A 144,179-nucleotide genomic window follows, 5' to 3' on the forward strand; every position below is an offset into this window, starting at 1 on the left:
AAAGATTGTTTCTGGTTGTCTTCATATGGACTCTGTACTCCAAAGAAATGAACTAGGAAAAAAAAATCAAATGCAGCATTTTATATTTTAAAAAAAGGAAAAGAAAGAAAAATATATAGCTCATTCTGAACATGACACTTGAACTTTAGAACTAAACTGCACCAATCCACCTACTAACAATTTAATAACAGATCTTGGGTTCCAACTTAATGCACGACTTTTTCTGCTCCCCTTACTTTTCTTTTCTTTTAACTTTGTTTCCAGGCTGAAGAGCAGCATGAAAATCAACCTATTAATATAAATTTGTTAAATTAAAAAATAATCTAATGGATCCGCATTGCTAAATCTGTAGTAATTGTAAATTATGGAGTGGTCTATTCAGGACTAGAATGTTATCCACCAATCTCTTTGGGGTAGGAGGTGCCTTCTAATCACTGGCATTTCCAATTCTGTTACAGTGAAAAGTTATTAAAGGTGGGAAATATTCTTAAATTGTTTTTGAAAATAAAGAAAAGCAACAAAATTTTCCCAAAGTTCAAGGGGGAAAAGGTTATGACTGCTTTTGTTCCCCACTGTAAGTTTTGCTCTTTAATTAGTATTGCTGTGAAAGTTTAATGTACTGATATTTTAAATATGTATCCACATTGAACATAACTGGTATTCTTGTTAGCCACTTCAGAAACTAGTGGAAAGAAGGCAGCCAGGGAGAAAAGGAGCTATCAAACAATGATCACTGCTATATGTCAGCTGCCAGATCTCCTATGACACTGATTGCCCCATGTTACTCACTGTCAGGTAATACTGATCACCATATAGCAGTTTTCAAATGCTGTCAAATATTAACCAAAATTGCAGAATGTTCAAATGTCGATTTCTATCATGAGCATCCATGGGGGAAGGAGTCAGGGGGGAAATGGTGACATCCATCTCTTCTTGTCATTCCTCAACTAACCAACAAATGGGACTTGTATACATGTGTGACATCATGATGTCATCACGTGTCGTGTGTGGTGCTGCATTCTAATGCTGAATAACAAGCAAATTTGGTCAATATTCCTATATTTCTTGAATACTTAACAAGTACCAGATATCAGCATCTATAGTATGCAAAATAAGCACACATTGATCATTGTCCTGCTTATTTTCATTATACAATTTTAGTTTTATAACTCAGTTTCTTATGTCGTAAGTGCTATACAAGTCAAATTTATTGTTATTGTATTGTCACTCAGTTGTTTATCTGCATAATAGCTATATTAACTTAATATACTCTTCCCTGGAGAATTTATAATAGGCCTTGTAATTCGTCTAAAAATATTGTTGGAAATTCACCTAAGAAAGAGTTCTTTATTTCAGGATCAGAATATTTGGTTTTCCAACGTGATAAAAAGTATGATAAAAACTAAGTCACAAACCTGTGACTTCCTCCTGAGATCCAAGAAGAAACAGGCAACTCTGTTTCTATCCATTTATTGATTCCCAAATTGTCTCATCTGTTCTAAAGACTTTGCTATGTCTCAAACAGGATTTAATTCTTTACTTGGGGGCAGGGAGCAGGGAAGAGAGAGAGGAATTATTTAATGTGGCCAAATTATTATATGTCATTTTAAATTCTAGAATTGATAGGCAGGAAAAGTAAATTATCAGCTATGTAAGAACATTTTCAACTTATCCATGAATCTAATTGATTAAAACCTCAGTTGATTAATCAGAAAATGAATTAGTTGGACAGCATTAGATCTAAAGTTCCCATTTCACCAGCTTGCTATTTCATTGTTTCTATCATTAATTTTTTTCAAAAGTCAAGTAAGATAAGGAGATTGGCACGCATCAAGGAAGAAGCTTATGGCATTTGTTTGGTTCTAAGGAAAAACAGGAAGAGAATTTGCACTTTTGTTTACACCAGGGGTAGTCAACCTTTTTATTCCTACCACCCACTTTTGTATCTCTGCTAGTTGTAAAATTTTCTAACCACCCACCGGTTCCACAGTAATGGTGATTTATAAAGTAGGGGAAAAAACCCCTACTGCCCACCATGAAAGCTGGAATGCCCACTAGTAGGCGGTAGGGACCAGGTTGACTATCACTGGTTTACACTAATATAGTGACATTTCAGTGATTGGATGGCAATAGCAAGAGGAAATCATGGCTTTTTTTTGCCTTGAAATACAAGCCAAATCAAAAAGATCTGTTAAGGGGTTGCTTGTTTCAAAACAATTTACATTGAAGATACTTTACCTACCATAGCATAGTTTGGCAGCATTGCTAACAGAGAACATGATGGCCAGTTAATATGCACTGGATTCCTCGTCACTCTAGGAGGGAGCCTGGCAATCAAAATGTTGGACTGGATTATTGGGGATGGACAGCCTAAAATTCCAAATTAGCCTCTGAAACAACACAGAACTGAATCGAAACACAGAGATACCCTTTGGCATATGTCCACTTCTAAGATGGGTCCCATGTGATTGTTATCAATGATGGTCCAGAAGTGCACCAGAACTAGAGCAGCAGCTCCCCCTTCTGATAGGTTACAACCATAGAAAGCATGGGAGGAGCTTGGGTGGTTAATCTCCAAAACCTTTGCTTTGGGACCTCTCTGATATCTTACACTAGGCAAGGAAAGAAGGTCCACTCATTTTGACCATGAAAACAGAGGTATGGCTACAGAAGTAGAGAGTGAAGCATTGGGTGGCAGGTCTGAGTTCTAGATCTATGACTGCTTATATTGGTTACCAGATTTAGAGGCCGATACTAATGCAATGGGACTTTTGTACCGATGGTTTCTCATTAGTAAGAGAATAGAAGCAGCTGGTGACAAGAAAGATTTCCATGCTAATGATTTATACTGTTATCCAGCCATCACTGTGGCGATAAATCACGAATGGAGAAAGGCTTTATATCACTACATCAATGGCTCTGTGACACTATAAATTACTACTGCAGAAATGCTCCCTAATGTTACATTGAATCTGAACACTTGGGATATATTTATGGGAAGAGTCTCTGTCCCTCCCACGCCTTCTTCAGTAAATTGTTTCTTACCTCTTCTTTTTTCCTAAGTCCCAATGGTTTAGCCGAACTTTTTGTGGCTATTAGGTGTCTGCTTTTTCTATTTGTCATTTGGTGTGGCTCCCAAGGTTTGTAACCTTAACTCTGCCACTGTGGGATTTGACCGCTGCCTTTCTGGGAGTGGGCAGGGAAGTGGATTCAGGCAGTCAGCTATGAGAGCGTGATGCCAGCAAGAGCCAGTAGGGAGAACGAATCAAACCCCTCTTCATTGAATCTGCAAGATCCAGTTATATTAGACAAATGTCATTGTATGTCCAACTTCTCCTTTCTGGGAAAGGTAATAGAGGAATCAATAGAGCAACAGTTACAGAAAATCTCAGAAAAAATAGACTATCTAGACCAGGAATCTTCAAACTTGACAGTTTTAAGACTTGTGGACTTCAACTCCCTGAATTCCTCTTCTAGTCATGTTAGCTCAGGAATACTGGGTGTTGAAGTCCACAAGTCTTAAACTTGCCATGTTTGAAGACCCTTGATCTAGACCTACAGCAATCCAGATTCAGACAAGAATGGGACTCTAATTTGCCTTAGTGACTTTTGTGGTGGAATTTGGGGAGAATGATTTCTCTGAAACTCTTGGGGAAGGTCATATGCACTATGATACCCACTTGCACAGCTCCAGCTGAATTGTCAGTTGTGCAGTGGGGGGATGAGAGAGGGAGAGAGCGAGAGATCAGGATATGACTTTGACGTTTGAAAGTAGCAAATAAAACAACATTTGGGGGGGAACCTTTTGTTGACAGTTTGAATCTATATGAGGAGCAGCAAGTGAGATCAATTGGTTATTCATTTGAAAGTCCACTGATTCTAGGATTACAGTATCTCTCATTGTGTTGTACTTCCTCTAGTACACTGTGGGTGATTGTGGCCTTACAGGAGCAGTTACTATTTCTCTTGTAGATTGCTATAATTTTCTTTACATGGTGCTGCCCTTGAAGTGGAAGCTACCCAGAAACTTCAGTTAATATATGGTTCAGTGGCTCGTACACATACTGGAGAGTCTTATTACTGCCAAGTAGCACCATTGCCTTGAAAGCTGCACTGTTTCCTAATGCAATTGAAGGTTCTGATCATTACCCATCAGGGCTCGGGTATCTTCAAGCCTGCCCATCCCATATAGTTTCTGTCTGCTGAACCTGACGGAACAGATAACACCTGCTGAAGGTGCTCTTTTCTTAAGGGATGTGAGAACCAAAAGCAAACTTTCTTTGTGGTGTGGTGGAGAAGAACATAATAAACTAACAGTAATATGAATGTTCAGTAAGCTTTCAATATCTAGTATACCTTAATAGTTAATACATCAAACATTGTTTGTTGATGGGGACAGATTTGTCATTTAGATTTAAAGAGGTTGTGGATTTAAGATTCTCTTCCGTAATAGAGGGATGGATAGACAGACAGACATGCTATGTAATGCTCTTTAAAACAGTAGTCCTCTGCATATTTATTTGGAAATATCATAACAAAGGCACTGTAAAAAGGAGGAGAGGTGAGCAAAGCATCGTATATTGTCTCTGTAGGAGTCTCTATTGCTGCCACTCAGAGTACAGCTGTATTTCCTGCCTGCCTTCTCTTGAACAGACCTTTAACCTTTCTGGCCTCCTTATTGACCCTGCCATCACTACTGGGCAGTTTGGAAAGGCAATTAGGATTGGAATGAATCACAGATCTGGAAAGCAAGGAAAAGGCAAGGAAAATTATAGGTTTTATGCCAAGTTTGGAAAGCAAGCTGTTGAATGATTTGTTGAACTGATGAACAGTTGAGGGAACTGGCATGTCTAGTCTAGCTAAGAGGAGGACTAGGGGTGATATGATAGCAGTCTTCCTGTACTTGCAGGGCTGTCAGGACAAGAAGTAACGGGTGGAAGATCACTAAAGAGAGAGACAACTGGAACTAAGGAGAAATTTCCTGACAGTGAGAACATTAATGAGTGGAACAGCTTAGCTTTGGAAGTTGTGGGTGCTCCATCACTGGAGGTTTTCAACAAAAGACTGGATAGCCATCTTTCTGGAATGGTATAGGGCACGGGTATCAAATTCATGGTGTCAGCTTGCTGTCATGTGATGTTTTGTGACATTTTTCCCATTCGTGGAGCTGGGGTGGGCATGGCCTATGCATGACGCATCCAGCCTGCGGGCTGCCAGTTTGACACTCCTGGTATAGGGTGGAGGTTGGATTAGAAGACCTCCAAGGACCATTCCAACCTTGTTATTCTATGCTCTATATTCTGTGCTAGATATTGTGATGATATGGAGAAAGTTGTAGCGATATTAGATTAACTCCTTCCCAACGTACCCTTTTTGATAGCTATGGAAGTGAAAAATTATTCATCGTAACCTGCCTTTGGCTGACTTTTTACATCTGAGATTACTTTCAGTGTTTGGTTTATATAGCTTAAAGTCCAAACAATGGTTGCTTCTTTTATGTTCTGATTTTTAAGCAAGATCTGAAGAGGTTCCTTTGCTTTTGATGCTGTTAATGAGCAAATGTCTCAGGGGAGTTACCTGAGGAAGCATTTGGCAAATAAACGCCTTCGATGAAATTGTGTGTTTCTGGAAGTACTACTCAAGCCCAGTTTTGCAAACTGTTTAAGATGTACTTACCCCTACCCCTCCCACCAGGGCCTTCTAAGATTTAAGAGGTAGAGATGCCCTTTCATTGTGTTGCCGCTGTTGTTCAAATTTTTGTTTTTTGTATTTCCTTGTAATCATTAGGTAAGCAGCAATATCCCCATCGTAAAGAAATAAAGATATAGGCAGTGGCCACCAGTATCCTATTCTCTGAAAGTGTGGTCCTATATAAATTAAAATATAAATAACTATACTTTATTTTAGCTTTCCTTTTTATAAATCTAATAGTGAATGCTTCATTTAGCTTTGGGGTGAATTATCTTTTCATGGGTGTCGACTGCATTTAACATTATTTCAGATGGCAAGGACTTCAGTGAGTGAAGAAATTTTAGATTAGGTTGCTCCGTAAGCTATACATCCATTTTCACTAATTCTGATACAGGAGTTAAGTGGGGGAGTAAGAAGCGGGGGGGGGGGACAGAAAGAGAGAAAGAGAGTATGGGTAAATGCCTTTGAAAATAAAGTATAGCTCATATTGCAAATGGACTTCAAGGAGAATCATGGTGTCCCAAATGAATCAAAGTGTCCCAAATGTAAATAAATCTGTAACTGTAAACCAGTTTGAGAATTATGGGTCAAATAATGGGGAAACAAAAGAAACAACTATCTGAAGCCATTGATTTCTCTCATGCAGTTCTTTTGCTGGGCTTTTAATACAATAATCTTTTGAATCTTAAAGCACCACCTTTAATTCTATGATAGTTTGACATGCATTTAAGATTGTATTTTATTAACTACTTTAAGTATAGTCATAGAAATGCGCAAAAATGCTTTTGTTATTAAATTTTACAATATCAATATACAAAAAAACTCCAAAAGACCAAAAACCTTGCATAGTGTGCAGCCCAATAGGTTTAATAAATAATAAGCATGCAAATATTGAACATGTTGCAAGAAATTATTTAAAATGTTACATTTCCTACAAACCCAATGTCATATCTACAAATCTACTGTACCTGCTCTTCATGCACACAGTTAACAGCCGGGGTGGGTTTCTACTGGTTCTGTCCACCTCTGTAGAACCAGTAGCTCTGAAGAGCAGCATAGAACTGGTTCTATGCCTGCTGATGTTTTTGCCCACCCGCCCACCTGGGCTCTTACCTGATCTTTATTTCCTGATTTTTCAACTTCAGCTGCCGAACGAGGCACAGCTGTAGTTAAAAAAGCAGAAGAGGGCTGTTTCAAAGGCTGCGTCTCTGCACACAGCACGCTGATGACGATTTACAGGCGCGTGGCTCCCAGTGTGCAGGGAAGCTCGTAAATCCCGAACCAGTAGTTAGCCCTGTCATATCCCACCTCTAGGTAATAGTTTGAACCTTTCTTTTTTCTACTTATTCCTCTGTCCCAACACTACATCAAAAGGAAACTGGATCCACTGAATGAAGATGTGGAGACAAGCACAACCCAAACAATAATTCAGACAGAAGCCTAGGGTTTGTATCTGCTGTAAGACAGAATCTCTCAACCTTAGCAGCTATAAGATGTGTGAGTTCAACTTCCCAAATTCCACAGTCAGTACCACTTTGAGGGAGTTGAAATCCACACATCTTAAGGTTACCAAAGTTAAAAAGCACTGCTCTAAGGTGTTGCTCTTCACTTACTTGTGAAATTCATGGGGAATGGACACGTGAGACATGTTTCCCATCTTATCTCATGGGCTCGAATATGTAGCTCGAATATTTCTGAAACATGCTCTTTTAAGGTGTTACTTACTTTAAAAAGTGCATGCTCCCTAAACACAATATTTTAAGAAATACATCAATAAACCAATACTATAGCATAAAAATAAATGTAATAAAGATTACAAAGACTGGTAGATTAAATGAAAAATATCATAGCACCAAAATATCTGAGCTTAAGGTATTTAAAATGCTAAACTTCCAGGGAGGGAGGGCTATATTACACTATTCCATTAAAGTAACAAGATTGAAGAATTTTTAAGCACCTGAAAAGCAAATACATTTATTATTGCACTTATTCGTAACTATGTTTCAAAAACCAAAATCATCTTTTTACCAAATACCGCCCCCCCCCCCCAAAAAAAAAATAGCAAAAGAAGTGTCCAGTGAACTTTCTAGGGTAGAACGTAGAAGAAACATTGGAAAAAACATCTTTCTTTGGCTGCCACCTGCCAAATGCCAGATTGAAAGCTGCACACAAAAATGACTTCTATATTTTTAATAAATACTTATATCCCTCAAGGCAGCTTATAAGACATAAAGTCCATAAAAAAGAATCATAATGAAATAATAATGAAAGCCATCAAAAAAGTGCTGGAAAACAGACAAACAAGCAAAACTGGAAAAAGAGCTGGTCCAGAGCTTAACAATAGAGAAGAAATTTATATCGTAGAAGGATCTTATGAAGAGGATCAAAAAACTCCACTTATACCAGAAGTGATCCAACTTCCAACCATATCAGTCCAACTGCTCTTTCAAGATTGTAACAGGCCATTTTAAGCTCACACCGCTTCTGATAACTTAGAATGGCCTATTATCATGATGGAACAAAATATTTTCAGCTTGGGATATTTTGAACATAAAACATTTTGCACACCTTTGCTCTAATGCACAATTATTGTTGTAATGATCAGGGTAGGGAATGTATGTACCTTTGCATAACTCTTGTGCATTTGCTGGAAACTGGGTATGTCTGGTTTGATGAAAAGAAGGACTAGGGGTGACATGATAGCTGTGTTCCAATATCTCAGGGGCTGCCACAAAGAAGAAGGTGTCAACCCAGAAGTGATATTCAGCAGGTTCTGACCAGTTCTGGAGAACCGGTAGTGGAAATTTTGAGTAGTTTGGAGAACTACTCTGACTGGCCCCACCTCCATCTATTCTCTGCCTCCTGAGTCCCAGATGATTAGCTGGGTCTTCTTTTGTTGCCCTGCACAGGAGAACGGAGCTGGAAAGCAGGTTAGTGGGGTGGGGAGGGAATGGCACTTTGCAGTAACCTTCCCCCAGGAGTGGGGAGGGAATGGAGATTTTACAGTATCCTTCCCCTGCCATGCCCACCAAGCCACACCTACCAAGCCACACCACGCCCACCAAGCTATGCCCACAGAACCAGTAATAAAAAATGTTGAATCCCACCATTGGCTCAAGCTATTCTCCAAAGCACCTGAAGGCAGGACAGGAAGCAATGGATGTAAAGTAATCAAGGAGGGAAGCAACCTAGAACCAAGGAGAAATTTCCTAGCAGTTAGAACAATTAATCAGTGGAAGACTTGCCTCTAGAAGTCGAGACTGCTCCAACACTGGAAGTTTTTAAGAAGGGGTTTGACAACAATTTGTCTGGAATGATATAGGGTTTTCTGCCAGAGCAGGGGGTTGGACTAGAAGACCTCCAAGGTCCCTTGCAACTCTGTTACAATTACACTGTTATTGTGTTGTTATTTCACTCATTCATTTCATTGTCATTGCTTTTGCCTTTTTCAATCTTGGGCCCTGCAGCTATAAGTCCTTCAACTTCAATAAAGGACTGACCTCAGGAAAGTGGGAACTGTAATCTAACTATTTTGGGGGCTGCCAACTTGGCAAGACTGACACCAACTCTATGCAGGAAGCTATGCTTTTATAGAGCTGGCCAAGAAGACAGGGAGTATTTTTTGCACATCTAATAAAGTGAGCTCCAGTCTGTGAAAGCATATAAGTGCAAGAGCAGTGTAAACTTTATAGTCTGAGGAGTCTTGGACCATTTCCTCATTAGTGATTTATAGCATCTGATAGTATCACCCAACCATCATTGTGACAATAAAAAAGCCTGTCTTCATTACTGGTATATCGGCAGAGCCATAGTTGGATAATGTCCCCAGATGCTGTAAATCGCTAGTAAGAAAATGGCTTTGGGGTTGTCTCAGCTGCAACAGGTCTCTATAAACTGCCCTAGAACTTTGTTTTGAGATTCAGATGGGGGGCTGAGTTGAAGTGCTCTCCAATCATTTTGGAGTCTGCACAAAACAATGTTGCTAATTCTTGTGCAGTCTCTCTTGGGTCTCTTCTGAATCACTGCTAAACTGTGTTGTTCAGATGTTTGAGACTGCCACTCGCTGATTGGTTTTCTCCCCTTGACCCTTTTCAGCATACCCCTAATCGTCACGGAGAACATCCATTCATCACAGAACACAGAAGGACATAGATCAAGGCACCACTGAGCAAGGAGGTCTGATTTTAGACTGATTGAGCTTTCCTAGACTAATCTACCCACCCACCCACCCACCCATGATGGGCATCTCCTAAGATGAAAGAAAATGAAATAAAGAATGATGTGAGGGAGTTCCAAAAAGCAGCCTCAGAAAGAAGGAAACCAGGGCCATCCCTGCCTCCCCAGGGATGAGAACTGAGAACAAGGATGGAAGAAGGTTGTGTGTGTTGTTCTTCCCCACTGCTGCGGACCCCAACCTTTTGGGCACCAGGGACTGGTTCCACGGAGAAAGATTTTTCCACAGACTAGAGGGGGCCATGGTTTTGCCTGCTGCCTGCATCCCAGGGATGGGGCTTCGCTTGTTTGCACGGACCAGTTACTGGCAACCTACAGAGCAGTGCTGGTCCATGGACTGGGGATTGGGGATTGGGGACCCCTGTATTAAGCAATTTTTTTAAAAAAATAAACAGAGTCCCTTTGTTTAGAGGCAGTGTATCTATGCTGGAGATAAAAAAATAGAAATTTCATACTTGGCTTTTTCCAGAGACTTTTGGAAACCAAGTGCTGGATTAACAGTACCATTTTTATACACTTGTACTTGGAAATAAGCCTTGTTCTTTAGTAAACATGTTTGGTGGAGCTACAAATAGACTTTTGATCTAATCTGGAGGGCTCTTGGTGTGTGCTCATTAAGACTTATTAAAAGGAGATCAAATGAATACAGTGGAATATACTGGATAAACATGTTTAAAGTAGTGGTAGGTGGACTTAACTGGAAATAAGCCCACTAAATTCAATGTGTCTGCAACGAGATTTGTTAGGAAAAGAAAAACACTTCAGTAGCATAACACAAGGAGTTAAATATCTGCTCTGGGTGGAGCCTTGATATAGGTACAAAATGGATGCCAGAAGTTTGTAATCTCTGTGCAGCCTTCAATTATGCAAAATTAACTAATGAAGTGCTCAATTCTGATTACTAAGAGGCCTAAAAATGGGTAGCATGCCAGGCAGAATTTGATTTGTCATGTGCACACAACCTAATCCATCCAACTTACTTGGTATTCCTGGTGGAGCTGGGCCAGTTGTGCCAGACAATGGATGGGGGGGGGGGGAAGGGGGGGTTCTGCTTGGATAATGTAATATTGTAACTTCCTTAGCACTGGAACCGTCTATCTAAAAACTGTTAGCATCATTATTCATCATCATTAAATTCATCATCATTATCAAAATTTGTTTTTTCTTTGCACCTAACCCATTTTGCTGTTGGGGAGTTTACTGTTGATGGCGATAGGACTGTTTCTGTTTCTGAGAAGTTGTCCAAAATCAAGTTTTTCTAAGGTATCTCCTTGGGAGTCTTGATGAGTCATCCCATCATCTGCAGAGTGAATCAATCTTTCGGGGGGCAGGTTCTCTAAGCAAAAAAAGCTTTTCAGATTGTGATCCAAACAGCTTCCCTTCGAACCAAGCCTGATTTCCTTAGCCCTGTGTGTTTTTTTCTGGAAGCGTTTGACTGCAGTCCCCATCACTCACATACAGCACGATATTGGCCTCGCTCACTGTTGCAGCAATTGTCAAACACATCTGGGAAGGACAGTCTGGGAAGTCTGAATTAAATGGAACGCTCTCTACAACTCGCTTCAGTAAACCAGTAAACCATGGCCCAAGTGGCCTTTTCAAATGTCTCATCAGATACATTCAAATAATTGTGAATATATATTGGCATTGATTTGATGCTTGCAGAGCCGCTATCAGTTCAGCACCATCCGCAGCCCAATTTGGCTGCAGGACAGTCATTTCTTTAGTTAAAAACACCTAATTTGTTGCAATGGAATTTCCTTAGAAGGGAACCTTTTTACCTCTAAGGATCGCAGCCTGCAGGGACAGTTCTGATAACATCAAGGAGAGATTAAGTTCTGAATTTAAAGGGACTTGCTGCCACCTAAGGGAACAAAGTGGCTGGTTCACACATGCATCTTAGTTTTCTCAGAGCTGGCGGAAGCTTTGTGTGATCGTGTGACTTGAGTGACTCCCCTGAATACTGTTGTGCCAGAGTTACTGTGGAAGTCTTTGCTGTGAATAATATTACCCATGGAAGTTGAGTCTAAAGGGAGCCACTAAGCCCTCACAGATCACCCGAGGTCATCCCAGCAACTTACACACCTTGAAGCTAGCTTTCTTGCAGTAGAGGCACTTTGCAAGGGACGGGCACTATGGATACATGCCCTGAGGTAACCATGCATAAATAGCAAGTGTGTTTAGGCTAAACATATAGGGGAATGTATTTCAGGAGATTGCAGTGCATCAATTAAGCTAAACAATACAGCTGGAATTAGGAACCCCTGTATTTATTTCCACTTCAACAGATATTGTTGGAAGGCAAATTTGATAATTTGTGGTGCATTTTGCAGGGTCATAATAAGAATGACTGAACTTTCCTTACACGAAATGCTTGGGAAAGGTAGTGCCGAGGAGAAATTATCCTCTTTCTTCACAGAGTATTCAGATCACGTTCTTCAGAAACTTCTTTAACATGAATATAAAGCATTATAAAATATTGCTATCCAAATGCTATTGAAATATCCTGCACGATGATTTGGAATTGAAATGTAATCTTCTTGAGCATCTTCAACACAAGGCAAGAATTCTGCACTCTCACCTCACTAACATTTCTTTGTGACTCACTGATTCTTGAAATGGTTCCTTTAGTTGTTTGTGATGATGGTTAGGATGATCCAGTTTGGAAATGGAGTGCAGTGGCTTGCATATATGAGTGCAATCCCTTTGCCCACATGCCTAGCTCAAAAGAACACAACAAAATTTCCAGGTAAACATTTGAAAGATCCTGCCTCTTCAGGATGATTGGAAGTATATTTACTTGGAAATCTGATCTTTTTGTTTCAAAGAGATTTACTAGCATGTAAATTATAGCAGCTGGCTATCTCACTGTATTCAATGGATGTTACACACAAGTATGCATTGGACTGAGCCCTGCATCCTGAATTATATTTTCTTTGATGTCCCATAGGGACTGCACTATTGAGATATTTAACATCTGTAATTGGGTTGAATTATCTGGGACTAGAGTTGGGAGCCAAATTTTGAGGTTAGATATTCCTACCTGCTATTTTCCTGAAAACCTGCCCTGTAGTTTCACAATTCCCAGCTGTTGCAACCACCGTATCTGAAAGCTATCAGTTTGGCAAGGCTCATCCTGGATCATGTCATCCCCTTCCTCAGTTCACATTATCTAGGAAAGACTAGCTGAGATAAGAAACAACTAAGCGGGGTATGCTTGCAGGAGCTCCTTCAGAGCACCCCCAAATCCCACTGAGAGAAGGGGGACACCCAATCTCCTAAGTGAAGCAAGTCCTACCTTCCTTTTCTTTCAGATTGATCCAAAACTTTCTCAGGGAATTAACAGTGCCTTGCTATACAGACCTATCGCAGAGATGCAAACCCTATTGAACTCAATAAGATGCAAACCCCATTGAACTCAATAAGATGCATTCCTAGTTTGGCCAACACAAGAGAGGATCACAGAAGACTATGTTAATCAAGGCCAATCAAATAACTCAAACTGCACGAATCCTGATATTCTTTCCAGAGGCCGATCTCAAGCAGATACCCTTCAAAATAAACCACATTGATTTCCACGAGATGGTCTTCCCAGACCACCTTCAGCTTGCGTGATTAAACCCCATTGATCCTGGTGGCGGAGAGTTAAGTCAGCTCTCCTCTGCCTGAAATCAATGGGATTTAAAGAGATCTTAAGTACCTCGGCTGCATCCAGTTATAGACACCCATAGCTGGGATGGCTCTAAAGTCATCCAGAGAGCGGATGACTTATTGAGGAAAGGCGCTTAGTACTTCCACCCGGCCCTAGACTTTATTTCTAGATCTGATTGACAAGGCATGATGGATTGCTCCTTCTTCAATTCTGCTAAAGTGCACCGTGAGAAATGTTGGGTATTTGGTTAATTGCGCTTAGAAGCACGGGGCGAATGCCCTCTGCTAAGAAACAAATATTTAAATAAATAGCAAGGATCCTCCTGGCAAGGTCGACGCGTCTGTGGTCGCTTTGCATCGCTTTCATTTATTAGCAGTAATAGACGCACGAAAGGCGGCCCTGAAGTGTAACGCTGCCGCTTACGTGAATTTTGGAAAGAAAAAGGAAAGGCGGGGGTGGGGTGCATAATCATAGCGGAATGAGAAATTAAAACCTCGGAAAGGCCGTAGGGTGTTTTTTTTTAAATAAAAACTGGCCATTCAAGAGAAGGTTTCTCAAAAGCCTGGGAGACGGAAGATTAACGCGCCGTCTCCTTACAAACCCGCACAGTCCAACTCCGGGAGAGAAAAGAATGATTGTAAACAGTCTCCCGAAACAAGACCCAATGTCCCGTTTATAGCTAAACGCTCCGGTTAGTTCTTCCCCGGAGTCAAATTGGGGGTGGGGGGGTGGGGCACGAGTGGAGGATACGGTGTGGGGGTGGAATCTTCTTTGTCACACCGCCTGCGTTCTGCTTGCGTTTGGAAATGCATGGCAACAACGTAGTGTTGCTGTTTTGAAGCCATAGAAAAATTATGCAAATCAACCCCAAAGCAAGCGATCGCCTTTTGAAATGGTAATGCTCTATTCATTAAGTACTTATTGGAAAACTAGCCGCTTTCCACCTCCGCCCCCTTCAACCACCACCCTTCCCCCATTTTTTTTTTTTTTAGTTTTTGCAAGAAAAGCAACATTATCTCTTTGGTGGAAGAGCAAAATAATGAGAAACGAAGAGGAATATGACTTGGGGTATTTAAACTGTCTAGATATTTGGAGGGGTTTTCCCCCCACTTTGATTATTCCCTTTAATGTATTGGTAATTCTTTGCTACACCCGGGATGTGTTTCGATCCCATCTCCGACTCCGAACCCGGTGACTGTAAGAATCCAGTTTCAGACACATTATTAGCAGGAAAATACCTCGGGAATCGCTGGAACCTGCTCCTAAACCCACCCTCTCTAACCTTCTCCCGGCAAACCCCCCCCCCGCTCCCACACACACACACACGCACGTGTTCCATCACAATTTAATTCCCATCTTGCACCGATACCCAGCAGGTACAGGAATGATGGGAATTGTAGTCCAGCATACACAGAAGAAGCAATGGGGAAAACCACTCTGGGTGAAGGGTTTGGGGCTGCCGGCCAGGGTGAGGACGAAGAACAATTGCATTTCCCCTCCCCCAATTGTATTTGATCCTAATTGTCCCATTCGGTAATTCTAAAAGGGACGGAGAGGACAAGGGCGTTCCTCTTTGTACCCCATTTCCCACACGACCGTTGACTCCAATTCGAGATTTCAAGACGAATATTTTTGACGAGATGTTAAAAAATGAAAATAAAAGACACGAGCGGCTCATTCCTTTTTTTTTTGCTTAGTGTAGAAAAGGAAAGCTGTGGAGGGCTCCCAATTCGTTTTGCGGTGCCCAGGGCCAAGGGCTTCCATAATAAGGAGACTCTTGAAGCGGGGAGGCTGGGGCAGGGGTCTTCCATATAGAGAGCACAACTCTTGGCAAAGACAGCCATTCGACTTTTCGGTTCTAAACGTTACAATCGACAGGTTGATTTAATTCCAAAGAGCATTCAAATCGCGGGAGTTCTAGGTTTAGGGAAAGTTATTGCTGAGCTTATGCTTCATCTTAAAGTCTAAATTCATCCTGATGGTATTGCTTATTTGCTGTTACTTTTTAAAATACACCTAAGCTACAATTTTATGAGCGGGTGGATTTACTCCCCGACCATTGCACTGCAAAAGAAAAGTGACAATGATCTTCCAGCAGTCAAATGTAAGAGAAGTGGAGAGAAGTAAAAAAAAAAAAAAAAAGATCGCTAGTGCATCTCGAACCCAAATTTCCCGCTTTTGTGCGAAGAGATAGAAAGTGCCGAGCACCGGGTTCCGTGGAAGTTAGAAAGCAGACGGCTATTAAAGCCGCTTTAGCTCCAATCCCCCAAGTGCGCGGATTCGATTTGCCCCATTCGGTAATCGATCAGACTCGAGGGAAGCTTCAGCCACAATTTGTAAATCCACCTGTCACTTTTAAGGGTGTTTCCTCCCCCCACCCCACCCCATGAAAACCTCAGGTCACCCTCCCCGCCATCTGCTGGATGATGAAAGCAAATTGTTGCTTCCGAGCCGCATTCGGCGACCAGGCGGGATGGAGGTTGTGGTGTTCTTTAGATCTTTACCCAGAGTTGAGTCACTGAGCGGAAAGACACCCCGTCGAGATCGGCCCACGTTGTGCCTGTGCAGAATCGCTGAGGAACGCCAGTCGTTTGTTTCTTTATACCCCGCAATTCAGGGGGCAATGCCGCGAAGGCCTCAGCTAAGCGGTCGGGATGGCTTTTAGGGCCAAGCGCTTAAAGCGTGTGTCAAGGACGACACTCGAGTAAAGCCAGCCTGTATAGAATATGGGCGGCAGAGAAAACGGGGTAAATGGAAAGAAAGACCACCAGGTACCTCAAGTCCCCTCAAGCAAACTGAAGCAAACGTAGCAGCTGCTGAATCGGGACGGAGCGCGTGTATACACACACACACACACACAACACACACCAATCATCCGATTTCCCCCAACTTATTGACGATTATATACGTGTCGATTCTTAGTGTCCACATAGATTTTTCTCCAGCGTGAGAAAAATCCTCCAGAGGTCAGTGATAAAATAGAAGGCGACGGAGTTTACTTTGCTTCCCCAAAGTAGGCAGAATTTCGTTGGAGGGGGCGCGTGTTTTGGGAAAGAATTACTTGAAGTTCGGGGTAAATAAATACATAAAAACCATCCCAATGGAAAGTGTCTACGGACCGCTTCTCTTTTCATTGGAATAGGGACTGCTTAGTGCCAATATCCTCACTCGTGATCCCATGAAACTCAGTTTAATGGTCGGGTTTTTTGGGGGGTCCAACATTTTTTTTTTTTTGCTACTGCTGCTCGTTTAGGTGTCTTGATTCCACCCTAAAAGCACGCGTCCTAGCCATCCGAATGGAAGTTGCGCTGCAACACCTGGAATTTGATTCGGCTATTACTCAGTCCCCGTTTAGTTTACGTGGAGACCAAAAGCTTGTTAAGTTTTAAGCTTCTGTTGGGTTTAGGATTGCAGCCTTGCCAAAGGCGTCCCAAACACTTCTTGGGGCCCCAGAGGGAGTTCCCCACAAGCACCGCAGCGAGTCTCCACCCCGCCCCGCACGAATGCAGGTCTCCCTTCCTTTATTTAGGGAGGCGAGGTTCCGTTGCAGGCCTCCATCCGGGGCTGATCTGCAATGGAACGAAGCCACATGTCCATTGTCAAAGCCTCAGCCTGGTGCCAAGGGGGAATGCCTTTAGTTTGGTGGCAGGCAGGCCTCTCCCCCCACCCCCCTTTCCCTTAACGCCTCCTGCCTCCCTCGCGGGCAGCTCTTAAACTACGTGACGCTATATAACCGTCCTGAGCTGGGGGGGTGGGGGACAGAGGGGGTGGAGAGAGGAAGACAAGAATGCATTTCGTGGCTCGGCGTCCGGCCAGCTTCTTCAGTTGCAGCCGCTGCGCTCCACCGCTGGGCCTCAAAAGCCACCGCGCGCGATTTTCTCTGAGGAGCCGCCGCCGCCGCCGCTGCCGCTGCCGAGGGACCGGGGGGGGGGGCGGGATTTGATTTGATTTTGTTTTCCCAGCGTCCCGCCCCAAAGCCCTTCCTTCCCTCCTTGGTTCCATCTGGGAAGAAGCGGCCGAGGGGGCGTGTCTTCCCGCATATGCAGATGAGACGCCGTTGACGGACAGCTCGCCTTGCCAATGTCCCTCCGAAACTCTCTTTCCTCACACAAACTCCTCGCCTTCCCAAGCTCCTATGCCTGCTCCAAAATCCAAGGCTTGTCGCAGGCGCTGGGTGGAGGGGGGGGGAAGCTCGCCTTGCCTTACCGGCGGGCTCCGGGCGCAGGAGAGAGGGAAGGATTGCGGAGCCAGCGGAGACTGCTTACCCAGGGCAGCCCGGCCGAGGCTGGTTTTACTTCCCGCTCTCCCTTCTTTTGGACCTCTTCCCCGCCGGGCTTTGGGGAGACGCCTCCTCTTCCTCTTCTCTTTCTCCCCGCGCGCCTTTCTTGCCCAGATGCCCACCGCCGCCGCCGCCACCTCCTCCTCCTCCTCCCCCCGCAGCAGTGGGTGACTTCTGCGTGGGAAAGGAGGAGAAGGAGAAAGAGAGAGCGCGCGCGCGCGCGCCCAGTGAGCGAGCGAGCGGCTTTCCTCCGCCTCGCGCCCGGCTCTCCTTTTGGCTCCGGCTCCTCCTCGCCTATGGAGCGGACGCTGTGAGCTCCTCCGCGGCCGGAGTGCTCAGCAAACAGCAGCGGCGGCGGCGGCGGCGGCGGCAGCCTAGCCGCTGAAGCGCCAGCCGTCCTCCTCCTCCTCCTCTCCGCCCGGCGCTCAGCCCAGGCCCCCGCTTCCGTTCCTTTTGCCCGCCCGCTGACAGTCGGCCGGCCAGCTATGTCCTACCCTCAGGGCTACCTCTACCAGCCCCCGGGCTCGCTGGCGCTCTACTCCTGCCCGGCTTACGGGGCGTCGGCGCTGGCGGCGCCCAGGAGCGAAGAGCTGGCCAGATCGTCTTCGGGCTCGGCGTTCAGCCCTTATCCCGGATCCGCGGCGTTCACGGCCCAAGCGGCAGCCACCGGCTTCAGCAGCCCGCTTCAGTACTCCACCGACCCGGCCACGGGATTCCCCTCTTACATGGTGGGTAACTGACGAGCGAGCGAGCCGCCTCGGCGACATCCTTCACCACCGCCGCCTCCTCCATCTTCCTCCTCCTCCTCCTCCTCCTCCTCCTCATCCATCGCTCCCCCCACTCGAATCTCCGAGACCATCTGGGCTAGGCTGGGGGATCGTGTGAATGGACCCCGCGCTAAGCTCCCCGTGTGAACCGAGGAAAGGAGTGGACAGCTATCTTCCTTCCCCTCGTCGGCTTTCTCTTTCTGGAAGCTTTCTTCCTTTCGTTCTTTCTTTCGTTCGTTCTTTCGTTCTTTCTTTCTTGCTTGCTTGCTTTTTGTTCTTCGCTTGTGCTACCTTTCGCTGCTTTTCTACTTTCTTCGGTTCTTCTCCTTTTCTTTGTATCCCCCGGGTTTTTAAAAACTTCCTCCTCCCTTTTCCTCTGTTTTTTTTTTCCTCCTTGGATTTCTCACTTTCCTTTCTATTTTATGTTTTCGCTATTTTTCTGTTAAGTTTCTTTTTCTTCTCTTATTTGTCTCTTTTTGTCCACTTTTATTTCTGATTGTGTAATTTATACGTTTCACTGGTTTAAAGGAGCCCAAGCCAGGAGCGCGCGCGCGGGGGTGTGTGTGTGTGTGTAAGAGCGCACTTTTCACGCAGCTTCGGGCAGATGTCCACCACTTTCCGATTGCTGCAAAGTATGTTAATGTCGGCGTTCGTGCGTATTTTGTAGCTATTGCAAACCGATGAAGGATTAAAGATAGCAGAGCCAATTGGTCCTGGGAAAGTGGGGAGAAGGGTTCGTTTTCTTTCACTACGCACGAGATATCAGATCCAACGTCTTTGGCTGGAGTCTCTCTCCCCTCCCTCCCTTTCTCCCTCCCTTCTCCTCTCTCCCATAACCTTCGCCTTTTCTCCCAGCCGGGCGATCTTTATTTAGGATGATGAGAGCCCCAACTCAAATGCTCTTCTGTTTGACTTTCTCGTGGCAAAAGAAAAGCACCCGCAAGTTGCCAAGTCTTTCTTTTTTTCTCCATGGGTTATTTAAGAACATTAGGTAAAGTTGGAGCATGTCGTTTTCTTTCCTGAGCCGGCTATAAAACTTACCAAGTTGCTCAACTAATTTCCTTCCCTTCTCCATACTCTCATATGACGCAGACTTTAAACCAGCGTAATTTAAACGTTTAAAGGGTGAATTAAAATGCTAATTATATCGTATTTGACCAATTCGAAACGGTGCATATCTCCTGGTTTGCAAATTGGATTTGCAATGCATTAGCGGGCTGAATTGCTAAGTGGGGGGTTTTGTTGTCTCTCTCTTCCTATCTCTCCCTCCCCGCTCGCTCCCTGGGGGGGGGGGGATAGTAGAAAGGAGTCTTAGAGAGGAAAATAAACAAATGTATTAAATAAATTGAAATTATTAAATGACAATTTCAGTAGTTTTTCCCGAAGGCGAAGGAATCTGGTTCCAATATCACCCGGGCTTGTTTATAAAGGAAAATGCATAGGAGTGTTCCCTCCCAAAATAAATCATTATATATAGTGCTCTGTTCTGTTCCCTTATATTTTAATAATAATACTATATTTGTGCCGACGACCAGTTGTAGAAATAGCTGAGTAAACACTTTGCTTTGGCGCTTGGCAGGGTTCTCCTTACGACGCCCACACGACGGGCATGAGCGGGGCCATCAGTTACCATCCCTACGGCAGCCCAGCCTACCCCTATCAGCTAAATGACCCGGCTTACCGGAAGAACGCCACGCGAGACGCCACGGCCACGCTGAAGGCCTGGCTGCAGGAGCACCGCAAGAACCCCTACCCGACTAAAGGCGAGAAGATCATGCTGGCCATCATCACGAAGATGACCCTCACGCAGGTCTCCACCTGGTTCGCCAACGCCCGCCGGAGGCTCAAGAAGGAGAACAAGATGACTTGGGCGCCCCGCAACAAGAGCGAGGACGAGGACGAGGACCTGGAAGGGGAGAGCGGCGGGATCCGGAGCAAGGAGGAGACCGGCTCGGACAAAGGGCGGGACAGCAACGAAACGTCGGCGGAGGATGAAGGTGAGAGTTCGACCACGGGGCGGGCGGGGTGGGGGTGAACGCGCCGGCGGCGGTCCGCCTGCTTCGGGATCGCTCCATGTTGGAATAGTTAGGAAGGAGGTTTCGGCGGCCGTCTCTTTCTGACGGCCTTTAGCCCCTCCGGTCTAGCCAACACTCAACACCCCGCCCCCCAAACAAAACAAAACAAAGCAAAAAATAAAAAATAAATCAGCACTAAGCGAAAGTTTCTGTGAGGTTCTCCCACCGGTAGGCCTCGTTTACTGCATCGGATAGAAGAGCTGGAGGAATAATGGGAGCAATGCTGGGGCCCTTATGCTACCTCTTTCAAAAGCTTTAGGAATATAGTGTCTGCAGGCGGCAGGAAAGGTCGGCCTTACACCACTAAGAAGCGCTAAGAGGGGAAAGGCAGGGGAGGCCGTTGCGCGGCTCTCTTCTCGGCCAAGTTCCGGCCAGACGAGCCGCGGCCCTTCTCTTCAGAGTAGGGCAAAAGGCCTGGGGCCTTGCAGAGGGTGGCGTCCGGTTTAAGGCCTGGCGAGCCGGGTAGGGAGACGGGCGCTGGGGCGCGAGCTCTCGAAGAGTCATCCGAGCTTCGTGTTGGAAGGAGTTCCCTGGCGGTGGGCAGGAGAGCGGGGGGGGATTTGGGGCTGCTGGTCGCCCTGTTCCCTTGTCAGCTTCTCTGGTTCTTTGCTGCAGGGATCAGCTTGCAGGTGGATTCCCTCACCGACCATTCCTGCTCGGCCGAATCGGATGTGGAGAAGGGCCCGTGCAGGGCAGGGGACCCACTCTGCGAGTCCGGCTCGGAGTATAAGGACAAGTACGAGGAGATCGAGGAAGACGACGACGAAGAGGACGAGGATGAGGACGAGGAAAACGACGAGGCGGGCAGAGGCCTCCCCCCCAAGCCCGTCACTTCGTCTCCTCTCACTGGGGTAGAAGCCCCGCTCCTGGGCCACCCGCACGGGCAGGATTCTGCCCGAAACGCCGCCAAAGCTGTTCTGGACGCCCGGATCTCCCCCTCGGTGGCTTCCCAGACCACGCAAGCCAGCAAGCCCAAGCTCTGGTCGCTGGCAGAAATCGCCACCTCGGACCTTAAACATCCGCACTCGCATCCCCACAGCCACAGCCTGGGCCAGAGCTGCCCGCCTTCGGGCCCCCCGCCTTCCGCCCCACACAACGCTGCCTACTCGCCTTCTTCGCTCTTGGGGAGGCATATTTATTATACGTCGCCTTTTTATAGCAATTACACAAACTACGGAAACTTCAACGCCCTCCAGGGACAGGGCATCTTGAGGTACAACTCGACCGCCGTGGCCTCCAACGAGGGACTCAACCAAGCGGTCTTAACTGGCGGCGGCGGCGGCGGCGGCAGTGCGGCTCTGAAGGCGGGCTCGGAAACCTCGCTGAAAACCATCACAAGCCACCTCGAACAGCATTACAAGCCTCCCAGTTCCGATCCCAAGAAAGGTAGGTAAACTATTTCTCGTTTTTGCTTCCAAGGAAAGACAAACCCGCTTAGCCGACACCAGGAGCGGCCAAAGCGGGAGGCCTTCCCGATCACCCCCGAGAAGACTGGAGGGGGAGCGGAATAGACGGTCCAGAGATGGAGGAGTGGGGTGGGGAGGCAGCTTTTCCATAGCCCGAGAAGGCAAAGGCAAAGGGCATGTCAACTCCTTGAGACGCCACTGGCCTCGCTTCTGGTTTGTTTTGTTTGGGATCCTGGGCTGCGATCCTAATCAAGATTCTGCCCGAAGCGCTGTTTCACTGAAGGGGAGAGGATCCTCCTTCTAGGAACTCATAAATGCAAATAGGGCCTTCCAAAATTAGCCAAACTAGATTGAGGGAACAAAAAACAAAAAATGAAATGGGGAGTCTAGGTGGTGAAAACTACTTCAAACCGGTTCTAAAACTCCTTTTAAAAAAAAGTTATGTCATGAATTTTTAATACCTGAAAAATGGAAAGCTACACAGATAGAATGCCAGCTTGGGTAAATACGACACATCTAACATTCCTAATTCTGGAGTCAATGTTTTGAGTAAATGTGATAGTAGTGTAGTAGCAAGAACACCCACTCATTTTCTGAAACAAACAGAAATTTTGGCAGTCTGTGAGCTAGATTGAGATCCCTCCGTGAGTATATTTAGTCCGCAGAAGGTCAGAGTGGGGTTATTAAACTCTGGATGCCGAGGATGGCAGCTTGTACAACCACCCCATCTCAGGGTGTCCTATCGCCCTACTACGAACCCTGATGAGCTTACTTAAGCTTTAAATGGGAGATCATTAGGAAAGGTGGTCTCCTGATGAGCAATTATGCCCCCTCCCCTTAAATCTCCATCAGCTGAGAAATGATGCCAGGGGGGCAGGCCCTTTCAAGCAACCAGCTCTGAGCTTTTGTGCAAGAAGGAGCTGTAGCCCAGAGTGAATAATCTAGTTAGCCAGCTGTGTCCTGTGACTAACTGACGCTTCTATTTTGACAGACCCCACTGAAATGTGCACAGTAGGAGTACAACCATACCTATAGAAGGGCAATCACACAGCAGCCAGGCAAGTAAGTGAGACCCTTTTTTTCTTTTCTTTTCCTTTTTCTTTCTGCCTTTTATTCTGTTGCACTAGTTAGGGGGCATCGTTTGGCATCAGGTCCTAAGACGCATTGCCCAGGCCTGTAAATTGGCTTAATGCTCATTTCTTGCTCCATTACCAAAGACTATGATTACCAAGGACCTCCAACTGCATTTTGACCCTTTTGTTTCACTTTGCAGAAAACTGTTTAGCTGTTTTATACGCACACCATCCCTTTTGGAATGGATACTTAAATTGGACTTTTTAAATGTTATTTGCAAGTTAAAGATATAAAGGAGTGAGCAATTATTGCACCAAAACCTCATTGAAATGATAGGTGTGGTGGGAAGAGAGAATCCAGCCAGAATGGATCTCATTGTCTTCCTCCACTATTTGAAGTAAGCATGTAAAATAATAGATGCAAGAAACCTTTGTTGTTATATTGCCAGTAGGAAATGCAGGAAAACTTCCTACTTTATTTATTTAATTCAGTTTAGGCATCCTCTGACTCCAATTGATTCTGGGTGGCTGTACAATAAGGTATCCACATAGACGTTAAATTTAAAGAATGGTCCATCAAAATAAGCCTTTAATTTATCTGATATACATTTCAAATAGCAGAGACAGACAATGAGATAGACCTTGGCCAGGTTCCAAAGAGTATCTGCATTCATTACCCATCTATTTCCAAGAAGCTGCTGCAGTTAATTGGGTTTTTAAAATAATAATAATCTTTTGATCAAATATTCTTTACTGCCTAAAAATAACCAAAACCCCATCTCGGTCCTTCTCAGGCAAGGTAGGAGAATAACCTTTTCACTTTACTGCCAGTTTTAACACATTCTGTGTAAATGAAAGATTGAGGATGATCTGGTGTTTTCCTTGGTCCACAGGTAGGTGTCACAATTGCTTTGAGAAAAGTCAACAAGCCATCATCTCTCCCCAAGCTAATCTATCTATCTCTATCCGTAACTCTAACAAAACTCTAAATCCGGATCACAACTTGTGCCACTGTATAAAAGAAGACCACAGAGCACTCTTAGATCTACAGACTCTCTCTAATTACTGAACCAGAATTTTGTTGGACATTAATGTGTGTTCGCTGGTATAGTCTAGTTTCCCTAATGTACGTGTGATTAAAAAAAAGGAAAACAAAAACGGAAAAAAAAGGAAATCTGTTTTTTCTCAGGATATCTTGACTTGATCACTTCATTGCCACGGTATATACATATATATATATATATATATATATAAATATATAATCTATATATCTATATTCTGTAGGTGTGATAGGACTTATTGTACAAACTCTTTGTAAAAGATACACACAGTAGGGATTAATTAAAGAAACTGCAAGTACTTACAAAATGAAACATATTTGATATTTATTTTTGTAATGATATAAAATCTAGTAATTTATGCAAGTTGTATTGCAATGGAATCCCAAGTCTTTTGTAAATAAATTATGCCTGGTTTTTATTTGAAACATTGATGGTTATACAATCCCTTGTTGTTTAACAAGAATTCTTTACTAATTTATATCTATAATTGTAAATAAAACAGATTAGTCTACAACAAGGTGCTGCCTTTTTATTCTATTTTACTCATTATAAATATGCATATTTGGTAATTTATTATAATTTGCAAAGCATTACAGATATGTTATATCTTTTGAATTTATTTAGCAATGTGACTAAAACTTAAACTATTAGGAAAATTTTAAAAACTTCAACTTTAATCAATTTCTATAAATACACATATAGAAATAACCAACATTTTTCATACAAAATGATGTTTTAACCCACATTTGAAATAAACGCAGCTATTTTTTGTAATCAAAAAGTAAAAACACTGTAAGAAATCCTCCCAGTAAAAAATATTCTCCCTCATTTCAAGGGCTTTCTACACATTTCTATAATGCACTAATCACCTAAGACATTAATCTTGGGCTTTTTTTAAAAAAAAGGAAAAAGAAGCTCAACCGTTTTTTGTTTTTTTTTGCACTCCCCAGCAAATAATGAGAATTCCCACATAGTAAAATTTCAATAAAGAGACAAACAACCATTTATTTTCTTTTCCAAAGATAAATTGAGTGAATATAACTTACGGTTATGAAACAAGAATAATAGCTTCTTAGACTGCCCTTTAATCAATCATACACTTATTTTTCAAGAGGCTCATCTATTTTATTCCATGATTAATAATGTTCCGGCATGAGAGCATTATTAGATCCCAGCAGGAGAGATCCTGGATGCTTTTAGCTGCTTTGCGATGGTCAGTTGGGGTTCATTACGGGCTGATATTGAACCATTTATAAAATCTTGTCTAAACATCTGCCAGCTCAGATAGGCCGATGTGTCTGAAGATGGCAAATGGCTGGAACAGTTGATATTGACAAACGGGACTCTCTCCAGTGGCTTTTTGTTCACTGAAAATTAGTGGCCTCTGGCTCAGGGGCTTGTTAGAAAGGGCATTTGAAAGTGATCTCAGATAGTTCAGACTTCAGCCAAGGGAATGTTAACTGGATAAAGAATGTGGAGTTGTGAGAAAGAGAGAGAGAGAGGGAAAGAGAGAAAGAGGGCTGGTGGAAGGAGGGGAAGGCTGCAGCTATAGGAAGGTTGGAAACATTTTAGGCATTTGCAGTTTAGTCCCTTGGTGCTTAGAGCAGCTTAGCCAAAAGATGAGAGACACTGTTGGAACAAGTTGACAAATTTGCAGGAAGGGAGAGAATCTTCTTAACCCAATGGGATTCTTTTCTTTACCTGAAGTTCCCACACACATAAATGGCTTGGGTTTCAAAATAAATACGTTTTAAAGTACATCTTTGGATTTTAGTAAGGCAGTTAAATAAGTCCAATTAAATTAATCAGGCTAATCCTCGTTCCTAGAAGTTATTCCAACTAAGTGAAAACTGTTTACTGCTCATTACACAGACACAAATGAATTTATTGAAATGTTTTTCCCACTCCTTATTTCTTAGGGTGTCTGTGCAATTTTTTTTGCACTTAAGAAATAATTTAGAGTACGTGATATTTTATACTGATCTGCAGGAAACAGTAGAGGACCAGCCCATGGAGGAATTCACCCCGAAAGCTTCAGCTAAACAGAAATAAAGATGTGCCTGTTTTTTTTTCAATTTGGGTTAACATAAAAGGTGCTACGTTAGGTTTGCATCCCTTCAATTCATTTCAGTGGTAGATGGTACTATCGGAAATTTACTAATATCTCTACTAGCCCAGATTACAATGAGATTTGAATTAATAACACTCAGCCACGTGCATTATTGTGTGGCTGGCAAAACAGATTTCTTATTAGGAATGACATGTGGTATTAAAATAATTTCACATTTAAACACAACGTAGTGGTGTTTTCTTTTTAAAATCCAGGCTAAAACAGGTTGAAGAAAAGCTCTGCAATCTCCCTCCCCAGTTGGGAGTACAAATCATTTCTCCTAGTCAGATTATTGTGGAAAACGCTGAGACTTGGGTTTTTTTAAAAAACAAAAAAACTTTTTTTTATCCTGCCTTTATTATTCTTATAAATAACTGTAAGTCCTGAACATATCTAATACTCCTTCCTCCTCCACTTTTCCTCACAACTTCAACCATGTGGTGTGAGTTGGGCTGAGGGTGATGACTGGCCCACAGTTACATCCACTTCATATGCCTAATGTTGGACTAGAACTCACAGTTCCTTTTGGGGGGCCTGGTGCTTTCATTGCTAGAACAACCTGCCTCTTTTCCCTTTTTGGAGGCTCTTTATAAGGAAACATTTTTTTTTCCTAAGATCTACCACTTACATAATAGTTTCACCTCCACTTTTCTGTCTTTTGGCCTGTCTCCCTTCTTGTTATATTCCGGGTTTTTTTTGTTTTGTTTTGACAGGAAATATGCACATTCCATTTGGTTTTACTTTAAATTCATTTTGTGGCAAAGATTAGGAAATCTAACGACTTTAGAGGAAAAGTTGGAAGACTTGAAGCTGTGAACTGCTTCCTTCTTCACTTCCTCCTGCTCCTCCTCCTCCTCCTGCTCCTGCTCCTGGGACTGTCAGGTTTTAGCCGGTTTGGTGTAATCTCTGGGTCGAAGTGGAGGAAGAATGCCAACACGGAGCGGTCCCTAATGGAACCGCGGCCCCTCTCACCGTCCTTGCGGACCTTCTGCGGTGTGAAAGAAGAGCAGGATCCGCTCCACATCTACTATGGCTAAGATTACAGGGCAGTTCTTCTCAACTGGATCTGCACAATCCGGTGTGTGTGTGTATCCGCTGCGTTTTAATGAAGGTTTGATTTAGGAATTCTCCTCTAGATCCGAAGTTTCACTTCAGTCTCTGTCAACTCGCAGGAGAACTTTCTGAGGGATTTCGCCCCCTAATTAGACAGACCTGTACTCCTTTAAAAAGTCTGGAGACGAGGAAGGCAAGGACTAACGATAACATTAAAATACAGTGCCAAAGGACGATGTGGTATTCTCATATTTGGTTTCACATTTTTCCTCTCCCCCCTCCCCCAATGAGGGAGCCATTTAAATAACAGAATAACACAGATGGAAGGGACCTTAAAGATCTTCAAGTCCAACCCTCTGCTCCGGGAGAAAACCTTACAATGTTTGTTTCACACAAACGGTTGTCCACTCTCTTCTTAAATAACGTTTAAAGAACGAGTTGATTGTTGTAATATCTCATCGCTTTGCAGCCCAGACAGTGGCCCAAATTTTTTACCACCCGAGCCTTCTCCAATTTTCCTTTGCCTTCAACTTCTGTTGGGTTAGCACAACCCCGTGCCTCTAATTTTAACGATTAACGCTAGTTTCAGAGTCCGGTAGCCGCCTTCTCTCCCTTCTTCTGCCACTCTTGAGACTGGTTGGGTTGATTGTCCCAAAAGGAGGGGGATGAGCTTGCCCCCCCTCCAATTTTTCGCTGCTCTCTGTCCTGACCTTCAAAGGGCTGCAATGCGTGTTGTCCATAAGAGGAAACTTGTTTCTAGAAAAGAAACAGTCTGAAAGAACTGATACTTGTCCCGCTCTCATTTCTCTTGCAGCGGGGTGGGGAAGAGCGGGCCGGGCAGTTAAGAGACTCCTCCGCAGGGTTGTTGTTTTTTTTAAACCCACCCCCACTTCCCCAGTCAAGTGTAAGATTGTGACCGCTTTGCTGTTTTTGTGCTTTTGCTTGAAAAAGACCGGAACGCGGCGAGGTGGAGGGTTTTAGCTTTCCAGACACAAGGGCCGGGGAACAGGAGGCTTCGCGGATTGCTTGCCATGGATTGCTTGCCATTGAGCCCTCCCAGCCGAAAAATGGCTTGCCATTAAGGCGGCTTTGGAAGCCGCCGGCGCGCTTCTTTCCCACTTGCAATAACCCTGCAGTCGACGTCCTTTCCTAGAGTTACAATAACCCTGCTCCGCGTCCTTTTTTCTAGAGTTACAACCGATCCCCTTCGCCGGCGCTGCTCTTGGGTCTCTTTGGCTCAGTTGGTGTGGCCCGGTGGATTCCAGGTAAACGCGCCTACTCCATTCCCTGTCGACTGCAGCGTCTACTTAAGAGAATGCAGAGCTTTCATCCCAGGCTTACAGCCGCAGCAAAATCGGATTCTGCAAGAGCCCAATGGATCGGGGCGCTTATTTGGGAGGTTGCTTTTAGTTAGTGCAGGGCTCTGGTTTCGCCTCTCCAATCGCGCGGAGCGTCTACGGGTGTCGAATCTTCTTACGCAACCCATAAAGCAGGCAGGGTAACTTTTTGAGAGGTGCCGCCGTTTGTTGACCGCCCTGATCCCGGAGCGGGATAAAAGCGGAATGAATTTATCCTAAACGTTACTCGCCACCCTAATTAACAGACGTCGGAAGAAGAAAGTGAGGGCGAAATTAATTTAGCTGTTCTGGTGGTTGCTTAGTATGCCCAAAAGGAAGGGGTTAAGGTTGATGAGTTTGTTTTTGGTTTGTTTTTTAATCCGGGAGTAAGCCGGTTTGGGGGTTCATTCACTTCAGGTATTGGGGCATCTGAAAAGACTCCAAAAGGAGGTACAGACTCTGACGAAAGGCGCTAAAAACCGCGTCCCTACAGATGGTGAAAGTGACACCCCGACGATCTCAGCAATGGACCTTCGTACTTTTGAAGACTAGACACGTGTTGGGTCCCCCATCCCCCACCCCTTCTGTCCCCTCCCCACCAAGCCTTAAGTGTCTGTGCGTGAGATAATGCGGCTTTTCGAAAAGGAAAAGGCGGCGACAAGTTCGCAGAAGGGTGTTTTGTGATGGCTCTTTTTCCGCCCAAGCCTGGCTGTCCCTGGCTGCCTGTTTGGCGCAAGGGTCGGCCTTTGCCTTTTCGCTCCGTTCACACGATCCCTGCACTCAGAAAGGGACAGGATTCTCCTCCCGGGACTGTCAGGACGCCGTGGGCCTCAGAAGACGGTTCCCTCACCCCCCACCGCCCAAAAACGACGTCTTTAGCGACCTGCTTATTCCAATTGAGCCCATCATCGTCCCCTGCGCTTCCTTGACAGCCAAGAGCCGCTTAGGGTGGGCCCACCTGCAAGCGCCCCTTCCCGATGACGGGCGTTTAAGTGATCTCCGCGTTAAATTATCAAACAGTCAGACAAGAGGATACTCTTTAAGATCGTTTCCTGGTGGTGGTGGTGGTGGTGGGTGGGGGGGACATTTTCGCTTCCTCGCCCTTAAGAGAGGAAAGATAACGATAATCTCGTCAGGGCTGCACCTCAGCTCGGAGCTTTGAGTTTGTAATTAAATAAGTAGTTTGTATTGTAATAAGCAGCGTCTGAAATGTAATAAAACAAATGTGCCCGTTCTCCCCTTAGAGGGCACCCAGCTGAATATCCAGGTCCTTCTTATTCCGAAGCCAAGAAGGTTCTCATACCGGCTGCCTTTCCAAATATCAAATGTTTAGGATCCGAAACGGCGGGTCCCTCCCCTCCCCCGAAAGAAATAGCCATATGTGCATTCAAAGGAGCGTAAACTGACATTTCATTGTGTAGAACAGCCGATCAATTATTAATCGTTAGCGTCAACAATGGGGTTATAATTACTTTCGGTTACTTAAAGGCATATTTATTTATTTTTCTTCCTCGTCTCTCTGATCTGGCAATTAGCTAATCCTCTGGTGTAATGGACTCCGAGTTGATTTCATTCGGATGTCAGCAGAGTCCTCGGCGCTCTTCCCTGCCTCCTCTGGGCAGACAATTCTGGCTCTCTGGTCTGGGGGGAAGCGCTCCTCGCCCTTCTCCGCTCCAAGATTTCCTCGCGGTTCTTTCTCCCCCTCCCACAGAATCAGTTTGCCCGAGAGGGGAGGGGCGGCAGCTAAGCGGCTCGCTGCTGCGAAGGGAAGAGCTGCAAAGAAGCTGCGGAGGCCTCAGTAGGCTAGAAAGAGGAGGGCGACCCTTCCGCCGAGGAAAGGCGGTAACGCGAATGCATTCCCTCGGGGAATCAAGCCTTTGGCTGCAGCCGGGCAGTTTCGGCCACGGCTCCTCCTCACCCGACCGTGAAGGAAAGGAAAGGAAGGAAAGGAAAGGAAAGGAAAGGAAAGGAAAGGAAGGAAGGAAGGAAGGAAGGAAGGAAGGAAAGGCCAGTATCGACACTCAGCCCGATCCTATAGGCAGGTTTCCTGGGAGTCACTGTAGCCTTCCAAGCAATCTTGCTATGGCCGGGACATTTCAAGCGTTCTGAACTCACGGCTAAAATCCCCTCTAGGGAAAAATGGAAAGCGATAAAAAGAAAGCATTTTTCACCAATGGACTCGGCTTCCTTAAAATATTCTTGTTGAACATCATTTATGAAATAGTCATTTTTCAAGAAAAACAAATGTCATTCTCCCCTCCCCTCCCCTCCCCTTATCCTATCCTATCCTATCTTGACTTTTAAAGAATTGAAAAAAATTCCCCAAGCCTAGAATGAAGGTAGAAACTGCTCTTGGACTGGAATCAAGCAGGCCACTGATCCTCTTTCTAAGCGGGGTTTTGGAAACTCACCAAGAAATACAATTTTGAAGCTCAGGTAGATGAAGCAGGACCAAATAAATTTCAGAGAATCAATTGGGTTTTCAGACACAATTATAATCATGATTACATTGCAAGGGCTGAAATGTTTCTATAAGGATCGTTTGTGGTGGGTTCTCTCACAGTTATAGTAATATCACCCAATCGGAGTCCTGGAATTCACATTTACGAAACCCCCCAAAATTTGTGTTCTCCTGGGGACAGTCTTTACCCATAAAGCAAAGAGATAGTGTGCCTTTGACTGTATTCTTTAGACCATCAGCTCAGTGAGTAACTACTACTGGTAGTGAGCCTGCTGAAGTTTTTCTTCAGTCTGGAAAGCAGAGAGGAGGGAAGGGGAACCCCACTCACAAAATGACATCCTTCATTCTTACCTGGATCCTAAACTCTTCATTGAACGTGTCTCCAATTTGGATTAACTAGACCGACTATCCTGAATTGGTTGGCCTTTTCTCACATAGTGTCAAGACACTGTTCTGAAATCACGGTTTGTTTTTTGAGCAAACCAAAGCGGCCCCGATTTACGTCCTAACGTAGGTCCGTGAAACGGGCAAACCTTTGTAAAGGTTTAGCGTTCTGGATAAATTCTGCCATCGAGTATTTTGTTCTTGGTTTTGTTCCTCGCCATTTCCCTGAAATAGGACTAAGCGGGGAGTGACCTCAGCTGACCTTCCCACTTCCAGCCGCATCCGTAATGTTACCCCTTTAGGCTCAATCGTCTTTATTAACTCGGCTCTTATTAGATTTAAGCCTTTCTATACCGATCTGTAAGGCGGATAATATTCGCAATTTAATTCGTCCTGTTCACATCGAATCAAAGGCAGTAAAATACGTCGGGGTGGGAAAACTGTAGCGGGGGAAGATCAGAAATCTGGAGTGTAGCTGGAGAAACTCCTCCAACAGACTCCCGTTCGGACTGACTGCTTCGGTTCGCGGCTCTCAAAATGCGGCTCTACCCCCACATTAATTCAGCCTGACAGCTCTATCCGAACTCCCCCCTCCACTTTCTCCTTCCCGTCCTCTCCGTCCACCAAAGAATACCGCTTTTCAAAGGGGTATGTTTTCATTTGTCACTTCAAGGCAATCAAAGGCAGCAACGTTTACTTAGCCGGTTAACGTCGTAAAAACAAGTTTAAAAGTGTGTGGGGGGGGGAATTAAAGGGCCGCCTGATGTCTCTTCCCCCCACCCACCCCCACCCTCCCGCCCTCCGGTATTCCCACGTCAGCCCGCTCTTGGTTGAGCAAAGGGCGGGCGAGGCTCAAGGGACAGCAGCCAACGGGAGATCTCATCTGCGGCTTTCTAAGCATTGAAGTTTTGTAGTCCGCCTTTCCAGAAAAACGCCCAGAGTCGAAAGGGCGCTGAAACGCCAACAACGAACAGAGAGAAGAAATCAGGGCTTTTGAAAAGTCTTTTTTTCCATACAAACCTCCACCCCCTCTTCTTCTTCTTCTTTCTTGGCTGGAGTTGTGGGTGGTATTTACCCTCAAACTCTAATCTACCTGGTTTTTGAAAATCTGGGTGGTGGCAGACGGCCGGTGGGTAAGACAAAGGGCTGTTTGTTCTGGAGCCTTTCCTGAGAAATGGGATCGCAGGGCAAGAAGCCGAAGTCCTTTGTAGTGGCTTCGGCTTTCCGTGCCTCTCAGGGTGAAGGGTGGCCGCGCTGGCCTCCCTCCTTCTTTGCACCACGGACATCAAACGGGGGAAGAAGAAGAAGAAGAAGAAGAAGAAGAAGAAGAAGAAGAAGAAGAAGAAGAAGAAGAGAAGAAGAAGAAGAAGAAGAAGAAGAAGAAGAAGAAGAAGAAGAAGAAGAAGAAGAAGAAGAAGAAGAAGAAGAAGAAGAAGAAGAAGAAGAAGAAGAAGAAGAAGAAGAAGAAGAAGAAGAAGAAGAAGAAGAAGAAGAAGAAGAAGAAGAAGAAGAAGAAGAAGAAGAAGAAGAAGAGATCCACAGAGGCAGGTTCACCCCTCAGTCGGAAGAGGGGAGAAGGCCGTGAGAGAGCTTGGAGGTTTGCAACCGGAGCTGATAACTATTAGGCCAGGGGTCTGCAACCTTGGCAATTTTAAGACTTGTGGACTTCAATTCCCAGAATTCCCAGGAATTCTGGGAGTGGAAGCCCACAAGTCTTAAAGTTGTCACGGTTGGAGACCCCTGCATTAGGCGGTGCCTGGTGGAGCCTGCTCCATTCTATTGGTCGCTGGGAAGGGGAGGAGTTAATGGGCCAGACGCAGGGAGGGTAGAAGTCCTGTTGACTTTGAGTAAGCAGGAGAGAGGACTGGAGTTATGTATAAGAACTGAAAAAGAAGGTGGACAATACAGGCAGTCCTTGACTTACAGCAGTTCGTTTAGTGACCGTCCAAAGTTGCAATGGCACTGAGGAAAGTGACTTATGACCATTTTTCACACGACCCATGGTAGCATTTCCATGGTCACGTGATCAAATTTCAGATGCTTTGCAATTGGCTCATACTGAGACCTTCTGGCAAGCAAAATCAATGGGGAAAGCCAGATTAACATAAACAACCAGGCTACTAAGGTAACAATGGCAACGATTCACATAACAATGGTGGCAAGGAAGATGGTAAAATGGACGTCAAAGCTCACTTAACAAATGTCTCAACAGAAAATTTGGGCTCAATGGTGGTCGTAAATCGAGGGATACCTGTTCAGGGTTGTCTACCGAAAGATAAAAACGAAAACAAAATACCCTCAAAATGTTGGCCATGCCAGGGTCTTTGATCCTACGGCTGTGGTCACCATTTTGACTTTTTTTGGATTCCTCTGCAGATATCCTTATTGATAAGCTTTCCAGACAGCCTGGCACAAAAGATCCCTGCATCCAAATACCAAGGCTAAAACTTCACTACAAGGCTTCCCATTCTGCCACACCAAGCCTTCAGAGGCCTCTTTGCCGAATATGGGAGCTGTGGAAGTGGGAGTTCAACAGGGACTAGAGATACCAGTGGGAACAGTGGTGGGATTAAAAACATTTTACTACCAGTTCTGTGGGCATGGCGTGGTGGGCGTGGTAGAGGAACGTTACTACAAAATCTCCATTCCCACCCCACTCCTGGGGGAAGGTTACTGCAAAATCCCATTCCTTCCCCACCCCACTAACCTGCTTTCCAGCTCCGTTCTCCTGTCCAGGGCAACAAAAAGAAGACCCAGCCGATCAGATGGGACTCGACTTGGAAGGCAGAGAATAGGTGGGGGCCAGTCAGAGGTGGTAGTATTTGCCAGTTAACAGATAAGAGATAATCAGAGTTGGAAGGGACCTTGTAGGTCATCTAGTCCAACCCCCTGCACAAGTGGGAGACCCTACACCATTTCTGACAAATGCTAGTCCAATCTCTTCTTGAAAGTCTCAAGTGATGGCGCTCCCACAACTTCCGAGGGCAAGCTGTTCCATTGCTTGATTGTTCTCACTGTCAGAAAGTTTCTCCTTGTTTCCAGGTTAACTCTCTCCTTCCTTGTTCAGTTTCCATCCATTATTCCTTGACTGGCCTACAGGTGCTTTAGAAAATAGCTTGACCCCTTCCTCCCTGTGGCAGCCCCTCAAATATTGGAAGACCGCTATCATGTTCTCCAAGCTACTCAAAATTTCCACTACCGGTTCTCCAGAACTGGTCAGAACCTGCTGAATACCACCACCTCTGAGTAGGAAGGATAATTGGTGTTATTTTTTCCATATATTGAAACCAGATATTAGACCAATTTAATCTCTAGTGACTTCAGGACTGAAGAGACCCACAACATTGAGAACCTCTGCAAGGCAAATCAGCAGTACATTTATTCAGGAATCTTGCTAAGTGTGGCAAGATACAGTTCTGTTACAGGTAAGAGTGCCCAGGGATTTATAGTCACACCTTTAGCCATATAAAGCATGCCTTTGCTACTATCATATCAGCACTGTCATCATTGGTTGATAGGATAAGGTACCATAAGTCACTGGCGCTGGGGAAGAAGCAGCAGGGGTGGCGGGGCAGAAGCGGCGGGGGTGGTGGCGGGGGCAGAAGCGGCGGGGGGTGGCGGTGGGGCAGAAGCGGCGGGGGCAGAAGCAGCGGCAGGGGAAGGCTTCTGCCCCGCCACTGCTGCTGCTGCTGCTGCTGCTACAGCGGTGGGGGAAGGCTTCTGCCCCCGCCGCCGCCACCGCTTCTGCCTCCGCCTCCGCTGCTGCTTCTGCCCCCGCCACTGTGCCGGGGGCAGAAGCAGCAGGGGTGGCGGCGGGGCAGAAGCGGCGGGGGTGGCGGCGGGGGCAGAAGCGGCGGGGATGGCGGTGGGGCAGAAGCGGCGGGGGTGGTGGCGGTGGCGGGGGCAGAAGCAGCAGCGGTGGCAGGGGCAGAAGCAGCGGTGATAACAGCAGGAGGTGGCGCTCTGACGGTGCCCGCCTTTTCTCTTGCTGCTTGGCCTGGCGCTCGCCTCGCCCCGCCTCGCGCCTGCCTCTCCTCCTCCTTCTCGCTGGCTGTGGCACGATGGGGTGGGCACTGGGCCGCATTACGAGGCGACCTGGGCCGCATGCGGCCCGTGGGCCGCGGGTTGGACAAGCCTGCTTTATACCATCATAGCAATTGTTACATGATGCCACAGAAGTGCAAGCTTTCTTGAGTCCAACTCAATTCCCATTGAAAATATGGGCACATCTGTGCATGAGCATCCACGAGAAGAGCAGGAGGGGAAATGGTAAAATGTGCATATGACACCATCATGCCAATGCTGCAATTGATGCCAACGCTGCCATTCCATACTTGTGTCCTGATGCAGGCTGTATGTGAATGATTTCTGGCAAGGATTTTGATGGTTTAGTGATATTGAAATTTGCCTGCAAGTGCTGTTGTGTTTTTCTTGGTAACAATATGGAAGTAGTTTGCTACCTCCTTTCCCCCGCAAGATCCTCTTCAGTTCTGGGATTTTGTGGTGGCTCCCATCCAAAAAGTAAGAAATTTAGCTATCTAGTGTGTAGCATTCAATGAATCAGAGAAAGAAGATAGATCTGACTTACAGATTCTTTAAAGCAGTGACATCATTCTCCTGGGATCCTTCCTGCTTGGGAAAAGATACAGCTGCTTTAAAGAGTTCCAAACCAAAATCTTTGTTCATACTTCCATGTGCAATTTTCTGAAATCAAACTAAACCACTTTATAGGACTAATAACTACACCCTACAGTGTTTCACTTCTTGCAAGGTTGGCCTCAGCTAGAGTAGGCAGTTTATGTTATAAATCGCTGTGTGGATTAGAACCAAACAACATGTATTTTGCTCTGCATAAGAATCTTGGATCCAGGTCTGTGCCTGCTCCCTAGCAAGTATCTGGGTATTCTTGTGTTAATATTCTTAAATCCAGGAAAAAGCCCCCTTCTAATCCAGAAATAACATCTGTCTCCCCCAAAGATGAAGAAAGTTAAGTTCTCCTCACAGATTGCTGTGGCTGATGGGCAACCAGATTGGATGCCCTGCTGCTGGATTATTATTATTATTATTTTGTTTAGCTGAATGGGAGCAAAGTATTCTTTGATTGAAACAGCATGTTTTGGGTTTCTCCGGAAAGAGGTGGGTCATGCTGACACGAGGTGGAGGCTGCAAGCCACTCCAGCTTTGCTGATCTTCATTCTCCTTCTCCCCCCTTCCTTTCCCTTCCTTCCCGTTCTCTTCCTGGCATGCACATTACATTTCAGTCATGCTTTTTGCAGCTGAATACAATATCCCCCAAAGAAGAGCAGAAGCAAGACACCCTGACAGCAACCCTGAGTTAAGAAAAAAATCCTTGCACAAGAGTATCAGCTCTAATTAAGATTCTATTTAGCAGTCCTGGCTGGAATGTTAATATTAGCTAGGAAGAAGTAAGAGCAGGGGAGGAGACAACCATTTACCCCACCTCACCCCCTTCAAAGAGGAATGCTGGGCTTGGATGATAACATCTCTTGCTTCTGTCCAAGGTCTACCCAAGCCTGTTAAAAATCCATTATCTCCAACAGCTCCTGTACTTCATTCTCTCACCCTCCCTCCTTCTCTGCCGCCTGAGTTTGAACTGGGCTGTTCCCTTGGCATTGCAGCAATGCCTGGAGCCCAGCAAAAGCCAATACTCTCTGAGGGGCTTGGAGGCCGAATCAAGCTCCTCTTTCTGCCTTAGAAGGCTCGGCCCGTCCCAGCTTCTGAGACAAATATAACCCCCAATTGCTTGCTTTCCTGATTAGGATCTCTGTGCTGGCGTCTCTGCACAACCTCCCCCGGGGCTGTGCCGACCCTTTTGAAGTTCTTTCCTCTTCTGCTGACACAGAAGTTTACAAGAAGAAGTCAGGGGGGGTTACAAGGCTCAACAAGGCAAACTTAGTCTGCTCTCAAAACTTAACACCTGGGGGGAAGAAAACAAATACGTATGCTCCTCACTGACTTCCCGGAAGACACATCTGGGGCCTGTTTTTTCCACAAGGGGCTGACCAAGGAATGCATCCCTCTGCTAGCCCAAATCAATAGATACAAACTCAAGGTAAACCACACCACACTTGATTGCAGGAAATACGACTTCAGCAACAGAGTGGTCAATGTCTGGAATACTCTACTTGACTCTGTGGTTTCTTCCCCAAACCCTAAAAACTTGAACCTTAAACTGTCTACTATTGACCTCACCCCCCTTCCTAAGAGGTCTGTAGGGGGCGTGCATAAGCGCACCAACGTGCCTACCGTCCCTGTCCTATTGTTTCTTTTTATTTTTCTTATATGTATCCATTTCATGTATTCATAACTATGTTTATACTTATACCTGTTATCTTATAATCGCTTGACAAAATAAAAAAAAATAAAAAAAATAAAAAATAAATAAAATCCAGCCTATGGTATGTCACCTTTGGGCAAAAAAATGTATGCCACCTTTGCATGCCACCTTTGGGTAAACATTGCCAGAACACAAATAGGAACAATGTAACCTGGAAAGAATAACAACCTGTAAAAATACAAAGGGGATATTAAAACTCAACTCTGTCTTAAAAACCTGAAAGGAAAACCTTGCTCTAGAGCAGGGATGTCAAACTTGCGATGTCACGTCGTCATGTGATGTATTGCAACTTTCCCCCCCTTCACTAAACTGGGGGTAGGCGTGGCCAGCGCATGACGCATCCAGCCCGTGGACTGCAAGTTTGACACCCCTGCTCTAGGAGAACAACATTCATATGGCGCTATGACCACAAATCCTTTTCAGTTAGGCCCAACAAATAGGCCATTTTTCATAGGAATGGCCTTGAAAGAGTTTTCCTGCAAATCTGGTTATACAGGTTTCTTACAAGGCTACGTTAGAGTGACAAGACTGTGACATCACAGGTGGGTGAGTGGTTTTCAGCAACTAAATTGTCTAAGCTGAATGCCATCCAGAGTTACTGTTATAAGATGGGCACCCATATCAATGCAGTAAGTAAATTCTAATAAATTAAAAACACACCACTCAGGGTCCATTGGAACTGAGTAACTAATAAATTCAAGTTAAAAAAAACAAATCAAAGTTCTGTAATAACAGGCCTATCATAGCTCATTGCAAGAATTCACATTGATGTGACAATACACAGTTACCAGCTACCAACGAAAAGAAAGGGTCCAAGGAATATGGATGCTTGGCAACGTTTATTTTTCTGTAAGCGGAAAGGTTTGTTTGTGAGGAAAATCCTGCAAGGACAATGAGCCCCTTTCTGAAGTACAAAATTCTAAAAGCTATACATAAATTTAACGTTACTCTGAAGGGTTAGGGTTAGGGTTATACCATAAATCTATAGTGACCCAACAGAAAATTGTATCACTGTGATATGTGCTTTTCCCATTGCTGATCCATGTCCAGTGGCCTGAGAGCACAACCCAGCAATGCTAAAGGGGAAGGAGAAGAGGAAGGACAAAGGGAGAAATTCTACATTTCCAGTAAATATTGCCTCTGCTATCGAACAGTGGATTTGGGCAAGGGTATTTTTCTTCTTTCTCTTTTATTCAAAGTATATGCATGGGTTTGGTGGAGAGGCTGTTTCACTGGAGGTTTCAGGCCTCTGGATGGAATGGGGCAAGACAGTGGTCCAGTTTCATGTCCATTTGCACAATACTTTCAAGAAAGTCAAGGTTTTCATTCTGTTTTTTACAGGCAACATCTTATTTATATTCCATTCTACAGTATTAAAGTTTATTGCTCAAGGGAATTTGAATCCACTACCCCCTGAATGTCTGAAATCAGTTCACTTTTGCAGGGTACAGACCCTCCTGTATTACTAAATTAAGAAATAAAATTGTGGTCTTTGATTGCATGTGTTTTTTTTTTTTTAGGTAGTCAATCATTGCATCAAGGTTTGTCCTAAAAAATTTTCTAGTGAAATTGCTATATATTTTAAGGAGGATCCCCCCCTCTGGGGGGATAAACTATAGCAGAAGATAGATAGATAGATAGATAGATAGATAGATAGATAGATAGATAGATAGATAGATAGATAGATAGATGATTGACAGATAGATAGATATAGACATATATCGATATAATGGTTTAACCCCTTTGTTATGACCAGCATTAATGGATGGAAATGATCTCACAGATGCTGTGGAATTGTAAACAGTAGAACTGTTTGGTAAATCTTTGAAAATAACATATGTGCCACCTAAGGGAACCAAAGATTCTGTCTTGTTCACATGTCATCCTACAAATGGAGAAAGAGAACTGGCCCAATGTTTTCTCCTCTGCAAGATATGCCTCTTCAAAACAGATCCAGCTCCTCTTGTATATGGGGTATCGTTAATGTTCAAAGAGGGATAAAGCTTTATTACTTCAACAATTTGGAACCCTCTGAATATTTATTTGTTAAATTTGTTTGCTGCCCATCTTGCCATGAGACTACTCTGGGCAGTTTATAGCAATAAAATGAAATATATATATATTCTCAAGTTTTCATGGGTACTTACATGTATGGCATTCAGCTTTGTTCAGGTATTTTCCATGTCATTGTAGTTGTGCTTTTAAAGTTGTAGCAACGTTTCGGCAGAATCTCATCTGCCATCATCAGGCATATATATATATATATATATATATATATATATATATATATATATATATATATATATATATATATATATATGTGTGTGTGTGTGTGTGTGTGTGTGTGTGTATAACTATAACAATAGCAAAGACATAAAACAATAAAAATAAATAAAGGAAGTAAAATAATATGAAATTAAGGAAGATGGGTAGAGGCAGAGCAGAAAGATGGGAGAGGGTTCGGTCATCTAATTAGACCAGCAGGCACTTCCAGTAATGTGCTCCCCTATTGGGTCCTCAGGCCAATTGGCAGAGTCAGGGTTTCAGGCCTTTGGAGGAGGATAAGAGGGTGGAGGCAAACCTCATCCCAGAGGGTAAGATATTGCAGAGGGCCAGCACTACAGCACAAAAGTTCTTCTGGATTCTGTCAGTCAGAGTTCCTTAACTGGCAGGGTCATCAGCAGACTCTTGCTGGCACAAATAGGGTGGGCTTGTCTTAGCAGGATGAGACAGTTCATCAAGTAATCTAGATCTATGCCATGAAGGGTTTTAAAGGTCATCACCAGCACCTTGAACTGTACCCGTAAGCAAACCAGTGCAACTTCTGAAAAAGTGGTGTAACATTGGTCATTCTACCAATTCCAAAGACTTCTTGCACTGCTCACTTTGTACCAATTGAAGCTTCCGAATAGCATTTCCAGCATAGCCCCATGCAACGTGCATTGCAGTGATCCCAATGAGAGATGACTAGGGCTTGAGTGACAAAGCGTAGGGAGCCCTGAATCAGGAAAGGCTGCAGCTGGTTCATTAGTCAAAGTTTTGCAAAGTTTTCCTAGTCATGACTGCTACCTGATCTTTTATCAGGATCTGTGCATCCAGGAAACTCCCTAAGTTGCAAACTGGGTCTTAACAGGGTAGTGTGACCTCATCCAGAACTACAGATGTCAAAGATCTGGATCCTGAAGCTCCATGTACTCAAAACTACTTGGTCTTTCCAGGGTTCATCATAGCCCATTTTCCCCCATCCAATTCCCTACAGCCTCCAGGCACCACAAAGGAAAGTGGCACCATCACTCAGGTCACCAGATATGGAAAGGTAAAGTTGAGTATCACTAGCATATTGATGATATCACAACTGATAGTGATGGATGATTTCACCCAGGGCTTATTCCAATTCTTTTGCGTTGTTATGTTGTGAATTTCCAACAATACAGTCTTTCCCAGTAATTGTTGTGTTTGACTTCCATGTCTCTGCCATCATCAATTCTTCCACAGACACTGGACGGCTGAGGGTCTGGTGATTAAAACATGCTAAGAATCTCAAAAGACTTAATGAGGGTATTGTGGGAATCTTATTAGTAATATGGACTAGTTTCTAGGAAGCTTCTCCAGAGATAAATGAAAAAGGTTTCTAGAAGTTAGTCTGCTAATTGTATAAAGTAAAAATATTTACAACTTCAGTTACACCAATGACAGCCATTGATTGCATTTTATGTAGTCTAGCTCCAAGAGAAAACTAGCTTGAAGACTAATCTTCAGCAGAAAAGAGTTTTATGAAGGATTAAGAAACTTCTATCTAAATTATAATGGCTTTTTGCAGCATTTTTACATTACAGGATGGGAAAGTGTCAAAGAAAACACCACACACCCCAATAGGACATCCGAACCATTTTACTTTAATTCTCACTTGTGTTTCTTTCTGCCTGTAGAGCATTTTACATACTTTTTAAAAAATCTTTTAAAGATAAAATAATTTGGTCTTCAGCTACAAATAAAATTTAATTTTTCTCCCTAAACATTTATCTTGTTTTTCTTTTGTTTTATAATTATGTTCTACATTATTATCATTTGTTTCCAAACACAAGATTCCCTTAAAATTTTTGATTTTTGATAATATTGAAACTGGAGGGGAGCTCTACTGGAATTATAGCTGTCATGTGGGATTTTCAATATGAAATATATTATATTTTGATTTCTAATACAGTTTCCCCCTCTTATCGCATTTGCTTTTTCAAAAATAGAAATGTTTCTAGCCATACATACTTTTGAAAGTGATAAAGTTGTAAAAGGAATGATGGATCATACAGATAAATATCATTTTCCCCTACACTTTCTGAATATAAATGAAAAATTGTTCCCTTTTTCCCTACCAAAATGGAGTTTATAGTCTTATTTTAGCATACGTTTCCCTACAGGCTCACTCTGTTTCAGAATTTTGGGAGTTGTAGTCCCAACGCATCTGGAATGCAGCAGATTGGGAAAAGCTGTCTTTGACAATGTCTCTTCCATCTGAAGCATACTTGATCTCCATCTCCCCATGGCATGTAGCTGTCAAGACCAACAATGGCATTTATCCCTTTGATCTTCTAGTTATGTTGGGAAAGCCCCCTTAGCTTGGAATGGGTCAGGCACAATTTTCTGCACTTCAGGTTTTCTTAAAACCCATTTTTATTATGCAGACAAAACTTAGTTTTCTGCTATTCTTATCTCCTTCCTTTTTCTTGTTTATATTGACTCTGAATGCTGTTTCATACCAACCTGAAGCCTTTGGCAGCCAGTTTTTTTTTAATTGCTTTATTCGTCTAGTGCTTCCTCTTAGATATATTCTAGTTCTTGTAGCTAAGTTTCTTCTGTTTGCCACCTCCATAACTTAAACCAGGGTTTTAAATTTTTTTTATTTAGTAATGGGTATATTTAGAATTCTGAGTATATGTTGAAGGCACTTTTGCAAAATGGCTGCCAGGGGAGTGATTGCCAATTAACAAAATGAGTATCACGGGGAATCTTACAAAGTCATAAAGCACCAGAATGCTATTTGCCACCATCCTGTGGAGGTACATTGTCCTCTTTTCAGGCAGATAAATATATGTATTTCTCTTAGGTACAGTCATCCATCATTTTTATTTTGTAAGAAAACTGATTTAAGTACAGGAAGCAGTCTTGGAAAGAGAAGGGACAGGGTTGAAGGGAGGGGAGAGGGGGGGACTGAGTCTTTTGTAGCATGCCAGTTTTTAATTAAAAATATTTTTTCAAATATCAAAATCACATGAAGCAGGGAGCTTAAGACCCACAGCATGCTGCTTCATCACCAGCTCCTGTTCTTTTCTTTGCAAACGGATTTCTATCTACATTTTCCTTCTAAGTTTCCTTATCTACTTTTTAAATGAAGCCTTCATTAAATGAATGCAGCCTTATGTTGCCTCTGTTCTGCACTCTCATCTTACCCTTCTTTTAATGGGCATTAACTTGTGACCTCCCTAAGCCTCAATTCTTATCTTGTCAATCTGTTATAAAGCCTGGTTTGCCCAAGAACTAAGCTGTAATTGGGTTGGGTTGGTTGTTGCTTAGTGTATTATATGAGCCAACTGCTGGGCTTTACAAACTATAATTTAAAATTTTGCTGTCAATGATATGTGTACAATGTGATTTCATACAAGCAACAAACCTGATACAAGGTCTGAGAAACCTTGCAAAAGTATAACAGGAGAGACTGGAGGAACTGAATATGCATATCCTGCAGGAGAAGGGGGAAAGGGGATGGGGAACATGACTGAAATCTTTAAATGTATTAAGGGTCTAAATAAGGTTCTAGAACAGTGATGGTATTCAGCTGGTTCGCACCAGTTTGGGCAAATTGGTAGCAAGGAATTGGCATGGGTCGCAGAACTGGTGGTAACTTCTGGCTGGCCACGCCCCTGATCCAGTCGCCTGGTCGCTGCTCGATTCTCACTGCCTCATGCTAACCTACCCAGTCACTCCTTAAGGTATTTTTTTCTTCCTCCTCCCTATGATCAGCTGTGCTGGGATTCCCCTCACTTACCCACTGCTTTGCCCAGGAGGCACCCCTGAGGCTCAGGAAGTCATTTTGCCTTCCTGGGCCCCAGGGAGGTCCCAAAATGGAGGGTGGGAGGTGCTGCACGCCCCCTCCAGGCTCCATTTTTTCCCCCTTCCTGAGCCTGAGGGAAGCCTTCTGGGAGCAAAAACGCCCCCCAGGAGGCTTCCCTGAGGCCCAGAAGGCCCCAAAATGGAAGTTGGGGGGTGACATGTGCCCCCACAGGCTCAGTTTTCTGCCTTCCTGAGCCCTAGAGAAGCCTTCTGGGAGCAAAAATGTCCCCCCACCCCCAGAGGTTTGCCTGAGGCTCAGAAGGCCCCAAAACAGTGGGGGTTGCTGCAAAAAGCAAAAAAAAAAAAAAAGGAGCCACGCCCACCTAGTCACATGGCCATGTCCCCTAGCCATGCCCACAGAACTGGTGGTAAAAAAATTTGAATCCCACCACTGTTCTAGAAGGCAGTATTTTCAATATTAAGGAAGAATCAAGAACATGGGGGCATAAGCTCAGAGTGACAGGAAGGAAGTTTAAAAGTAATGTCAGAAATTATTGCTTTGCAGAAAAAACAGTGGGAGCTTCAAACCAACTTCTAGTGGTGGTATGGGGCCAGTCATCAGTAACTGAGTTTAAACATGCTTTGAACATATGTCCATTATCCAACAAATTTTTAAAAATTAAATAAGTTAAAAACCTCAAAGGGAAGACTCAACAGATCACTAGGTGTTTTCTGCCATCAGTTTTCTATATTTCTAATACACTGATCAAATCATAAGTGATAAGCCTTCTGGTAATAGTTACCTGAATGTTATGCTTTCTTCACAAAGTGTTGCCCTTTTTTGCCTTTAGATAATAACCAAGTTTCAAGAAGTTATTTGGAAACTTTTGTTAACTGAAAACTACCATCCGAAAATAACGGCCACACTGAAATAACTTCAAGAGTTATTGAAGGATGATACAAATTTCTGTCTTTGATAAATTATGAATTACCTTTATCCTTCTTAGCTTGGGAGCAGAGAACCCAATACACTTCTTTTTCTCTGAATTTTCTCAAGTCTTGTTGCCTTCAAAGATTAAATGTAATGGTATAGTTGTGCTGGCCCATGGCCTCTGACTCCATCCAATTATGAACAATAGAAGGTAACAAACCCAGATCTAACTTCTTACTTCACCTGGATAAACCTGCACCAATTGAGGATAGTGCTGGTCATGACAGCTTGAGATTCAGAATTAAATCCCATAGTAAGCATGTAATCATGCTGGGGCCTCCTTGATGTAGCTAAATTTAAAATGTGAAAATGCATGTTTTCAAAGCAATTGCTTTTTATCTGGATTGAGAGTTACTTTGTTTTGCTGTGTATTGGGAAAATATATATATATATATATATATATATATATATATATATATATATATATATATATATATATATATATATATATATATATATATATTTTTCTGAGGTTCTCGGTATTTGTATGTGGATCTTTGGTTGTTGGGTTTTCTCCGCATAAGATTCAAGTATCTAGGCAACTTCATCGAACGTTGCCTAGATACTAATCTTCGTGAGAAACAACAAAAATATATATATATATATATATATATATATATATATATATATATATATATATATATATGTGGATCTTTGGTTGTTCGGGTTTCTCCGCGTAGATTGATATCAGCACGTTGATGAAGTCTCATTCATCATCTTCAGGCTTCTGTCTCGGCTCTGTGCTTCTCAGAGTAATGTGAGATGCAGCTGCTTCCTCCTTTAACTGCCAGTGGGGTGGGACTTGATTGGGTGGGGGCTTGGCTGTGTTCTGATTGGGTGGGTGTTTCTCATTGGTAGGGGTTTGGTTGTGTTCTGATTGGTTGGGGGTTAGCCGTGTTCTGATTGGTTGGAGCGTGTTCTGTTCAGGTGGGGGCTTGGCTGTGCTCCGGTTAGTCTTAGTTGCTGGGGATTTGAGCTGGTGAGTTGTGATCTTGCTGTTTGGCTTCTAGTTCGTGGTCCTGTTGCATCTTCATAGTGGGTGTCGGTTTGCTTCATGTATGGCTCGGAGGGTTTGAAGTGGGTAGTGATGCAGCTGTAGTGCAGCTTCTGGTCCATGGTCGTGTCTCATCTTCTGAGTGGGTGAGAGTCTGTTTTCTACATGGAAGTGTGGTGGTGGCATCTTGTGTGGCTCTCATGGGTGTGGGTCTGGTGTCCTTCTTCATGTTAGGTACTCGTCTGTTCATGAGGGCGGGTTTCCAAATGGCTGGAAGGCGGGAAGTGTCATCTCGTTTGTTCATGCTGTGTGGGCGTTTTTCTATCTCTATGGCTTCTCTGATTATTCTGCTGTTGAAGTGTTCGGTTTTGGCGATAGTTCTGGTGTTTTTAAAATCAATTTCATGTCCTGTGAAGAAGAAACGACCTCTTCCCTGGTCCAACACCTCAAAGCCACAGGACATGAAATTGATTTTAAAAACACCAGAACTATCGCCAAAACCGAACACTTCAACAGCAGAATAATCAGAGAAGCCATAGAGATAGAAAAACGCCCACACAGCATGAACAAACGAGATGACACTTCCCGCCTTCCAGCCATTTGGAAACCCGCCCTCATGAACAGACAGTACCTAACATGAAGAAGGACACCAGACCCACACCCATGAGAGCCACACAAGATGCCACCACCACACTTCCATGTAGAAAACAGACTCTCACCCACTCAGAAGATGAGACACGACCATGGACCAGAAGCTGCACTACAGCTGCATCACTACCCACTTCAAACCCCTCCGAGCCATACATGAAGCAAACCGACACCCACTATGAAGATGCAACAGGACCACGAACTAGAAGCCAAACAGCAAGATCACAACTCACCAGCTCAAATCCCCAGCAACTAAGACTAACCGGAGCACAGCCAAGCCCCCACCTGAACAGAACACGCCTCCAACCTATCAGAACACGGCTAACCCCCAACCAATCAGAACACAACCAAACCCCTACCAATGAGAACACACCCCCACCCAATCAGAACACAGCCAAGCCCCCACCCAATCAAGTCCCACCCCACTGGCAGTTAAAAGGAGGAAGCAGCTGCAATCTCACATTACTCTGAGAAGCACAGAGCCGGAGACAGAAGCCTGAAGATGATGAATGAGACTTCATCGAAACGTTGCCTAGATACTTGAATCTTACGCGGGAGAAAACCCGAACAACCAAAGATCCACATATAAATACCGCGAGAACCTCAGAAAACAAATATATATATATATATATATATGAAAGGGAATTATGGGAGGAAGATGAGAAATGTTTTTTCACAACCAGCCCTAACCTTACAACCCAATTCTAAGATTGAAAAAATCACTAGCTAAGCAATAATGGAATGGTATTTCATTTGCAAAATAACTTCCCAACATGTTTTCACTAGCTCCAAAAATCTCATTCACTTTGACAGGAGAGGGATAATTTGCTTTTATTACTGCTTCTATTTCTGGACATCTTTTAATGTGTTTTTCCCTTAATGTAACTGCTTTGGAACTGGCTGGCTGTGTAAGTCTTATGGACACTTGATACGGACTGGAATGATAGTTTAACAGTATGAGAGAAGGCTGTCCGTTCCCCAAATAAACACAGTACATTCTATACAGTTTTGATGCCAAATACCAGTGCTAACAGTAATAGACAGTAGCAGTATGTCTACCCTTTTTGTTAAGTAAAAAATTTACTGCTATACTGCTATGGACACTCATGAACTTAATTCCCACTAAACTAGGTGCACATTGTTCCCTCTCTAATCTTATACACATGCAGGGCGGAATGGGACACCTTGCCGCAGCCAAAACTCACCAAGGTTATCTCGCCATGGCCAATTCACCATGGCCAACTCATTGTGGGACAATTCAACAATTCAATTTAATTATTTAAAATAATTTTAAAATATTTTAATTTTTATCATTCACATTTTATTTTGTTCTTTTTTTGGCAACCTTTCTTTAATGATTCTATTAGATTATTTCTTAAATATTAGTGTAACTCTTGTCCCAGGGTGAGTTGGTCCATGGCGACTTGACTACAGCAAGTTGGCCATGGCAAGTTGTCATAGACTCTACAGCAGAAGGGTCACATATAAATGTAAAAGCATAATTCTGTGTGAACATGGTTGTAATACAACTGGACTGTGACAGTAGTAATTGGTTTTAGCACACAAAAACACATACGCTGCACACACTACACACACATACACACAAAACAACTGTGAGCAGTGGTTTAATTGATTTCAGAACCTCAATAGTGTGGGTGGAATTTAGGACAAGACATAACAGCTCTCAAAATAAGCACATTACGGTAAATACTTCAGGGGAAATTATAACTTTTATTTCATCTTCCTGATGAGACTCATCTGGCTACAGCAAAGGATACTCACAAGAGAAGCAGCAGGAATTGAGCAGATGGAGAGCTCAGAAGAGTGATGGATCAATAAAATTAATGGTTATAGAAGAATTTCATTGTCAGGGAATCCCAAATGAGAAATAACAAAGCATCCCTTCACAGAACTTTATCACTGACTATGAAAATAATCTACATCCTAAATTTTGTTATTGAATAATAAAAAACCCATTTTGCTGTTTATTATTATTTCACATTACCCAAAAGTTTACAATTCAAATGAGGAATCCAGATATCAAGTATGAGATTTTAATCCTTTATTGTAAAAAACAGAAAGACAGAAGAAAAATAAAGTCGGTCCATTAACAAATATTTGAGGTGATTAAAACAACTCATGATTCCAAATTTATTTATTTATTATAAATGTGTTTATGCAGCTTCAATAATTCTACAATAAATGACATTTCAAGCAGAAAAATACAAATTTTTATTCAAAATACAATGATCATAAAACGTAGACCCAAATCATAGAAATACACTATCATGTAGTAGTTTAAGACTTAGTTATTCCTGATTGTAAAATATAGCACTATCATGAAAACATATAATCACATATCTCAATGTCTGTTTAAAATTGCCACTCTTATTGTCAGTCCTTTTGATTTAATGTCATGGGTAGATGTCTAACTACTCATGGTTCAGTCCCTGAATCAGGTGTCTGAAGCTAGCAATGATAATGCTAAAATGACAAAATGTGTATGTTGACATCACAACACAAACTTCACCTTTTAATACATTACCTGGTAAAATATTGTATATCTTTTAGAGACAGAACATGCACTTATATTTCATCACTTCCACCTTCTCACTATCTCTTGGTGATTTCTCAATACCCAAATGCAGATTGGAAAAGCCATATTTCAAAAGCTTTCTGAATATCACGAATGATAGTACAGACCTTACCTTTGATAAGAGGATAGTACGGTGAGTCTCACAAGCACTTTCTGCAGGCAAAATATAGCAAGACATTGAGTAATACTGCATATCAATTGTCAAATGCCCTAAATATTTGAACATTTAGTGTAAAAATGATCCATTTGATATCTGACATTTAAGTGCACTAAAGTAATTGTAGGTGAAAAACACTACATTTATTGTGTCAGTGTTTCCATTGAACTCATTACTTTGTTATTAAAGTCTTAGGAATATGAGTCTTTTTTGCCCACTCTCTGTAATTTTATACTTTCCATATGTAATCAGAAGCAAATTATGGACAAGTAACACCCAGTGTTATGTTCCACAAGTATAGCTTTCCTCAAAATTATCAATTATCAATTCTTTCAACTGGAAAATATGGATTGGAAAGGAAACTTCCTTTTAATTACCTGATTATTCTGCATCCTCAAATATCAAGAGAAATGTTCATTCATATGAAGACAGAGAACAAGTTTATCATCATGCTGCATGCAGATTTCCCAACTGGATGTGTACTTCTTACATGCTAAATAGTTAATTCAAGACTGCTTTTGATATGGTGATTCATCTAATGATCTTTATGTTGAACTCTGTAAGAATAGTTACAAAAATTCATTCAAACTAGATGAAGTATTAGTAGCATTTCTTAATGAGGAAAACTCTTGGAGTCTTAATTTCAGATAGCCTCATCAGAACTAGTACAACCAAAACAGGAAAAATCATTAAAGGTTGAGAGAAAGAATATTGTATGAAAGTCAGTTTGGGTCATCATATGAATTGTGTTTGAAATCCCTTTTATTTGGCTATGGAAATCAGTTTCACGTAGGATGCAAGATGTGCATTTTTGGTCACATCCCTATGATTAGAATAAACATTGAGATTCATACTTTGGGGAGGGGGCTTGCAAAATAATAACACAATGCAATATTTAAGGATTTCTATTTATTTATTTTTAATTTTTCTACTCCTCCAAGTCAGTCTGGATTCCTAACGCTTACAAGTCCACACCGTTTTTGTGGCAAGATTTTTCTGAAGTGGTTTATTATCACCTTCTTCCTAGAGCTAAAAGAAAAGTGTGACTAGCCCAAAGTCACTACCTAGCTTCTGTTCTTGGGTTCCATTCCAGCCCCTTTAGACACTCATTAAACTGGCTCTCCTCAAGAGATTACAGTAACTTGTAGTTTTGTCAGATTAGGGGCATTCTTCCTCAGCATTTTTTAGTTGACTTGTCATGATTCAGAGTGTACAGCTATCTAGCTTGTCATCTAAAATGGCATATCATATTAAAATGGACTCGTATTAAAGGATCAGTCACATTCCAGAACCTTTGGGCTTTGTATGTGTGAGAGAATTCAGGAAATCCCTCCTGAAATTCAGAAGATCCCAAAGGACCACAGGAGGTGATCCTACTTTAGCCTTTGTAAATATGTGCCTCTACAGTGGCTGCCTTTAGAAGTCCCCATTGTTATGTGCTGGGGATTTTCAGGATATTATAGTTTATCTGTTTAGGAATTAAACTGTAAAAACCTCCAAGCAGGTTGTTCTTACTTATTATAATACTCGTTCCTTTGTATGAAATCCTAAATTGAATTAACAGAGGGATACAATCAAGATCAAGGTATGTAATACTATTCTATAAAGCCTTTGTAGGACAAAACCTAAAATATTGTATTGAGTTTTGGTCACCATACTGTAAAAAAGATGTTGAGACTCTAGAAAAAGTATAGAGAAGAGCAGCCAAGATGATTAGGGAACTGGAGGCTAAAACATATGAAAAACAGTTACAGGACCTGGGCATGGCTAGTCTATTGAAGAGAAGGACCAGGGGAGACATGATAACAGGGTTCCAATATTTGAGGGGCTGCCACAGAGGTAAAGCTATTTTCTAAAGCACCTGTAGGTCAGACAAGGAATAATGGATGGAAACTAAACAAGGAGAGATTTAACCTGGAAATAAGGAGAAATTTTCTGACAGTGAGAACAACCAACCAATGGAACAGCTTGCCCTCAGAGGTTGTGGGAATGTCATCACTGGAAGTTTTCAAGAAAAGATTGGACTGCCATTTGTCAGAAATGGTGTACGGTCTGTTGGGAGGTTGGACTAGATGACCTACAAGGTCCCTTCCAACTCTCTCAATCTGTATTCCTGTTCTAGGTATGTCTTTTTTAGATTATCCCTCTGAGGCATATAGAGAAGTATTCACCCACAACAACAGAACATTCATGATTAAATCCATAAGGATATCAAGGACATTATTTTAAGGAGTTTAAATTTCAGCATAGCAAATCAGATTACCTTGCTCAGACCTGGTTCAAATATTCAAAAATGCCTTCTGAATTCTATATTATCTCTACCTATCTACCTATTTACCTCTCCCTCTCTCTCTCTCTCTCTCCCTCTCTCCCTCTCTCTCTCTTTCCCCCATCCACTCTGGTCTCCCAAATAGTTATTCCTGTAAAATTACTGTGTAAAAGACAACCTGCTTCTCTAGACTTCATTCTTGGTTTTACACTTATCAAAGCCACATTTTCCCTTCTGGTCTGATTGCTTGATGAGACGCCCCTCCTAAGAATTAAGAAGACTTCTGTATACTGGAGGATTCTGTCTCTCTGTGAGCATGATGTGTAGCGTGACTATTGTCAGAGGCGAATTGTACTTTTGTTCCCTTGACAAGCTTAATACTAGATGTAGAGCTGGAGATAGTGCAAATTCCCTGAGCAAGTCTAGAAAGATACTGTGGCTGATGGAATGAAAAGTCACTGAGAGATTAAGGAACATAAAGATGTATGCACTACCTCCATCCCAGCACCACCACAAATTATCAAGAAGTATAAATTAAGTTGTCTCCATACCAAATATCAGCCTGAAACCTAATTGACTTGGGTCTAAATAATCCATTTTCTACAGCGTTTTTAGGAGCTGCACTATGACCATCTTTACAAACACCTTCCCTAGAAAGAGAAAATAGACAACTAATTTCTAAGACTGTTTGGTCAAAGAATAACTTTGGGTATATCACTACCTCTTTCAAGATCAGAGGCACCACCTCCTCCATCAAAGAGGTTATCATCGACAATGTGAAACTGACTCAGGTCACCTCCTTAGCTTTCTTCACAATTCAGGAGAAACCTGGATCCATCAAAGAAGAAACCAAACTTACAGCACAAAGAACCCAGTCCCCCTCTTCAGGGATCACTGGTTAAAGTCATCTACTACAAGACCAGACTGCAGGCTCCTTGGTCACACCTGCTCAGTCTGAGAGAAACCTGGATCAGATCTGAGCACTTTATCTGCAGAGATGACTAGGATATTCTTTACAGATGCTTTGCAAATGATCCTGTGGCCCATGGGCAAAGGATCTCAAGGTCCATCTCTGCCCAGCAGAGATCAGGTCAACCTAAATGAATGCTGTCAGCAGATGCAATAAAGGTGGGAAAATATGAATACATCACTGCCCTTATTGCCACAAGGTAATCCCTAATATGGGCTCTCTTATCTGCATTTTTTTGGTTGATCGACTTTGTTCCAAGTTTTCCTCCAGCAGCACTCCAATAATCTCTTCTGATGCCGCAACTCCTGGAGTAATTCAGTAAACCAGGGGATAAGCTGTGTTCAGCACACAGGAGAGGCTGCACTGGGGCAATGCACTCCAAGATCCCAGCTAGCTGCCCATTCTAGGCAGAGACTAAGACTGAACCATCCACTATATCCCCAGAAAACTTTAAGTTTCTTCTGGAAGTCAATTGAGTTAATCAGTTATCTGGGGCAGACCATTCCAACATACCCTATCATTTCCCCAGTTTTTTTTTTAAGTAAATAAAAATGTTCTTTTTGAGGGTCAGGTAGGTGTCCAGGTTTATTTTGAGACCATTGGCATCTCTGGGTACCTCACTGAGAATTTAGAGAAGGAACAATGTTACCATTTATTTGGTGGTAAGCCTGAATCGTAACTTTTTTATTGCTGAACAAACCAATGGACATCAAGAGAAAATAGATGTAACACACTAGAACAATTTGAGGGTGAAAACTTTAGAACCAGTCCAACAGAAAGTAACCCCTATTATTATCTGTTACCACACAAGTAATAAGCAAAAACAGCTTATCCCACAGATACCCAAGTCTTACATTAGCTTGACATTGTTTTTATTCCTGGCAAGTTACTCTGCCATAAGATCCCAGTGCCAGATTCTCAGTAATAATATGTTTGGATCTGAACGGAAGAGCAAGAGGAAGTACTGGCAGCAAACTGGGAGTTGTATTTTTTTGCTTCAACAACTTTTCTTCAACTTCTTTCCTGGAGCAAGTAGATGCAAGCAAGTATGGAACCAAACAGTTTAATTTTGGTGTAATTGATCTGATGTGAATTAGTTTGGATGGTACAATCGTTCTTAAGTTCAGGGGAACAAGTCAAGCATATTCATAGTGATCCAGAAAAACAGTTAAATGTTAACAGTTAAATATCTGAAATATAATCATAAACAATAAATATCAGTTCTAGATACATTATGTAATCTATTTCTTTTTAAACTTTGAAAATTGGAAGTTCTTATGGGAAATGTTCTAATTTCCAACATTTGTAGTAGAAAGATTGGAATTGGCCTAACAAAAAGACAGATAAAATTAAGCAAAAATATTCCATTGATTTTCCTTTTGCTAATCCTATGAAAATCAATGGGATTTCACTTGATTTAACATTTGTTGTATAATCTGAAGATGTTTAAATGGCTATAGCTAATTCCAATTCAGAACACTCAGCAGAGTAAGATGGAGTATGTAAATTGAACAGAAAACAATCATCAGTAATGTACAAATGAGCCAGATCTTTCCTAAGAACAATTACGTGCAGGTTTATTTCCTGCCCTTTCTTATTCATTATAGGTTCACTACAATGCATACAATTATATTTTCTGCTTATTTATCTTAAGTTATCCTCCTTTGCATTGACTTCATATTGCTTTATATTTTAAACTTAGTGTAGCTCTAAACTTTTATATATATATTAGAATAAGATAGTTGGAAGGGACCTTGGAGGTCTTCTAGTCCAACCCCCTGCCTGGGCAGGAAACCCTATACCACTTCAGACAAATGGTTACCCAACATCTTTTTAAAAACTTCCAGTGTTGGAGCATTACAACTTCTGGAGGCAAGTTGTTCCACTGATTAATTGTTCTAACTGTCGGGAAATTTCTTCTTAGTTCTCAGTTGCTTCTCTCCTTAATTAGTTTCCATCCATTGCTTCTTGTCCTGCCCTCCGGTGCTTTGGAGAATAGCTTGACTCCCTCCTCTTTGTGGCAGCCCCTGAGATATTAGAACACAGCTATCATGTCACCCCTAGTCCTTCTTTTCAGAAGACTAGACATATCCAATTCCAGCAACCGTTCTTTATATGTTTTAGCCTCCAGTCTGCTAATCATCTTTGTTGCTCTTTTCTGCACTCTTTCCAGAGTTTACATTGTGGCGACCAAAACTGAATACACTATTCCAAGGGTGGCCTACAAAGGCATTATAAAGTGGTATTAACACTTCAAGTGATCTTTATTTTATTCCTCTGTTTATGCAGCCTAGGACTGTGTTGGCTTTTTTGGCAGCTGCTGCACACTGCTGGCTCATATTTAAATGGTTGTCTACTAGGACTCCGAGATTCTTCTCATAGTTATTACTGTTGAGCAAGGTACCACATATACTGCACCTGTGCATTTGAACACACACACACACACACACACACACACACAGAGTATATGAAGTTGACTAATATTTTTCTTTCAGAGGTTTCATAGGTACACTTCTGTATATTCTTTATGTTTTTAGACCCAGAACCCATCTTCAACAGTACTAAACCCCCTCTATCTTCTCTGTTCGGCATAGTGTAATATGTCTGGACACAACACTGAATAAAACACCTCCATATAGGGGTCACAAGATCTGGCACACAGAGTAATGCCTCATGGATCATGGGAAACCTGACACCTACATAGTTCACGGATAGCTGTGCAAGTCCAGAGACTCTTGATGGAAGAGTAAAATTATCGTTCCACTCACTGAAATTAAGGATTGGATTGCACTAAATCCTTTATCAGGATTGGCTACCTGAGATAATCAGGAAAATGTGAAGCTCAGTATGAGCTGGAAGCATGGGACATATTTTATTTCCCATGGGTGCGATTCATCTAAATTATCTCATCTTTAACTCACACTAATTGATCAGTATCTCTAGTAATGGACATTTGCTGATTGAATTTAAAACATGTTTAAAAAGTTTATTGAATAAAAAGAAAAGGAAAGCAACCATTCAAATTTGGCAACATCTAATTTAATCAGTTAAAACAAAAAACACTTCAACCTTCTGGTATGTTATGTAGAACAACCCAATAATTGTCTATCTCAATTGTCCTGCTACATCACAGTATACATTTGTGTTTTTTTTTTGTTCTAATATTTGTTGCTTCATAGAAGATAAAAACCCAAAGGTGATAGATAGACTCAGTTGGTAAATACTGCTTTCAAACTTCAAGGATCTGCCACATTATCTTATGTTCAGAGAGTTGGGGCAGTGCATATAATTACTACATTTTATTAAGACATTGCTGATCCAATAAAGTTTATTCATATTTTATTTTCTCCCTAATGTATAAATGAACGTTGGAACAGCCCTAGTATTGAACATTTTCCCCCCAACCTAGCTCAAGAGGAACACTTTATCAGTCTTTACAGCCAGATTCATATTTTCACAAGATTATGGATGCATTATTACCTATTGCACTCAAATGTACAATGAATCATCAATAAAGTGAAAAAGAAAATAAGAGTTAAAGAAACCAATTCTGAAATAGATGTGGAAAACAATCATAATGGGTTTTTTTCATAATGGGTTTTGCTCATCACTTTCACAAAAAAAAAAAAAATCAATCCGAGCTTTATGTGAAGCGGAGGCAAAAATATCTTTGTTGGGTTAACAAGAGGTTCATATGCCACATTTTTGGGGTGTATGATAATTTTCCAGAGCGAACTCACCGCAGCCATCTCCCCACGGCTAACTCACCGCAGCCATCTCCCCATGGCTAACTCACCACAGCCAACTTGCCACAGGACAACTTACTGCAGGACAAGAGTTACATTAATATCAAAGAAATAGTGGAATAGAATCATTAAAGAAAAGATGTAAAAGAAAGAACAGAATAAATGTGAATGGCAAAAATTAAAATAATTTTATTTATTTTAAATAATTAAATAGAATTGTTAAATTGTCCTGCAGCAAGTTGTCCTATGGTGAGTTGTCTTGCAGTGAATTGGCTGCAGCAAATTGGCTGTGGCAAGTTATTCCCTTCCAATATTTTTCTGTCCTGCAACCAAATTCTTTCAGAGTGTCCATTTTTTAAATGTAATAAATCTCTCTTGCATGGCTGTCCCATGCATATAATGCGCATATCTATAACAGCCAAGTACTTGGTATATCTGAGGTGCATTCCAAGCTGCAGAGCCACTACTTTTAGATCTCCACAGATATGCCAGTTTTACTGAATGTGTTTCAATGACAGTTTCATGTTTTCATATATTTCTTTCATGCATACAGCAAAGCCAACAGACACTGAACATTATACATTGCCACAGTGTAAAAACAGAAGATTTATATAAAATGGTACATGAAATATTAAGTTAAAGGTTATTTTTGGGAGTAGCAGCCAAAAATCTGTAATATATACCTAAAAGTATTCAGAAGGCTAAATCTTTTTTGTCCAATGACATCAGTTTAGTTCAACTACCTCCCCACCATTGAGACTGGTGTCATTTATTTCTAGGCAGATTCTTTGTCCTTAATTGTTCAACCTATTCTATATTTAAAACCCCCAAAAGAAAATAGGTCCCCTGATTTGGGAAAGTGGAACAGGATAATGCTTTAGAAGGACATTGTCAAAAAAGATTTCTACCAAATGATAAGAGTTGGAAATTTTAGCAACATTTCTGCTCTTTCCCTGTTCCCTGCCATCTCATAACTCTGAGCATGAGAGTTTAAAATAAATCAAGTGACAAACTATTACTCTTAGGTCTATGTTCATACTCTGTTTTCTGTTAATACTTTTCCTGACATAGAAACAGTGTTGTTTCTATGTAGATGTTACAGTGTTAGAATGGGACCAGATGAAATCCATAATTTCCAGTAGCATGCCAAAGTTACAATCTCTGCAACCCACATGCACCTTCAAATGCAACTGTACAAGTACGACGAACTGAATCTCTCTTTTAAAAACATTTTTTTTGGCACAGCATAATGGTATATGTGCAACCATTTTTCTGTAAATGGGGAGGGGGATCTGCTTTAAACTCTAAGAACATTTTCCCTGAAAAATCTATAAAGGAAAAAAATAAATAAAGTTTTTTTTAGCACCTAAGGAGTGGCTTTATATAAAAATAGAAAGGTTTTTAAATAATCTAGACAATCTGCTGTTTATTTTTAACATAAATTGCTTTCAGATTTATTTTAATAAAAGTAGAATGTAATGCCCATAAATAACTACTAACTGTTACAATGTATTTGAAAATGAATATAAATTTGTCATTTTGCTTTGCCTGAATTTATTATTCACTCCAGTCAGAGGACATGCATTAGCCTTGATTCTATGCTAATGGCACAATTTAAAGTATAATTCAAGGTTGCTAGAAAGGTTACATGTGTATGTAGTTTATGCATCATGCTAAGCCATAATTGGCGGCTCACACATCAGCCAACAAGTCCAATTATAGCTTAGCAAGATATCCGAACCAAAGTTCTTCTCAGATAACAAGGATGAAAATTCTTATTCCAATTTTGTTCAACTTCCAGCCTTTTCCTAAAGAGGCATTTTCTAGTAATTAACCTATTTTAATAAAAGGTAAAGGCAAGAATAATTTGATTACAAGTGGAACAACATGAATCCCTTTCACTTGCTGTCGTAATTGAATCTCCTCATGCAATCAGGACTTGAATCCATCAGAAAACAGGCTACTGCTTCCTTGTCTGTCTCTCTGGTATAAAATGAGCTACTAGGCCCCATACATCCTATGCAGCACTCCAACACTCCGCATGGGATCCTTCTGCCTCAGTTTTGGTCCACAAAATTTAGTGACAAAATGGCATTAGGGTGACCTGTTTTTGTTTTTTTGTTGGTTACTTTTGGTTCTGGTTTTGAAAGGGAAGAAATGTAAACTGAAGACCTCTGGAAGGCAAATCTCACCTCCCCCCTCAGCTCCAAAATGTTTCCTAAAATGAATAAGGCTACAGTATTTACAAACTGACTTATCAGATGTTCCTCTCATTAATCTTCATGCTTCTGATAACTATTTTTTTTTTTAAAAAAAAAGATTGCTAGTGATTTCCATACCTAGCAATAACGGTGAAATCGGAGAGTCTTGCTTAGTACTTCAATTTACAATGAAATATTCTAAATTTCAGGAATTTTTTTGAATGAAAACTAGAGATGTGCTATTTAAGGCTTAAAAGAGGTGTCTATGGTTTCACTGTTGCCTGGAACATAATTTTTGGTAAAATAGTACAATAGCTGGCCAGATACATCAATCAATCAGTAACAAAACTAGTATTAAAATGATATTGGGTTACCATGCCCCTGTGGCATTCCTGTGTTTGTTCATTTCTCCTCTCAATAACTTTCAGGTGATGCAATATTTAATTATGCATTTCCTCGCTCATGAAGTATAGGAGAAAAAAGGCATATGGAAACATCACTTCTAGTAGCAGTTTCTGTCATCCTTTTTGGTCAGGGTTTTTCAAACTGTGTTCCACAGAATGCAAAGATTTCATGAGAACTTGATGTTGTTCCATGAGCAGCTAAAGAGGGGGGAAAGGTTCACTGAAATGCTGCTAATTTTCTGTCCTTCCAGCTTTACCTCTTGATTAGTGGTTCAAAGCAACAACTTCAGTAGGAAACGGACTCTATGTCTTGAAAATGTTTGAAACTCCCTACTGTAGATCAGTCCCATTCTTATATAAAATTATTCAGGCAGAAATTCCCCTTCATTGCACTTTTCCAGTCAGATATTGAGAATATTTCTGGGTTTAGTTTTGTTTTCTTAATAATTACTGAGGATAGCATTTAAGAATTCAAAAGTAATGTTACTATTGATGATGATGATCATAACATTAACAATAGTAAATAGCAAACAAATGTTTTAGAAATGAATACTTTTTTTGTGTTTTTGATCTTTAGTCTGATAAATTTAAGATTTATATAATCTCATTATCATGCCCACAGAGCTTCATTCAGTGGGTGAATCCTGAACCACAAATGAATAACCACTTCAGGAAATGAGGGCTTTATTTATTTCACAATTTTGTAACCTGACCCAAGGCATAGCTTCTGGCTGGTGTACAAGAACAAAAACATAAACAGAATGATATATAGTTAAGAGAAAGCTTCCAGATGCCATCCAGAAACATGGTTAAAGGAATGGTCGAACAGTTACTTTAACATGTAGGCAGAAAAGTCCTACTCAAATCTCTGATTATAAGAAGCACCAAATTATACACATTACATCCACTCCGCTGCCTATCTATAATCCTAACTGTATGTTCCTTAGATTTTCCAGCTAAACTTTGGACTGGAACTTGACCAGGATCATTTCTGATTGGGTTCTTCTTTCTGGATTATTTGAAAAGTAGACTTTGGTGTCTTCATTCTATAAGCAAAAAGTTTATAATTTGCAACTTGTTTATATTATTATAGCTAAGAGTTAATTTCTGCAATAAGTACCTTGAGTTTGTATCAGAAGCTGGCTCTTGTATATAATTGGCAGCATAAAACAGATTTTTTTTTTCAGGCTTGGCAACTTTAAGGCATCTGTACTTCAACTCTCAGAATTCCTGAGTCAGTGTGCAGTATATAAATGAGTCTCATGCCTATATTGATGTCACTTTACCCCAAATCACCAAATGATCTTTTCCAGTGGTTTTCTAATAAAAAACATGGGTGTGAGCATTGAATCCTATGGCAATCCAGAATGGTCTCAATTGCTCCATGATTACAGGTTTAAATTCTATGTGCAGGCAAGCGCTTAACCATGGAAGCATTGTGCTTACAGTCCCTTTAGATATATATCAGGTGCTGCCAAAAAAGCCTAATAGAACTGAGTGGGTATGTTTGTACTGTAGGATGTCATATATTAAAGTTCTTTAAACCATAGTTCAGGTATGCCAGTCTTTCCCCTTATTCCTGCCACTGATGTATTTGTGTATCCATTGTTCTACTTAAAATTTCAACACCCCCTCCCTATATTTTCCCTTTTCTTTTAGAGGTCTGGTAAACATTTAGGAAGTGCAACCCTGTATAGCACTAGAATCCCACAGTAGGCAAATGCTCAAACGGTAGGGTACATTAAGACAATACCCACAACCACATCCCAGAAACCAAGGGAGCTAATCTTTCCATATGTATCAGAGCTGAAATAAACCAAATTCAAAGTTGGTTGCACAATTTCCAAGTGGGGATTTTGCAAAATATAACTATCAGCTGGCATAATGACTGGCTATGGAAGTTCCTTCCTCTATGTTTACAGGAGAGAAACAAAGAATGGGTTTTGGGGAATGGCAACATATGTATTCCTTGTTGAATTCTGCCTAAAGAATGGTATTCATTTGCATACTGCTAATAGGCACACCCTGTAAGTTCAGCCACAGAAAATAGATGGAAATTTAATAGCCGAGGCCTGCTGTGATGTCTCATGTTAATGATAATTACTTACACTGCAGAACATTTACTAACATGTTATAAAACATTATCATAATTAAAATAAATAATATGCACCAAAGCCATCAAATGCTTTTTATACAGCAAGAAGGATTCAACCCACCTGTGCAGTCCAAGAAACAGACAATAACTCCCACATCCTTCTGCTGTTATTTACCATTCTTGATTGAGAACTATAATGATGGCAATAACTCCCTCTGGAGTTTATCTGCAGTTGTGGGGATGGCATCTTGTGATTGGCTTCAGCTTGGCAAAGCTGCAGCTCAATGTGTCAGCTTTACCAGGTAGACCAGACAAGAAACATGACCAGATGAGCTAATTTTACTTTATTGTAAAGCTATATTAACAGAATCTTGCAAGTCTGAAAGGACAGTTCTCATCTATCTCTTTTATAACCTGAGAAACTAGGAGAGTCTGTTCTGAACCTGTTGCCCTGTCCACTATCCAGCTATGGACAATTCTGTCTCTTATCTGACTGTTCTCTATACAGCATATCTAGGCCCAGTCTCCCAAGGTCACTCTCACATACACAATGGGAGACTATCATTCCAGATACATTTCTTGGTATTTCTCTTCTCATTTGAAGACCTGAGGCTCTCTATCAATCAATGTAGCTAACTCTGAGCAAGACATACCAAGGACATGTCTTAGGATAAGGCAGTAATCCGTGTTCCTAATATAGATTTCACCTAGAAGACCATTTTGCCTCTTTTTAAATATTTCCCTTGGCAGTTTGTTCCATTGTTGAACAGTTCCTACTGCTAGGAACATTATCTCCACATCCAATGAAAATTTACTTCTCTGTAATTGTATTTCCATTGTTCATTTTCTACTCTTCCAGAACAATGCAGAACAATTCTGCCATATTTTCTGCATGAAAACCCTTCAGATACTTGAAATAGCTATATGTCTCCCTGAAGTATTATGAACCTATCCAACACTTTCAATTATTCTTTGTAAGTTTTTCCTTTGGGGCCTCTTATCATCTCGGTTAATCTCTTCTGCTCCAGCCTGCTGATGATATCATTCCTGAAATACGATGCCTAGAACTAAATACAGATTGACCAATGCAAACTATAGAAAAAAAGATAAGTTCTTTTGATTTTGATACTATATTTTCTTGATACAGCCTGTATCTATTGATTGCATTGTTTTGTTTGTGGACACATTTTATTGTTGACTCATGTTCAGTTTGTGATCTACCAAAGCACCCGAAGGCTTTTTCTGTGTATTCCTGCCCAATATTTCTCCCCCCCCCACACCCAATCCTATAAAATGCCTTGATTCTACATTATTACAAATAAATATGTACTAGAAATTAGTGGGATCAGGAAATAATTATTTTTTTCAGTACAATATCTTGAGTCATTTCTCATCAGACTATTATGTGAGTGGAAGAATGGGGTAGGGTGCATTAGTCAGCTCCATCCTCACTGATCTTGTTCTCCATTGCTCAAAACTGGGGGACATTGAGCCAGTAGAATTTTAAATCATTGTGGTCCTATCAAGAAGGGGAAGAGTTGTAGAGCAAGATATTCTCCTCAAACTTTCACCTCGAAGCTTGGATGATAGAGAAAATGCAGGGAGAGATGCAGCCATATTAATTAGACATTCTGAAATTTGTAATCTTGACATCTCTAAAGCACATAAGAAGGTACAACTACAGGAGAAATCTGATATAATGCAGATGAAGAGTTTTGTTTTGAGCATTCTGTAGACCAATATAATAACTATATCTTTGTAGTAGATTAAAATGGAAAAAAGATATGAAACTGGAATCATGGACGCTATCAAATTTTATTCATTGCTATGTGATAATCACTGCCTTTATTTTACAGTGTTATCTTGAAGTTACTGTGATAGCATGAAACTAGAGTTTGCCTTCTCTCAAATCTTTACAATATATTCACACTTTAATGTCCAGATGTCTTCTTTTTATGCTTAGCCCCAGCAACAACATCTGGAAGATCCTATTAAAAGAAGACTGCTATTGTTCCCTGAAGTAAGAAAGATTTAATTAAAATATGACATTCAGAAACGCTAATTAAAGCTGCTTTTGTTTGTATCTGAATGTACCTTCATTTTCTAAGGGGGAAATTTGACTGATAGAAGCTGGAGGAAAAACAAAGAGGAGGGCTACATTGCAGACACAAGAAGGAGGCTTACATTGGAAAAGAAAAGGAGGAGGAAGAGGAAGAGGAAAAAAAGGAGGAGGCAGTGGTAGCATAAGCCCATTTAAATACTGCCTGGTCTGAAAAAGTAGAAAAAAATGATGGGACATAATATTATGCATTTCTACATTACATTGCAGTTAATGCACAATAAATGAGATTAACAGATCAGAAAAGATTTACTCTATTGAATGATCTGCTTCTAGAAACAAATTTCTGATCTGCATTATTTTCAAATATATATTTTTAAATAATTTAATTAATTACCAGATTGGAACTAAAGCTGCAATGAATATATATATATATATATATATATATATATATATATATATATATATATATATATATATATATGGATCTTTCTCCCCGGGAGAAAACCCGAACAACCAAAGATCCACATATAAATACCCGAGAACCTCAGAAAACATATATATATATATATATATATATATATATATATATATATATATATTCATTCTTAAGTTTTCGTGGGTACTTACATGTATGGCATTCAGCTTTGTTTGGGTATTTTCCACGTCATTGTAGTTGTGCTTTAAAGTTGTAGCACGTTTGCAGAATCTCATCTGCCATCATCAGGCTACACAGAAGCCTGATGATGGCAGATGAGATTCTGTCGAAATGTTGCTACAACTTTAAAAGCACAACTACAATGACGTGGAAAAATACCCAGACAAAGCTGAATTATATATATATATATATATATATATATATATATATATATATATATGAAGCTTAAAGAAAACTTAACAAAACAAATACATACATACATACATACATACATACATTGAATATATATATAAAACATTCAATGGAGCTATTCCTGAGAAGGTTTGAATGGGCTTGCTTGGAGTCTTCTCATTCAAATTCATGGGGGAAAGACTACTGCAGCATTTATGTAAACCTTGACACAAAAAAGTATTAAGAACTGTAATGGAATTTGGTGCTTTGTAAACATAAGTTGAAGTAGTGTCCTATAGGTTACCTAAGTACTCATGAAGTAAAATGATTGTGAAAATTTGTATTAGGAAAATTCGTATTTGTATTAGTCATGCCCTGAGCGGTTATACTAATAAGCCTCCATACCAAGCTGAAACCAGGCTGGCCCGATCTTTCCTCTTCACATTGGATAGAGGAGGATAGCACAGTGGGCCTTGAGTTTGACACCCCTGCTCTATATTGTTTAATGAATATAGATGCTTTATATGTCCCAAAGGTGCTTTTTCAAAAGGCAACTGGACTTCCTTGTTTTTCCTTGAAGATGTTTCACTTCTCAACCAAGAAGCTTTTTTGGTTATGACTCAGCCTGCAATATTGCATTCTAACCACTATGCCACCACGGCTCTTACCACCTGTGCATTCTCGTCATGGGCTGAGACAATTCAGAAAAAAATCTCATGTGTTTGTGTAGCTAGAAGTCTGAGTGGTAAAAAAAACAATGTAGAGCTCACCTGATGATACTGCTGGGCTGAGAGAAAGAAGGTGTTCCAATTTCTCAACATTTGTTTTCTTCCCATGCAGGAAAGCTAAAAGACCTGTTGTGGCAGAATTTGCCAGGCATACAAAAGTTTACTGTCTTAATCCCTACACTTCCCTTGTTGGACTGAGCAATAATCTATCTGAAGCTCTGGAAAGCTTTTTTCCTATAGTGCAGATAATTCTGAGCTTAATGATCCTATGGTCTTATGTATCCATATTGCTCTTTTTATGAAAATTCTCCTTTTGCCCCTCAGTTTTCCTACATTGGTGCAAAGGCTAGTACACTCACACTATATGTAAGGTGCGCATTAGAACATCGCTTGGAAATCATATTGCAATCTGCCATTTGAAACTCATGTTAAACCTGATCGGTATTTTGCAAATCTAATTATATTTTATTTATACTTGCTGACTGCTTTATGATTCTCTGTTATATGCTGGTCTTTGACTAAATAAGCTTTCTTCTATTTCTATTTCAGGATTTTTCAGGATTTCAGGAAAAAGTATAAAATATGATGTTAGATGCAGATTCCATCTTGAGAATCTTGGCTGTTGTTTTTCCTTGATAAGATAAATTTACTAGTCTGTATGGCATAAGTAGAGAACCAGAGAAAGACAGCCAGTTTGGTAAGGCTCAGACTAGAAACTTGGAAAATTCTAGTCTCACCTGAGGCACAATGCCAGCTGGGTGACTTGGGCCAGTCAGTCTCTTTCAGCACTAGAAAGAAGGTAATGGCAAACTATTTCCAAAATCTTGCCAAGAATATTGTGGGGACTCATCCAGGAGTCAACACTGATTTGAAGGCACTGTTAAAAAAAAACCAGTTTTTGCACAAAAGTCCTCTTAAAGGTGGTGGTTCACCTTTAAAAAAAAAATTAGAGGGCTTTAAAGAAAGAAGTGGATACATTAAACCTGGAGAGTTGAAAATACCAATTTGGCTTTTAAGCAAACAGAATATCAGAGTTGGAAGGCACCTTGAGGGTCTTCTAGTCCAACCCTTGCTCAAGCAGGAAACACTATACCATTCTGGAAATAAATCTGGAAATAAGTCCAACCTATTCTTAAAAACACAAAAATCGGGATGTTTCTAAGTATTTGTTTATATTTTAACAGTGTTAAAAAGTAAAATAAGTACTTTAACTAAAAAATGGAGGACACCTATTTAGCAATTTCATTTCCTCAATTTGTCCCTCACATCGAGCCATTCATTCATTTGAATTATATCCTAGCTTTTCTCCATGGCAGTGAGAGTTGCCCAAAGTCACTGAGCAATGAGGCTGAGATCTTAACCTAGCTCTTGTTCCTCACCTTCCAAACACCTTATGTATTTTCCCACATTGGTTCACGGCCCACATTTTTTCAAAATACAGTGTTTAGCTACACCCCCCCCCCAAAAAAAAAATGTATACCCAGCATTATGGTTAGAAAAATGTGCTGGAAACGATTATTCAGACACAAAATACAAAAATGCAAAATAAAAGGTTCGTGGTTGAGGTTGTAGTTTTTCCCCTTTCATCAGCAAACAAATTCAAGCTGATCTCACAAAACTGTAAAAAAAAAAGAATAAAACATACCAAAGAGAATACCAGGAAAAATTATGCAATATATATGGGCTGCAGAATTCATATTTTCTTGATAGTGGATTTACATCGACTAGATTAAAAATGTATCACAAGCAGATCAGTGTCTTGTTAGCACAAGTGGAAAAAGATGGATATTGTTGTGATTCCTCTTTCCTCTTGTGTCTTTGCTTCAGAAAAGGGGCTTTTGTGAGGAAAGGGAAAAGGGAGAAATCTGTAAATGTTTCCTCTCTTTAACAGAAAGCCTCTGATGGATCTCTGTGTCTTCTATGAATAGTAAAACTTGTTCTTGTGGCTTATCTGCATGCAACAGAATTCACACAGCTTCAGGGACATCCATAGTAATAGGAGCTAAAAAAAAATATTAAAATGGTGAGCACAACCACACAATCAAAGTCTGCTTTTTAAAACATGTATATAGTCCTGTTTTAACCTGCAAAATAACAATACAAGATTCCTGGCTTTGTATGCCCTAGCAGGAACCAGCCTGTGTTATAACACTGATCCTGTTCATTTTGATAGGGAAATTTGGGGGAAAAAAGGGGGCATAATTGAATAAATTTCTGAACAACACTGTATCTGTGACACAAAAGCATTTTTTTCTGTCCAATATTTTAATCTATCACTAACTTTTAAATAGCCTTGGTCTGTATGTCAAGACAGTGTATTTCAGTCTTGGTATTAATGATAGACTTCAGCCTGGGAGAAAAATATATATTCTGGGAATGTGGTTCTCTATTTTTCAGAGATGAAAATATGAAAATAGTTTCTATACTGATTCTATTTTGATACAATTCTTTCTGTTTGGTATCAGCCAAGAGGAGACCTTCTTAACACATTTCATTTCTGATCTTTTAAAACTGTCAGGCGGGAATGATTTTCAGTCACTTCAGTCTGGAGTGGATTTAAAAACTTGTCCCAAAGGTGGTGGATTAATAGATTTAAAAGGCAAGGAATTAATCTAATGCACTGATCTGTCTCCCAGCCCATAACTTACAGTATAACTGTCACAAGATTATGGCAGTTCTCCAATGAAACAAAGTACTTACATTTGATTTTGCAATAATAAAGCATTTCACTGACCATTACAATTTCTACTTTAATACATAATTATTTATATTCTAGAAGCGTATAACAGAGAGAGTTTTAAAGACTTAAAGGGCATATAATAGTCATAGTAGTTATATGGAATGTACATTGGTTGGACTTTAATTACGAGAAATAAAACGAACCAGGGTATAATAAAGCTCTTGGCTTTTAAGGCCATCTTTCCAAAGCCAGCCAAAACTAACATTGTCATTGGTTGCCAACTGTTGTTAAGAAGACCAAGCCATTTATATTGAAAGATAGGATGCAGGTCCAAGAGACTTTTATTTGATTTTTTTATTATAGCTCCTCTGAGAGACTGGGTCAGATTTATTTTTAAAATGATCACTCTCATTTGAAAAACAAAATCTTCTGGCTGCTATAGTCCCAGATTGGTGCCAGGTAAAATAAGATCTCTGTTGTTTTTTTGTTTTTTTGGTTGTGTTTTGCAATGTTTTTACTGTTCTTTCTTGGTTCCACCTTATCCATAGTATGGACAAGATACAACACTACCATAATAAGCTTTCTTGGGAAAATTAATAGAAAATGCTTTCAAAAGTATGAAAGACTGTGTAAATGACAGATATTTTGCTTGATGTACTTATTTAATACATAATAGAAGCAAACAACCCCCACCCCCCACCAAAAAAAATCAGACATCAAAATATTCTTCCTTCAACCATTCACCTGAAATTTGACATGATCATGCAAAGTTGTTCCACCAATATTTTACACCCTCATTGCCTAACTAAATGTTCTCTACATGTGTTGGAACTACAAATCCCTAAAGCTTCAGCCAGCAAGGCCAGCAGCTGTAAGAAATCTCTTAGGTACAAAGAGACAAATGGATAGGGATTATTTTGCTTAGAAAATGGATTTCTAAGACGAACAATAGAACAGTTGGCACTGCTATATTTCAGATGGTAAGATTGACATCTGACTATTCATACAACAGTTTGGTAGTGTGCCACTCAGTCAATCATGATTAGGAGATTCACTCCTTACGTGTAGAAAATTAGCTTGGTGGGGAGAAAGCCATATACCTGACTCATTTGCATAAGTATATGACTATATTTGAAAATGAACTCGGCAAGATATTCAGCTGTGCAGAGGGTACATTTTATCCTCCACAAGATGCCACTTGAATGGGGAGGGGCTTCCATGTGTTGCTTGTAGTTGCTTGTAGCTACTACAATCAATTTTATCGGAGTGAAGAGGCAATTATGGAACTTCTAACTATTTTAACCCATGCACTTCTCCAGCCTATTCCGTTATCACAAGGCTTTGGCATGTTTGGACATACCTCTGTTTTCACTACTGTGCCTTCAAACATGTTGCTGTTTGGGACCTGACCTGTGCTGTGATGACTATTCTCCATTGATCGATTGATCTATAAGTTCTCCTTTCTATAAATATAAAGCATCTTCAGCTTCATAGATTTCAGTGCAGACTTGCATACACTGGACTGGATTTTACTTACTTACGTTGATCTTGGCTATTTTTGAAACAGTGCTGTTCTGGACTAGCAGGCTCGTAGCCTGCAAATCTGATTGGCCCGCTGAAAGCCGATCGTGATTGGTCGCCATAGACTGATGCGATTGGCCAGTGAACGGGCTGCCGTGATTGGCCCTGCCAAGAGCGGCAAACTCAAATCGCCTTCATTGGCTGCCTAGCCGCAGCCAGCCCTATATAAGGGGCTGCTGCGGCTGAGGTTAGTTGCTCAGATCTGAAGTCACAAATAAAGAGCTTTAGTTACTATCTGAATCTTGCCTCCGTTCTTGAACCGTCCTCCCAGACATAACACTGGCGACGAGGATGGGATGCGGAGGCAACGAAAGCTATTGAAATTGAGCTAGCTGAAGGAGCACGTGGCTGACAGAGTGCAACGACGGCGACATGGCCAGCAGCGCTATACCACCCGCACCATTCGATCCAGCTAGCAAAGATTGGGACTCATACATGGACAGATTTCAAATATTCCTGGAGTCCAACAACCTCAAAGATGCCACGCCCAGCAAGAAATGAGCCGTTTTTCTAACCCATTGTGGGCCAGCCATTTTTAAGATGGCTAAAGCCTTAGCCAAGCCAGCTGAAGTTAAAACCATGGATTGGGACACCCTTGCTCCCATCCTGCGCAACCATTACGCCCCAGCCGTGCCAACTCTCATTCGCAGGCATGAGTTCTACCAGAGGGACCAACGTGAAGGTGAGAGCGTTGGGGATTTTGTGGCAGACCTGAGGAACCTGGGTGGTTTGTGTGGCTTCGCCAACCTCGAAGAAGCCATGAGAGATCGCATCGTCCTTGGCCTCAGAGACCCCACCGTCCAGAGCAAGATCATAGCCAAGGGGGACATCTCGCTTGCAGATGCCATAGCAGACGCCACAGCAGCCGAAGCCACTCGTAAATTGGCAGCACGAATGCGTCGAACCAGCGGGACCAACCGCCAACCCACCAATGATGCTGGGAAACCTTCAGACAAGTACACATCAACCACCCATCACGAAGACGTCGAGTCATCCTCAGACAGCGAGGAAGAAGAAGTCCACAGGCTCCGGTCAGAATGTGAGCAACAGGACCAGCGGAGTCGCAAGTCCAACTACCAATGCGCCAGATGTGGGGGAAACCACCCCCGATCCGAATGCAGATTCTTAGATGCCATATGCCATTTTTGCGAGAAACGGGGACACATCACGAATGTATGCAGAAACAAGAGAAATTCCAGCCCCAGACGGAGAGGGAGCAGCTCAAAGAGAAACGATGGCAACGCCACCACGCAGAGGGACCGCCCTAGCAATCAGTGGAACCGGTACAGCAGAACCCGAAGGTTTAACGCTGCCCCCAGACGAGAGGAGGCTCATCAAACCATCGGCCACGCTTCATCACTTGACGCTAAAAAGATCCGAGTAGAGGTCACGATTGAAAACAAACCGTGCAACATGGAAGTCGACTCTGGGTCATCTCTATCCATGGTATCCTGGAGAACACTCAAGCAGCTAATCCCCAACATCCGACGCCAAGACCTCAGCAGTCAGAGACTCATACTAAAAGACTATCAAGGCAACCGGATTCCAGTCGCAGGTACCCGCCGTGTGCAGGTCTCGTTCAAGGGACATAAGGCAATTCTACCACTCACCGTCGTAGACCGAGACCGGCCAAGTCTATTGGGTCTTCAGTGGTTCATGCCATTAGGAATCGGAATGGCTGGCATCCATCACACTGAAGACAATGACTGGGAGGCAGCCCTCATCCACAACTTCTGAGAAGTGTTCAACGAAAGCCTAGGCAAGTACAAGGGGTCCCCTATTTCATTTATTCTTTGCCCCGACATAGCACCCATTCGTCTAAAGCCACGCCGAGTTCCCTTTGCTCTTAAATCCAAAATTGACGAGCAACTGGACAAATTGATTGCGCAAGGCGTGTTAGAACCTATTGACCATGCCCGATGGGAGACACCAATTGTCACCCCCATAAAACCTGACGGATCCATAAGAATCTGCGGTGACTACAAGGCCACCCTCAATCACGCGCTACAGCAGAGTGCCTACCCAGTGCCAGTTGTTCAACATCTCCTGCATTCACTTGGGGGTGGCAAAATATTCGCAAAATTAGATCTGGCCCAAGCATATCAACAGCTACCAGTTGATCCCAAGACTGCAGAAGCCCAAACTATAGCCACACATTGTGGTGCATTCAATGCAACAGGCTCCAGTTTGGTGTAAGCGTAGCCCCAGGCATCTTTCAAAGCCTGATGGAGAGACTATTACAAGGGATAAAAGGGGTCGTGCCCTATTTTGATGACATATTAATAGCAGCACCCACAAAAAAAACAATTAGAAAAACGTCTCAGAACAGTCCTACAGAGGTTCAAAAACGCTGGCCTCAAGGTTAAGAAGGAAAAGTGCCAGCTTTGCACAGAAAGGGTGGAGTTTCTTGGCTACCTCCTTGACAAGCAAGGAATCCACCCCACAGAAAAAAAATTGGCAGCTATCAAAAACGCCCCAAGACCTAAAAACAAAACCGACCTCCAAGCCTTCCTGGGACTTATTAACTTTTATAACATCTTCCTGCCCCAGAAGGCGACTGTTGCTGAGCCCCTTCATAGACTACTCGATAAAAGGGCATCCTGGAATTGGGGACGTCGGGAGGAACACGCCTTCCAGCAAGTAAGACCTCCTTACCTCAAAGGCAGTACTAATTCAGTATAACGAGACACTACCTTTGACTGTCACGTGTGACGCCTCACCATTTGGGGTAGGGGCCATCCTGAGCCACATCCTACCAAATGGCTCAGAAGCACCAATTGCATTTTTTTCCGAACTCTATCAAAAACAGAAAGAAACTATAGCCAATTAGATAAGGAAGCCCTTGCTATTGTCTCTGCAATAAAACGATTTCATGAATATGTTTTATGGGAGACCGTTTTCTATTATAATGGATCATAAGCCACTACTTGGCATCCTGGCGGGCAACAAACCTACTCCACACATTCCCCCAGAATGACGCGATGGTCGGAATTTCTCGCTGCCTACGACTATCAATTAAAGTACCGCCCAGGGAAATCCCCCACGCAGATGCCTTGAGCCACTCACCGCTACCCGAGCCACAGGAAGACCCAGCTCCCACACTCCCCGTACTGCAAATAGAGACAATGCCATCACCTCCACTAACGGCTCAAGACATCGCTTTTGAAACCAAAAGAGACTCTTGTTTGGCACGAGTTCTTGGCTGGGTGGAGAGGGGATGGCCAGATTACGACACTAAGGAAATGTTTAAGCCGTTTAAAAACAGACAAACTGAACTTTTTTCACAAAAAAGGTACGTTTTGTGGGGAGACCGAGTTGTTGTACCAACTAAGTTACAAAAAAGAGTCTTGCAAATGCTACACGATGGACACCCGGGCATCGTGCATATGAAAGCGCTTGCAAAAAGTTACGCCTGGTGGCCAGGTATAGATAAACAAATCGAAACCTGGATCACCTCTTGTAACAAATGCCAGGAAAACCACTCAGCTCCACCTAAAGCCCCACCAACAGAATGGGAAACACCCAGGGGTCCTTGGTCTCGCATTCATATTGACTTTGCGGGACCTACGAGAGGCCACACCTTCTTAATAACTGTTGATGCCTACTCAAACTGGCTTGAGGTCAATAAAATGAAAGCAACCACTACTGAGGCGGTCATTAAAAAACTGAACAGACTCTTTGCCACACACGGGTTACCAGATGTCCTGGTCTCTGACAATCGGCCCCAATTTACTGCCTTAGCCTTTGAACAGTATTTAGCGGAACGGGGCATCCGACACGCACTCACATCGCCGGCTCATCCTGCAGCGAATGGCCGGGCTGAACGAATAGTTCAGTTTATGAAAAAAACCCTACAGAAAATGGATCAAGGCAACATCCATGACAAAGTCACTAGAATGTTGCTCCTACAACACATCACACCAAACAGCACGACCAACAAGTGCCCAGCTGAACTCCTGATGGCCAGGAAACTCAGATCGCCTCTAGATCGTTTGCACCCTGCCTACACCCCCGAAAAGCCCTGGGTTCCAGCAGCAAGCACCGTGTTTTCAAGGTAGAAGACCTTGTTTTTGCAAAAAACTTTTCTGGGGATCCCCTTTGGATTCCTGCCCACGTAACTCAAGTTACAGGCCCCCGCTCCTATCGTCTACTCACCACTGATGGCAGACCATGGAAACGCCATATTGACCAACTGAGCTCCAGACTAACCACATCTTCCAACCCTGACCCTAACTTTGACACTAGGGGGGGAGGGGAAGCAGTGAACTCAGAATTAGAACCAACACCTGTCTATTCCGAGCTATCACTGAGATCACCGCACCATGGTTGGCAACACTCACCAGCTACAACTGAGACTGGACAGTCGAATGCTTCGCCAGGAAGCAGCAACCAGGCAGGTTCAGCGAGCCCCGGGAGCCAGAACTGTAACAGCGAGGCTGAGGACTTCATCACCCCGGAGGCACCAGAGGAGAGCCCTGACCATGACACCGGTTCACCGTTCCTGTTTGATCCAGCAAGCAGTCCATCTGAACCTGGGTTTGAACAGGGTCAAGCGGAACTGCATAAGTCAGGCAGACAGGGGCGAAGACCTGCTTACCTGCAAGACTATATTACTCTACCCCTTAAACGGAACCGAGAGGGGAGGGGTGTTCCGGACTAGCAGGCTCGTAGCCTGCAAATCTGATTGGCCCGCTGAAAGCCGATCGTGATTGGTCGCCATAGACTGATGCGATTGGCCAGTGAACGGGCTGCCGCAATTGGCCCTGCCAAGAGCGGCAAACTCAAATCGCCTTCATTGGCTGCCTAGCCGCAGCCAGCCCTATATAAGGGGCTGCTGCGGCTGGGGTTAGTTGCTCAGATCTGAAGTCACAAATAAAGAGCTTTAGTTACTATCTGAGTCTTGCCTCCGTTCTTGAACCGTCCTCCCAGACATAACAAGTACAGTACATCTTATTTTTAAAATGGAAAAAGATGTTTCAGGTAAATATGTTATCCTCCCTCCCCCTTCAAAACATATTAATTTCCCCCCTTCCCCGTCTTCTAACATGCTTTTGTTAAGGCCTGCTTTTCCCCCCCAAAATGGACCCACAATAAGCTCCGGGCCTTAAGAGGTATATTTACATGCATTGCCACTCACCAGGGAGACCGGACACCATTCCCCACAAGACCTTGGCTTGCACACATCCTTCCTTCTCAGATTCCACTCAGGGATGCATTTTAATATGAATTCCACTTAAAAGAAACACAACTACCTGCTTATTTTCCCCTTTAGCGTGTTTAAAAAAAACATGCTTGTAGGAAAGGAAGGGGGGAAAGTAAACATTGCATAACAAAGTGTTCTGTAGCTGTCAGCAAGGGCTTTGGAAATAAAACATTTCCCTCCCAACACAATTGGCTGACAATCGGCACATAATGAATAATAGCTCTTGGGGACCAGCCGCAAAAGATGTGTGGGAAAACTTTAATTAAAAGCTTGTCAGTACAATTTTACCTGGGTGACATCATCTGACTGAAATCTTGCTGCTGGGCTTTGTTGTCTGTTGAATCACAGGTAGCTGGCTTGTTTTGCTGACAGCAAACAATTCAAAAAATACTTTAGAACACTGGGGGGAAGAGGTTTAGCTGCAAGTAGAATCCAAGCCATTCACTGTGGTGTAATTTTCTAATTAGCAGTTGTAGAAGTCTCATGCTTGCCTTCACTCCTGGAAGTGCAGAATGAAAGCTGAATCTGGGTAGTATTCCATTATTATCTCCACCAATACTCTTTCCCAACACTGTGGACATCAAATGGGTCGCGATGAACCGGTGTGTGTGTGTGTCCAAGATAGGACAGCATTCTGTTTACAATAGCAAGCAAGCTAATGGAAGGACCTGGAGGATGAGTCCTTTTCCTATTGCATATAGGCACATTGCCCTAAATATATAAGCCTACTGTATAGGGTCTCTAGGATGGGAAGATGACACTGAGAAATCATGGACAATGAACTGCAGATATTCCATTAAAATCTGTCAAATATCATTGTAACATCAAATAACATTGTAATCCCTTTTCTTAAAAAGGGAGAATTAACTGAACAACTACATTCAAATAAATTTTATAGATTAGATATTTGGGAGAATTTGTGAAACATGTTATTGATGATGATGATCAGTTTCACTGAAGTGAAGCAGGAGGAAATAGAAAGCATTGACAAAGCATAGTTTTGAAACTGTTTAAATTGTATTTTAATAATTTTGTTTGAATTACTGTATGTTGATTGTTTAGGTTTGTATTTGAATTTAGATTTGTATTTGAACTGAGTGCAGCTGTTGTAAATACAGAAAATAAATTAAAAAGAGCCAGTTTGATGTAGTGGTTAAGGCATGGAGTTAGAAACCAGAAGATCGTGGGTTCTAGTCCTGACTTAGGCACAAAATCAACTGGGTGATCTTGGCCCAGTCACTTTCTCTCAGCCCTAGGAAGGAGACAGTGGCAAATTACTTCCAGACAGTTGCCAGGAGGCAACAGTGACTCAAAGGCAAATAAATAATATACATTAAACCTATATTTGTTTGTTTGCTTGTTTTTCCAACAGGGGTATAAAGGCAGAGGTGGTATTCAGCAGGTTCTGACCAGTTCTGGAGAACCAGTAGTGGAAATTTTGAGTAGTCCGAAGAACTGGCAAATACCACCTCTGGCTGGAGACTTTACAGTATCCTTCCCTTCCACGCCTACCAAGCCACGCCCACAGAACCGGTAGTAAAAAAAATTGAATCCCACCACTGTTATAAAATCACCATGGCTGCTTTGCCGTTGAACAATCATGGCACATATTAGTGAATTCACAGCTTCCATCTTATTTTGTTAATGCAAATAGAACACTTATTGAAAGAGCTGGTTTAACTGTGATTTCCAGGAAATGTGCAAATTAAGTATATAGTTCTTTGAACACACACACACCTTTTACCCCATCACACTGACTACTGTAGTCCTGAGTCTGAGAAACTGTCCCTCAAGGGAAAGCTCCCAATTTTAGGATCATTTTAAAAAAATGTAATTTCCAGTCAAAACACTTCAACTAAACTGCTGTCAAATCTGCAATGACATGGGTGCTCTAAAGGGTGTTCCCTCCATCTCTAGATCCAGTAAATCCCAAAACCAACTTCTGATTGTGAACAAATCAATAAATAACTTTTGTTTTGTTATGTGTAATGGTACCAAGGCTAAGTAATAATTCCATTTTATTATATGCATTAATACAATAGCCATACTATACAAAACCAGATTGACACAGATTCAAAAATAATTTTATATAGCATTGTATGCACATTGTGAGTCCAATTCTTTCCTTGGCAAGGATGCTCACACCACAGCTGCCATGCCAAAAAGTGTAAATTCTGGTGACTTGTACTCTCTTGATCTTGGTCAAGGCACTGTGGTTAGAATGCAGTATTGCAGAGTTCAATCCTGACCAGCTCAAAGTTGACTCATCCTTCCGAGGTCAGTAAAATGAAGACCCAGATTGTTGGGGGTAATATGCTGACTGCATAAACTGCTTAGGTTTAGAGAGGGTTGTAAAGCAATGTGAAGTGGTATATAAGTTTAAGTGCTATTGCTATTGCTGTTTGTTGACTCCTCTAGATAAGATCAGCTTCTTGTCAGCTCTTTGGCTCTGCCTAATCCTGGTCCATTTTCTCAGCCACCACAGAGCGTGTTCTTCTGGCTCTTTTGGTCTCAATCATCTCTTCAGTTGAGGCATTGAGTTCTTTACCCACTGAGCCACTGTTCTTGAATTCCATTTATAGCCAGATACATCAGCAAGGCATGTGCAGAGCAAAAACCACTGAGCATTTTATCTTACTGCTTACTCACAAGTATTTTTTGTCACTTACTTTCTATCTTACATCCCTGTTGTCTTATCTCTGACTCATGAGTAAACTTATCTCAGTTTAAAGCTTTATCTCTCCTATCTCCCTTAGCTCTCTTTTTTTTCTCACTCTCTTAAATCTCAGCCACTGCAAAGAGGATAGCCTGAATGCCACTGATTGCCCACTGTCCCTGTTTAAATGATTACTTCTTGCTAGATAAGCAGAAGCTGCTAAAAAATGGTGTGAGGAGAAAGAGAAAACCTATGCAATTGTTGACGTATTACTACAAGGAACCAAAAGAGATGCTAGCCAATCAAGAAGACTTAGCATAAGAAGTGAAAGAAGTGGGAACACTGGTCTTTTGTAATTAAAAGATGGAAATTTTGCCACGGTGCAGATTTTCTAAAGGCCGTCCAAGGTTTTTTGGTATAGCACCCATTCTGCCAATTAACTACAGGGACCACCACTGGTGGTTTATGGCATTATCTTCATTTTTTATTTTCAGATTTTGATACTTTGTTATCTTATTCTTTATCTTTGATTCTACTCTTCCCTGATATTGCCACATCAATTATCTACACTTTCTTCTTTTCAGTTATAATGATATCAGGTGTCTTATGAGCCAAGATTTCCATACCTAGAAATCCCACAATATTTTAATATACTCACTTTAATTACTGTTCAACTATATGTTCCCACCACATTTTTTACTATTGGCACATGATAATTTTCATAGATGTTCCAATGAATCATTTTGGAGGCTGTATTATGTTGTTTATACTCACTTTGTGCAATCCTCTTGCATGAACTGGTCATAGGATCTACTGTTTCTTCTGCTTCTTTGCACATTCTACACTTTAAATCATTTGAATTTAAATTAAATTTAGGTTAAATTAAGGTATTAAAAATACTTCAAGGTATTAAATCCAGTGAATAGAAAGGGAAGGAAGTGGAGACTTTTAGAGAAGGGCCATGTATATTACAGCATTCTTAAAACAGTGAAACAATCTGTCACTTCAAAGTACAAGACACAGAATAATTGGTTAAAATTATAGGAAAGCTTTTAAAGGGGCTTTCTAACATTCAATAAGTTACACAGAGCATGTCATGAGGTCCTCTTCACTGGATGCTTTTAAATGCATGATAGACAGCCATCTGTTAGCAATGTTTTAATTTGCATTTTTGTACTGAAAAAGTTTGATAGCTTAAATAACCCCTTCTAGTTATGTGGTTTTATACATTAAACTCTAATAAAGGTCTTGTTTGCACTTGTAATATATACAATCATGTATTCAGCTATGCTTTGATAAGAACAATATTCCCTTTGGCCCCATGATGTTGTAAATTAATTATATGTGGCTGGAATTTCCTTAGGTGGATCACAATAAGCACCAGTTAAAGCCAGGGTTTAATCCCAAAGCTTAAGCTTGGCTTCCAACCTTTGTTGTTGTTGTTGTTGTTGTTGTTGTTGTTGTTGTTGCTGCTGCTGCTGCTGCTGCTGCTGCTGCTGCTGTTGTTACTACGGAAAGTCTTGCTCAAATCATTTGGCCACGCATGTAGTCTATTTAGATTGCCTCCTGGAATAATAAAAGTCCTTCCTGGATATCCAAAATTACTTTCATTATCCATATCAGCAACAATTCATTTGCCACGGAAACTCAAAGATAGCACAAACTTAGATTTATTACTAATAATTAAAACCTGGCCATTGCTCAAATGATTTGTAGTCATTAAGAAGCATGCTTAACAGTTAAAAGCAGATTAATTTATTTTCTCCTGATATAAGCTAGTGCTGTAAGAACCATTGTATGAAGTCAAATGAATGTGTGGGAGAGTATGTGGAAAGACTTGAATCAACCTGTAGAGATCAGGTAGAAGATTTCCATTGAAGTTCTTATATGTGGAAAAATCATACTTTGAAAGGGTGTTGGTTTCTGACTTCACCATTCCAAGCTTCAGTTGCTGTGTGGTCTCTAAACATATTGCTGTCAAGAAATGGAGAGTCTTGAAAATAATTAAGATGTAAACATCAGCAATGAATTGTGATTAGGAGAGCAGAGTGTGCAGCAGTTCTGTATCATTGATCTATACCAGGGTGTCAAACTCGCAGAGTCACAGCAGAGTGACGTATTGGGACTCTCCCCCCCACTTTACTGAACTGGGTGTGGCCAGTGTGTGACGCATCCGGCCTGCAGGCGGGGAGTTAGACAGTCCTGATCTATACAGTACATGTTAAACATGCACAAGATTTTGACACTGAATGCCAGAATTCAAAATTCATGTTTTAATTCTCAGCATCTAATCTTTTTCACATCAATGTTAAAATTTTAAAAGTATATACACTTGTATAGACAAATATTTACATTGCTCCCTTTTAGAAATTCATTAAATTGTGTTCCAGAGCATATGAGGTCATTGTAGACATGCCGGGAGTTGCACTGCAGAGTAAGAACAGCAGCATATACGTTGAATGAGTAAGTGAATGAGTGAATGAGTGAGTGACTTAGTAAGTGACTGAGTAAGTGACTGAGTGACTGAGTGACTGAGTGAGTAGTAAGTAAGTAAGTAAGTAAGTAAGTAAGTAAGTAAACACATAAATAAGGTTCTGCACCCAGTGGTCATTCTTTTCTCCTCTTTCTTTGGTGGCAGTATTTCTTTGGATGGATATTTACCATTTATTTGTAATCCTTTATTATTTTTATGAACAGCTCAAGGCAGTGAACATATCCTTTCTCCTCCTATTTTCCACACAACAACCCTCAGAGATGAGTTAGGTTCAGAAAGAGTGACTGGCCCCAAGTCATCTAGCCAGCTGTCGTGGCTGGGAAGAGACTCAAATTCATGGTCTCCTGCTCTCTAGCCTGTTGCCTTAACCACTAGAGCCAACTGGTTTTACCAGCAGAAGTGTATTGAAACCAAGAGCTGAGGAATTGGATCTCATTTATGATTACTGTGCGAATAGGAGATAGTAACTAGTCCTAGTGCTTATTTAGTAAACTTTATGACTTAGAGATGATTGCTGAACTATATCAGAGAGATAATAGTTACTTGCATTATATGTAAAGCTGCTCTTCAGAGAAAAACAGTGCTCTGACAAGAAGATCATGTACATAATTGTGGCAACAAAGTTCTCTTTTTTCATTTAAAAACAGGACGACAATGGAAATAGTTTGCGAGAAAGGGCAGGAAAGAGGATATTACAAAGAAGGAAAACAATCATATTCCATCAGTTATGCATTAGCCTGATGAGTTATCTGTCTTTCTATATCTGAACAAAGTTTTTAGAGTGCTATCAGAAGCCCCACCTGAGGATTACTTAGAAAAATGGATGGCCCATGTTAATTCATATGCACCATTCACATTGTTAAGCAAGCTATTCTATATCTTTAAAAATGTTTTGCAATATGTGATGATATTTTATGTAAGACTACTTTAATACACATTTATGTTTCATTGACTTTTTGCTGTTTCTTTTACATATGTAACAGTAGACAAAGACCAGAAGACAGCCATGGTGATAGATCTCTTGGTGCCAAGTGACAGCAACATCAAGAAAAAGGAGTATGAGAAACTGGAGAAGTATCACGGCCTGAAGGAGGAAATAGAGAAGCTGTGGAAAATAAAGGCCAGAATGGTTCCAGTAGTGGTAGGAACACTCGGGACTGTGACTCCTAAGCTGAAATAGTGATTCCAACAGATCCTAGGAACAGCATCAGAGCTCTCTGCCCAGAAGAGGATCTGAGATTGAGGAAGATTGAAGACCAACCATAAAGTTGAGAAGGGAATGTTTTTATATATGCAATTTCTGTTATGGCCATTGTAAATGTCAAAGGGGAAAATAAATGTGCCAGTTTTAATGCCAGTCACCACATTTCTTAACTGATCTCTTTGTTGTCTGAACCTTCCTTTATTTTATTTATTTTTATTTATTTATTTTATTTGGTTTGTCAATTGCTTACAAGATAATAGGTATAAGTAAAAACATAGTTATGAATACATGGATACATATAAAAAAATTAAAAGAAACAATAGGACAGGGATGGTAGGCACATTGGTGTGCTTATGCATGCCCCCTACAGACCTCTTAGGAAAGGGGTGAGGTCAATAGTCTAAGTTTTTGGGGTGTGGGGAAGAAACCACAGAGTCAGGTAGAGTATTCCAGACATTGACCACTCTGTTGCTGAAGTCATATTTCCTGCAATCAAGTTTGGTGTGATTAACCTTGAGTTTGTATCTATTGTTTGCTTTTGTATTGTTATGGTTGAAGCTGATCCATTGCTGTTTACAAATACTGAGCCAAAAAATGTGTTAAAGAGGTTGGCTTTAATAGTGTCATCGTTGCAGTCTTTACCATTAGGTCCTTTCAGGGGTGGGATGGACCTTGAGTTTTTTAGTTTGTTGTTTATGTAGAAAGCGTGGGTGGAATTGGTGTGTAGAAGGTTTTCCTCTTGTTTAATGTGATAATTGGTGCATTCAGTCTTTATCTGGTGGCATAAATTTTTGTATCAGCTTTTGAAGTTGGCAACGTGACCAGATTTGTTTTTCTGCCAGAGTGATCTCTTTTTGGATTGAAGTTTCCTTATTGTTATGGGTAATCTGTTTTTTTTTGGGGGGGGGGGGGGTTGTTGTTGGTACATATAGTTTGATGACTCTTTTGACTTCAAGTAAAAATATGTTGTAATGGTCTTCAACAGTATTGCATCCAGTGAATATAGATTGCCAATCAAGGGGTGAGAGATTGTTGTCTATAAGATCATAGTTGCCTTTTTTAAAGATATAATTGGGGATCACATCGTTGTGTTGATTTTTGTGTGGATGTATGTTGAGACAAAAGTCAATCATGCTGTGGTCACTGTTGGAAAAGGGTTCTTTAATTTGTATTCCATAAATTGAATTCAAACCATTGCAGAAGATGAGATCGAGGCAGTTGTTAAGTCTAGTATTGTTGGTTACTAGTTATTCCAGTCCCAGGTTTGTTACAGCATTGTAGAAGGTTGCATGTATGGGTTCATTTTTACATTCGTTTAGGGTCCAGTTAATGTGAGGTAGATTGAAGTCACCAAGAAAGATAAAAGTGTGTGGGCAGGATGTTGCCCATGTTAGTAATGAATTTAGCTTGTTTATATGTTTGATGTCATAATCAGGTGCTCTGTAACATAGTAAGAATCGAAATGTGATATTTAAGGACAGTTCACAGACGATGGTCTCAGGAAGAGCAAGCTCATGGGCAACTTGGATCTTTTTTAGATGTAAGGACTTTTTATAGAAGATAGCAACACCACCTCCTCTACGGATTTCATGATCTAATCGATAAATATGATAGTCTCTTACTGTGGTAATGGAGTCAGGGAGAGATGCATTGAGCCATGTTTCACAGACAAATATGATGTTGAATTTAGCTATATTTAGTAAGAGGAGAAATTCAGGTATTTTATTCGTAAGGCTTCTTGCATTGAGTAGCTTGCATTTAAGGCCAGTTGTAATTGGAATTGAGGTAGTTAGGGGTGTGTGTGCCTAGTTTTGAGTGATGGTGGGTTGGATGAGGTAGGGTTGGATATGGAGTTGTGGGTTGTGTGACTTACTTTTGATACAATCAGCACGGTAGTCAATGTAGAGATCCTTTTCTCCATTGTCTTGACAACCTTTGAGTTCATTGAGGAGTTCATGGGAGCGGATTTTTTGCAGTATGGATAAGTCTGGTCTTGAGTGAAGTTTTTTGTGGTTGGGACTGGTTTTTGCAATGGCATTTATTGTATGAATGAATATGTGTTTGCTGGACTCATTTTTGCAAACAACTCTACAAAACCTTATGGGTTACTTGCAGGGAGGATTTCTTTGAATGAGCTGAGGAATCCCTTTACTTTGGGATCTGTTAACAAGCAAAAGCAGAAGTTTCTTCACAATCTTGGTTTCTGGACAGAATACAGCATTTCAAATAAAAAGAGTTTAATTTGCTATTCATATCTGAATTTTTAACGAGAAAAAAACACCCATGTTCATATTCATGGCCAATTATGTATAGACTGGAAGTGAACTGGAACTGGAAAATAAAAATCAAATATGATAAGGTGATTTGTTTGAATAAATCAAGAATCAAGGTAATAAAAATTTCTAAATTCCATCTGGAAAATATTCCTGCTTACCTCACACTATATACACAAACAGACCAGTTCCCATAAACAGTTAACAATGGCCATACTAGATAAAGTTGATGGGAACTAGACTCCAGTAATATCTTGAAGGACGCATTTGCCATTCCTATCATTAAGGACGAATGGGGCTAGATCAATCAGCAGTCTTGGTATTGGGCAACTTCTTACCTGACAGAGGAAATTTTATAGATACCTATAGGTAGTTCCAATCTAGAACTACCTATATCTGGACCAGGCAGTGGATTTTCAATTGTATCCCTCTGGACTTTAATTTCTGCAATATTATTTAAATATTAGAATAAAGATTTGTCATGGTATAAAAACAGAACGGCTGAAAGTTGAGGTTCTCAAAATGAATATTGCAACCCAGTTAACATTTTAGATCCTGCAGAAATACATACAGCTCCTGGTGTTTTATGATTGAAGGGAATCTAAATGTTTGTGGATATATTCACACCTCTTTTAACACCAAATTCCACTTTGCTCTCTTTTTACAGTGGCTGAAGCTTAATCCTGATCTGCTTGTACATGTTTGTGATCACATCTTTAACTTTATGAAATACACGGTCTCCATCCTACCCCAGTCATTTATTTAAAACCAAGCCTTTTACAGCTTCCAATTTCTTTACTCTGGAGGAAGATCTCTAATGCCAACTTTCAATTTGTAGTTATATAGCTTAAGTAGCATTTGTCCACAATGAAAACATGCATCTGTAGGTCTTTGGAAAGTTACTTTGAATAATGTACTTTGTAAGGAAACTAAAAATGTGTGCAGGCTAAATGAATCTAAATAAATAAATAAGTGGATTTCTTACTTACAGTTTCTATAGTCATAAAAAAGTGGATGAGGACACATAAATTTAATATATAAAAAATTGCTAGTTGAAGGTATGTTACCTGAAGGAAAAACAATTCAGAAACAAATGTAGGCAAATTAAATAGATCTTAATTGTTAGGCCACAAAAGTATGCAATAATATATGTATTTAATGCATATATGCATATAATTTATATATTAATATTTATATAATTACAATACCATATATGAATTAAACACAACATCCTGTTTTGAATTCTCACTTTTTTTCTCCTTAAATAAATTGCAGGTCATCCTTGACTTACAACAGTTCATTTAGTAACCATTCAAAGTTACAGCAGCATTAAAAAAAGCAACTTATGACTGTTTTTCACACTTACCACTAATGCTGCATCCCCACGGCCACATGGTCAAAATTCGGACACTTAGCAACTGGCTCATATTTATGATAGTTGCAGTGTCTTGGGGTCATGTGATCCTTTTTGTGACCTTCTGACAAGCAAAGGCAATGACGAAGCCTGGTTCACTTAACAACCATGTTACTAACTTAAGTGCTATGGTTTACTTAACAACTATGGCAGGAAAGGTCATAAAATAGGGGAAAATTCACATAACAAATATCTTGCTTCGCAACATAAACTTTTGGCCCGATTTTGGTTTTAAATCAAGGACTATCTGAATTAGGAATGAAGTCATTCATTCCTAATTCAGATAGTAGCATTTTTTTTCTATTCACATACTCTTTATCACTTTATATTTTATTTGCGACATTTCATTTCTCAGAAATATATTGTTTGGCTAAGACTTTTGAATTGTTCTACTGAACTAACATGGCTAAGTGCACCTTGCAGGATCATCTAAGTCATATTTTCTTTTCCTTTTCATCTCTTAAATTCCACCAGAAGAATAAGTTGACAAATACAACAGAATGAGATTACAGGTACAAGAAACAGTCTTTCTGAATACTTTCACATATTAAACAACAAAATAAAGAGTCTATTTGCATAAATGTAGCCCAGCAGGTAGTCTGGCATTGTCTGAGCTTTCTTAGCTGTCTATATCCAGGGAGTGTTAGTTTATTTGGAGGCCATGAAATTTTGAAGTTGTACAATCTGCCTCATTCTATGGAAAGTGAAAATCCAGCCTCATTTTTCCCTCTGAATTTATCTTCTTATTGTGAAGAAGGATTTGGAATTAGGGTACAATCAACACATAGAGAAGAAAGTATGGTTTGGGGTTATATACCTGACTACAAAATCAGACAGGTTTTTGTGATGATAATTATGTACATCTTGGATGGAAACATATAAGTTACATCTGTACAACTTTTATTTTGTGGTTTTTTTGTGAGACAGTGTTGAAACCTGATGAATCTCTGCTTTGTTTAACTATTTTGGACTGTGTTAATATTTTAACAAAAGCAAGAGTATTTGTTTACTTATGCTCGCAAATCTGATTATTATTTCAAAAGGACCGCCTAGAGAAACAATCACATTATCTAGCATTCATAGTTCATTTATACTCTGAATAGATTTGTGTCTCATTTTAGAATACACAGTGGAGAGTTAGTTGTGCTGAGACTACCTAGTGGAGAGTTAGTTATGCTGAGAACTCATTGTGAAATTATTCATTGTGTAGGATTATCTATCATTATTTAATATTACTTACCACAAACTACTGCCCTCACACTAAAATATCTTCTTATCTTTCATAACATTACAACTTTGCTCAACTTGATGCTGCAATATTGTGACACAAACTTTGAACAGACATTCTAAAGGTGTGTGAGAGGGTGTTTTATTCAGATATTTATCCAATTGTATTTATATTCAGGTCTTCCTCTCTTTTTATATTCATGTTGATAAACTTTAAAAATCCATTGTGAGTGGGTGGCCTTCCAATGTAAAAAAATATGTAAGCATAGCATAGAATTAGAATTAGAATTCTTTATTGGCCAAGTGTGATTGGACACACAAGGAATTTGTCTTGGTGCAAATGCTCTCAGTATACATAAAAGATACATTCGTCAAGAGTCATCAGGTACAACACTTAATAATAGTCATAGGGTACAATAACCAATCAAATCATACTAGGAAACAGTCCATATAAATCATAAGGATACAAGCAACAAAGTTACAGTCATATAGTCACAAGTTGGAGGGGATAGGTGATAAGGAGTGATGAGAAGATTAATAGTAATAGTAATCGGACTTTGTAAATAGTTGGAAGTGTTGAGGGAATTATTTGTTTAGCAGAATGATGGGTTCGGGAAAAAATTGTCCTTGTCTAGTTGTTCTGGTGGGCAGTGCTCTATAGCATCATTTTGAGGGAAGGACTTGAAACAGTTTATGTCCACATTAAAGTCTTCATCTCTAAATAAATAAATATTATTTTATCACTATGATTTATTTAAATTTACTGAGTGCCCAACTCTAGTAGGTGAAAAAGGAGGTTTGAAGATGAGAAGAATGGGCATATACAGATGTTGCTCCAATGTTCCCTACTCTCTAGGGCACCCCTAACCTTCTACAACAGGGTTATTAAACTGGATTTCTTCGAGGGTGGGATCAGCAGTGTAGTTCTCCTCTGCGGGCTGGCAGTGGGCAGGTGGCGGAGGGTGGAATGGATTCCTCCTGCAGCACCTTGCCAGCCAAAACAGGGTGCCCTGCGCCTTGTTTTCACCCTCCATGGCTTCCTGCAGCACACTGCCAGTCATTTTCAGGCCTGCTTTTGGCCTGTTTTCAGGCCATTTTTTGGGCAGCAGAATGCTTCAGGAAGCCATGAAAGATGAAAACAAGACACAGGGGGGCCACATGCAGCCCATTTTAGCTGCCAGAGTCGGCTAAATTAGTCCTTTGATATTTCCCGGCCAGTCCTGCAAGCCAGATTTCAGTACTCCATGGGCTGGATCCGGCCAGCTGGCCTTGTGTTTGACACCCTGTTCTATAACATTTGATGGTACACATATTATTATTAAATGGGAAGGAGTGACTATTTTTTGAACATTTATGTTATGTTATTGGAATATCTCCAGTGATCAGGTATCTCCTCATGTTCATCTAAATACTTACAGGTCACTTTGCATGTTCTGAACATGTGAAGTAGGAATGAAGCTGACAGTAACTCATAGTTTTGACCTTGCAGCTTCTCCATGTTTTATTCCTACTATATAAGGCTCTAACTATAATAAGACTCTAATTATATCCAATGTGTTATACTGATAGTCTGGGATGATCAGGAAAAAGGATTGAAACTGTTAGAAAAGGATATTTACACAATGTGATTATATTATTACCAAACCTAATCTTTTGACTTCTAGCTTTTACATACTGCTCATAGAATCCAGGAACTGACTCTTAGTCAAAACATAGGATATAATATAATAAACAAATATGATGCACTGACAGTTTCTATTCTTCTAAATAGGTTTTCAAAAGATTTGGCTAAATGTCTGAATGATACCATACTATCCCTATCAACTAGAACTGTCATCACCATCTTATTTAATTTTGTTGCACATCATTTTAAGATTTTAGTGGGATGTGATATATAGATGCTTTTAAATAAATACACAAGGAAGGGGAAGCCAAATGTGGGACAAGAGTATCTTCCATGTGAAAGATTTCCCATGATTTTACTTCTGTATCTGTTTTCTATAATATTTAATTTAAAGTACATATATTTATTGTATAAGTGAATAAATCATTTAAATTGTGTTTCAAAAGCACCTGTCTGGACATCAGTGGAAGTCTCCACATTTTGTCTTAGAAAAGCAAAAGCAAAACACCCCCCCCCCCACACATACACAATAGCATACTCCCAATTTTTTGCATATAGTTGCATTATTGTTAAGATATAAAGTTTATGTTACTTGGATAATATGTGACTGTCAAAGGAAGGTCAAAAACCTTTATATAATTTTTTTTGTTTATTAAAATTTAGTTTTCAAAATTTAAAAACATAAAACTTTATACGTCATTATATCAACATCAAGATATATTTTACATTTCCTTATCATCTTTCTATATACTTATTTCCTTGTGATCATTCATAACATCCCCTTGCCTTCAAGTTACAATAAGCCACTTTATACTTCCACTGTCTTTCTCAGTTTGTAAAAGAGAGCAATCTAGTCATTGCAATTATTAACAAAACAACTGCCTGATTCCACCATGGAGTATAAACTGACCTATTGTAATCCTAGGTCTACTGGTGTCACACATAGGTCCTACTAATTACTAATTTCAGTGACAGTTAACTTAGTAATTTTCTACCATCCTTTTAGAAAATATTCAGGTTTTCTAAATCCCTGAATATGAATAGGGGAAGGGAAAACTCCCCAGCCCAAATTTTGCAAAGAAGGGTCATTTACAACATAGAGAATAGAATCATAAGTCTAGAAGGGACCTTGGAGGTCTTCAGGTCCAACTCCCAGCTCAGGGCAGGAGCCAGTCAAATTGTTGCCTAGTCTAATTTTGTTGGGGCACCCACAATCCTGAAGGCCAGCTATTCCATTGACTAATTGTTCTCACTATCAGAAAATTTATCCTTACTTCCAAGTTGGATCTCTCTTTAACAAACTTCCCCTCCCCCCTTGTCTTGCCCTCTGGTGCTTTGGAGAATAAATCAATCCCCTATTCACTGTGACTCCCCCTTAAGTACTGGAATATAGTTATGTCCCCCCTAATCCTTTTCTTTTATAGACTAAACATACCTAGCACCCTGTCCTTAGACATACAGCTGTATGTGTGGTGGCTACCCTGCAATTGGAGCTTAAATAAAGGGGGATTGTTTGGCTTTTACTCCTAGCCATTGGTTTAATCAGAAAGGCACTTATAAGTGAATGCCCCTTGCCTTGTAGGTGATAGGAGAGAGAGAGAAAAATGACTGATGGTTTCAACTTTGGGCTCTGGTTCAGGTATTTGTAGACAAAATAATCTAGGTAAATTTAGCTCTTGAGAGAAAAGATGGCTCCCTTCCAGATCTAGGAATTGCCTACCCAACAAATCCTTGGGGATTTCTAGCAATTTTGTTTTAGCAATGGCAGAAGACTCTTTATTCAGACATTGAATAAAATTGGTTGTGGGCAAAGGAAAAATGAGATCCTTGCAAGAAATCTAGTACAACTGCCTTATGCAAATATGTTCCTTAAAAAAAATACTATACATTTGTGTATCTCCTGATTTCAGATAGGTCAATTGATTTGTTCAATGAAATTTCACCCAAATTTCTGCAGTTCAAACTGAATGCATTGCCTTTCAAAATCAATTCTTGATTTCCCCCCCACCCCAACAAATATTTTGAACAGTCTTCTAGAAACACTATGTCATACAAAGCCTGGTAAAACCATTTAGTGCCTTCCTGACAAAATGAAGCATATTTCTAATTTGGGTAATTTACATGATCATTATCATTTATAATAATTACTCACTGCTGTAAATTAGTCAGGCACTTTGAAAATAACACCTGGGAGAGTGTCTCTCCATCAAACTAGTTCAACCTTTTATTTTATTTTTTTTAAAATTGTCAGAGTGGAATTTATGATGTTGAAAGACTTGGAGCACCTGGTCTGAGATTTTATCAAATGCCTAAATGACAGCCTGGAGGCATTTGGTGTGGGGAACAGTTACAACAAGAAGTGTCATTCATAAAATGACGCAGCTTTTTGTTGCTGTTGTCTCAGAAGAAAGCTTCACCTGAAAAGGTACCTCATCTTGAATGGCAAGTCATTCTTACAAAATCTGTAAAGTGTTAACCCTGTTGTTAAATGCTTATGATTTCGCTCCCCCATCTGTTGGCTTTTGTAGCATTTCAGTTGCCTCTCATTATAGCAGTTGAATCCTATGGGATCAGTATAAGTCACTGCAGCAAAAATTGCAACATGTGCTCTTGCAATTGCCATCAGATCTGACTCTAGCCTGGTTTTTCTGAATTGCTAGATAGCAAAACCCAAGTGCCTCCCTTCTTGTTGGTTTGGGACAGTGCTAATCTCTGCTTCTAGAAGCCCAACATGAGCATGGCAAAAATGGTTTCCATACATCTAAATATCAATTGTTGGCTGTAACATCAGCAGACTGTTTGAATATATAGCCATAAACCTCAAATTACAGACAAGCTGGTTAGTGTACAGGGTGAAATTTTCTGTACGCTTATACAATAATTTGCATTTTGAATTCAAAATTTGGCCTCAGTGGCTGAGTGTTTTTGTCTTGCTGCCCTATCTTAATGGTTTTACATGGAGACCATCAAATCTAGCTCCTAAACTTTCAACTAAAAGAAATGCTACACGTCATTCTGTTTTCATATCCACACTTAAGCTGCTCCTATCCTGTGCTAATGCTCAGCTGCACTTTAATCCAGTTTCAAAAATATTTGTGCAGATTGGGTCCCTTTGACAGCAAGTTGCTCAGTGTTCAGTTTAGACAGATGGACAATTATCCCTCACAATTGCTCACAATTTTTCATGCTGTGAATTGCTTTTATTTGTGTGGGCAGGATTTTTTGGACATACAAATATGTGTGTCTATGAATTTAAGTTTACATATAGACTGGAAAAGCATCAATGTGGATGTAGCAAGCACAGCAACGAACTTTAAAATAAAAATTCCGAACTTGAATTTTTTTCAAGTTTTCCTCAATATGGTCTGTTGCAATTTGTTATACATCTTTTACGGTAGTGTATAACACTTACCTGATATCCAGAACTTCACTGAGCTCAATTCTAGAAATAAACTCACAGAAAGAATGGAGTAGCTATTTTTTTTTCATAGCATATTTTCATCTGTGTAATGTGGTACAATCTTGTCAACAACAGATTAACTCTCATAAAGAGTCAGGGATAAATTCATGATTATGCAGGAATATGTATCAATTTTAGATGCTAAATAAAAAGAAGTTAATGAATTCTATGGAAGATGAGCAGAAGTAATGGATCAAACACTAATGAAGGATGTTCTAATCATTATTGATGATTTAAATGCAAAGGTTGAAAAAAAACTGTAGGAAACTATAAACTAGGAAACTGCAATAATGTAGGACAATGGTTGATATGCAGAAAATGACCTATTTGCTGCTAACATGTTATTTCAACATCCCAAACAAGATCTCCAAACAGACAACACTGTTATCAAGCATTTACCAACAGATTGAAAAGTTTTTTGCTGACTAACACTGCTATTCATCAACTACTCACCACAGAAATATGCAACTGACTGACAAAGACTAAAAAGGATCAATCCCCATGAAACATATCTTCAAACTCACTTCCAAAGAATATATGATTGAGGTTAGAAAGGGATTCCAAAACCTGGATCTTGTGATAGAAAGCCTGAAAAACTGTGGGAGGAAATTAAAACAATTGTAAAAGAAAAGGCTAGAAAGTATATTACAAGAACTAGGGAAAAATGAAGGCAATACTGGCTCTCAAAGAAAGGTATAGACATTACTAAAGAAGTGAAACCCATATCTGAATTCAGAAAACTAGAGAACTAAATGAAGGCAATAAGAGATAAAGACAGATTTGAATTTGGAATGTTCAAGTAGAAGAACACAGCAAAACTGGAAGAACAAGAAATCTATTTAGAACATTAGAAAAAGTAGAAAATCATGGAAGCACTCCAAGCTCATGTCAATGTCATAAGGAACAATCAGGGAATGAATTTACTGACAAAACGTAACATTAAAAGAAGGTGGATAGAATACAAAGAGAGCCTTTACAAGAAGACCGAGTCAGATAAGATCACATTTGAGAGAGAAGAATTTGATGATGAACCAACAGTGCTTGAAAAGGAAGTCAAATGGGTATAAATCAATTGTCAAACAAGAAAGCCCCGAGGTGGATGAAATCTTCACGCACCTCAAAAAGAAAGCTGGCATGGAAGATTATGACAGCTCTGTGCCAAAAAAGCAACATGGCCCAAAGATGGAAAAGGACTACCATATATCTGCATCCAAATTTCTAAAAAAGGGAGACAGAACAGAACATTTAAATTATAGGACAACGTCTTTAATGCACGTGCTAACAAGATATTATTGAAAATCTTTCAAAAAAAAATATTAGATAGGGAAGTATAGTCAAATAGCAGATTTTTGGAGGAACTGGTGGGGGAGAGGGAGATCATATACATAGCTAATATTAAATGGCTGGTGGAAACAACAGGAGAATATTTAAAAGAACTCTATTTCTGTTTTATATTCTAAAGTTTTGATTGTGCTAATCATTAAATAATTTGGAAGATTCTCAAACCAATGAGTGTATTTAAGCACTTGATTTTTCTGATGGGAAATCTCTACAATAATTAGAATGCCCCCAAAGTGGGGTCACATAAAATTGTTTAACACTGTAAAAATCAGGCCAGGTTGCCTGCTCAGTCTATATAGTAAATAAAGCATATGTGTTAGGTGCCTGGAAGAATTGAAGGCTGGAATCAGTTAAAGGAAGGTTCATTGAAGGAATGCCAATAAATTCGGGTATGCAAATGAGCCCACCTTGGTTGCAGAAACTGAAGAAGGCCTCAGAACAATCATTCTGCCATTAAAATAGGAGAAGAAAAAGGCTAGGTTTTCTTCAAACTTTAAGATAACAAATATATATGTATAATAGAAAACTAGAATTTTAAGATAAACCATGAGAAAGTAGAAGTGGTTAACAAGTGTTATTTTCTATACTCCAGGACTAATCAATATAGTGGGTGTGCAAAATAGATTCAAAAAAGAATAATGATGAGCATAAAAGCATTGGAAATCCCACATAAACTCATTGAGGATTATGTCATTTCAATGAAAATTCAAGTTAAAGCCACCCACTCTGTACAAAAGTGAAAGAAAATTGGACGATGGTATTGGAAGAGGCTGATTTTCATTCCTTTTTATTTAATTTTCTTTTATGTATCAAATTTATGTCCCACTGCTCTCATAGTGTAAGGAAATCAAGTCTGGATGCTCATTGGCTGTGAGGGAAACAAAAAACTATTGCATTTTGGACCCTTCAGGTTGACTGATGCATCTATATGGAAAAGAATGTAATGTTGAGCGAAGTGGATGGAGAAAAGACTGAGAGCACATAAAGGGCTAGACAGAGGATTAGAACCTACAAATTGTTATGGCTCAAACCATTTTCCAACAAACCAACATGAACCATAGGGAACAGAAACCTTTTAACGAGTCTTATGAATCCCCAGTTAAAAGGCTGCTGCAAACTAATTGACTTTGATAAGCACAAACCTTGCCAAACTGTGTGAAACTGCCAAGAATCACAGATAAGAAATATTTCACAACACAAGAGTCTTCAAATACCAACTTAAGATACTGTAATGTCCACGAGGCTGAGTTTCAAAAATGTCTTTGCTTCCTGCAAAGAACGTTCACTTCACAGCTGGCTTTTATCTTCTTGAAGGAGAGGCCATTACCTTGTAGCCTTACTCCCAAGTTGCCCATGCTGTTGCAATTGCTCTTTCCTGCAAGCAATCCTGTGCACATGCGCACTTGGCACAGTCTCCTTGGGAACCTCCTCATCACTGCTGCCAGCCCCCACAATCTCTGAAGGTAGCAGTCCACTCCCTAATGGTCCTGGCCTCTCATCTGAGTCCTTGCTCTCCTCGGCCGTCCACACCTACTGCCGGGTAACCACAACACAGATAACACCTGTAAGAAATGTGAAATGTGACAAAAGACAGGATAGCTTGAAGAGTTTTAACTACAACCTGATGGAACATAACAGATTTAAGGAAGATCAGTCAACAGTATTCTAACAGGGATAATGATAAAGGCTAAGTTTGTATTCATACAGTGGAGGATAGCCTTTCCCAGTGAATCTTTGCAGCTGTCACTGTGGAGATGCATGGGGGTTGCAAGGGAGTAGAGTCAATGATAAAAGTACATAATAGCAACATTTATGTCATGTTACCCTGCACATGTCAATGTTTTGACATCACTGTGGTTCACTGCAGACCCTTCTGTGAAAGTTTAAAAACCAAAATTATGTCTAATACTATAGCACTATTTCCACCCCAGTGGGTGGGAAAGGCTATAGATTTAACATTATTATTATTATTATTATTATTATTATTATTATTATTATTATTATTATTATTATTATTATTATTGGATTTATTGGTAGTTTCTGAATAGCCACATATGGATATGAATAGCCACATCTGCAATGTTAGCCTTTTGTTTACTATTTTTCACTGAAACTATGGCTTAAAGACTAAGATATTGATTAAAGAAATCAATTTGGGCTTAAAAAGTAATTATTTTTCATTCAAGTGTTACTAGTGTAGTAATGTATAAGGAATGGTCAAAGTATCTGACAAACCAGTCCAGTCAATCTCATATATATTGTTCTGCATCAGGCTGATAGTAGAAGTGCTGGATTATCTTTTCCAAAGCCTCTTCTTGGTTTTTCTGTAGAAGAAGATTTCTAAAACATCCAGACAAATATGACCAGCCTGGTATCCAAGGGGACTGTTGCTGGGCTGACTGAACTTCCCCTTCAGCTAAGTTCTTGAATGAAACAATTTAATTTGCAAGGCAGAAAAATATTATTTAAAGAATCCCTCAGACAGAGGCACAGGAAGAGAGAGAAAGAGACAGAGATAATACCTCTGTGCATGAGTGACTAATCTGGATAGCCTAAGAAAGATGAGTCTCTGCTGTCAATAAATCAACTCATTTTGTTTTCTTTCCACCTGTCGTCCATGTGATTTGCCCGTATGAACAATTCTACTGCATGAAACCCCATAGGGATGATATCCGTATCACAGAAAGAACTGTGGCCATAGATCACTTTGGTGCCTTGGCTAATTTTAAAATAAGCGTGGCAGGTGCTCTTTTCTTTGAGATTACTTAGAGCCAATGCCTGGAAAATAAGGGATGATATTCTTCCCTGGCCAGCATTATTCATTTTCCTTTCTGCTCTTCATAGAACTTACCGTGGGCTAAATAGCAACTGAATTGAAATTCAATATTCTGGCATAAAACTAGCAATAGTTATCAGCAACTTTCTTTGAGATGTCTCTCAATGGTCAAGACCAAGATACAAAATGCCTGTGCTCAGTCCAGACAATGTGTTTGTTGTATATTATGCAAGTTTAATCAGGTACTAGGTTCTCCTAACCCAAAAACTTGGAGGAAAAGTTTCAGCCTGTACATAGGTACACTACAAGCTTGTATTTTCAAGAGTAACATGATTTAAGGGGTAGAGAGTAAGGGATGAAAAAGTATGATAATGCTTTTCATGACACACATTACATGATAAAGTTCTGCATTGAACTGACCAGTAGGTACAATGCCAATGTTTGCTTCTGAAGAAAAATGCAAATTAGGACAAGTTCTTAAGAAAAAAAATGATCAAAACCAAATTATAATTAATTCATGGTCTACCTAAATTTAAATGTTATCTATTAGCACACACAGAGAGAGAGAGAGATTGTACCTATTTACCAATGAGTTCTCAAAGACAGAGCTGATCAAAGAAAAAGAAATGGCAAACCCTTGTTTTTGCATCACAGGCTCTGCTGAACATATAGTAGATGCGTGGATCTGTTTTGTTGTCTCCAAAATTTCCTTAAATCTCAAGTTCTTTTATCATATTTATAAAGACATTTGTGAAGTTAGGAATAATTTTATCAAACAAACAGAAAAGAACCAAAATTTCCTCAAATAGATGAGAAAACGTCTGAGCTACAGCTAAGTCTTTCATCTCCTTGAAAGTGATGATGAAAAAAAAAACCAAGACAGATCTATAGGGTGAAAGGAGAATATTTCATACATGTCACTAAACAAAATGCATGCAAGTGAATGAATAAGATGGAAATCTGGGGATCAAAACAAATATTGCAGCAATAGACCAGAGCAAGATGAGGAAGAGGCAATGAAAGAAGAGATGATCAAAGAGCAAAATAGAAGAACTGGGATACATTTTCAACAACGTACACAAAGCTACTTTGAGATACAATATAGGGGACAGATGCAATCAAAGCAGCAGCCAAAAAATGAGTTTCAATAGTTTGAGGATTCACAATAGCAACGTAGCTTGACAGAGAAAGAAAATATTTTTTTCCTGAGGTCTATACAACTCATTTGCCTGCTAAAACTTACCTATGTTATTGAGGAGGAACAATATGGTCCTTTCATTGTTAAATTCTTTTTCACTTCAGATTAGAATTGAGTTCTTAATAAAAAGAGTCACTTTACCTCTTGTGTTTTTACCTTTATATAAATGAACAACACAAGGGTTCAGAAGTGAAGCTTAATTCCTATGCAGCAAATACGATATCCTAGAAATCTGTTGTTTATTGTTATTGGTTTTTTTTTAAAAAAAAACAATTATTGTTATATTTTTGAAGAAAATGTGAATATTACTGAACCTTCCAACTTTAGAGGACCAGCAGAGGGCTAAGGGTCCAGCTGCACATTATGAGCAGCCTTTAGAGACTGGCACTTTGCTGGTATTATCTGAGCAGTGGCAGGCTTTTTAAAAAGGACGGGGAGGGAAAAAACAGAGAAGATAGGTTTAAAAGGGGTGGAGACTAAAGGATGCTCTGAGGCCACCATTAGAAATGAAACTTGTCAGTGCAGAAGGCCAATTGGAGCGCTTTGCACAAATATATTATACTTAAAAACAACTAGCTGCCACCAAGAAGACAAACAGACAATCAGACATTTCCTGACAGTGGCTAAAGTAGATACCTTTGATGTGAGCCATATATTTACATACATGGAGAAAGAAAAAAAAAAGATCTCTGTGGTTAAGCAGGTATTGAGATGGCTGTGGTGGTGCAGTGATTAGAATGTAGTACTACAGGCTACTTCTGCTGAGTGCCAGCAGTTTTACAGTTTCAATTCCCTCTGGCTCAAGGTTGATTCAGCCTTCCATCTTTCCAAGGTTGGTAAAATGTGGACCCAGGTTTGTTGGAGACTGTGTAAACTGCTTAGAGTGGGCTGTAAAGCACTGTATATAAGTCTAAGTGCTATTGCTATTACTATTTTATGGTACTGGGTGCCTCTCAATAACTTATTATAAAAACAAACAACCCGGTGATATGACATCAGAAATGCACCACTAGCATTGAGAATATAAGTGAAGTAGAACTGGACAGAATGGAAAGAAGAGCAGTTGTACAGGTAGTCCTTGATGTACAAATATTTATTTGGTGACTATTTGAAGTTACAACGGCACTAAAAATAACTGTTGTAACTGTTTTTCATACTTACAACTGTTGCAGCATACACATGGTCACATGATCAAAATTTGGATGGTTGCACTGTCCCGGGGTCATGTTTTGCGATCTTCTGACAAGCAAAGTCATTGGCGAAGTCAGGCTCACTTAAAAATTATGTTACTAACTTAACTACAGTGATTCACTTAACAACTGTGGCAAGAAAGGTCATAAAATGAGGCAAAACTCATTTAACCACTGTCTCGCTTAACAGCAGAAATTTTAGGCTCAGTTGTGGTTGTAAGGACTGCTGTACCTGCCATAGTGAAGAATCAACTGAATGAGTTTATTCCTGGATTATAGCTCACATGGAAAATAAAAGCTCACATTAGAAAATGCCTGGACTCCAAAGAATTAAAGACATTGATTCAAAGAAAGCATTATCACATCCTGGCATGAGTGCAACACTTTGCAGAACTGGCTGGTGCAGAACAATTTTCCAAGCTGGATGGATCAGTCTAATTTTGGCACATAGTACTGAATTAAAAAAGAACTCATGTCTGTATGTTTAACATGTCACTCCTGCAGTTTTGTGCATATGGCCTTTGGGTTGGTTTCTGCTTCTGAAGTGTTTCACTGGGCCATGCAACAACTGATAGAAAGCATTCCAGTGACAACGTAGAATGTCATACTTCTATATGGCACCATAAAATCCACAATGGTTGAGTATAACTGGTACTAGAAAAAGCCAAAAATATTCAATGAACAAAAGGGAATGCTGTTTCAAAGTTCAAGAAATACAGAACTGGGAAAAACATTAATGAAAGATAATGTTAAACCACACCAAAATAAAAAGCATGACATGCCAGAACTGGCATGCCACAAAGGCTTAAAAAATCTGGGGCATGGTAAATTATGCCTCCAAATTTATTCTCACACCACAAATCTGCAAGCATTAATTTGCAAAGATGCCATCTGGCATCATCCTACCTCACTCATTAGGGTTCACAATTTTAGCCAGCCTATATGAAGGGCACATAGAGATTGAGAAATCCAGAGACAATACCATGCACTGAAGTACAGACAGTTTAATATAAGTTCTGTCAGACTTGTTAGCCTAGCTTGCCAATAAAATCTTTCAGAGAGGAGAATTTTGGGGGGCCCTGGGGGGAAAAAGAAGGCATTTACTCATTCATACTACATGATAAAAATTATGCTGTGATTATTTATGACACTCCCTGCCAGCTTCCTACAGCAACGTCAATGGGGAACCTGGCAGGAAATTGGAAGTCGCTTTTATTCCTACTGCTTTTTTGCCTGCCTGTGGTCATTCTGTTTCTCTGATTAGATAAGGAAATATCTCTGAAAGGAGGGCTCGATAGTTATGGGTTGTTTAGCAGCATATAGGTTTAAACATGTGATGTAAAATTCTAAATATCTATAATGATATGGCAGAAGCTGACGTTAGGATGGTCAAGATTTTCTTGAGAATCCAGGGATGGTAATAATCCTTGTCTTCCTTTTAGGAATGATGAGATATTTCCTATAGTTCATAGTGTTGTAAGTTCCCATTTTGTTTGGGAAGAACAATAATGACACCACTTCCAATCATAGATTTCAAGAAGCACAACAAAGATTTTGTAACATTTAGTTAAAGACTGAAAGACATAATCGCAATCCTATTCCTATGACAGAACTATGTCTTCTTGTTCATTCTTACTAGGAGAAAATGTCAGAGCAAAAATTCCCAAATAATGGAGACTTCAAGCCAAAGTTGAAGTGCAAAGCTCACCACAATTCAATTGGGTCAAACTAGAATCAAAATAGACTCAGTTTTATGTAACTGAAAACAGTCTCTAGCTTTACCCAGCAACCTGATCAGTCTCAAGGAATATCAGCAGAAAGTTTAGAATAACTGGCAATAACAAAGAATATGTTGTTACTATATGAGTTATATGGCACAGATATGTAATGACTTACCTGACTGTAGACCTATATGCAATACTTCAAGAGTGTTGAATGTTGCATGATTAAATTATTTTATTTTAGAAAGAGGGGACGTGAGGATATTGTTATTTATTAACAATTGAATCTACCCATATGGAATAATGGCATGGGTTTTTTTTGCAATACATCACATTCTTTGTTCCAGCATGAGCTGAAACTGTGCTGATCTTAATAAACAATGTTGGTTTACCTCTTGAATCACCTCTGGCATCATAAATAAACATATCAATTGCAAAGATGTTTGACTCTAGGCCTTTGCCTAGCCATGCAACAAAGATACTTCCTAGAGCTCTCTGACTCACATTCAGTGGGGAAAAGGTAGATAGGATGACCAGATGAAACACCATCTAAGGCAGAGTACCCCAACTTTTTCAGCTTTGTAGACTGGTGGTAGGGGGAGAGAGGGGATGGTTCTGCATGCATGCCTTCACCCACTGCTGGTAAGAGTAGAAATGCATGTGTGCACTTGCCCACTACTTCCATGACCCAGTTATGAAAGGCTCAAGACCGAGTTGTGGGCCACAACCTGGGGTTGGGGACCCTTTATCTAAGGTGTCCTGTTTGCTCCCAGGTAGGCCCTGCTGGTAATCAATACATGAGAACCAGAGATGGTATTCAGCAGGTTCTGACCAGTTCTAGAAAACCGGTAGTGGAAATTTTGAGTAGTTCGGAAAACTGGCAAATACCACCTCTGACTGGAGATTTTAAGGTATCCTTCCCCTGCCATGCCCACCAAGCCACGCCCACAGAACCAGTAGTAAAAAAAAAATTGAATCCCACCACTGATGAGAACACCACACATCCACCATTGAAAAGTTGAGACCTATTCATACATGAACACTTGTATTATCATATAATGTTTTTGAGGGCCAAATCCAAATCAGTGCACTTCGAGCAAATTGCTTTTCATGGAGAAAGTTAGGTAATCTTCTTGCCATTCTTTCATCACAGAAGGTATCATATTTGAATCAGATCTGAGATATTTTTGGAAAGCTTGTCCATCTGAAATCACTTGGACATATTATAACATGCTTCATACTCCTAGGTTGAATGTGGAATTGGAGAAAACTAATGAAACAGTGATCCTAAATGCAGAAGGAGATACTTCCAGAAACACCTCATGGGCTTTCCTATTATCTGGACTTAATATACCCATACAATATTCCTGTTGCTTTTTTTTCTGAATTTTAGCATGCACGGTGTGTTATCAGCTTCCTTCTGGTTACTTGCCTCCCCGCCCACAAATAATTACTGATGCACTCATAGGCACCAATAAAAGTCTGCAAGAAAAACAATTTGGCTGTGATTGTACATTCTTTTACATTTTATGGGCATTCATAAAACTAGACAAAAAGCAAAGAAATTGCACCTACAATTATAACAATATTCTTTGTACCGTACACGATGAAAATACCCTTTGCCATAATCCTGTGTGTGTATCTATCAAGGTGACGGCATGCCCCTTCTCTGTGTTAAATCGGTTATCCCGCCCCCCCCTCCACTAACATCCCTGAACAGCATCTCTGCATTGACATCCTAGGGACTGATTCTCCCCGTGGCACAGCTTTCTAACTCCCAAGTTATACCATTATGGCAGAGTATATGGATTCAGAAGCACTTCCCTTTCCTCTCTCAGGGCCCTGCCAGCTGTGTTAGGCCCAGTTCCACATATTTACAGGTGAAGCCACATTGTAGCAACTGACACAGACAGATGACATATTTATTAGCTTGCCAAGGCCTCCCTTGTTTATAGAAGGCTCACCCAGCTAAACAAAACAGTCTGCTTCCCATTGGCTAATTGAGATGCTCTCCCATTGAGAGCCTCAGCAAAGCGCTTGATGAGGCATAAAATGATGATTAATTAATTGACTGCACAGTTGATCATCAAACTGAGAGGTTTATGATGCTCACAGCGGTCAGCAGACTCTCTTCAACATCTAACAGCATGCTCTGTCCTGCTGCTGTCTTTGTTATGACCTGATCTGGGATACCTTCATTCAGGCATGTGGGAGGGGAAAAAGTTTTGGGTGAAAGACTTGATGATGTATGGATCCTTTGGAATACTTTCAGAAGTCCATCCCTTATCTGAGATGAAATGTGAATGCAACCCTCAAACCCTTTTTCTTTTCTGGTATGGAAAACAAAACCTTTTGATTTTTTTTTTTTAATACTCACCAGAGGTGGTAATCAGCAGGTTCTGACCAGTTTTGGAGAACCAGTAGTGGAAATTTTGAGTAAGTCAAAGAACCAGCAAATACCACCTCTGACTGGAAAATTTACAGTATCTTTCTCCTGCCACGCTCACCAAGCCACACCCACAGAACCGGTAGTAAAAAAAAATGAATCCCACCACTGATACTCACCATTGCTTTCCATGTCCGACAGCTGATATTAGAGCATGCAAAAACTGATCCTGTGGCCCTATAATGAAACTGAAAATCTGACTGTACTTGATCAATGACATTCAATACTACTGATGTTTGAAGAGAGCCAATGGTTGGTGTTTAGTATTTAGGAGCTTCCGTGTGGATGATATTTAGCATTTGATCATTTGGAAAGCTCTGAAGATTGCAGACTGCATACTTCTCAAAAATAATGTAGACTTGTCGAAAAGCCAAAGCAAAGGAAGAATCTGAAAATGAATTTGAATGGATGGTGGAGTTTGAAAAACCTTATTAAAAATATGAATTTGAATACCCAATTTACACAATTTCTTTTAGTGGCAAAACAGTTATTTGACAAGAGATCCAGACTATGTAGGAAACTCCTTGCCTGTTACTACTTGGGCTTTAGGTAATAGTGATCTTCTACATAATCTTCCTAATCTTCCCAAAAGAGCCCAGCCAAACATCATTGGTGAAAGAGTTTAGCAAACCTGGGCACTTTAGTCCTCTGGGAATTAAAAACAGCCAACTTAAAGAAGAGGAGGGCATTCAGACTTCTTAATAAACTCCATGAGATTTTACAATAAAATCCTATGCTCCCAGTGAAAAAGCTCAAAATTCAATTACATGTTCTCTTGACTAGGCAACCAAAGTGAGGGTCCTCAACTTTTGGGCTTTGATATCTATGTATAGAAAATTAGCAAATAGCACTTAGACATAAATTTATATACCACTTCACAGTGCTTTACAGTCCTCTCTAAGTGGTTTACAGAGTCAACATATGACCCCCAACAATCTGGATCCTCATTTCACTGACCTTGGAAGGATGGAAGGCTTAGTCAACCTTGAGTCAATGAAAATCGAATTGCCAAACTGTTGGCAGCTGGCAGTCAGCAGAAGTAGTCTGCAGTACTGCCTTCTAACCACTGTGCCACCACATCCAGATCACTAGACACAGGAAATAGTTGAAAGCCTCACCTTCATTAAAAAGTTTTGATGCATCCCTTCAAATTATTTAACATTCCTATGGATTAAATTTCTTCTCCTTCCACAATGCTTCACAGTAAATATGTACAAAATGTTTCTCTGAGATTTTCTGCAATATATTGGTCTTTCCTCTGTATAAATGTTCCACCAGCCATCCACATGAACCATTTGCTAATTTCTTGTAAAAAGCAGAGAAACATCAGATATCCTTCCCAAAGAAAAACCAGTGGCTACTGCATTGCATGATTGTCATCCAAATCTCATTTTCTAGCAAGTCACCCAATGGTATACAAAATGTATACAAAATGAAAACCTCAATTTTTAGTTTTTCATTCTTCAGTATAAGTTGAATCAATGTGGTAAAAACATAATAGAGTTTAAACATCTTTAGGACAAGTCTGGATTTTTCTTATTCTTGGATGAGTCCCTAAATCATTTTATTGAGATAATGGCATAAGATGCTTTCATACACTGAGGCTGTAACTAGAATAACTAGTACAATTTAGATTCAGCCTAAAAGATCCAGATAATACAATTATATACACTGGAAAGAGCAAACTGAGCTTTACAAATTATTTTCCAATATGTGCAAAAGTAATGAAGAAACAAACACCAGATTAACCCTAACCCTAACCTGAGCATACTTGGGCAAAGAGGGTTAACCATACTGTAGGATGACTGAAGAACAGTCTCTTGTTAGATATGCAATAGAAGGAAAAAACAGGTAGGCATTGTTCTTCCTCCCTAAAAAGGAGTGAGAATATCTCAAGTGCCAGAAGGAAATAATTTATGGTATACGAACTCTAAGTTCTTCAGCTGCAGCTTTTATCAAGGGCACTACAAAATCAAACCAAATATATAGCTTATGCAGGTAAAAATGTGATGTATACATGAGATAAGATAAAACAAATTCAGCACAATATATTGTTTACATCTACAACAAAGAAGGCACATTTCTGAAATGCATATTTTATAATTCAACTTATTTTATCTTGAAAACACGAAAACAAATATGCCTGTCAATGAATTTGAAGTTAATGCAAAGAGCAGCCATTTGCAAGATGAAAAATATCCACTTTTAAAGAGGAAAAAGTCCAATCTAATTAAAATCAATATTTTAAAACAGTGTTTTGGGGGCTCATCTTTTATCATCGTTTTCATGCTCTACATTCTCATATAAAACCAAATGACTGCACAAGTTTTCCACCTCTCCAAAAGGCTTCAGCATTTTTGCTCTTTCCTTATCATTATGTAAAAAGGAAGAGGAGTAGTTTTCTTTAAACAGAATGCACCTCTAGCTGGGGTTACTAGCTAAAATATGTTGATTAGAAATGACTAGAAATTGAATTTTACTTGTGTTAAATTAAATAAGTTGTTTATTTGTTTTGGATTTGCAATATGCATTATCTGTCTTTGTCAGCTCCACCTACCTCAATTTCCTTTCCTGCTTGCAAGAAAAAACAGGAAGGTGAGAGCTGTGCGTGTGGCCCTGAACCCCTGAATGAAAGGTGAGACAACAAATAATTTAATAAATAAGCAAACTATCTAAAACGCATTGTGTAATTTCCTGCTCACATTTGGGATACTTCTCCCTGCTTTTTAACCAATTAAATCTGTAACAGAAATAGTTCCTGTCTGATAGAAGAAAGCTCCAGTAGTTCCCCAGAGTGAATAACATCTGTAAGGTTAGGACCCCCATATCTTGGGCGGGAAAATTCTAGATATACTCACTAGATGGCAGCAAAGAGTTGTGCAGGATTCTATATTTCCTTGCTGCCATCTGTGATCACTTGGATTTTTGCAGCCTATCTAAATCATCATATGAATTCTATTTGATGCAAGACATTGGACTAAGTCAGAAGCAGGGGGTCCAGACTCTCTGGGGAGGTTGTTTTACAATAAGGCAAAGGGTTTTCATGCTATTTCTGAAGGCTCCTCATTCCTGGGCAATCCTTTCTCTTTCCCAGATATAGTATATAGCAGACTGGGCAGTGATTAGCCAGAAAGAAAACGGTTGAGAATGCCGATGGATCGATTAAGGGAAGACATATGGAAGGATAACACTGCTCTCTGGGTTCATCCTGCAACCTTGTATATTTTACTCCCTGTAAGGATGATGTTGGCCAAAGAGAAAGAGAAGGTCCAGGATGGAATAAATGGCATCTAAAATCCTGTTTCTAAGTTTGCATTTTAACACTGTAATAAAAATCTCCTGGGCTTAGCTGTTAATGGCTAGGCACCATTTGGCAGTACTTAACTAAGGACATGCCAGTTATCTATAAAGGAATTAAATCAGTTTGGTGTTTTTCCTATGGCTACCAGAGCTGAGGTCAATTTGTGTAATCCATTTAGTTTGGTTCAAGTGCAAATTGATTTATTTGCACTGGGTTGACAAAACAATCACATCAAATCAGCTGCTGAATGGATAAGTATTTTACAAAATGAAATCTTCCATTTTGCTGAAAGCCAGTCGGCATTACTGAGAAATATATTAACAGGAAAGTTGAAATGTGCTTTTTATGCAAGATGTAAACATGTGAAAACATGGCTCTACCACACGCGATCTGTGAGACATTCCCTAGTTCAATGAAATGAATAGGACAGCTATTCAGTATTAGACCTTGTCAATGGATAACTTTTTATTTCCAGTGAGGTTACCACTAAAATGACTCGAAAACATTTTAGTTTCAAAACTAAAACATTTTATGTATTTGGCCAAATCAAAAAATGGAACAGCATGATTCAGCTAAAAGCTGTATAATAATAATAATGTATTTTATTTATGTATTTTTAGTGTATTTTAATAAAATTGATAAACTATGAAGATAATTGGAAACAGTTGGAAATTTATTAAATGAACTTGGCTCTATCTTTAGATATTGTCATTACATTTCTAACATTAAAGTTGGCAGAACAAATTTGGAATTTGTGGGAAAGAAGCTTAATTTTAACCTTTAGACATATGATACATTTATACTTTTGAATAATTTCAATTTAATAATTGACGGTAAATGTTTTCTGAGAAAGGAGCTAATAGGATATTAATGCTTCAGACAGGTTTTTGCTGATCAAATCTTTCAACCATATCAATAATCATAAGTAGAATTTGGATTGTCTACAATTGCAACATGACTGAATATTCAATTAAATGTGCACATTATCAGGATTAAAAATTGTTGGATTATTCTGAATCCATAATTTATTTTACAGACAATTAAAAGACATTGTTAAAGTGGGTATTAATTTTCTGAAAGAACTTTAGAGGAAAGCGTAGGAATATACCATGATAATAAATCAGGGTTTTTTTAGTAGCATTAGCATTGAAAAACCCTATGATGAGTAAGGTTTTTCAATGCTAATGCTACTAATACTACTAATACAATACTGTGTATATTTAACTAAGTACAACAGTAACTCAACTAAGGTTATGGAATGGATTAAACCCCTTCTTAGGGCTATCAGATCTGCATGGCAAATGTCTAGACCAGTGTTTCTTAACTTTTTTTATTCTCAGGACCCATCAGGAACTTAAAAAAATTATGAAGGACATAAAAAAGTCTTTGCTTGTATGGGTTATATTTACCAAAATTAAAGATTTTTAAAAATTGATTGTTGCACAATTATTGAATAATATACAAATAGCAATATTAATATTGTTTAATATTAATATTAAACTCATTTATTTATTAAACTCATTTATTATTATATTATTATATAAGTATAATAATTTTCATAAAAAGAACAGTGAGTGACATTGTTTTAAATTTTTTTGCAAATATCTTCAACATCTGGCATATATTTCTGATTTTATGGACCACTGACAAGGTCTTAGGCAGGGGTCCCCAAACTTGGCAACTTTAAGACTTGTGGGCTTCAACTCCCAGAATTCTGGGACTAAGTGACAGCAAGGAGATGCAAAAAAAAAAAAAAAATCCTCCCCTTTCTGCTATCTATTGGCCATTCAGCTCTGCTCACATGTGTCTGATGACTGACCCCTTTTTCAGTTAGTTCCATGAAGAGAGATTTCTTAAACAAGCTGGTTCTTCCTAAGCCACTTTCCTAAGCAGCATGCCATTTGTTTGCCAAGTGTGAATCTTGAACTAACAAGCTCCCTTCTCTGACCTTAATAAGTTAATAGACATTTGTTTCACCTCCCATGCAGTTTGTACCTCACCTCCAAAAGGCTTAATGAGGCAAACAGCCTGTGCTACTATGTGGTTTTCTATGCGTATTCTCCATTGTCTGCCTCCATGTCTTCTCTCTCTCTTCTTTAACGATAAAGACTAAATGCATTGAATATCTAAAGACACAGAACATTTAGATCTCAAGGAGACACCCATTCCAATTGAGAGAACCTACTTGAGGGTCCCGATTGATGGCATTGTTTTAATCAAAAGGACACGAAATCAATCAGGCAGCCAGTTATTATGGGAGACAGATGTAATCAGGCCCTATGCTATAAGAAGGTCTTCATAGGTAACAATCGGTAATTTGAATTACCTCCAGAAACAAAATGACAACAACTGCAACTCTCAAAGCTAAAGTGTTACACAGGTACACCCATCACCGTCCACACTGCTGGACCAGTTGAAGCTTCTGGTGGTCTTTAAGTAGTTAAGCTGTGAGGTGATCAGAGCATGAATGGCAGCCTGAATGACCCCCCCTGCCCCGATTTAAGAAAGATACAACTGTGCCCCAGATGACGTTGTGCCAAGGCCTTTCTGACCAAAGTTGAGGAGCTATAAACAGGAGCTATGAATCCATGAAGATATTCAGATTGCATGCAACCCTTGAATTGGGTAAAAGATGGAGTATCTTCAAATCTGGGCATCCCAAACAACAGTTGGTCTTGGTAGGACTGAGTCAGAGACAATTCCTCACTATCTAAATCCATGCAACCGTCGGATAGTGAAATAGAACCTTGATAGACCCACTTTGCTAAGTCAAAATATACATATAATTGGGCATAATCATTGTTCTGTTGGCACCAAATCCCAAACTGGCAGATGACCTTACCCAGCAGTTTAATATAGATGTTGAAAATGAATGAAGAGAGAATAGAACGCTATGGCACCACATACAGGAAGGGCTTAGGGAGTGATCCCCTCAATCAACACTAACTGGAACTGGTCCTAGAGAAGAGTATTACTATAACATAATGCCCCAAGCTCCAGTCCAGAGGCCAGCTCAGAAGCATGACATGATTGATGGTATCAAAAGCAGCTGAGATCAAGGAGTAGAAAAATGGGTTTATCACCTCATCATGGTCCTGTCAGGGGTCATCAACAAGAGTAACCAAGACTGCCTGAATCCCAACCTGAAACCAGACTGTAACAAGACTAAATGATCTGTTTCTTCCAGTCTTCTTAGCAGCTACAGACAAACTACCTATTCAACAGCTTCCCCAAAAAGAAAAGCTTGAAGATTGGTTGAAAACGGTTGAGCCACCCACCTGGCTACTTTTACAAATCACAAGGAACTCAGATCAAGAAACAGGTAGCAGAACTAAGAGCACAGAGAAAACTGTCTGTTTCCTTAGGAGTCACTGCCTCAAACTCATCCTGGATCACATCATCAGACCTTTCCAGGTACCTTGGCCTATCCTGACCAGTTAGAGTCTATGTTGGAGGAAATTTGAGCAGCTTTATTCACCAAATTGCTTGTATGAACCTCACAGTGGCGGATGTGTCCTCCCTCCCCAATTGGACCAAATCACCTGGAACAGAGTCACTGGTTGGTTATCCATGGACAAAATAAGGGCAGATAAAGATTGGTTCCTTACCCATGTTCAGCCAGACTTGTTTTGAATCTTTCTCCAGTGATGCTCCAGGCATCCTTTCTGATGCTTCATCTCTTGGAGCTCCTCAGTAAAACAAGGAATTTTACAGGATTAGCACACAGGGAATGGCTGCCTAGGAGTGATTTGATCCAGGGCTCCAGCCAACCTCCCATTTCAGATAGCCTTGGCTGAACTTCCCACCAGTTAAATCCCACTTATTATTATTGATGAATTTAAAGCATAAAAATATGATTATACTTATTCTTAAAAGGTGAACAAATTGGTCAACAGGATTTTGGTTGGATCATGCTGTTTTATTTTTTGATATTGTGAAATATATGAAATCCGTGATTTGGCAATAAAGTCTTTGAAGCTATATTTTGGGGTGCTAAATTTCACATCTATATATCCATCCACATCTCTCTATATTTATCCTATTTTGTTTATTGAGATAAAAAATACCCCATGGAAGGTGTCAGGTAGATTCATATTTTCAAGGTCATCTTTAACTCTCCTGTTAAAAGATTTCATCTGTAAAATATTATCAGTTCAACTTTTAATTTGATATGATTCTTTTATAACTGTGCATGTAAGTCAATTTGGATTTGAGCCAGATCAAATCATCTGGAGTGATTGAATGGATGACCAAACAAACAAACAAACACACATTTTAAAAATCTGAAATTAATCCAGATTGAAAAATGATCTTATTATTGGCCTCACTGCCATTGTTGGACTATTCATAATTTAAAATGTGTGAAGGCATGCCTAAAAATTTAACATATCTCAATGAAAATGAATGTGGTCTAAAGAACAGGAGCAGCATAAGTGACACCAAATTCTGAGCCTTAATTTGTATGAGCAGTTCCTGCTGAAGAAATGATAACATGAATGAGAATTGTGGTATTACCTTGTGGTGTTGCCAGCTATGGGCAACACCTGTTGACTCAGACCTGGATGTGTTACAACAGGCTGTGGTTTGGGAACATGATGCATAAAATTCATACAATGTTTCAGTTGTTTACATGACCACACAATAATTGGCACTCATGCCCCACCCTGTTAGTCCAAGCGACTAGGACTAAAAGAGATTAATATCATTATTACTAGCATTTATTTTGAAATGTTCTTTCTACTCCTATTGCTACCATACAATACAATACAATACAATATAATACAATACAATACAAAATAAAAGACGATGTTAAAATAACAAGTTTCTTAAATGGGAGAGACAGAGCATTCAAGGTTACTAGAAAGCATGAATATGCAAAACAAAAAAATATGATTCAGTCTTTGTATGTGCACAACATTAAAAATATACTTTTGTATTCAGATATTTCTGTTTTCCTATTGTTATTTAAAGCCTAATCACCTGTGACATTTCTGCCTGGACCAATATGGATCCAACACTTGTTCAAGTACAGCTTTCAAGTAATGCAATATTTGTAGACATCAAGATGGCCAATAGGTGGCAGCAAAGAGATACCAAAAATTAGCTCCTTTAATGCCTTCTACTGATTACCTCCACTGTTGCAGCTCAGAAATGATTTGAAAGATTTGGGTTTCATTTCTTATCTATATATAGTTTATGTAGTATATGGATTATATACAATTTCCAATATTATGGCCTCTGGTTGCATTGAAATTACAATTCACAGATATCAACTCTTTATCATTATTATGTGTAGGTAATCTACAGTTAGATTCATAGTCAAAGATTGGTAGAAACTTAATAATTCAAATAATAACCAAGGACCTAAGAATTATTAAGGTAGCATCTAAAAATATAGGCAGTTCCAAGCAGGGTGGACATTTTTGTAAAAATGTTCAAGTTTGATAAATTCAATATTTCTAGATATCAGGGAAGTCCTTTAGGTATCACTCTGAGGATTCCAATCAAGATTGATGTAACAACGAATTTCTTAACTAGGTTGTAAGCAACTTTGTGAGGTGGTCTATTGTAACTTGAATGGTTGCTAAGTTAGGACTACCTATATGTATTGGTTATACAGACAGCTAGATGTTTAGTTTGGATTTGGCATTTTATTTACCTACTGGGTGGATAAAGTGCTAAATCTGAGATCTGGGATAGTCATATGTTGCTTGGGTGTATTAAAGTATCATTGCAGGATGTAAATTGTTCGAAGTAAAACTGTTGATTTTGTCAATATCAATGATGTTTAAGTGATGCTCCAGTTGTTCTGGGATTGCACCCTATTACTATTGGTATTATCTTTGCTTTCTTTTGCCACAAATGTTCTATTAATATTTACAGGTCTTTGTATTTTGTGATTTTCTCAAATTCTTTCTCTTCTCTTCTGTTGTTTGCAGGTACTGCCACATCCATTATTATTATTAGGAAATTTGTTCTCCATTGAGTCAGAGTTTCAGAGATATAAAGACAAAAATTTTAGTAGTACATAGCGTATTATATTATCACATATACAACAATATAAAATCACAGCTGCCAGTTATTTAGCTGGTTATTGGCTTTAGTTCTTCCCCAAAACCTAGAATCTTGTAATGTATTGATGTAGCATATGTGCAGATCCAAGCAATGTGGCCTTTTCTAATTGAGTGATGGAAATTTTGTCAATTTTGTGATAAAATTCAACAATTTTGTGATTGTTGTCCAAGACTTTTTGGTATGACATCTACTGTGCTGATAACCACTGGTATTGGCACAGCTGGTATATGCCATAATCTTTCTACTTTGATTTTCAGGTCTTGATAGTTTTTGATCTTTCCTATTTTTTGTCTTCTGTTATCCCCTGGCCCATCAATTATTCACACTTTGTTCTTTTCAGTCACAGTTAAATCTGGTATGTTTTGTGCCAAGATGTTATCAGTCTGTACAGTGGTGGGATTCCATTTTTTTAACTACTGGTTCTATGGATGTGGCTTGGTGGGCATGGCAGGGGAAGGATACTGTAAAATCTCCAGTCAGAGGTGGTATTTGCTGGTTCTTCGAACTACTCAAAATTTCTGCAACCTGTTCTCCAGAACTGGTTAGAACCTGCTGAATACCACCTCTGAGTCTTTGTATTTGAAAACCCTACTATATACTTTAACCTTCCTATTTTCAACTACTTTTTCAACTCTATGTTCCCATCAATTTTTCATTACTGGCACATTAATTTTTGTAGATGTTCCTGTGAATCATTTGGCAACCGTGTTATGTTGTTGTTTATAGTCAGTTTGTGTGATCTTCTTGCACAAGCATTATTATTATTATTTTAATTTATGACCTTGAGAATACTAAAGCTGTGAAGTAAATAGAAGTACTGATACAATGCCATGGGCGGTTTATGGTTTCAGATCATTCCATTACTATAATTAAGAATCTTATGAAAAGTTACAGAAGCAGTAACTTTAGGTTATTGTATAAGTTTTTATGGTATGCTTGGGTAATACAAGATGCTAGATCCCATGACAGTGTGCCATGTATTGTGGTTACTCCTCATAAAATCTTCCTGTGTGGTCCCACTATCTTCCAGTTACATACTGGCATCTGAAAGAATAGTTCTGGAGTCTCCCTTTCTACCAGACTAACATAAAATTCTTGTTTTAATTTCACTGTGCTACAATAAGGTATCTGCACAATATATCTTCTAACTTCTCATTCTGCAGAAGATTTAACTGCCAGTGTTAGTTGACATGTCAGTGCTCCTACTGAGTCATGCTACGGACTCCCTTTGGACCTCAGTCATTTGGGACACTCTGATCTAATGCATTTGCTATCCCTGGATTGCTGTAATCCAAATTCACACCTGATTGTTTCACCTCTGAGAAATAGTAGAACACTAAAAACTTTTGGGTGAAATGCTGAGTTCTATTCTGTCCAGATAGTCATATTATTAAGTAGTGATTCAAAATGTCAATTAGTGATAGCAAATATTTTAAAACTGTAGAATATACTTATCAGCTATTCAGAAAGCATCTAATTTAGACAAGAAAAATTAGAGAATTGTGAGAGTGCTGTTTTTCCAGCTCTAAAAGGAAAAAGAAAAAATGAAGCAGGCAGGGGAAGGGAGGGAGAGAGAGAGAGAGAGAGAGAGAGAGAGAGAGATTCTACTTCCCTTGCCCCTGCCATTTAGGTATTTTGACCAACATACTTCAAGAAGGCCTATTAAAAATTGAAATAACTTTGGTTACATGCTGAAGAGCTTGGGCTTAAGGGGGCTCCTTAGTGTAAATGGAGTATGCAAGCCAAAAACAATACTAATGTTTAGCTGCTGGCTCAGTTCAGCCTTTTTCAACAGCAAATCGTAATTGCTTTAGGACTTCTGGAATCCACTTTTGAATTCAAAACATCAGACAAATAATTGGATTTCCTGCAAACATGCTGAGCTGTGTTCCTTTCCCTGTCTTGCTTTATGTCCTCGGGGTTGCAGCTTCTGCTTTATTTCAAGCCATACCCAGTAGGCTAATTGAAAGATGGGTAGATTGCTCTGCCTTAAAATGTCCATTCTTGTTAAGGAAGATTTCCTCCACTGTCTTTATCACCTCCCATGGAAATTATTCACATTAGAGGCCCTGAATCAAGAGATCAAGTCAAAATGATTTTGCAGTTTACCAGTCGCCCTGATGCCTTCACCTCACAGCTTTGCAATCCAAGCCAATTACATTCTGGCTGACTTATTTTTAACATTGTCTATTCACTTGATGTGTTGCGTTGACTGCAGGGCAGCTCTAAATATGCTTTGGGCTATTTGCCTAGACTGTGCCTGCTGCAGGTGAAAGTCAAGCTGGAATACAGCTTCTCTTTGATTTGGGAGAATGTTTAAGCATCTTGTATCAAAGATGAAGCATCAATTCCCTTTCACAATGAGAAACAAACAGAAACAGAAATGCTCCAATAAAGAAGTATGTAGCTTTTCACAGCTGATTTAAATTAATGGGGAAGAATAGATTAGGGAGGGGAATGGAAGGGAAGAGAAATTACCCATTATATTTACTAGTATCTGGATTATATCTTTGGTTTACATGGTTACCATTTAGCAAATATTCTCTATTTTACTGACAAAAAAACCCCAACCAGATACAAATACAATATACCATAATTAAAAACAGAAACATTAAAAATGTAGGGAAAAAATAGAATATTTTCTATGTAGAAAAAAAAAATGTATTGCTATCTCTGCTTAAATGGTATATTTATACCAAAGATCTTGAACAGATATTTAAATGAACATAAAGAGGGCATTACAGGAAATCTCTGTGGCAGCCTTTCCACAGAATAGAATAGAATTCTTTATAGAATAGAATTCTTTATTGGCCAAGTGTGATTGGACGCACAAGGAATTTGTCTTGGTGCAAATACTCTCAGTATACATAAAAGAAAAGATACATTCATCAAGAGTCAAGAATCATAAGGTACAGCACTTAATGATAGTCATAGAGTACAATAAGCAATCAAATCATACTAGGAAACAGTCAATATAAATCGTAAGGATACAAGCGACAAAGTTACAGTCATATAGTCACAAGTGGGAGGGGATAAGTGATAAGGAGTGATGAGAACATTAATAGTAATAGTAGTGCAGACTTTGTAAATAGTTGAACAGTGTTGAGATTTCTGCGAAGAAGGCACTTTTTTACCACCTGTTGTTTGGCAAGGGCATATGAAGCAAAAGCCCTGAGTTGAGCCAGGATTTCTGGTGGTCATTGAAAAGGATCCAGTATTTCTGTTTGTTTCCTTGCTTGGTTACATACTTTTAAGTGTGGAATCTATCCAATACTTTATCTGTGCAGTATATTTTCATTGCATTTGCATTAAAATTGCAAGGAATATGTACCTTTTTCGGGATGGTTTGCTGCAGATATTTTTAGAGCAATTTCAAGGAAGGTCAAAAGAAATTGGAACTCCTGGTTGACCATTCCCGTTGCAAGTGTGTAATGTTAACTCACTACATACAGCTTTCAAAGATAGTTTGTATGAAATAATTCAGAGATGCTACATCGATGGGTTTTCAAAAAAAGACCCTATTGTGTACACATGTGGAATTATTATCTAAGCAGTTATCTATATATGTAACATATGCCGAACAACAACTTGTGTCTCTGTGATAGTTGTTAACACAAATATTCTCAATTTGATCTTTAGTATTATTAGACTCTACACTGTTATTAAGTGTTGTACCTTATGATTCTTGACTCTTGATGAATGTATCTTTTCTTTTATGTACACTGAGAGCATATGTACCAAGACAAATTCCTTGTGTGTCCAATCACACTTGGCCAATAAAGAATTCTATCTTCTATCTAGTAGATTACAGGTTAGTTGACTGGATGGAATAATTTCCAGTAGTGGTTCAAATAGAATAAGGTAGTTTTTTTTCCCACAAATACCATCATCAGATGGAAACTCACCACCACTCCAAAAGTCATGTATGCCCTTGTTAGAGAAATTCCCACTCCACTGGAAATCTGATTCTTTCTGTGTACAGATTACTGCTGTTAATTTTTTAAGACTAGATTTTATGATTTCTTTTAAAGCAAGCAAACAGGAACCCCATCAAGAACATCAATTGCTATTCAATATCCTGGAACCACTGCCATCTCCTCTTCCTTTTGAGTCAGCAGTCCTAACAAGTTATTTAGGAAACAGTTATTGTTTCGTTTAGGTAAAAACAATCAGTTTTTAAAATTGGTTCATTTCCAACAAAGGTGTTGTTTTGTATTTCATTAATAAATGGACACAGGAGAAGTTGTCGTGGTTTTTTTTGCAGCTGCCTTAAAGTAGATAAGAATAGCTTTTCTTATGTCATTGCATTGGGGAGGGAGGGAGGGAGTGAAGGAGAGATTCTGCTCTCAAATTACATTTCACTGATAATCTATAATTAAAAGATGATCTTAAAACAAAAGCGGACACATCTTTTCCTTCTGTCTTAAACAATCCTCGATTGAAATGCAGCTGAATTCTCCCTATCCTTATTCAAGTTAATACTACTAGAAATTACCATTGAGTTATTTGTAATAAATAGCATCAAAATATAAGGAATTAGAAGGGGAGGGGGATTAAAATGTTCCTTCTCACCTAATTCAAATATTGTTCCTGTTTCACATAGATTGCTCATGTAATGTAAATCCGTAGGCCTCCTTTAATCTGTATAAATTAGCATCACAGAGACTAATGACATAGTGAAAATGTTTACATATGTGTAAGCATTAATCACTTCCAAAACTCATTATCAAAAGAAATCTCCTACAAGATATTCACTGTTATTAGTCTTTTGGCAAGATTGCCAGCTTCATTTAATTAAGGTGTTAAGCAAATTAGAAATGACACATTTTGAGAGAAATTGATGTTGGGTTGGAAATGGGTCAATGGCTTTTTTTTCCCCCTACAAAATTCAAAAGAGAAGTGTAAAGGAATTCTTATTGCTATATTAGTCTATGTGAATATATAAAATAGTATAAAACTTCATTTTAAGAATACATATATGTTGGTATTTTAATAGCTTGATCTCTCTGCATTTATGTACTTCCTTTCTCTTATTGTCTATCTATTGAAATCATGACTAATTTAAAATTCATTGATTTAAGTGGGTCTGTTCTATGTATGCATAATGGTATCTAAGTCAATGTCTGTCTGTCTGTCTGTCCGTCATGACAGATGTTGTCTGGTTCTTTGAATTATCAGTAAATAAATAGGAAGACTGAGTAAAAGATTCAGGATAATTATGTATAGTATTGCTGATGTTGCCACAGTGAAATTCATTAAGGGACTCTACATGAATGTAGAAAAGTAGCATGCCATGGAGACAACATCTAGACTTGTCCACTGAAATTATTTTCCATGGATAGGGAAGGTTTTTGCTTTGGTTTAAAATAATCGGGTACTTTTTCAGACATGCAAACCCTTTCCTGCATACACTGAATGTGAAAGCAGATAATCATCTATAATTGCCTGTGAAAACAGAAGTGCTAGAGTAACAGGTCTGTAGTGCAGTGGTTACAAATAAGGTGAGCAATGAGCCAGGAAATTCGTGGTTCGTATCTTGCCTTAGCCCTGAATTCATCCTTTTGTAATGTGGGCATAATACTTTCTCTGTAATTTGTTGCAGGGATTTCTAAAGCTAAAATGCTCTAAACACAAATGTTAATTTTTAAAATTACTATTTGCAATAACTGACTGAACTATAGCTTATAATAAATCAGAACCTGTAATCATGTTACCACATATCTCTTATACTGAAACTTGCTGTTCCCCTTCCTCCCCCTTCATCATGTATTTTATTTCAAGCCTGCATCAAAGATCTAGTTCACCTTGTATTTCACTTTGATATATTGATTACACCCACATTTAACTTAAAATGTATTTATGGCATTTATATTGCAATCATTTTCCTATGAGGAAAGAGGGAAGGAGAGAGAGAGAGAGAGAGAGAGAGAGAGACAGAGACAGAGAGAGAGAGAGTTCAGCTGAAATATGAGCCAGCAGTGTGCAGCAGCAGCCAAAAAAGCTAATGCAATTCTAAATTGCATTAACAGAGAGATACAATCAAGATCAAGGGAGGTACTAAAACCACTCTATAAAGCCTTAGTAAGACCACATCTAGAGTACTGCATCCAGTTTTGTTCACCACATTATAAAAAAGATGTTGAGACTCTAGAAAAAGTACAGAGAAGAGCAACCAGGATGTTTAGGGGACTGGAGACTAATACATATGAAGAACGGTTACAGGAATTGGGCTTGGCTCATCTAGTGAAGAGAAGGACCCAGGGGAGACATGATAGCAGTCTTCCAATATTTGAGGGGCTGCCACAGAGAGGAAGGGGTCAAGCTGTTTTCTAAAGCACCTGTAGGCCTGACAAGGAATAATGGTTGGAAACTGAGCAAGGAGAGATTCAACCTGGAAATATGGAGAAACTTTCTGACAGTGTAAACAATCAATCAATGGAACAGCTTGCCCTCAGAAGTTGTGGGAGTTGCCATCACTTGAGACCTTCAAGAAGAGATTTGTGCCATTTGTCAGAAATGGTGTAGGGTCTCCCGCTTGGGTATGGGGTTGGACTAGATGACCTATAAGGTCCCTTCCAACTCTGATTATCTGTTAATCTGTTAATCTGACCTGAGAAGATGAGAATAGACAACACAGATCATATGCAGGGGCTAGAGGAAGGAAATGGTTTAAAGAAACTTCACCTTGCTGTAAATCTACCCAGGAACTTCATTCAAGTTTATGTATGTTAGTCCATCTAGCATTATAGATCTTTTCTATCCATGTGCTTTTGAGTCTATTGAAATTAAAGTCAAAAAGTTTAGGAGCCCATGCTTAGTTTAGAGGCTGCACATTTCACTGACGTAATGGGTCCAGCAGGTCTTTTGTCAAACTATCATAGACACATTGTAAGCAGCAGCCAACTAATGGAGACCTAGGTCAGCCTACTTGATTTTTCATGGTGTGACTACAGTGGGTGAAGGAGGGTTTTGCCTAAATGGATTCATGATTCTCGTCAATTTCCCAAACATGGTCCTGCCTAACTTTCTCCTTTGCATTAGTCTTGAGCTGCACTCTTGAACTAATTTATGCAAAGATGAAACAAAATTCGAGCATGTATAGCACAAAGCTATACTTCCCCTCTAATCTCCCATCTGTTGTTGTCTACTGGGCACAGTCAGGTGAATGATTGGTGAGAATACCAGAAAGAGGGGTAAAAGATGGGAGAGAACCAACCAACTGCAGCCCTGAATCTAGCCTGCATTGAAGATTTTGGGTAATCTTCCAAGACAATTTACAAAGCAACACGGATGTTCGTGAAAACCATGGCTTGGCTGTCCACAACAATTCTGGATAGGTTCTATAAAATAATACATAAAAGATGCCGAGGACCTAGAAAATGTGCAGAGAAGAGCAACAGAGATGATAACAGGTCAGAAGGCTAAATTGTACAATGAACAGATAAGAGAACTAAGTGTATTTAGCCTAAGAGATATTGGACAACCAATTTCTCTGGGATGGTATAAGGACTCCTGCCTTGGGCTGAACTGTTGGACTGAAAGAACTCCAAGGTCCTTTCCAGCCTGATGATTTAGGAAAAATGGGTAGGTGCAACACTACTAGCTTCATTGCTAAGGCATAATAAAAGCTAAGCTGTTTGGGTAGCCTTTTTTTAAACACCATGCTGTCTTCCCATTTCAAGGCCAGAAAAGTCATGATTAGGTGACTGATCAGAAAAGCTGCGCCAACTCATGTTTTTGTAACTCCACTTTTTCTACTTGCATTGTACTCAGCAATGACAATTTTTTCATCTATCAGAATTATCACCATCCTATCTGTTTTGTTTTATGTTTTATAAAATGTATGCCTGATAAAATTTTTTAAAAATGTTTTATAAATTGGGGGATATTTTGTAGCCCTAATTACTTCCATGTCATTTTTGTCTTGTACAGATTGGTTTCAGTCATCCTTACATTTTCAAATGTATAATCATTTTGTCAGTTTTAAGACAAAGATTTTATGTTGGTTGAGATTTATTGTTGTTTTTATTCAAGTCACTACTGTTTTCCTATGAATCAACCAGGTTTTAACCAAAGTCTCCCATGATTAAAATAGAAATTTTGGCTAAGTGACCTAGTTTTATCCTCACAGTTTTGTGTTTATATTTATACAATTAACTCTGATATGAAATAAGAATCCAGATTTTAGAACGGACATGGAATATTTGAATTTAGCCTTCAATTTATAATTAAGTTTCTTACTATTAAGAAACTACTGAAGAAACTACTACTGAAGAATCAGCACAATGAAACAAAGAGGCCCATGCATAGTCAAGGATCAGGGAGAAAAAAACTGGAATATCATTATTCCAAAAAACTCAGCATGGAACATCTATAGCAGTGGTGGGATTCCATTTTTTTAACTACCGGTTCTATAGGCATGGCTTGGTGGGCGTGGCAGGGGAAGGATACTGTAACATCTTCAGTCAGAGGTGGTATTTGCCTGGTCTCCGAACTACTCAAAATTTCCACCACCAGAACTTCTACAGAACTGGTCAGCACCTGCTGAATGCCACCTCTGAACTATAGAACTATTTCCATTCAAGAAATGAAGAATAATTCAAGGCCTTTTAAAATGAGAGGGCAGTGAAGGAAGATAGCTGAGTAAATTGGCCTTTACTAGATAGCTCACAGATTAACCTACTAATAGTTTGTTTGGACACAGTTGACTTCCTCAAAACCAGATACCCAAGAGGTTGGAAAACTGCCCAGGCAAAGCTGTACCCCACATTTTTCTATCAGTTATCTGGAAATCATGCAGCTTCTTCAGGTCAACGATTTTGTCTTGCTGTTTTTGCTCTGGAAAAAAAAAAAATGATGGTACCAGAGGAGTTTGCTGTGAAATCTGGGTGAGGGTGAGTCAGTAGCCCAAAGTGGCAAGGTCATCCTGAACCACATGGGTTACCTGACAATGATGCTACAACAGGAGTGGAAAATTTGGCAGGCAGTCCTCCTCATCCTTACAACCCTGCCTGTTTGCTGTCAGTTTAAGAGAACAGCATTACTTTAACAGTTGATCTCCATTTCAGGCTGAAAACAAGACTAATGCAACACTATATGGGAACAGGGCAGACAATCTCAAGTCTGCACTTGGTAAGACTCAAGTGGAGAAAGGCCCTAAGAGGAATGGGGATATCAGATTTCAGTTTTGGATGGTTGCATCTTCCTGTTTGAACAGTCTGTTGCGAAAAGAGCTTTTCCCAAAGTGTGTTGGGATTCCAGATGCATTGGACTTTAAATCTTGCTCTCTCCAGCTAGCCCAGTCCAACACATCTGGGGAGCACCAGCCTGGGAAGACTAAGTTGAGAACTTTCTTGCTTTTTGATTTGTGTGTGTGTGTGTGTTTGTGTGTAGATGAGAATGTGGAGGGGAGCAATTATCAGAGAGACCGCTTGGATTCAGAATCTGATTTTGGAAAAAGTAAGCTTTAAATTAGAGTGATTTGTAGATATTTTCTATAGGTCATTGTTGGAAGTTAAAACCCACCCCTCTCCTAGAAGAAATATTTTAAAGGATATTATATTTTCCTGGATGAGAAAAGGAGAAACATGTTTTTAAAAACAAAGCAGCTTCCTGCAGCTTCCTGCCCCCCCTTCAGCTCCAGGGTGATGGGATTAAGACACAGCCCTCAGGACATGATAGCATTAGCCCTCTACCCATCTCACCACATGGCACCTGGAAAGATTACATCACCCAGCAAGATTCAACCAAGCTACCCCTGCATGGCCCCATGGGAGTCTGACAACCAATCAGGATACTTTTCCTGTGCCCCAGGAAGTTCAAAGCCAGAGAGGGCATAAAACGCAGGGACTCTCAGCATCTCTTCCCTTTTCTTCACCCAAGAGCTCCAAGACATGTGATCCTGTCCCCCCATTAAGCCATCTTTCTAAACAGCCTCCATGTTTCTAGTGCCTTTTTCCCCACTTGGAACTGAACCCAGAAGGACATTTCTTCCAAAGTCATCTTAAATAACAACTTTTTTTCTTTTCTGCTATGAATTCTGTTAGATCTGGGAGGATGGTTCAAGAACGGAGGCAAGACTCAGATAACAACAACAGCTCTTTATTAGTGACTTCAGATTTGAGCGAACTATCCCAGCCGCAGCAGTCCCTTATATAGGGCTGGCTGCGGCTAGGCAGCCAATGAAAGCGATTTGAGTTTGCTGCTCTTGGCTGGGCCAATCGCGGCAGCCCATTTACTAGCCAATCGCATTAGTCTGTGGCAACCAATCACGATCTGCTATTCACGGACCAATCAGAGTTGCAGGCTTTCAAGCCTGCTAGTCCGGAACAAATTCCTAATCTATTTTTAAAAAAGAAATAAAACTATGCTTATCTAGTGCCTTAATCATTCTGAGTGGCTACAGGTAGCCCTCAACTTATACAACCATTCATTTAGTGTGGGTGCTTCATGGGTGCACCAAAAGCTTGTGGGTGCACCAAAAGCTTTTAAAAAGAGATTGGAGAGGCATTTGTCTGAAATGATATAGGGCCTCCTGTTTGAGCAGGAGGTAGAGAACCTCAAGGTCCCTTCCAACTCTGTTATTCTGACTTTTTTCTGACTTTTTTTACACCTGTGGCTGCATCCCTGTGGTCATGTGATCAAAATTCCAATGTTTGGCAACTGGCATGTGACATGGATGCAGTGTCCCAGGGTCACATGATCACCTTTTGTAACTTTCTAATAAGCAAAGTCAATGGGGAGGCCAGATTCACTTAACAATTGTGTTACTAACTTAACAACTGCAGTGATTCACTTAACAACTGAGGCAAGCAAGGTTGTAAAATGAGGCAAAGCTCATTTAACAACTGTCCTGCATAGTAACAAAACATTTTGGGCTCAATTTTGGTCTTAATTCGAGGACTACCTTCATTTCAAATCAAAACTTTATTATGATCATAAACCAGCATAAAGAGATGGGGTCCGATCAATTAAAGTGTATAATACATATCAGAGTCCAAAAATTCTGAAAAGCTAGAAGGTATTAAAACAGAAAATATATATTAGAAGTCAATAAGAATCTAAAAGAAGGGGGAGGAGCATTAGTTGGGCCTAGAAGACATAAAAGGTAGTACGTGGAAGCTTAAATCAAATACAGAGCACTCTAATAAGAACTAGATGCTAATTAAGTCTAGTCATCATCTCACAAATTTTGAGTGCTGCTGTACAGAACCAAACAACATTGTATGAGGTAGCAGGGTTATGCTCTGAAAGCAGCTGGGAAATATAAAATTGTTCTGTTTGTCCTGAGTATTTATTTATTTATTTATTTTTGAAAATTTTATTTGGGTTTTCACAAAAACAAAATACAAATAAAACATCTTTTTTTGGAAATAGCATAGTCCCAGGTTATTACTTCTTCATACAGACACAAACTCAATTTCATGCTCATTTTTATGTTCTATTCCATATCTTATTACTGTTTTATATTTTCTACATAGTTTTCCCCTCTTTTAATTTTCTCAACTTTATTTTAATTATCTCATCTCAATTCAAATCATTATATTTATACTTTTGTCTGTCCTGTTTCAGTTTCATATTATCTTTTCTCATTAAACAAATTTTCCCCTGTAGTTACTAATTGGAGTATGACACCTTTATATCTTTTAATTTTATCCATTCAAACTCTTATTTAAGCTTCAATGTATACCTTTAAGATTATAGCATTCAATATAATACATAACTTCAAATCGAATTCTGCTTGGTACATTCTTAAAATACACACTATATTCTTAAAAAGAATATATATATTAAAAGAATACACACACACACACACACACACACACACACACACACAAAATATATATATATATATGTGTGTGTGTGTGTGTGTGTGTGTGTGTGTGTGTGTGTACAGAAGCCTGATGATGGCAGATGAGATTCTGCTGAAATGTTGCTACAACTTTAAAAGCACAACTACAATGACGTGGGAAAATACCTGAACAAAGCTGAATGCCATACACGTAAGTACCCGGAAAACTTAAGAAAACACATATATATTATAGATAGATAGATAGATAGATAGATAGATAGATAGATAGATAGATAGATGTAGATGTAGATGTAGATGTAGATGTAGATGTAGATGTAGATGTAGATGTAGATGTAGATATATATTTCTTAAGTTTTCGTGGGTACTTTATGTATGGTATTCAGCTTTGTTGAGTATTTCCCACGTCATTGTGCTTGTAAGTTGAAGCAGCATGTTCGGCAGAATCTCATCTGCCATCATCAGGCTTCTGTATTGTGTCTGGCCAATACAATACAGAAGCCTGATGATGGCAGATGAGATTCTGCCGAAACGTTGCTACAACTTTAAAAGCACAACTACAATGACGTGGGAAAATACCGAACAAAGCTGAATACCATAGATAGATAGATAGATAGATAGATAGATAGATAGATAGATAGATAGATAGATAGATATAGAGATATAGAGATCACATTCCATTCCAATTCAATTCTATCATTAATATTCATTGAAATCTTAACATCTTTAACATTTCTTTTCAATTAAATATCATACTTCCTTGGGAACACTTATAAACTTACCATAATTAATTCTTTTTTCCCCATATTTCTCACTTATATTTTTATAAATCATTAATAATAATTAAAATGTTCCCATCCTTTCCTAATTTAATTTTCTCATTCACTTTAATTCATTTATTTATTAACAAACGTTCCACTACATTACAGTGAATATTTTATCCATCATTTTAGTCATATTTTCTAAAATTATTTCTATTTGTAGTATAACAATGCTATCTTATGTACCTTTGCAGAATCCTTTTTACAATTAAATTTTCACCCATTATCTCTAAATAGGCTTATGGTTTCAATCCTTATATCTTTTTCCTGTTTCTCTATATCTTGTTTCTTTCTTTTCCTTACTTTCTTCCCCCCCTTCTTCTCCCTCCCCCTTTTACCCCCTCGTCTCTCTACTTCTAATTCTCTCATCTGTAATCACCTCATCTGTTGCTTTCTAATATTATACTTATCTTTCAAACTCTTCTTCTTTTTGGTTGTTTTTTCTAGTCTTAAACCTTTCACTCTCTTTCCCCCCTTTCCTTCCCCCCCCACTTAAAATTTATTTGATCATTAAAGATGGCTGCTTCCTTGTCCTGATCTTCTTGTCCTGCAGGCATTTTTTGTTGTTTCTCATAGTTCCAGATCTCCATATCTAAGAATTGAAAAACGAAGCCAAAAGAACCTCTCCCTTCTTGTGCATCTTCTTTCTATTTTTTAAGTTCCATTTTCAGTTCTTCTAAGAGTGATGCCATTTTAAACACTTTTAAACAACCACCCAATTAGTTTTAGTCATTTAGATGCAAAAACCAAAAATCACCAAGTAATCCAAATAATCCAAGGCTGTTTCTTCTTGCTTCTTTTTTCTACTTTCTCTTCCTGGGGTTCTATTATTTTGTTGCCAAGTTTCAATTAGGATGTGTCTTTGGGGAATCTTGTTAAAGTTTCACTGTAAGTTCCTTTTAGTTACAGTTCCATTCCTTAGTTCCAGGCAGTCTCCTCCACTTTTCCAGATCCTACCCTTTTATTCTTTTTTTCTCCTTTCCTGCTTTTAAAAACTTTTAAATATCCAGAAATCTATATTATCCCTTTGACTTTTATTTTCAGCTTAAATGCCTATTAATGTCAAAATGGATTTTTTTTTCAATTTCTTGCTTAAGTCTCTTAGCTGTCAGTATATGAAAGGGAAGAAAAAAAAACCTAATCCTTTCCCCTTTTTCTCTCCTTCACTGCTTCAAAATGTTCTTTGGGAACAATGGTATTTAGTTTAAATTCCAGGGTACCTTATGTAATTGCTTTTTCAGTTTAACCCAGTTGACCAAAACTTTCTCTTCTTATCTTCCTCCTGCACATTCTTTTCCAGTTCAGTTCTTCTTTGAGGTGGCCATTTCTGACCACCTCTGCAACCACCTTCAGGAGTAATGGCCAGCTGGGGAAGAGAGATGCAGCTCTCCTCGACCCTGCTGGCAGTCTCCCCCCTCTTCACCACCTCTATGGGGTGGCTTAGCCCCAAAACCAGCCGGCTCGGGGTGCTCCGGCAGCGAGCACAGATCGAAACCATGCACAATCATGGATTTTGGTCTGTCACCGAAGAGACTCAAAATGGAAGCTCCTAAGTATTTATGTAGTATACCTGACTACTTAAATTCAGCTACAAACTTGGAATTTGCTTTTGTGGCTAAGACAGCTGAGCTTGTCGATCAGAAAGGTCGGCAGTTTGGCGGTTCGAATCCCTAGCACTGCGTAATGGAGTGTGCTCCTGTTACTTGTCCCAGCTTCTGCCAACCTAGCAGTTTGACAGCAAGTAGAAAAATAGGGACGCCTTTGGTGGGAAGGTAACAGCGTTCCGTGCACCTTCAGCATTCAGTCATGCTGGCTACATGACCACAGAGACATCTTTGGACAGTGCTGGCTTTTCAGCTTTGTAACAGAGATGAGCACTGCCCCCTAGAGCCAGAAATGACTAGCACGTATGTGTGAGAGGAACCTTTACCTTTAAAGAGAGGCAAACATTCAGGGTCCATCCACATTCAGAGCAGCCTTGTCCTTCCAGTAATCTTTGGGAGCAGGATCCATGTTTAGATGGTCTTTTCTTATATATCTTAACTTCTGGATATTTTATGACTGATTCATATTTAGGTTTGGAGATGTGTTTTGGTTGTTTTGGTTTAATAAACATTTCAGAACCAAGATTCCTTAAAACAAATATGATTTGCACTAAAATAATTTAGTATTGTTTTGATATATCTTTTAAATGATGTAACTTCAATAAACTGAAATGTGGGATATAAATTGAAGGAGGAAGACATAGAATAAATGGAAGAAGCCCTTTGGTCACAATGGAAATGTTTGAGGGTCCAAATCTTTGATGTAATTTTTGAAATATATCTATATCTATGTATGAATCATAAAGAGGTTTCATCTTGGTTTGTATATAATGATGGGTGGGCACTTGAATCAGTCACAACTAAGTCTTATTCTTTCTGTTATGCTCTGTGGTTGTCTCTTTTTTTATTATTATTACACTGCACATTGGTCTCAACACCAAAACACATTAAAACCCCTTCTTGGGCCATTCTGATACAAGAAATCCAAATCCAAAGAAAGAGGCAGGGTGAAAGAAGTGAAAGCAGAACAATATTAAAAGAATATCCTTTCTATTGTCAGCAATAGGAAGCATATAACTTAGATGATCTGACTGGCTGGTACTCTAGTTCTCATCAAGTCATAATGTGTTAAATGATGGGGAAGGTTTTGGATTCCAGCTAGGCCTCTTTTCTTCAAGTAGAAATTTTCAATAGTAGTTTACACAAACTCTGGAACTGGCTATAAACAGAAAGAATTGATCAGAAAAGGTCACTGTTTCCTGAGTGTTATGGAATATTGTCCCAAGAGTCAGAGGATTGCATTGTGAATTTAGCAATCTGTACAAAGTGTGTGTGCATGCGCACAAACACATGCATCCTGTGGAATCTATTAAATTTACATTTTTTCTTTCCTCTGTTGGTGCTATAATATTTATGTTTCTGAGTTTTAACAGTTTTAATGGGTTTTATTTGGCTGGCGATTCTTGACCTTGAAATCCAGGGAACTGGAATACTTATTTGTAAAGCCTTCATATAGATTCCAGATTACTTTCATAAACATTCTTGTAAAGTTAGCGTCTGATCTTTCAGTATGCAGCCACACTACACTTGGCTGCTGCCCACCAGTGGTGTATAGCAGGGAATACATGCACACACAAAAGGTGAATATAAATTTCCCTTTATTGTATCAACACTGTGGTGAATGCTTTGTTCCAATTCTTTGCAGACTAATTGTCAGCAGTGAAAGAAATTAATTCAGAAAGTGACAGGGCATATGGACAAGCAAATATTAACCAAATGATTTTTAATTTTTTTTAGCAATGTTGAAATTACAAATGCTTTTTGTTTGTGCTTCTTCTTGTGCTGTTTTCAGATTATAGTATTCATGCAGGTACAATGCAGAACCCAAGATTTACAGCTTTCAGTGGGCATGTTCAGCATATGCCTAAAAATGCTTTTCCTCTAATGTTTACTTTAGAAAATGCCTTTAAATATATTTGAATAGAAATTAGGCACGTGATAAGACCAGATCTCAAGTGCCACAGGATCTCTTGACAAGAGAAGACTCAGTGTTCAAAGAAGGAAACCTTGAAAATTTTTCTATTTCCATGTGCTAAAAAAGCAATATTTGAAAAGCCCAAATGGAAGTCTAGGAGAGTTGATTGTAGATTTGCCAGTGAGGCTGTGAATTAAGATTAAGCAAGTACTGTTCTAGCTATGAAAGAACAACACCAATAAGAATGGTAGAAGCATAGCACTCATGGAAGCATCAAAATGTCAAGATCTTGCCCATGACTTAAGCCCTACCTCTTTTTATGTGTGTCATGATGAACTCGAAGCTTTTAATCCCTCCACATGGTCACCTCTAGGCAGAAAACAATAAGTGCCTTCCAAGTTTTGGATGTTTTTAGAGATCTCTGCATTGTGAAGAATAGAACAATTAACCCAAGTTGTATCTGAAAGTTCCTCACTGCTGACTAAATATAGCAGGCTTAACCAGGTTAGAGACAGACCCAGAGTCTGCATTCTTAGAACATACTAAATTTGGATAGATTTAATATTGCTTAGCGTTGGGGGGATATTAGTATACTCCAAAAACTGAACTAATTTGATCACTATCTGGTTTTGTATAAACCCAGAAAACTGATTAATATACTAAGCAGATTAAGTGTGTGGAGTGAACACAACTTTACAGTCCTAGCAGCATATCATTTGTTTTTTAAAAATGATTTCTTTTATCAATTTATTTGGCTGCTTATCAGGCAACAGTGACTCTGAGTGGCTAACAATGTTAAAAACTCAATAAAACAATAAAAGTTAACAATAAATATACACATTGTGGAAACTGAGGACAGCAGCATTCACAATAATGATCCATCTCACCCATTTCATAGGCCTCATTATCCTCCCACTCCACATGACTGGCAAAGAGAGATATGTTCTGAAGACCTTCCAAATGCTAGCAGAGTTTGGGGCAGCCAGATTTCGGATGTGAGTGGGGGTGTTATAGAATTCCAGAGGTCAAGGTAACAACAGAAAAGGTCAGCTTCCTTCACCTTGGTGGAATATATGAAGTTACCTTATACAAAGTCCGTCTAGACTTTGTATGGACAAAATCCATCTGGTCTAACTATTTTCAATATCATCAATATCATTTTTTTCTGCAATGAAATAACATTATTCTCTTTGAAAGTTAATATTCATTTATATGTACTTTTCTATTGAAAGATGTAATCAAAGAGTGATATAATAATTAAATTATTATAGTAATTTATAGTAAGTATTCTTTTTCTATGACAATGATTAACCAGTGCAAACTGGCACTACTTGTATATTTTGTCCATTGCTTTGTCTACTCACCTTCTGGAAACAGACAGATGCTCCGTTCTATGGAGTTTAATGGCAATTCACACTGGGAATAGAGGTAAATGACAATTATTCTAAGTGGGAAAACCACTTAGGATAAGCAATTATTGAAATGTATAGTAATATTGTTTAGTAGTGAAATGATCATGCATTTTAGGAATACCAAATATCCACACATGGATTGGGATAATATATTATTAATCATATAAATAATAAGGAATATTGAATTTGGGATTGGCCCAGTAGCTACTTATGTCACAATGGCTTCAAATCCCTCTTTAATCAGTTTTCAATTATTACTGTCGGTCAAGGAAGTTATGTAGAATTTTTCTACACAACTTTTAAGCTTTCAGAGGGTATTCCTTCTGTTCATATGGAAATGACCTGACATGCTTGCTTACATGTTCACACATGTCTGAGTGAATATATAAAATATATTTCTATGTGCATATAGCAATTTAGATTATCTAGCAGTTATAATCATTTACCTCAGGTTTTCATGTTGCTGTTTTTGTAAGAAATGGGTACTTTAATTTATATTGATTATGTTATTAAACTGTATTTCTCAAAGTGTGAAATGAATTTCTCACAATAAGTGTTACAAAAACAAAGGGGGAAAACCCAAGAACATTAAGTATTGGGAGAAAAAATCAATAATACACATTAGAACAATATTTTTTATCAATCCAGCTCAGATAATAAAGTATTGAGTTAGCTTTTAGAATTTCAATAATAAATATGGCTTTTGTTTCCTAATAATATGCTTAAAGGAACAGGACCCCCCCCCCCCAATATTTATAAAGAAATAAAATTAAGTCTACAACCCTTTCTAAGATGCCCACTTCAAAACTATGGGCTTAAAAACTAGTGCAAAGTTATGTTTTATGTGCTGTACCAGTGATAGATCTGGCATAGGGATTTTCCCACTAGTCCAAGAAGAGGCCAGGTATCCATTTATGGATGAAGGTGCCATCCTTGTGAAAGAAAGAGAAGCTCTAAGTGCTTACAAAATAAATGGATGGATCCACATGGTCTGGGCCAATTTTATAAGATCTTTGCAAAATATAGGTTGCATCCTGAGTGGAAATTTTGGGTAGTTTGGAGAACCGGTAAATACCATCTCTGACTGCCCCTGCCCCCATCTATTCTCTGCCTCCCGAGTCCCAGCTGATTGGCTGGGTCTTCTTTTGTTGCCCTGCAGAGAAAGGAGCTGGAAAGCAGGTTAGTGGGGTGGGGAGGGAATGCGATTTTGCAGTATCCTTCCCCCAGGAGTGGAGTAGGAATGGAGATTTTACAGTGTCCTTCCCCTGCCACACCCACCAAGTTAGGATGATAATCCACCCCTCTTTATATACAGCCAGTTGTTTTACACAAGAGGTTTCTTCATGGTATAGTTCTTACTTCTGGCTTGGACCTGATAGAATTAGAGGTAGTCTTCGACTTATGATCACAATTGAGTCCAAAATTTTGGTTACTAAGCAAGTCAGTCCATTTTATGACCTTTCTTGCCATGGTTGTTAAGAGAATCTGGCTTCCCCATTGACTTTGGTTATTACAAGGTCACAAAAGCTGAACACATGACCCCAAGACACTGCAACCATCATAAATACATGCCAGTTAGTTGTAAGATGTCTGAATTTTGATAATGTGACCATGCTACAATGGTTGTAAGCGTGAAAAAGTCATAAGTCACTTTTTTTCAGTACCCATTGTAACTTTGAACAGTTACCAAATGTATGGTTGTAATACAACCAAATGAATGGTTGTATTTATTTGATATGCATTTAAACTGGGAGTATTGCCTAACAAAAGAAGTATTCTGGTAAAATTCATACATGCCTCACGGAGCATGCCTAGAAATTTAAGAAAAAATAACTTCCAATGGCAATCTTCATCATTGGCACCAATGCCATAATCCTTTTGTGTGCACATATGGGATTGTAAGGGTGAATTTTGGCAAACAGAAGCCATGGATGCAAAGGTTAGGTTTCCATTCATTGTATACAAATGATCAGGATGGGGCATTTGCTTACTATGTTCATAGGTTGTTGTGTTAAGACAATGGAAAGAAGTGCAAAAGACCATGCATGTTCTTTTGAAAGTCCATTTGCACTGAGCTTTCCCTTCCTCTCTTTTAATTATGCCAATTTTGGCTCCTAAAAATATTAACTCATTTCTAAAGTTCTAATGACCGTAAATTTCCTTTTCCACCTATTTCCTTCTCATCCCCTCTTTTTTTTTTTTTTGCTTCATAAATTTGATATTTCTCTATTCATAAATAAAGTTTGTAAACAGGTCAGGCGATAACAGGAGTAGTATTAATCTTAGATGGGTTGCTATGGGAATATTTAAGGGGTATAATTAAATTATTAAAATAAAGAAAACTGTGATATATGTATTAGAATCATTTATTTTCAAATTGCATGTTTTTTGTAAAAATAAACTGCTTTCCAGTTAATAATATAAAAATAAAGATGACTTTGAATTGTGTAGTTGCTAGGTAAAAGATGGAAGTGATTTGCCGTTAGATATTTTTCATTTTTTAAATTTCCCCTTCTAGTTAGCATATAGTACTAGATTTCCAAATAGTTTCCCATCCAAACACTATTATAATCCAATCCTGCTTAGTTTTTCATGTTTAGCAAAAAGGGAACCCATTTTATTACATTGTTTAATTAATCAACTAAGTGTCTGTTGTAATCCTTATTCCAACGTTCATGTATTTTTTCTTCCTATCAGTCACCTTGAAATGAGCAGCTGCTCTTCATCCGGTTTCATTCTTTAATTAAAATACTTTAGTATGCTTTTTAGACTAGATGAAGTTTTCCTAAAACATCTTTCCTAGTACCATTATTCATACTGATACACAAATTTGATACAAAATTTAAGTTGTGGAGAACAAAATCCATTATTCTTTGGCAAATGGCAAAGACAATAGCTACACCATCTGGTTGATTTCCACAACTAATTCACTCATTCTTAATGTTCAGTGCAGAGACACATGCAGTCAAAATAATTTAGATTCTGTACCAGTAAAAGTCCTGCAAACTTGTTTTCTTTCTTTCTTTCTTTCTTTCTTTCTTTCTTTCTTTCTTTCTTTCTTTCTTTCTTTCTTTCTTTCTTTCTTTCTTTCTATCTATCTATCTATCTATCTATCTCCTCTTCTAGCAAGTTTATCTGCCGAACATCAGGAAGCTAACTGGTTTACTGATTCCACCCAACTGTGATGCTACAATGATCACAGTTAAAATTTATAAGCACACCCCTTCTGTGAATTATTTCAGTTCTGCAATAGGGAGCAAAGAATACTTTATTTGATATGAACAATAATTAACTCCTGAAGCAGCTGTTAAGTATAAGGGGGAGAGAACAGGGGCAGTTATGATCCTTTCACTAACTCCATGTACATTTGAATAAAAAAACTACGACACTGTATTTCAGCAGAACCTAGATGGCAGCTACTGGGAACCAAAACAACTATTGAAATCTAGGAACCAGCCACTTTTGCAGCCCCAAAGTGTGTCAGTGGAAGTTGGAGCTGAACATTTATGCCTGTATGCACCCTTTTACATCCCTCCACATGGCAAAAAGCTACATGTCTCAGAACATAAATGCACAACCCACATCAAACTTTCTCATTCTTGCAAAGCCCTCCCACCTCTCACTTTTTATTGGGAGCCGAAAGCATTGAGACCTTTCTTTTCACCACTGTAGTCCTGATTCAGATGGCTAGGTTCTCATTAACAAATTGCAACAGATCCCAGGAGTTTTCTTCTGAGCCATTCTTAAAAGAAGGGGTTGCAAAGGGTAGCAGAGCTCTGTCTTACAGGCTGAACATCTGGTTTGTGAGCCACATTCATACTCACTGCATAGGCATTGAGATGCAGCCAGCCCACATGTGTGCAGAATGCACACTGATACATTGAACCGCTTGTGCCAGGAGGGAGCAGAGAATGTGTGCTAGGGAAGGAACGTGATGACTGTGAAACTCCAAGCAGAGGTTAGAAGGGCTGCAAAAGAGTAAAAGAATTCTGCCATGAATTTTCTAGGATTAGGAGGAGAATTTTCTAGAAAGGAGGAAAATAGCTGCGATTAACCATCGGGAGTGACTGTCAGATTTAGTTAAAAAAAAAAGATATCGCAACTAGGAGTAACTTTAAAAGTAAAGGACAGATTGGATTGGTCAACCCAAATTTTTTACTACTACTCAACCTGAAGAATTTTAGGAAACTATTGGAAAACAATCTTACTCAGAGACATATTGATTGTAGTTAAAGTGTTTTAATTCAGAGAATTTTGCTCTTTTTCAATAATCCATCATGCTTTCGAACATCCTGTTACAGACTATTATTTACATCATAATAGCAGCAGCCATCTGAGCAATAAATCCCACCCACCCAGTAAATAACAACTGCTAGTAAAACCATTAACCCTTTCCTTGCAGACTCTCAATACTACCTCATTACTTTAATCAAACACTGATTAATTCATTACCTCAAAACTTACAACTTTTCTACCTCATCACCTATATCAATGATTAGATAATCAATTTCTATAAAATATTTCATTAATAGTTTAATTGATTTATTGTTTTAATTGATTAGTGTGATTAGAGGGTTTAGTGCAAATAGTGTGGTTACTGATTAGTTTAAAAGATCAAGATTCATGTAATTTAATTGATTAGTAAAATCAGTGATTTGATGAATTTAATTGAACAGTATGATTAATGATTAGTGTAATTAATTGATTAGTGATTAGTGTAATTAATTGATTAGGCTGATTGTTGCTTAGGAAAATTATTTGACTAGAGAGATTACTGTAATTGATTGATTGGTGTGATATTGGCTATATTGATTACCCAAAATTGTTCCATTAATTAATTTAATCAATGTACCATCTTAACAAACCTACCATGCCAAGAAAAAAATCCAATGCCAAACCACAACCTAAAGAGAAATTAATCCCCACCAATGAACCACAAGACTCCTGCACATGCCTTAAATGCTACAAAACTCTAAAGGAAAATAAAAACTCCATCAAATGTTCTCTGTGTAACAAATACACTTGTCATGACTGCTTGGGATTACCTGAGCAAATATTCAATACCTAAAATCATCCAATGAATTTCCATATCTCTGCAAATCATGCAGACCCAAACTGGATCTGTTTGAAAGAGTTGATACCATAGAAACACGAATAACATCCCTTGACACCATAGTAGCATCCCTGGACGCCTTAAAAGAAAGATTATCCAACCTCGAAAAAAAAGACACAATGCAAAAACCTGAACATCCAATAGCTACAAACCACATCTCTACCCAACAACCACAACCCAATCCACAAAAAAACATAAGCCAGACAAATAATGATATCCCAATCCTCATCAGAGAAACTGTTGAGCATGAACGGAAACGTCCAAACGCCATCTTATTTGGTCTAGAGGACATCAATGATAATGATGACATCACAACTGTCCGAAACATCATCAGTGATTATCAAGCATCAACCATCTCCCCTGATGAAATACTTGACATTTCCCACATTGGCCGAGAGCTCAAAAACAGAGACGTCTCTGTGGCCCCACGCTTCTGCAGGGTCATTTGCAAAAATGAATCAAGCAAACGTAAATTCATTTACACTATAAATTCACTCGCCAAAACCAACACCAACCATAAGAACCTCCATTGTCACCCTGACCTAACCATACAGCAACGTGCCCACTCCCGTGTACTCCGCACTGAACTCAAAATACGTCTAGACAATGGAGAGAAGGACCTGTACATTGACTACCATGCTGACTGTATCAAAAGTAAGTCACACAACCCGCAACTCAGCTTTAACCTTCAACCACAACCCTACCTCAACCAATCCACCATCACCCAAGACTAGGCACACACACCCCTAACTACCTCAATTCCAACTACTGCTGGCCTTAAATGCAAGCTACTCAATGCAAGAAGCCTTGCAAATAAAATACCTGAATTTCTCCTCTTACTAAAGATGGCTAAATTTGACATCATATTTGTCTGTGAAACATGGCTCAATGCATCTCTCCCTGACTCCATTACCATAATAAGAGACTATCCTGTTTACCGATCAGATCGTGAAATTCGTAGAGGAGGTGATGTTGCTATCTTCTGTAAAAAGTCCTTACATCTAAAAAGCATCCAAGTTACCCAGGATTTTGCTCTTCCTGAGACCATCATCTGTGAACTATCCTTAAATATCACATTTCGATTCTTACTATGTCAGAGCACCTGATTATGACATTGAACATGTAAACAAGCTAAATACACTACTAACATGGGCAGCATCCTGCCCACACACTTTTATCTTTCTTGGTGACTTCAATCTACCTCATATTGACTGGACTCTAAATGAATGTACAACTGAACCCATACACGCAACCTTCTACAATGCTGATACAAATCTGGGACTGGATCAACTAGTAACCAACAACACCAGACTAAACAACTGCCTCAATCTCATATTCTGCAATAGTTTGAATTTAATTTATGGAATACAAACTAAAGAAACCTTTTCCAACAGTGACCACACTATGATTGACTTCTGTCTCAACATACGTCCACACAAAAATCATCACAATGACATAATCCCCAATTATAACTTTAAAAAAGGCAACTATGATCTTATAGACAACTATCTCTCATCCCCTGATTGGCAATCTCTATTCACTGGATGCAATACTGTTGAAGACCATTACAACATATTTTTACTTGAAGTCAAAAGAGTCATCAAACTATATGTACCAACAACAACTCCCAAAACAAAACCAAAAAGATTACCCATAACAATAAGGAAACTTCAATCCAAAAAGAGATCACTCTGGCAGAAAAACAAATCTGGTCACATTGCCAATTTCAAAAGCCGATACCAAAATTTGTGCCACCAGATAAAGACTGAATGCGCCAATTATCACATTAAACAAGAGGAAAACCTTCTATGCACCAATTCCACCCGCGATTTTTACAATTTTGTAAACAACAAACTAAAAGACTCAAGGTCCATCCCACCCATAATAGGACCTAATGATAAAGAGTGCAAAGATGACACCATTAAAGCCAACATCTTTAACACATTCTTCAGCTCAGTATTTGTAAACAGCAATGGATCATGCCCAGTATTTCCTAGCCGAACCACAAACAACTACAATGATCTAATACATAGTGATTTTACAGAAGACAATGTTGAAAAAGCACTACACAATCTAAAACCATCTCTATCTATTGGACCGGATGGAATATGTGCCTACTTCTTAAAAAAGCTATCCATTGCCATAGCCAAACCTCTAAGCATAATCTTTGAAAAATCTTTCAGGACTAGCTCCATTCCTAACCTATGGTCACAAGCCATGGTCATCCCCATCTTCAAAAAGGGAGACCCCAGACTAGTTGAAAATTACAGACCAATCTCCTTATGCTGCATCACCTGTAAAGTCATGGAATCAATTATTAACCAATCCATTATCCTCCACTTAGAGACAAACAATCTACTCTCTAATAAACAATTTGGTTTCAGGAAAAAACTATCCTGTAATTTGCAACTCTTACACTGCAAAAACATATGGACTACACAACTCGATCAGGGCAAAGCAATAGACGCAATCTACATAGACTTCTGTAAAGCCTTTGGTGCAGTGGTACACGACAAACTACTCCTAAAACTAAAATCTTATGGTATCTCTAGACACCTGCATAACTGGATAGAAGCATTCCTGTCAAACAGACAACAAATGGTCAAAATTGGGAGTGTCCTATCAAATTCTGTACCTGTCAATAGTGGTGTCCCTCAAGGCAGTGTTCTAGGACCTACTCTCTTCATACTCTACATAAATGACCTCTGTGATCATATTAAGAGCAACTGCATTCTTTTCACTGATGATGTAAAGCTGTTCAATACCACAGACAATACTGCTACCCTTCAAAAGATCTTGACTATGTATCAGAATGGTCAAACAAATGGCAATTTCAAATCTCAACAAATAAATGCTCTGTCTTACATATTGGCAAAAAAAAATCAGAAAATAAAATACAGGCTGAATAGTCAAGACCTTGTTGATGATCCAAGCTCTGTAAAGGACCTTGGAATATTCATCTCTAATGATCTAAGTGCTAGAGCCCACTGTAACTACTTAGCCCTTACTCACCCCTTTCCTAAGAGGTCTGTAGGGGGCATGCATAAGTGCACCAATGTGCCTACCATCCCTGTCCTATTGTTTCTTTTATTTTTCTTATATGTACCCATTTCATGTATTCATAACTATGTATATACTTATACCTATTATCTTGTAAGCGATTGACAAATCAAATCAACAAATAAATAGATTAGAGAGGATGATTTTACCCTCAGAAGACACCAGGGTCAGATAAATGCTAGCCAATGAAGCTGGTATTCACCCTTCCCTCAAAAATCTACACTTGTTTTGCTCTGGCCTTCTTTGCACGAGGGCACCTTCAATTTTGCAGTTGTTCCTGTGCAGTCCATACATTATTGCTTGATCTGATGATCATTCCAAGAAATGGCAGGTATTCTATGTTGATTCTAGTTCTCCTATAAGTCATCCAGGCTTTTACAACTTTGAACCAAACTGGAAGATTTTTTTTTTTTTTAATGCAGGCACAATCTCTTTGTCCTTGTTACTATATCAATTTATTTTTGAATGAAACAAATAATTCTTAGGAAAAAATGTTCAATCTCTAAATGGTCCAAATTAACAGAAAATAAAGATAATGTTGGAGAATTCACACATCCCTAAATATTTTTTTTCTTTCACTCTAACTAGCCACTCTCATGGAACAAGCCTAGATATAAGTCGAACAGCTCTTCACTATAGTCTTCAATCTTTTCCCATTTCTGATAATTATCTTCTACACATTAGATGCTTTGAATTGTGTATCTGGCTTGGTTCCCAGAAGTTTCAGCACTTTTGCACCTCCTCCTGTCTTAAATAACCTCTTTTCAATAGGCTTATACACTATACAGTGGAACTGTAGCCTGGAGGAGATCTCAGGTGTAATAATACACTATAACCTTCATTTCCCCTCACTTCATGTTCTATTAAATACCTGATAGAAGATGCCTAGATACATCTCATCTTCAACATGTTTTACCTAGATTGAGTACATCAGCAAGAAGCAAATAATTGACTTCTGAATTGTTATTGATTCTAATTTCCCAGGTAATTCAGAGCTTCTGTGCAAATTATCTTAAATTAACATATGGTCAGAGTTAGGATTAGAATTACCTGTTTCTATCATTTCCGTTTGTAGGATGAAATTCATATAGGTGATTACCCGAGGCAATAGAAATCAAAGGTTTTCAAAGTTGTGTATTAATCCTCTAGGGCAAAAGCATTTTTTGGAGTTAAGAGACAGTTTCTGTTTTAAAACAAGAGTAAAGACATGTTCATAGATACTTGAAATTCTTTATTTTAGATGGATCTCTTATTTTCTTGGGGAGAAACCATCTTGTTTTTTTAAGAATAATTTTTATTCTTTAAAAACCAAAAATATAAAACTCTCATTTCCATTAACAGTATTTGTGTCATTGTATATACATATTTCTCATTTTGAAACTATACATCAATTTATATCTTTATTCTTCATCCATTCATACCACCTATCCCATATTGCATAATAATCTCAATCATCCTTGCCTTTTAATTCCATAGTGAATTTGTCTAGCTCTGCACAGTCCATTATTTTTTGAATGAAAGCTTCATCTGGTGGTATTTTGTCGCTCTTCCAGCTTTGTGCAAAGGTAATTCTTGCTGCCGTTAAGATGTGTACAATAAGATATCTTTCATCTTTACTCAAATTCCCTTTAATCATACCTAATAGATATGTTTCTGGTTCCAATTTCAATTTATAATTTGTAATTTCAAAGAGCCATCTCTGTACCTTCTTCCAATATTTTTAACCCCTATACATTGCCACCACATATGGAAAAAAGTTCCTTTTTTTTTTTTTTTTGCATTCCGGTTTTGTATTTGGATACATTTTCGCTAGTCTTGCCGGTGCAAAATGCCATCTACCATTTGTATTGGTTTTCCTTAAATGCTGTCAACAAAATCAACTTTCAGTTCTGGGTCCAAATCTTTTCCCACTCATCCAAATTTATGTTATGACCTACATTTTTTTCCCAGGCGATCATTGATCCTTTAACAATTTCTTCCTCCAGTTCCACCTCCAATAAATACATACGTGTTATAAATGCTATGTCTTTGCCTGTCAAAATTTGATCCAGTTTTTGTAGATCCTTATCTATCCCTTGTTCCTTTGTATCTTTCTTAAGTTTGGTTTGAATTTGCAAGTATGCCCACCAGTCCAATATTATACCTTGTTCTTTTAATTTATCCATTGTTTTAATTCCTCCTATTCATTTAATAATTCTTCTTATCTAATCATTTTTTTTAACATCCCTAGTATTTGGATATAATATAGCTTCCATAGGTGAGATCCAATTTGGTCTTTTTCAGATAGTGCTTTTTGGTTTTTTTAGCTTTCGGGAGAAACCATCTTGGAAGGAGATAAGTGATTCTTGCAGAGATTCAATGGGCAGTCTCTTTTTGAAAGTTGGGGTGACAGTTCTATTTCCTTGCAATTGACATCTTTGCCAAACTTCTCCAGAGCTGCTGAATCTGTGACTGATAGATCCATGTTTGAAAGCATTGATTTGCAGATGGAAATTTTTTCAGTTAAGCACCTTTAAGTTCAGGACTAATTTAGCTCACCTACGCTGGCAAATGTATAGTTGTGGGAAAGAATAAATGATTGGAGTCATTAATTATTCTTCAGTCATTGGTTTTGAATGGGTTAGGGTTAAGAACTAACCCTAACCCTAACTCCATCAAAAGGTCACTGGAGGAAGGCAGATCTAGAATAGCAAAATATGCAGAGATCCAATGGGCAAATTCCCTTTTCTAATGGATACAAGTTTAATTCACATACAACTTGAGCAATATAATTATTTTTCCCAACTTCTTAACAACTCTCTTATGGGAATCTTTTTGGCACTGGCACATGTTTATGAAAGCACTATACTAGGGAATCCTGTTCCCTTCCATAAGGTATTTGGAAGGGAATTGAAGCATTGAAGCTACAAAAGTAATTTTGCTCTGCTTGTCCCTATATTTTATAAAATATGTAAAAATATAAATATAAACCTATGTGCAGAAAACCTAAATTTACATGCATTTTCAGATTGACTTGGGATCTCTAAAGTCTGATTCCAGCCAAGGGACACCAAGTTCCATGTTTAAAATAGCTTGCCAGAAATGGTGCAGAGTGATTGCTAGAGTTGTTGTGGTACTAGAAGGTGATAGTGGATTAGAAGTCCTTATTCAACACAGACAGATTACTACTCTTCTACATTAACAGATCTATGGATGGGAATTCTTGATAGAGGCCTTGCCCCACGTGTTTTGGTTTAGAAGATCCTAAATCATGCCCTTAGCTTCTGCACACTGCAGTGGAGTGAGGGTTAAGATACAGTCCTCTCTTGGGAGGACAGTATGGGGTAACAGATTCTTCTACTTCCATGTCTTCAAGGTTGAGAACCTCATATAAAAAAAAAGCAACAGGGTCTGTAGTATGAACATTTTTGAGGAGGACCAAGACCCTAAAGCAGGGCTGTCAAACTCCTGGCCTGTGGGCTGGATGCATCACTTGCTGGCCACACCCAAGCCTGGTTTAGCAAAGGGGGGGAAAGTCCTGATATGTCACATGACGCTGCCATGATGACATGAGCTTGACACCCCTGCCCTAAAGCTTTGCATACAAAGGTATGTTATCAAGCAAAATGAATGAATGAATAAAGCCAGATAGTATGGCTGCAGGATTTGGAGATTTGTTGTCTTCCCCCAAAACCTGATCTTTCTAAGATTCTGCTTCTTTGTTGGTTTTATTTGCAAAGAGGAAAGCCTTACAAGAACTTTTCAACTTTTAACAGGTGAGTGTAACCCCTCAACAGGAAGAACCTTCTTACAAAGCTTGATGTCATTTCTTTATAATGGTTTTTACCAGGGGAAGAAAAACAAGTGTGTGGGGGGGAATATAAACAAAGCGGTGGGATCAATTTTTAAGCCTTAGGGTTATATTCCTGATGCTTGATTCTCCTGCAGACTGAAAAGGTAACGAATAGCACAAGGCCGAAATGAGTTACCAGGTAAATGGCAAGGGATACATATTAAGTTACAACTTTGTGGTTCACCTCTTGAACTCCTTTTTAAAATCTGAACTGATTCAACGGTTTCTAAAATGATGGATCGTAGAACTGGGAAAGAGTTGCATTTTGTTTCTTATGACGCTATCAAAATGACTCAGCAGGAGAATAACTGCTTAGAAAATCAAAGCACAATCTTAAAAGTGTTTTTATTGGGGCAAGCTACCATTAATACAGAACTCTATGACTCTATAATAAGAGGAATGACCTTGGGAAACAGAAAGACAGGAGAAAGACTAGACAATATAAGAGGCAGATAAGAGGCAGCTTAGCTGACTGAAGCCAGGGATGTCTGACAAACATCTCAGAGGGGATCCTTCCCATTGTAAAGGTGAAGGGAGAGAGATGTACTTTCAGACTTCCAAGATTCCTTTCAAATAATTTTACAATAAATGTAGAGCTAGTACTTCTGGCTGCTAGTCTTGTCCAGATTGTCTTGCAAGATTGACAGACTTGATTTTATAGCCAGGAAGCCCTCTTGTGCACTTTAGTCAAGCAAGACAAAAGTGGCTGTTCTGTGATACAAGCTAGGCTTAGGGTTACGGTACCATATACCAGAATTCCAGGTACAATTGGGAAAAAGTTCGAAGAGAATACTTGTTCCAAGTCCAAGTTAGCTGTTGATTGTATATTGCATTTACCTGTGGATTGGCAGAACCTCAATGTTTTACCATGTTGGGTAGAGAGGAACAGGCGATAAACAATGATAAAAAAAAACCTATTACCTGCCCTACCATCTGATGACAGCAATTAGTTAAACAGACCACTTGATGGGCTTCATCCCAGTCTGGGTTCTCCCAGTCCATTGACAAAACCAGGTCTAATCTCTGCAGGGAAGATATTCAAAAGGGAGGGAGCCACCACAGAGAAGGCCCTTCTTCTAGGTCCTGCCAGATATATGAGACTGAATGGTTAATTGGGCATGTTCATACATTTTCTCTGCCAAAACTTTCATTATGTGGTACGTTGGTTAGAATGCATATTGCAAGCTAACTTTGTCCATAGCCAGGAATTCAATGCTAACTGGCATAAGATTGACTCAGCCTTCCATCCTTCCAAAGTTGGTAAAATGAGGACCCAGATTGTTGGGGGCAATATGCTGACTCTGTAAACTGCTTAGAGAGTACTGTAAAGTAGTATGACACTGTATATAAGTCTAAGTGCTATCACTAGTGCTATTTTAAATCAGAAAGAATGGAAACAGTGGAAGCCCCTATGAATGATCATGCAGTTAATTATTTCATCCACAAAAGCAATTGGAAACTGAGTATTTTTCTAGGAATAACCTATAAAATATTTTTGACAATAGATTATTGAACTTCATAGCAAAAGTTGTTTGCTGATTTCTCTATAACCTAAAGGATAGTTATTGAGCAATATTTAGCTCTGCGTTTACCACATGCAGTTTCACAATACAAATGCATTTTTATTAAAATTGGTAACCGCTATCCAAGCCTGCAATTTCTAAATCAGTTGGAGGCACTTGCTTAACCTGTTGAGATTTAGATTCATCCAGTGAGCCATATTACAATGATTGGAATAAGTTGTGCTTGGGACACACAATAAATATTAAAGAAGCTCCTGTCTCAGTGTATGTCATTAACTTAAGTAATAAGCTAATCAGAGAATATTATGTCAAAATGTATCTTCAGTTAAAAGTGAAGGAGCTAGATTGTTTCTTTGTAATATATTGAGAAGGCTGATAAAAACTCCAGTAGTGAGGCAGGTGTGTTAGTCTCCCATGTTCTTAATGGTACTGTCCTTAACAGTTGCAAACTAACACACCTGGAGGACAAAGGGTGCAGAAGTCTGATTTCTGGGTACCAAAACATGTGGAAAATGATTCCAAATTCCTCCTAGATTTGCCTCAGCCATGAGCCTCTGTGGTCCATCCTCTTTCTTTTCAGAAAGAACTGTTTGAGGTTTTGGAAATATCAACATGCTTATTTAGTTTTAAAAGCCACTTATTCAAGAAAATTTAAACTAGATGAGTCCCATATTTACCTTGTTAATGTAGAGAGTGGATCTGTAGGGAACAGACCAAAGATAGCAATTGAGTCCCTTCCCAATTAAGTGACTAGTCCTGAGAATTTCTCATAGCCACTTTTCATCTGATTTCCTCCAGCAAGTAAGACCAGAAATTGTTTTGGTTGTGGGATTGGGAATGGCAAACCAGCAGGAATAGTGCTGAATTGCTAGTTTCCTTATCTCATCAAGTGCTTGTATGGACACATGTATTTGTCAAAATAATGTATTGTTCTATTATAATTATTGAAATTCAAGATTGCATGCATCTGCAGTTTGACTGTATAAACTGACTGATCATTAGATCACATAGATGTAAGGATATTTAGCAGGCTGCATGTGTTTATCTTTTCCTTGTTCAAAAAATGTGCTTTCGTATGTCTCTGTGTAAGATGCCTTTATTTACTCAGAGCTTTCATCACTTACTTACCTCTCAGTTCAGTTCTTTTTTCTTGTGTCACTCATGGTCTCAGATGAACCCTTCTCTCTCTTTCCCTCTCTATAATGGCCCTGTTGCACCTCTTACAGAGAAACCGAGCATTATAGTTTGAATAGTTTGATTTGTTTGACAGATGGTATTAATCTATCCATCCTTAAGATCAGAATGCCTGAGACATAAGTTAGAAAAGTTGGTTGTGTGTGCTTTTTCACAGATTCATAGTTTTAATTTTGACTGTTTTATATATATTTATGGGTTTTCTTTAATTTAGTGTTATATGCCACCCAGAGTCATTTTTTTTTGTGAGATGGGCAGCTATACAAATACAATAAAACAAATAAAGAAGGTACCAAAGTCTGAAGATGCTCTTCAAGGACAGTTCTATTGTATAATATTGGAATTTTTAAAAAAATAATGGCCTTCCTTTCCAGGTTATAGTCTCTTCAGTTATTTGATAAAATAAATAAGATAAAGTAACTGAATAAACCTAGGGACCAGTACTGTATGATCAATAGATAGATTTAGGTCCTGGCTCAGTGGACATATTACATATGTATTTATCTGTCTGTTTGTCTTCTATATGTCTATGTTACCTTTCTTTCAGAAACTCAAAATATTACAGTTTATTTCAGTTTACTGATCAAGTCATTCAACCTTCCCTAGTAAGGAAGCATGCTAGCTTTCTGAACTGCATTTATTAATATGGCAGTTTGGAAAGCTCTTGCTCTGTTACGGGGCAAAAATTCTCCATATTGAGTTATTGTTGTACATTTTCTCACCTCTCTTCCTGCTGCCTGATGTTCTTTATAACTAAACTTTGACTTTTATTAAAAACAATAACTTAGTTTATGATTCAAAAATGATATAACCTGTCTATTTGATATGTTGCTAGCTAGCTATCGATTCTATTCTAACTGAAATTATTCTTGCCATTTAATGTATGGCTTTTCTTTCTGCTATTCACAGATTATGACCATATTTTACTATACTCTTTGCTCTAAAAACCTGGGTTTCCAAGGTTTCAGAAAAGAGTCTGAGAAATAAGGAAGCAGACTGTATCAGACTACCAGATATGGACTCCAAAATGGAAAACACATCCAGTAGTTATTTGGATTTTTTTTCAGATCAAATATTGTACCCTTGGGAGCACAATACCTGGCTATACAGAAAGCCTTGTGACACACACACACACACCCCGCCCAAATCACTTCAGAGTAATTAAAATATTTTTGTATGCATTGAGTTGAGTTCCACTTTATGAAAAAGTCAATATAATTATTGCAGTGGTCAAATTTACCTTCTTGGAAGTGACTGTGTGGCAGATTAGTATGAAAATGTGATGTTTCCAAGACTGGCTGGTTAAAAAAAAAAGGATTGTGCTTCAAACTGCACTCAGAGCAAAATAAAAGGATTAAAA

The 144,179-nt window shown here is 39.5% G+C and overlaps 1 protein-coding gene and 2 long non-coding RNA genes across 6 annotated transcripts; 2 read left to right on the forward strand and 1 right to left on the reverse strand.

The window, feature by feature from the left end:
• The first annotated feature begins 14,578 nt into the window (after positions 1-14,578).
• On the forward strand, positions 14,579-24,754 carry IRX2 (iroquois homeobox 2). 4 transcript variants are annotated; one of them, XM_087930678.1, is made up of 5 exons: positions 14,579-19,613; positions 20,202-20,619; positions 21,313-22,083; positions 23,095-23,165; positions 24,070-24,754. In XM_087930678.1, exons 2-4 carry the CDS (start codon positions 20,232-20,234, stop codon positions 23,136-23,138), a joined length of 1,203 nt encoding a protein of 400 aa, XP_087786804.1. In that variant the 5' UTR covers positions 14,579-19,613; positions 20,202-20,231; the 3' UTR covers positions 23,139-23,165; positions 24,070-24,754. The 4 variants fall into 4 exon arrangements, with proteins under 4 accessions (XP_087786804.1, XP_026556797.2, XP_087786802.1 ...); XM_026701012.2 differs by having other exon boundaries at positions 14,579-18,583; XM_087930676.1 differs by having other exon boundaries at positions 14,579-18,583; positions 24,074-24,754.
• A 2,427-nt stretch (positions 24,755-27,181) lies between these two features.
• Positions 27,182-80,647, forward strand: LOC148126297 (uncharacterized). Its single transcript, XR_015743073.1, has 3 exons — positions 27,182-27,458; positions 28,590-28,665; positions 80,270-80,647. It is a non-coding gene; the product is annotated as an uncharacterized LOC148126297 (long non-coding RNA).
• An 11,953-nt stretch (positions 80,648-92,600) lies between these two features.
• On the reverse strand, positions 92,601-96,197 carry LOC148126298 (uncharacterized). Its single transcript, XR_015743074.1, has 2 exons — positions 95,849-96,197; positions 92,601-93,391 (listed from the first exon to the last, which is right to left on the reverse strand). It is a non-coding gene; the product is annotated as an uncharacterized LOC148126298 (long non-coding RNA).
• Positions 96,198-144,179: the final 47,982 nt, after the last annotated feature.

The sequence above is a fragment of the Pseudonaja textilis genome, chromosome 3 (genome assembly GCF_049901715.1).
Source record: "Pseudonaja textilis isolate UNSWEBS1 chromosome 3, rPseTex1.2, whole genome shotgun sequence".
Classification (NCBI taxonomy): domain Eukaryota; kingdom Metazoa; phylum Chordata; class Lepidosauria; order Squamata; family Elapidae; genus Pseudonaja; species Pseudonaja textilis.

Bases quoted from the DNA above. Each gene is read 5' to 3' on its own strand.
- IRX2 (XM_026701012.2), top strand. From the start codon at position 18,341: ATGTCCTACCCTCAGGGCTACCTCTACCAGCCCCCGGGCTCGCTGGCG. The intron at 18,584-20,201 runs GTGGGTAACTGA...GGCGCTTGGCAG, and splicing joins CGGGATTCCCCTCTTACATG to GGTTCTCCTTACGACGCCCA. The intron at 22,084-23,094 runs GTAGGTAAACTA...CTATTTTGACAG, and splicing joins CAGTTCCGATCCCAAGAAAG to ACCCCACTGAAATGTGCACA.